Genomic DNA, 142,997 nt, shown 5'->3' with positions numbered 1-142,997 from the left:
ACAACAGAGACAGTACTTACAGACTGAAGGGCTTCTTTGTTGTGCTTATCCTGCAAACAATAAACCAATCAATCAGAAATGGTGCACATTTCTTAAAAGAAATAATTAACCATATTTACTTGTACATTGCTGGAGAGAGAAGCTTGCGAGAGCGAGAGACTCACTTCCATCTGATACACGTAGAAAGCCATCACTGGACTCAACACACAGGTAATGCCTCTGTTTATTCAATAGGAGTGTACATCCTCTGATTGGAGGACATCCAACACCATCAGTGAATAAAGTTGCCTCAGAGTCAGGTTCAAGCCCTACTCTAGAGACGTGGGTTCAGAATCAATGCTGACATTCAATGCTCTCTCACTCCAATGTCATTTTTCACAATTGTACATTTGAAAGACAAACACGGGTGCTCACCCAGATTAAGTTAATAATTATTGCTTAAACAAAATCTATCCGGGGTGGGGGGGGGGGGGGGGGGGGGGGGGGGGAGCTTACTGTGATCAAACTTGCTACCATGCTTCCAACAGTGCTCATACTTCAGAACTTGCTCATTGGCTGCAGCCATCAATTGTAGCACAACTAAGGACACTGTTACCTTGAATCTGTAAGTTCTGGGTTCAAGTTCCATTCCAGTACGCAAGAACAAAATTCAAGGCTGAACACTCCACTGCAGTACTGAGACAGTGCTGCATTGCCAGAGATGCAGCCCCACACAGGGAGACTATAAATTGAGGCCTTCTCTGGAGGATGTTAAACATCACACGGCACTAATTCTCAAAGAAGGTATGGGGAATTATCCGCTGTGTCCCCTGACCAATACTTATCCCTTGTCAGAAAAACAAAGATAAGCTGGTTATTGCTACATTGCTACTTACGGGAGCCCGCGTTGCTCAAATCCGCTTCACTTACAGTAGTACAAGTGACAACATTTCAGAAAAATACTGTTTGTCAAGCACTTTGAGACATTCATTGTGGTTACTTCAAATGTAAAGAGATCTTTTAACTCACCAGGAGGGCCTTAACTGAATCACTGATATTATTTTTCTCATTTTCTAATTTCTTGATTTCCGCCTTTGTTTTCACCAATTGTTTCCATGTAGCGACCTATTTGGAGGGAATAATTGAAAACAAAATTCAGATCAGTATGTCTCATTCACCAGTTTTACTAGCTTTTCTACCTGGGTTGGAAATATATCACTGTTCCTTTACTGGGGTGGGTAAAACTTGGACTCAAGATGGCACCAAAACCGGGCAACTCCTTGCACCCTCCCTACAGCAGAGCTTATTCTGATATTTCTTATAAGCATTCTACACTTTTAAACCAAAATTCTAAGTCTGTAAAAGTCACTAATAATTTTTTTTTAGATTTTTTTTTTTTACAGTGTGGAAACAGGCCCTTCAGCCCAACAAGTCCACACCGACCCACCGAAGCGCAACCCACCCATACCCCTACATTTACCCCCTACCTAATACTACGGGCAATTTAGCATGGGCAATTCACCTGACCCGCACATCTTTGGAATGTGGGAGGAAACCGGAGCACCCGGAGGAAACCCACGCAGACACGGGGAGAACGTGCAAACTCCACACAGTCAGTCGCCTGAGGCGGGAATTGAACTCGGGTCTCTGGCGCTGTGAGGTAGCAGTGCTAACCACTGTGCCGCCCACCTGTTCTTTTAAATTTACCTACAGGTCTAAGGGATGTTGATCTTGCTTCGTGCATCTCCTTTGCAGCGTAACCTGGATGCCTCTGCCTAAGCACCCTATGATCAGTATGTCATTGCTTACTATGATCTGCCAGTACTGCTTGCTAACAAAGGTTTTCACTGTACTTGGGTACATGTGACTATAATAAATCAAATCAAAGTCTTGGGAATTCCCTCCTCAACAGCACTGTGCGTGTACAAAAACAAACTGCAGCAGATTAAGAAAGTAACTCATTGCCACCTTGTCAAGGGACAATTAGGGAGGAGTAACAAATTGAGAAGATTTGTGGCTCAGGTTGAGGTTCTCAATGTAGGTTTGCTTCCTGAGCTGGAAGGTTCGTTTTCAGATGTTTCATCACCATCTAGGCAACATCTTCAGTGAGCCTCAGAATAAAGCACTGGTGGTGTAGAAGCATGGGCATTCCAACTGGAAAATTAATCAACAAATATATTGACTTGAATCTCATTTACCACACCATAGAAAATAGAAACAGGAAGTGACATCACTATAGGAAATTATGTCACCACAGAAAATGACATCACCAACTCAAGAAACTCAAACATATAAATAGAAAGCCGTCTATACCACCAGTGCTTCATCCGGAGGCTCAGTGAAGATGCTACCTGGTATGTGACAAAACGTCTGAAAATGAACCTTCCAGCTCAGCAAACAAACCTACATCCAGGAGTAACAAATGCTGACCTAAGCAGCAAAATTGAATGAAAACAGAAAGAAGTCTGACAATGAGTGGAAGATTTCAGGGAGGTGGAACCATCCAAATACTGGAAGATCAACAAGTTTAACTATTTCAGAGCACAAACTCTTTTCCTTGTCTATTACCCATCTCAACACTGCAGGACCTGCCATGAAATGGGTTACTTTCAGTTCAGCCAACCCATTTTCAATTGTTCATCGCTTCAATTATCACCTATCTAACATCTCTTCTTCCCTTGCTTACTATTAACAATTCTTTTCTGTACCAATCTTTTTCTCTTTCTCTGGGTTCCTCCACCTATCTGCTCACTTCTTCCCCTCCCCCACATCAGCATAAACATCACTTTTTCTTAACTGCTATCAATTTCAGTAATACAGCAAGGGAACAGTTCCTTTGGTCCTACCAGTCCACGACAACCATGTTCCCAAACTAAACTAGTCCCACAAACCTGACTGGCTCATATCCCTCCAAACCTTTCCTATGCATGAACTTAGCTAAATGTCTTTTAAACATTGTACGAAATTTGCATGCACCACTTTCTCTTGCAGTTCATTCCACACACAAACCACCCTGTGTGGAAAAAGTTGCCCATCAGGTCCTTTTTAAGTCTTTCTCCTCTCACCTTAAAAATATGTCCCCTAGTTTTGAACTCCCTCACTCTATAGAAAATACCATGCTCTTCACTTTATCTATACCCCTCATTATTTTATTAGCCTCAATAAGGTCATCCCTCAACCTTTTACATTCCAGTGTTAGTCGTACCAGGCTTTCCACTCTATTTTTATATATCAAACCCTTCTTTCCCAGCAACATCCCAAATCCTCTCCTGTTTATCCTTCCTGTAACAGGGTGACCAGAACTGAACCCAGTACTCCACATAAGGCCTCACCAACGTGCTGTACAATCTCAACATGATGTCCCAACTCCTCTAATCAAAAGTCTACAGAAGAGTCACTGAACTTGAAATGTTAATCCCACTTTCTCTCTTCACAGAAGTCGTCCGGCCTGCTGAGTTTCTCCAGCAAGGTCTGCGTGGCCCTGAGACCTAGTACTGTTTGGATGGTGTTGCAGGGGGTCATAGACATGAATGGTACAGAAACTGATCCTGCAGTCCGACATATACATAATTTATTGATGAAGGGCTTTTGCCTGAAACGTCGGTTTTGCTGCTCCTTGGATGCTGCCTGAACTGCTGTGCTCTTCCAGCACCACTGATCCAGAATATACATACTTGTGCCTACCCTTTGCAGAAGGTCTGCTGTCATGGTATATCATGTTATGGTATAAACTATGTATCAGGGTCTATCTATCCTGTATATACTGTCCTCCTCAGGACAGGTGCAGGCCACTCAGACTGTTAAACCCGCTCTGCCATCTCAATCATAGAGATGTACAGCACGGAAACAGACCCTTCCAGACTTGTTCATGCTGACCAGATGTCCGAAATTACAGTAATTTAGTTCCATTTGCCCAGCAATTGGTCCATAAACCTTTCCTATTCATATACTCATCCAGCTAGTGGGGATGGTTAAGGATACGGGAGAACAAAGGTGGGGTGAACTCACGATGTCAGCCACATCGTCCCCGGTCAGCTCGCCCTTGCGATTCCGCACATTATCCAGCACCGCCTGGGTATTGCTGCAGACCAGCCCCATGTCCAGCTGGGGCCTGTCAGAATAGCCATCCCTCACATGGTCATATAGGCTGCTCTTGCGGCAGTAGGCCCGGGAAAAGGGGCAGCGGCCGGGGCTCCGGCTACTCAAGGCCCGGGGGACGAGACCCGAAAAGAAGACCCATCCCTGGAGCAGCCGCTTGCACCAGGGCGCCGCCATCTTGCTAACCTTTGACCGCACGTAACGAGATGACGCAATCGAATGGGCGGGTCTGTTTGTCATGTGATGGATACCCCCTTCCAGCAAAAATGAATCCTGCAGTGGCTATTTAATGCTAAATATCTTGTTTAAGGTCTCCAAACCTTTTTAACATATTGTTTTCCAAATACTATAGGGAAAAATATTGATATCACTGAACTATAGAATGCTTATAGCTCCAAAAGAGACCATTCAGCCCATCATGTCCATGCTAGCTCTCTAAGAGTACCTGAACTCTGTGCCTGTTCCCCAGCCATGCAATTTTTTGTTTCTCTTCTGATAATTATTTCTCTTTAGAACGTCTTATTGATTACACCTTGTTCAGACAGTGCATTCTAGATCCTAGGAGAAAGTGAGGACTGCAGATGCTGGAGATCAGAGCTGAAAATGTGTTGCTGGAAAAGCGCAGCAGGTCAGGCAGCATCCAAGGAACAGGAGAATCGACGTTTCAGGAATGAGCCCTTCTTCAGGAGCCTTCCTGAAGAAGGGCTCATGCCCAAAACGTCGATTCTCCTGCTCTTTGGATGCTGCCTGACTTGCTGTGCTTTTCCAGCAACACATTTTCATTCTAGATCCTAACTACTTATAGAGTCATAGAGGTATACAGCACGGAAACAGACCCTTCAGTCCAACTTGACCATAAGACCGCAAGAGCAGAAATTAGGCTGTTCAGCCTATTGAGTCTGCTCTGCTATTCAATCATAGCTGTTAAATTTCTCAACCCCATACTCCTGCTTTCTCCTGTAACCTTTGATCCCCTTATCCATTGTGATCAGATATCCTAAATTAATCTAGTCACATTTATCAGCCTTTGGCCCATATCCCTCTAAATCTTTCTGAATCATGTTCCCATCCAGATGCCTTTTAAATGTTGTATCAGTCTCCACACCTTCCTCTGGCTGTTCTTCAATCGCTTTAAGTCGGTGTCTTAGTGTTATTGATTCTTCTGAGGACAGAAACAATTTCTCCCTATCTACTCTTTCGAAGATGCTTACAATTTTTAACATCATAAGGCAAACCTCTTCAAAATTGTGTCCAAAGAGACATTGCTCGTCCAGTCTATCCACATCACTGAAGTTCCTTATTCTTTGTTCGTGTTAAATCTACTTTGCACCTCTAAATCTTCAACATCCATCCAAAGGTGCAACACCTAGAACTATCACACTATTCTACAATAATATTTGAATGTTATTTAGATGAAATGTATATTCTCTATAATTCAGACCTACACTTATTGCATATTCCTATTTGTGCTCAGCTGAGCGGCATGCCCGGATATCTCAGACTGTTAAGAGTCAAATTGTTGTGGTGACATAAACAGGAATTGCTGGAGAAACTCAGCTGGTCTGGCAGCATTTGTAAAGAGAATTGAGAGTCAATGTTTCGGGTCCAGAGACTTTTCATTAGAAGTCTGGAGTCATATGTTGTCAATCATGCCAAGCAAGGTTGGCAGAATTCCAAAGGATATTATAGTCAGAGAGTTGTACTTTAAGGAAACAGACCCTTTGGTCTGACTTGTTCATGCCGACCATATATCCTAAATTAATCTGGTCCCATTTGCCAGCATTTGGCTCATATCCCTCTAAACCTTTACTATTCATGCACCCATGCAGATGCCTTTTAAATTTTGTAATTAAAACATAGAACATTACAGTGCAGTACAGGCCCTTCGGCCCTTGATGTTGTGCCGACCTGTGGAACCAATCTGAAGCCCATCTAACCTACACTATTCCATTTTCATCCATATGTTTATCCAATGACCAATTAAATGCCCTTAAAGTTGGCGAGTCTACCACTATTGCAGGCTGTGCATTCAACACCCTCCTACTCAGCCTCCACCATTTCTTCTGACAGCTCATTCCATTCATCCACCACCCTTTGAGTAAAAAAAGTTATCCCTCAGGTCTTTTTAAAATCTTTCCCTCCCAACTTAAACCTCTGCTGTCTAGATTTGGATTCCCTTACCCTGGACAAAGACTTTGGATGTACATGCCCTTGATGATTTTTCAACCTCTATAAGGTTCTAAGGAAGGATCACTCGACCCAATATGTTAACTCTGATTTCTCTCCACAGATTGTGCTGTGCTTTTCCAGCAATTTCTGTTTTGTTGTTTAAAAAAAACACACAACACCAGTGTGAGAAACAGAACTCACTCACAAATCAATCAGCCTGAGACAAAGCCTTGGAAACAAGAACAATTTATTACAGCCTTGCAAGAACCGGATGCTTCTGCAATCAAGCAGAAATGCGCGCGAAAATAGAGCATATTCTTATTCAGTTTACAAGTTGCGGAATCACGCCTCCCTTTTCCCATCCTATCATAAGCTGCTTACCTCACTTGTTAGTTATTTTCTTATCTGGCCATCCTGCTCTCCTTGTCTGCATTCTTTGTTCCTTGTTTGTTACAGCTTGTTCTTTTATCCAGTTTCTCTTATCATACTATAAGCTTTATTGTGAAATACCCCTGCTGCTTCTTTTTGTGGTCAACTACAACACTATTTTCTTTAAAAGATCCTCTATATTCATTAAAGTCTGAACCTTAAGTATGCTATATGCTTTGAGAATTCCGTAACCGTTTGTATAATGTTCCCCTTCCCCTACCCCCACACTACACCCCCTCACCCATCTGCAAAAACAACATCTCTAATCTCCCACACCAGGTTACAGTCCAACAGGATTATTTGGAAGAACAAGCTATCAGACGAAGAAGTAGCACTCCAAAAGCTTGTACTTCCAAATAAATTGTTGGATGATAACCTGGTGTTGTGTGATTTTTAACTTTGTCCACCCCACCGGCACCTCCACATCATGTTTTATTGTTGTTCTATAAGGTCACCTGGCAGCCTCCAATGCTCCAGGGAAAAGAGCAGAACCCCAGCCAATTCGGCCTCTCCCTGCAGGTGAGTTTTTATGACCATCAGTAGTTTCTTGGTCAGCAATACTGACAGTTGCCTTTAATTCCAGTTTAATAAACAGAATAAATTCACAGATCAGTGGACATAGCCTCTGGGTTGACAGTGCAATAACACACCCATTGTTGCAATGTGGAGGTGCCTGTGTTGGACTGGGGTGAACAAAGCTAACAATCACATAACACCAGTTTATAGTCCAACAGGTTTATTTGGAAGCACTAGCTTTTGGAGTGCTGCTCCTGATAAAGCTATCTGATGAAGCAGCAGTGTTTTGAAAGCTACTGTGCTTCCAATTAAACCTGTTGGACTATAACCTGGTGTTGTGTGATTTTTAACTCTGACAACCATTGTCAATATTGCAAATGAAGGGAAGATTTCAAATCAAATAGGTTTCTCCTTCACTTTTCCCTGCATAGCAGGGTAACCCAAAGTGGCTGTAAGTTGTTGTTGTTGTTGAGCAAGTGCTCCCCAGGCAGGCCTGAAATCACGTGACGGGGGCGGGGTTTAAGGCTGGCGGAAGTGACGTGACGTAACGTGACGGACAGGTCAGGGCCCTCGTCGGAAGCAGCTCGAGCGGCGATGGACAACTCGGCCAAGGAGCGGGAGGCGATGGGCCTAATGGCCGAGGCCGAGAAGAAGGTCCGCTCGGCCCGCTCCTTCATAGTCTCCTTGTTCGGGTGAGAGGCTCTGCGCGGGAGCTGGTGTATAAACGCCCCCGGGGGGGGTGGGGGTCTGTGCAGGGGCTGGTTAATAAACCCCTGGGGGGGGGTTAGGGGTCTGTGCAGGGGCTGGTTAATAAACCCCTGGGGGGGGGTTAGGGGTCTGTGCAGGGGCTGGTTAATAAACCCCTGGGGGGGGGGTTAGGGGTCTGTGCAGGGGCTGGCTAATAAACCCTGGGGGGGGGGTTAGGGGTCTGTGCAGGGGCTGGCTAATAAACCTCTGGGGGGGGTCTGTGCAGGGGCTGGTTAATAAACCCTGGGGGGGGGGTTAGGGGTCTGTGCAGGGGCTGGCTAATAAACCCCTGGGGGGGGGGGTTAGGGGTCTGTGCAGGGGCTGGCTAATAAACCCCTGGGGGGAGGGTTAGGGGTCTGTGCAGGGGCTGGCTAATAAACCCCTGGGGGGGGTTAGGGGTCTGTGCAGGGGCTGGCTAATAAACCCTGGGGGGGGGGGGTTATGGGTCTGTGCAGGGGCTGGCTAATAAACCTCTGGGGGGGGGTTAGGGGTCTGTGCAGGGGCTGGCTAATAAACCCCTGGGGGGGGGGGTTAGGGGTCTGTGCAGGGGCTGGCTAATAAACCCCTGGGGGGGGTTTAGGGGTCTGTGCAGGGGCTGGCTAATAAACCCCTGGGGGGGGTTAGGGGTCTGTGCAGGGGCTGGCTAATAAACCCCTGGGGGGGGGGGTCTGTGAAGGGGCTGGTTAATAAATGCCCCTGGGTGGGGGCCTGTGCAGGGAACGGTTATTAAATGTGCAGCCTGCTGTAGGTCCCTGTTTAATAAAACCCTAAGGGGAGGTGTCGTTGTACAGTCTGTTAGCCCTTCCCCAGGTTCCTGTCTGGTGCTGGTTTGAGTGTACCTGGTAGACCTGGGTAATACCCTATGGGGATAATATGTTGGAAGAGGGATATTTGCAAAGCTTGGTTAGTAAGCGATGGAGTTTGTGGGGTTGATGTTGTTGCAGGGCCAAGAGAATAAAACCTGGGGAAGGTAGTCCCTGCGGTGCTGGTTATTAAAAGCTTTCAGTGGAGGTTATATTTGAGCCTGATTAATAAACATTGTCAGGGGGTGGTTGTTATGCCTGGCCTCCAGTGGGTTATCTTATGGTGTGTTTGCCTTTAGCTCTTGAGCCAGTAATCTAATTTGGCACGTCAGTATTGTATATCGAGCGGTTTCTTGTCTATGATGTACACCCTAGATTTTGTCTACGCAATCAGATCTTCATGTTCTAGTGGTATGAATCAATTATGGATATTCAATTCATCCCTTAACCTTAATTGATTGTGTATCTTGTTTGCTGTCTTGAGTGAATTCTTAAAAAGTAACTGGACAGAAATGTCCTTTGAAGATATGACACACTGAATTCATTTGTTATAGTACAAACTATGATCTTCAGGGTTCAGAAGTTCTAGGGTGCATTATTTCTGAAAGATCCTGTGCCCCTTGGCAGTGATAGATTGAGGTCTGCATGATCTTAATAGTATTGATTAGGCTCATCTGTGAAAAACTCTGCTCATTTTGCAGCTGACCTGTTCTAGGAAATGAAGGGTTTTATTTTAAATTGCCCAATTTAGTTTAATAAACATCTTATCCCTTCAGGGATCTAAAATCAATGTGTGCCTTTTTAAATAAGGTTGCATTTTATTCCTAAAACAATGCATTAGACAGTTTAACTAGGGTGAAGTTAAAAGCTGATTAGGGATTAATTTGACATGGTTTTCTTTCCTGACTACCTTGTAACCAACAAACTGTTCAGCTCAGTTGGCAGCCTGCACCAGTTCTAGAGTTCTATTTGGAAAGGAAATGTTGCATTTATAGAGTTTCTTCTAGGATTTCTGGATTTCTCATAGCATGTGACAGCTATCAGAGTTCCAGGTCTTTGGAATATTGTGTTAAAGGAGAGAGGTGTGTGAATTTGACTGTTGAAACACTCAAAATTAGGATAATGTGGAAAAGCCATGGATATATGTTTATATCTTGTTATTTGACTAACTTGCAATTTCAAGACTGGATTCATCTCCTGAAATGTTAGCTATAATTAACCTTTTTTGGATGTGTTTTGATAGTTCTCTGGGGCAGGTGAAATTTGAATCTGGGCCTCCTTGCCCAGAGGTAGGGGTGCTACTTGTGTACCTCAATGACCCTGAAATATGAATTATACCCTTGTGCTCTTCATCTGTTTTGTCACAGGTCCCAATTGCCCCATCAATGAGTATTGCAACCACAGTTTTGTACAGTTTTTTTTGTTCAGTAGTAGATATTCTATTATAATCCAGCTTCAGGTTTTTCAATTGAGCAATGATTTCATAATGATCTTAAACACAACTTTTCAATGACCGTCATTCCATTGAACTGAAGGTCAGTGGAAGACACTGGGGTCAAGTACGTAGCCACCTTCAGTAATGAAGGACTGGCAGCAAGTTACATTTCATGTTCATGGTCTACAGTTCACCATCCAAAGCTACCTGAATTGAGCATGTGACAGCACATAGTACAGGACTTAGCTGCTTTTGAATGCTGTTTACCTTTTGTAATAAAGGGCCCAAAGGGAGACTGTAGTTTAGCTTTGAAAAGTTTTTGTCTCAGTTGGATTTACTGAGAATCTTGACTTCAGAGCAATCTGTATTTGCAGTGGGTATCAGCCTGAAGAAAATGCCATCATATGTTTGCTTTTTGAGTAGTTTTAGCACCAGAGTCTTGAACAAAGTATGCACAGGACCACAGCAATGGAGCTGACTTTTTTGCCCTTTAATCCTATTGTCATTGGTGGCTGATCTAAACCTAATTCTATAAATCCAACACTACTTCACTATTCCTTTATCTCCCTTAACAATTGTTAATCAGTTATCTTTGTGAAAGAATTGAAAGCCTGCCACTTAGTGTAAAGCGTTCTCTAAACTCTGCTGAAAAGTTTGGTCTAACTTCAAAACTGTGCTACCTGAACTATGAGGAGAAAGTGAGGTCTGCAGATGCTGGAGATCAGAGCTGAAAATGCATTGCTGGAAAAGCGCAGTAGGTCAGGCAGCATCCAAGGAACAGGAAATTCGACGTTTCGGGCATAAGCCTGACCTGCTGCACTTTACCTGAACTATGACCCAACCAGCAGAAATTAATCTCTTCCCAGTCTATCTGATCTGTTACTAATATCTGGAAGTAATAACTGTTGAGACACCTTTCTTAAAATTGGACAATTCTGTGGCTAACTCCAACAAATCCAGCAAGTTACATCCATCCAGGGCTTTGCAGCCCTTCTTCCTTCATGCAAACTCACTCTGTTTAATAGTGTTCTAATACAGCATGTTTATAGTTTCCAGATGAGTGCTCTGTAGAGGTTGTGCTGATTAATTAAGACTGGCGCCATCATCTTAGATGCTTGACTAGCATTTTGTTTGTGCCCGCATTGCAGTATCAGCTATTGAGCTTATTAGTCCGCCTGAGTTGGCAGTCACTTGGCTGAGGAAATCTAGTCTGCTGGCATTTTCCTGGCTAGAAGAATGCTTTAAAATTGTTTTTATGCATTCTTTAGGATGCAGTCAGCAAATGGTCAACTCTTGGTGTTCTCCCTACTCTGCTCTATAATAAACTGATGTTGCTTGGGATGGTGTATCCTTTCAGTCACACACCCAAAGTTGTGGAACTTCTGCTTCTCTAGCAGCCTATTTAAAACTTTTCTTAAAACCCACTCCTTTGAGTTTCTGAGCAACTGACCTGGTTCAAAATTTGTCCTTAGGGAGTTTCCTTATGTTAAAGGAGCCCTGCAAATGCTTAAACAAAATCAAAAATTGTTGTAAAACTCCATAGGTCTGACATCTGGAGAGAAAGCAGAGTTAATGTTTCTGGTCCAGTGACCCTCCAAACACTTTTTTTTTTCAAAAGGTTCTGAAGCGAATCTGCACTTTAGACACTCGTGCATAATCCACGTTGGTGCTTCAGTGCAGAAATACCATACATTTCTGAAGCTGCTATAATGAGGCAGCATTGGCATTCAAGTGAATATTTCAAGTGCAGGGAAATGTTTCCATTGATGTTTCTCAGCCGAACAATTTAATTGTTTCTTTTTATCGAACTTCTGTGGGATTCTACAGTACAAAGCAGACCGTTCAGCCCATCAAACCCACACCCACTCTCTGCAGAGCATCCGATCCAGACCCCCCACCCTATAACTCTGCATTTCCTATAGCTTATCCACCCAGCCTGCACAACCCTGGCCGTTGGGAAATTTAGCATGGCCAATTCACTAATCTGCACACCTTTTGACTGAAAAGTCATTGCTGAACCAGTTGGGTTTTTATGTCAATCCAGCAGTTTTCATGGTTGTTATTTTCACATCCCACAGTTGATCATATTCATTCAGTTCAATTCTGCAAATTGCTTTTGTCTCTTTGCCTCCCTTCTATTTTTGTGTTTTTCAAACACCTTAGTTAGTGGTGTTAGAAAGGGAGGATTTTGTCAGAAAACTGATGTGTGAAATCTACATTCCACTGGGACCTGAGTATCTTTAGATTTTGAAATTGCTATATTTCCTGGCATTAGAGGATGGGTGGGCAAAAACTTGTCACATGTTCCATGAAAATTTTCCAACCATTTAATTTGACTGCTAACTGCTTCAGACTGTCTCTTGATTGTAAAGATAATCTGCGAGGAACATTTTTCTACTATTTGGTTAACGTGATAAAGTCTGACTAGGGTCAGGAATGAAAGAAAACATTCCCAGTTTCAGTAATGCTTCAAGTAGATGTGGGTCAATATTTTTTAATACTTTGCCATGTCATTGTAAGTCCAGTTAATTGCTGGAATCTTGGATTTGCTTTCTTTGTGTCTCCCAAAAGAATTTGTTAAACTTCAACAAGGAGAAAGTTTGCCAGTTCCTCCCCTGCCCATAGCTCCAGCTTTCAGAATTGTGAAGATCTGTAGCTTGGGTTGTGATTAACAACTTCAATCAATTCGCCAAGCTGCCTAATTTTCTTGCAAACGTTTTGTCCGCCTTCTGGGTAACATCTTCAGTGCTGTCTAGCCTCCAGATGAAGTGCTGTCATTGAAACCTGTCACCAGAATACACTGGCATCACTTGCAACAAAACATGATCAGTGATATCAGTCAATACACCTTGACAATGAAGGACACTAATTCAACTGGGACAATATTACGATACTGGAATAGGCTAAACAAAGACCAACTTAGGAATTCCTGGAGGCCTGGTATTCATCTATTGGTACCATAAACACGTTGAACTAGACCCCATCTGCAGACCACAACACGACACAAACAGAAGTAGACCCAGTTAAAAATCACACACCAGGTTATAGTCCAACAGGTTTAATTGGAAGCACATTAGCTTTCGGAGTGCCACTCCCAATCACCTGATGAAGGAGTGTCGCTCCGAAAGTTAGTGTGCTTCCAATTAAACCTGTTGGACTATAACCTGGTGTTGTGATTTTTAACTTTTGTACAGTCCAATCCAACACCGGCATCTCTAAATCAGAAGTAGACCCACCTGCCACAACAGACAGAACTGTATAATTTGGGTCAAATCGCCACAGTGCTTCATCCTGAGGCTACACCGTACTGAAGATCTCACCAGGAGGGTGACGAAACGTTTGCAAGACAAATCAGCTCTGTGAACCGGCCAATAACTTGCAGAATACAATGGGAGAATTGGTAGCTGTTCCAAAAGTCTGTGTTCATAAAGCAGAAAAAAATTGAGAAACAAACCAATGTTGGTTTTCATAATGCAGTATGCACTCAAGGTCTAGCTACCTTTAATCTTTGGCAGTGTGCAGATTCATTCTGTTTTGACCTGCAGTTATTGATGCTAGAAGCTGAATGTAAATTGCTGTTTATCCTAATGGGATGGCCCTGGTATTGTCTCAGGCATTTCTCATGGTCTGTCAACCTTTCAGCAGTAAAATGTGTGCCATTGTCTTGGATAGCTTTGGAGGACCATCTGAAATGTATGTGAGAAGCAGGGATGTTTAATCTTAATCTAGAAGCAGTAGCTTTCATGTAATCCTTATTATACTCACGGTATGTAAATTGCAAAACCAGTGTCTGTCTTGCATCAAGGTTTAATTTGGCAACATGTTGAAATACTTGTGCTTTCAAATTTGATTCTTTCGAAAAACTGCTTTCCTCTGGAGGAAAGCTGCTGTCTGCCAGCGAAGGAGAGCATATATTTATATAACATCTTTTACAATCTCTCTGGAAACCTTTTAAAGTGCTTTGCAGCTGATCAAGCATTTTACAATACTGAGGAGTTTTTTAATATCAGAAACGTGGCAATCAATTTGTGCCCAGCAAGATCCCACATGACTTGTAACCATTACAAAAAATGCCCTGATTTGATGGTTTTGTTTTTGCCAAGATGGAAATATAGAGGAGAACCCTAGAGAGAATATCCCTGCTCCTCTTCAGAAGAGTGTTATGTGATCACTGAAATATTGCTTTGGAAATGGCCACAAGTCCTGAGAATGAGGACTCGAGTCCCTCATCCTTTTGTATTCTAGTTTAGTCCTTCAAATGATCTGTGAAAGTAGCAAATACACTTTGTTCAGACCAATTATTTCCAAAATGTAATCATTCAATCTAACTCCACTTCACCGTTTTTAGTTCTTTTTCTAGAGTCGTGAGATTAAATAGCTTTTAGTATTAGAATTCAGGTTTGCCTCTCTGTCTATGATATGCTTGATTAAAATCTAAAATATTCATTCATTCCAAATTATGTATAATAGAATCCCTACAGTGTGGAAGCAGGCTATTTGGCCCGTCGAGTCCACACTGACTGTCCAAAGAGCATCCCACCCAACTCCATAACCAACCACCCTGCATTTTGTCATGTGCAGGCTAGGTGATCAGCCATCTCTGGACACTATGGGGCAATTTAGCAAGGCCAATCCACATAACCTGCAAGCTTTGGATTGTGGAAGCAAACTGGAGGAAACCCACACAGCTATTAGGAGTGTGTACAGACTCTACACACAGTCACCCACGGCTGGAATCCATGGTGCTGTGAGGCAGCAGTGCTAGCCACTGAGCCACCATGCTGCTTGTGTATTTCAGAAATATGATGTCGAGTTTACATTCTTCCTCTAGTTGCAGAATAATTGTCTTTTGTTGAGAGTCTGTGCCTTTTATAGGGAAAGGGAAACTAATTTGAGGCTATGTTTACTGTTCTCCATGCTAGACTGTTTTTAAGGTTGTACGGCTAAGAAAAGGGTCTTTGTTTTGAGGAAGCTGATTATGTAGAGCACTTTAGAAATGCAAACAGTGTTTTTGAGGGTGGTCATGCACTGAGATGACATCACTCCCAATAACACTGCTTATTTGAACAAAATACTTCAATTTATAGTGGACAAAGGGCTTATTGTTGTCCAGTTGCAAACGCCGTATTGGACTATGCCCGCTCAAAGATCATTGTCCTAGGCAGCCTGCTGTGCCAGAAATATTCACCTTGTTCACTGCTCAATTCAAGTTCTTCCTCCAAAGCTATTTCGGCACCCTTGGATTGGTCAATTTCCTGAGTGGATTACGTAACCGGGGTGTATTTTCCATGAGGAATAGTGATGAAATGTCAGAACACCCTATTTGTCATTGGGCAACCACAATTCCTCATCTTAATTGGATCTCCAGCCAGGTGGTGAATTATGAAACTAGATGCAAATCCTTTTCTTTATGGTTGCTTGATTTACAGAATCTCTCAGTTCTCTCTCCTTCCTGATGTCCATTGTCCCAGGTGTCTTTCCACTACTGTTAGCTATTCTTAATCAACATATTCAGATATGTTCTAGCACATTCTGGAGCAGGTGGGACTTGAACCTTCTAGCCTGGAAGTAGGAGCACTACACTGAACTACAGTCGCCTTATCAAATTGAATCAATTAATCAAGTCAACCTCAAGACATTCTACACTTTTTGGATCAGCCAATTGGTTTTAGTTTTATTGCTATAATGGTCAACCCCTTAAAGGGGTGTTATAACCAAAATGCAACTTTAACACAAAATTAAGTGCACATAATTTTGTAGCTGGTTATGTCCTTCAACCCCTGCCACGTTGATTGGTTGAGGCCTCCACAAAACTGGGCTACAGTCGGGCATTATAACAAAACTTCAAAATAAAATCTGCAGTCTAAAGCTAAAATTGTTTTGGAGTGATTTTCATTCCCGTTCCTGCAGTAACCAATGGTCATTGAAGGAGTCTTCCTTTGTGTGCATGAGAATCTATGCTCTTCACCTGCATATCCTTAAATGTAATTTAAAAATAATAATGAAACTTCTCTTTCACACTGTTTCACAATCAAGGTACAGTGAATTCCTGAAAACATTTCCTGGAATATAACCAGCTGTCTTTTGGTTGTTTAGAAATGGTCAGTTTTGAAGAGTAGTGTGGGTAAGAGGTTTGACATTGACATTGGAGAGTCATAGTTGTCATTTTAAGGCAGCTTTGCAGAAGAGATGTGACCAATTGTTATGGACCAAACAACCCCCGCCCCCCGCCACCGCCCCAAAAAAACACACTGGAGATTAGACTAGATCCTAACTTTTATATCCTAAAGGAAGTGCCTTCCAGGTGTGACTTGATTTGTCAAACTGCTAGGCTTTAAGTGGAACAGTCTTCCTCCACCACAGTTAAAATACAGACAAACAAAATTGGCATAACTTGAACTCTATCAAAATTAAATATATTTTAACTGCTACAACTGTTCCAATGTAGCAGTATCCCTTGGTAAAGGCAAATTCGGGAAAACTGATTTCCTTCATTACAATCTTCTCCAGTCCAGGAGAAAAGGAAAATCTGAAATCTAGTAGCAAAGAGCAAACGGTCTCTTTGCAGCAGCAGAGAGCAAGCTGAATCTCGCAGCTTCAATTCCAAAACCCAACTTAAACAACTGCAAACAAAACTAAAACCCTGGGTCTGTGAGAACCTGACTCTGCCCACTCATGCTGCTTGTGTCTAATTTTTGTTTTAAAAACCCAAAGCTATTTACTCTGCTTTCCATGGAGCAGACATCTTTGGCACCAGGTTTACAACATGCCTCTTTAAAAGACAGAACTAATCTCCTCTCTTAAAGGCTTATTTTGTCACCAAATAAACACATGGTGTTATCACAAGGGAGAGTGGGACTTCAGTTGTAATCAAGTCTGTGCCAAGTTTTTAGGAAATTCGAGTTAGGAGGCCTTTCTAAATATCTTCCAAGATTCTGGATAAAATGACTTGGTGTTGAATATCAGATGTTTTCTATTTTGGTATCTTTTTATTCCATTCCAGGTTCCCCCAGATTATATATGTTGTGATTTGATGCAGAGTTATCTGAATGTGTTCCCTCAGACCAAAATTTCAAGAATGAAAAGACTTCCGTTTGTCTCGTAATCTTAAAGTTTCAAGGCACTTCACAGCCAACAAAATACTCTGACTGTTGCAATGTAGGATGTAAATTGCACACGAGATGCCACAAACAGCAGTGAATAATACCTCCGATATTAAAGGATATTGTGATATTGAAGGATAAATATTGGCCAAGACACTGGAGAGGACTCCAAGGGTCCTCCAGTTCTGACAATCTTTCGCCTCCATCCTGAGGAGGAAAAGCTGGGTTACCATCTGAGGCAGCATTTAGTGTCAGTGCTGAGGACGTGTCAGCTGGGTTACTGTATACAGTAGTCTCCAGGTTAGGATTTGAGCTTGAAGCTTTTGGTGTAGCTGCTGCCATGGATTTGAAGCTACTACAGCATTTGTGCAACACTTTCTAGTGCTTCATCCTAAATGTCTTGAAGTTTCCAATCCAGTGATAATTGCAGGTGGTTCTTTGCTGTGGACTGGAGATTGGGAAAGAAACTTAGGCATTGTCACATTGGCCTTGTCCTGATTTTAACATCCTTCTTACTTTCTGTTCAGGGGGTCTTCTAGGTTAGAAGAAGCATGTGAAATGTACGCCAGGGCTGCTAACATGTTTAAGATGGCCAAGAATTGGAGTGGTAAGTATAGTTACCAAATGTCTCACTTGGGCTGCATTGTGACTGGTCTAGCCAGTGTGTAATGTTGCTTGGTTTTCCTTAAATTATACTTGGCGACCCACTTTGTCACAAAATTAATTATCTGCTGTACCGGAGCAGGGAGCCCACTGAAACAAGTGCAGGTCAAGTTTACTTATCCTCAGAAAACATTAAATCCATTACTGAATTTTAAGTGGAGAGAAATGTCAAATGATATGCTCTATATCCTTGGCCCAGGAAGGAAGGTGTTGAGCTGGCAAACCCTAAACATTAGTTGGTATTTTGCCATTTTGTTGTGTGTGGGATGGAGGTACAAGTGTGCTAATGGCACGGGTTTGGTAACATGATAATTCAGAGGCCTAGGCTGGGGACAAGGGTTCGCATCTCACCGTGACAACTATTTAAATTCAACACCTAAAATCTAGTTTCAGTGGTGTTGACCACGTAGCAATTGTCTTATTGTAAAAACCTGTCTCTGCAATGCTGAACTCTTTTTTTTATTTCTCTCTTTTTAAGCTCTTGTAACTAAAGAAGCTGTACCTAGCTATCTTTATACTGAAAGTGGTGCTTTATAAACTTTTCACTGTACTCATTTGAGTACATATGACAATAAAACTAATTCTAATCTCCTTTTTGGAGAAAGAAATCTGCCATCCTAACCTGATCTGGTCTACGTATGGCACCAGACCCATAGCAGTGTGGTTGACTCTTAACCACCATCTGAAATAGCTGAGCAAACCACTCACTTCAAAGGCAAGCAGGGATGGGTAACTGAAACAATAGAAGGGCTGCAGCCTTAAGCATGTGTGAAGTTCATGGGAAGAGCTGTCTCTTGTGATCTTTCACCTCAGAGAGGGTGTGATTTTTGCTAAATTCTGACTGAGTCAACTGCAAGGACTTGCCAGCATAGCTGGGTATTTCTGTTTAATAAGCAGTCAGTATTGGGGCCTCTTGGCCCAGGGTTCACTTGATGTGTAGAAAGAGCACAACTAGCAAATAGGCGTTATTCGTTAACTCTGGTAACCTAGCCCTCAAGGCGCAAGAAATGATGTTTTAGACACTGAGCAGAACAACTGTCTGTTCAACTCTGAATAAAGAGCAACCCCTCACAATCTCTGACCATGTAGTCTTTTAAAAGATAACGTAAGCTTGGATGTTCCCATTTTGGTTTTAGCACAGATTAAAATTGCTTGATCAATTCAGTTTGTATCGCACTTTTTTTTTATTTCCTGCACTTTTCTGGTCCGTATATAATTGAGAACCAAATTTTTTAAATGTGGACAGCAATGGCAGCATGTGGGTATCTTACCCTGTCTACGTATAAATTGGCTGCTACACTCCTGCAGCTGGATTTTTATTTGCCTGTTGCATGGATTCCACTTAAAACCTGAGTATCGGGGCTTATCGCCATAGTGATTAGATTAGATTAGACTTAGTGTGGAAACAGGCCCTTCGGCCCAACAAGTCCACACCGACCTGCTGAAGCGCAACCCACCCATACCCCTACATTTACCCCTTACCTAACACTACGGGCAATTTTAGCTTGGCCAATTCACCTGACCCGCACATCTTTGGACTGTGGGAGGAAACCGGAGCACCCGGAGGAAACCCACGCAGACACGGGGAGAACGTGCAAACTCCACACAGTCAGTAGCCTGAGTCGGGAATTGAACCCGGGTCTACAGGCGCTGTGAGGCAGCAATGCTAACCACTGTGCCACCGTGCCGCCCTAAATAAATCAGGAGGGACTAAAAAATGAAGGAGGCTTATACAAGTCTGTTTGATACATATACAAGCCTTTTCTGTTACTTTAGGATTATTTGCAGTCCCCTCTTTGAAAACTGAAGAGTGTGCGTGGTCACTGCACTTTGCTATTTCTCTGTAGCCAGGGTAGACTGGTATTGACCCAACCTAATGCATGTATGTTTCTCTCTTTAGCTGCAGGCAATGCTTTCTGTGAAGCTGCTAAACTTCATCTCCACTTGCAGAGCAAACATGATGCGGCTACAAACTTTGTGGATGCAGGAAATGCCTTTAAGAAAGCTGACCCCCAAGGTAAACGCGCTCAGTCTCGTGTTAAAGTGACCATGCTTGCAAAGCAAGAGCTTGCAAATTAAAGCCTAATCATTCATCACTTAAAATTGCATTTTAAGTCACATTTTGATTGTCGGCTGGATCTCAATGCTATTATGTTCCTTACTACCTGACGTGCAGTCCAGCCACCCTGCTTCTCTGTACTTTATTTAAGAAAAGTAATTATTCTGTAATTTTAGCTGTTTGTTCAGAGCATTAACAGTAGCAGGGTGGTTAAAATGTGCATCCCACCTAACTAGCTGTGGATGACTAAATGAGGACTTTACTAGCTTACTCGCATTCACACAGTAAGTGCTGGCTTTAAGAGAAAAATTCTTCCATTTCTGTAGCAGTGCAGCAGTCTTCTTCCCTCATTTAAATGTCAGATTGTAGAGGTACACAATCCTGGACACTATATAAACCAAACAGCAGTAGAGACTGTCATCTGTCGTCATACAAACATAGTGCTGAAGTCCTCATGCTGTCTACTGGGAAGTTGGCAATCATTGTTAGGAAATAGGAAAAGGAGTAGTCCATTGCTTACACCCTTAACTGGATTGTGGCTGATAGTCAACCTCAGCATTCTTTCCCTACACTCGGTGCCTCACAGGGCCAGGAACCTGGATTTAACTCCACCCTCTGACAGTCTGTGGAGTTTGCATATTCTCCCCATGTCTGTGTGGTTTTCCTCCGAATGGTCTGGTTTCCTGCCACAATCCAAAAATGTGCAGGTTAGGTGAATTGACCCTGATAAAATTGCTGTATAATGTTTAGGGATGTGTAGGTTAGGTGCATTAGTCAGGGGAAATGTAAAGTAATAGGGTAGAGGAATGGGTCTGGGTGGGATACTGTTCAGAGGATTGGTGTGGACTTGTTGGGCCAAATGGCGCGTTTCCATACTGCACAGATTTATATAATTCCCTTAATGCTTGATAGATTTCTAGATACTTAAAAACTAGAATTTTTTTTCTTGAAACTACTGACTAAGCTTCCACAGCTACCTGAGGTAGAGAACTCCAAAGATTCACCATCTTCTGAAGAATTTCCTCAGCTCGGTCCTAAATGGTCTCTTATACTGACAGAAATCATGGATGATCAAGTTGCTGGGGTTTCGGATAGGGATAGTACGGCTGAGAGGGTTGGTCGAAAAGGTTATTAGTTTGGGATGGGTAAGCTTCTCATGGTCTTGTAGTGTAGAGGGTCTGGGGGAATTGTAATTAGTGTGAGGAATAAGTATGGGGTCAGCTGAGTAATTACTCAGACATTAGGCCATGTTTTTACTGATGTAACATTTTTTTCTGTGTAGCTATTTTACTTGATTTGGAAGGTTATAATACAAATCCTAGTTTTAAATGAGATTTGCGTGGTTTCCAGGTATAGAGAAACTGAAGTGGAATTTTTAATTTCTGAGGGAATTTCTTTGGAGTCTGCTGCAGTGGGGTCTCCACAAGGTCCCTGTGTACAGTCCCTACCCACAGTGCAGTAATGACTGGCCTTTGGAAAATCCAGACCCCTCTGACCAAACCAAACTTTGCTATTTGTTTCAGTGTACACAGTGAAAATTACCCAGAGTAAGTTAGCTAGGTTGACTACTAGATTTTAAAACAGACAAACATTTATTCATAAAATTACAGAATGAAACACACAACAGTAAAGAACCCCTACAGAACTCCGTCCAGATTGATCAGGCTGTTCCGAATATGTGCAACAGTCCCAATAAACAAACCCCCTTAAGTAAAAATGAAAGAGAGGCTTACAGGTCGAAGTTAGGACAGAATGGGAGAGTCTAGCTTCCACACAGCCCACTGCTGAATTGCCTTAAACAAGACTTGGGCTTTCAGGACTGACCACTCCCCTTTGATCATACAGATTACTTCTAAAACATAAACGCTTTGGCCTAAATTCTCACTGCTTACATATAAACAAAATGCCTCTCAGTCAACCCTTTCATCTCTATACCAAACTAGTTGATTCGGAGCCAGGCGTGTTTGAAAAAGACCCTCTTGGGGAAAATAACAAGAACATCTTTCCTTAAGAAAAGGAGCAGCTTACCGACACTATCCAGTTAATGTTGGAGAGGTTGAGAAGAAACTGACGTTATCATTTGGCATTACTAGAACTTTGAGGAGAAAGTGAGGTCTGCAGATGCTGGAGATCAGAGCGGAAAATGTGTTGCTGGAAAAGCGCAGCAGGTCAGGCAGCATCCAAGGAGCAGGAGATTTAATGTTTCGGGCATGCCCGAAACGTCGAATCTCCTGTTCCTTGGATGCTGCCTGACCTGCTGCGCTTTTCCAGCAACACATTTTCAGCACATTACTAAAACTGTCAAGCAAACAATTTCTATCAGCCCAATGTAAATGTTTTATCAGTTGTCTCTGGCCGAATGAGTAACAAAATCATGAAGGAGAAGCTGCAACTGTTGTTTAAAATTGCTTTGAACCTAATTTTTATTTTGTGGTTTGTGTTTTTCCTTCCAGAGGCCATTAATTGTTTGAACAGAGCTATAGAAATTTATACAGATATGGTAAGATGTTGATTCCACTGTTTGTCCTGTTGTAGACCAGGGGTGGGGAACCTGTGGCCCTCTAGGCCATTGTGTCTGGCCTTTTGAATGAATCCAAATTTTGCAGAACAAATCTTTTTTTAATTAATGTGTTTTTATCCTTTTATTACACTCATTTTAAGATTAAAATAAAAGTATTTAAAATACCAGGAATAAAAGAAAATTCAACAAAATAATCCTTATAGACTGACCGTCACAATGTTTTTAAAAATGTGAATTTTGAAGAAAATATAATTGAAGTTTCTTGGATGCGGCCTTATTAGATTACAACTAACGTAATGCGGCCTTCCAACATGAAAAGGTTCCTCACCTCTGTTGTAGACTGACCGTTGAATAAGCTTCTGATTTCATTTAGATGACCCGTTAGAACGGAGACCTGGTCTGAACATTATCAAGCCATTAGTTTAAGGATTAGTTATTTTTGGTTGTAGTGAGACACCTGTCCAACAAGCAGGTATTCTTGTAATCGACCAGCAAACTCCTTTGAGGTTCACTGACAATTTTTTTTCTTAAACTTTCATTGTTTAAAATTACAATTTATTACAGAGCCAGGACCACAAGCAAATTCTGCAATGGCGATTCTAGCAGCTTCTAGTTATTCTAATACGTGAATGAATTGGGAGTGTGATCATGGCTGATCTGGAGAGGTCCCTATCAACCCTGGTGACCTTTCACCCCATTGCTGAGCAAGAATCTATCCACCTCTACCACCCTGTACATGCAGGAGGTGGAGGTTTGGAACTCTTCCAGAAAGGGCAGTAGATGCTGGATCAGTTGATTTTTAAATCTGAAATTGATCAGATTTTGTTAAGTAAAGGTATTAAGGCTTTACACCAGACTAACATATGGAGGCCACAGATAAGCCATGATCCCATTGAATGCTGGAACAGGCACAAGCTGGATGGTCTACTCCTGTTCCTGCGTTAGATATTCAAAGACAACAGTCCTGTCACCATTGTTTTGAAGAAAAACATTTCAAAGACACATGACCCTCAGACCCTCTCTTCTTAGAGAGGTGATCCCTTATTTTTAAAGAGCCCCTAGTTCTGGATTTTCCCAATGAGGAATGATGCTCTCCGTATCCACCTCGTTAAGACCCCTCCGATCTTATTTTAACCAAGTCGGGTCTTACTCTTCTAAACCCAAGTGAATAAAAGCCCAGCCTGCCTTCCTCATAATGTGACTTGACCATTCCAGGTATTACAGCGTAAACCTGCTTCCAACACAGTTCACCCTTCGTTAAATGACTTGAACACGATGCAGAGTGTTGGTCTAGTTATGGACTTATCAATGTCAGAGTCCTAGAGGTGTACAGCACGGAAACAGACCCTTCAGTCCAGATATTCCAACCCAATATAGTCCCAACTGCCAGCACCTGGCCCATATCCTTCCAAATCCTTCCTGTTCATATACTATCTAGATGCCTTTTAAATATTGCAATTGTATCAGCCTCCACCACTTCCTCTGGCAGCTCATTCTATATATGCACCGCCCTCTGTGAAAAAGTTGCCCCTTAGGTCTCTTTTATATCTTTCCCCTCTCACCCTAAACCTATGCCCTCTAGTTCTGGACTCCTCCTTTCCCCCCCCCCCACCCCCACCCCAGGGAAGAGACTTTGTCTATTTATGCCATCCATGCCCCTCATGATTTTTTAAACCTCTCCCTACAGCCCAAATTCTCCAACCCTGGCAATATTCCTTAAATCTTTTCTGAACCCTTTCAAGTTTCACAACATCCTTCCAATAGGAAGGAGACCAGAATTGCACACAACATTCCAACAGTGGCATAACCAATGTCCTGTACAGCTGCAACATGACCTCCCAACTTCTGCACTCAATACTCTGCCCAATAAAGGATAGTGAAGGTGGTGTTTGGTATGCTTTCCTATCTACCTGCGACTCCATTTTCAGGGGACTATGAAACTGCACTCCGTCTTTTTGTTACCATTAAATGTATAAGTCCTGCTAAGATTTGCCTTCCCAAAATGCAGCACCTCGTATTTGTCTAAATTAGACTCCGTCTGCCACTTCTCAGCCCATTGGCCCATCTGATCAAGATCCTGTTGTAATCTGAGGTAACATTCCTCGCTGTCCACTACACCTCCAATTTTGGTGTCATCTGCAAACTTACTAACTGTATCTCTCATGTTCACATCCAAATCATTTATATAACCTCCCATGTTTGCTATCCCTTACTGCGAAGGGCTACATTCCGTTAGTCTTCTAATCACATGCTATACCTGAATGCTAATGTATCTACTCTGGCATAGAAACATAGATGAGGGGTAGGCCATTCAGCCCCTTGAGCCTGCACCACTATTCATCGGTCATGGCTGATTATTGAGCTCGATACCCTAATTTTCACCTCCTCTTTCTCTCTCTCTCTCTCTCTCTCTCTCTCTCTCTCTCTCTCTCTCTCTCTCTCTCTCTCTCTCTCTCTCTCTCTCTCTCCCCCCCCCCCCCCCCCCCCCCCCACAAAAATCTCATAATCCCTTTAGCTCCTTCCAGAAAACAATGTTTTGGCCTCAACCACTTTCTGTGGTAGTGAATTCTACAGGCTCCTCACTGGGTGGAAAAAAAATTCTTCTCCTCTGCCCCAAAATGTTTACTCCAATACTTGAGCTATGATCTGGACTCTGACCACCATCAGTCACTCTACTCCCTCCAGAGCAAGAACATCCTTCCCCAGATAAGGAGACCAACACTGCACACACTGTTCCGGGTGTGTCTCATCAACATCCTGTATAATGGCAGCAAGACATCGTTGTACGTGGGCTCAAATGTTTTGGTTAACATAGTTTGCCTTTTTTATTGCCTGCTACACCTGCACAGTTACTTAGTGACTGGTGTACCAGAACACCCAGGTCACTCTGAACATTTCCCCCTCTCAACTTAGCCATTCAGATGATCTGTCTTTATATTTTTGCTACCAAAGTGGGTAACCTCCTATTTATCCAGATTGTACAGCATCTGCCTCTCTCCAAATCCCTTAAGAGCTCTGCAGTCTCTTACTCTTTAATGTGCTATTCTTTCTGCCAAAATGAATACTTTCACATTCTCTTGTACTCCATTTGCCAATCTCTGCCAACTCCTTTAACCTTTTTTAAAAGATATTTTTATTGAAAGAATGTTTATAAAATTACAACACCATCAAACCAACGGAAAATATTACTGTATATAACAAAAAAGAAAATACAAAACACAACTATACTTGTGCAAAATAAGAAAATCAATAAAGTAATAAATAAAACAGCTCAGCACAACAAAACATTAGCTCCCAACCTCCCAGCGCATTGAGTATTACGCACTAATTTATTCAAACTTCATTCCTTCAAGGACGTCAAGTGCGCTAGATCAAACTGTCATGGCTACACAAAAGCCCTAGTTAAGATGGCCATTTAACCTTTTCTATAACAGAAGTTGCTGGAAAATCTTGGCAGGTCTGGCAGCATCTGTGACGAGAAGTCAATTAACATTTTGGGTCAGGTTACCCTTCCTCAATACTTTTCTTTTCTAAAATGATTTATCAAGAATATGTCCAGATCTGACGTTGACCAAACAATTCATCTTAGAAGATATTGCTGTTGCATCTCATCCTCCTTGTTATGACGAGTAGTTTTCCAAAATGCTAGTTTATTTGACACTAATGTTTTATGTTTAGGGTCGGTTTACAATTGCAGCGAAGCATCACATATCAATAGCAGAGATTTACGAGAGTGAGTTGGTGGATATCGAGAAGGTAGGTATCTGACCAGCCCTGAGGAGTCCTGTTGAATTTGTGCTGAATATTCTGTTGATATTTGTAATAGTCTTAAGTTTTGCCACGTCCCTTTTCTATTTGAATGGCTTGAGGACAGACGGTTGCTGGGTGATTGGTGCTAGTTACTGAAATGTAGGTCAGGAAGGTCCCTTAGTGTGTTAAGTACAGAGTCACATGGAGGCCAGACTTGGTAGGGATGGCAGTGTATAGAAAAACTGAGGCATGCTTCGTGGGAGCAGGCAATTAATCTCCCTGATACTGATGGACTTGCCTCTGTTCTTGCACAGCAGCTGATTAGAACAGCTTGAATTTATACAGAGCCTTTAATAAAACATGCCCCATTGCCAAACCAACTTTAACACTGAACTACAAAGATTATGACAGATAACCAACCAATCAATTAATAATCCTTAAAGATGATGTATGGGAGTGTGTTCTGGAGGAAATTCCTGATTTTAGGAAGCTAAAGACAAATGCCCCTGGTGCAGTTAATGATCTGAGATGATCAAGAGACCAGAATTGAAAGAATACAAATCTCGGTAGATTGTAGGGCTGGAAATGGGAGGAAATGAAAGGAATTATTAACAAATCACTGACTGCATTGTCGTTGCATAATAAATTGTCATGTGAAATTGACTGAGTCAGCAGGATAATTGAAATGGCCTGCACAGGAAAATCCAAATCTTATGACTTTTTAAAAAGTATGTTTCATATTCAAAAAAAAATAGGAGAAGCATTTATTGTTTCAAAAGTGTGCAACATTTTAACTGCAAAGTTTCACTCCTCTGTGATCTGTGAACGGAGACTTCTATTTGGTTGTTTGTGAAAACAGTTGAATGTTTACCTTTGCAGGCAATTGCACATTATGAACAGGCAGCTGATTATTACAAAGGTGAAGAGTCTAACAGGTGAGCAACATTGGGTGAGTTTGCAATGAAGTTGGGGGTTGACCGTGTCAAGCTGGTAACATGACTGGACTAGTCATCCAGAGAACTCGGCTGATGGCCTAGAGAGCTGGTGGAAATGAAATTCAACCAAAAAAGAACTCTGCAAATAAAAGCTGGTCTCCGTATGAGTGACCAAGCAACAATCCATTGATTTGTGAAAAAACTAGGGTTTTCTTCTCTGGAGCAGCAGAGGCTGAAGGAGACTGGATAGAAGTCTGTAAAATTGAGATTCCTAGATAAGCTTGACAGTAGAATCTTTTTTTTTCCCCAAAAGTTGAAATGTCTGATACTGATGTGTGCATTTATGGTGAGGGAAAGTTCAAAGATGATGTGATGGGCAAGTTTAAGTGTGCTAGGTGTCTGGAAGATGATGCCAGGAGCGGTGGTAGAGGCAGCTTTGATAGAGGCATTTAAAGTGCTTTAGGTAAGCACGCGAATGTGGAGGGCAGGCAGAATGGATTGGTTTGTTTTGGTGTCCTTTTTGGTATAACATGGAGCAGAGGGCCTGTTCCTGTTCTGTGGAAAACCCTAATTCGCCAAGTTCCTTCAGGGTTGAAAACTGTCATCTTTACCCAGGCCTGTGTGACAGGATCCATAACAAATGTGGTTGACTCATAACTGCCCTATTATGTTCTGAGGAAGCCATTCAGTGCCATTTGGGTGTGGGTAATAAACGTTGACCTTGTAACACCCATGTCCCATTAAAGAATAATGACTTGTACCTCATGTAGTTGGCTTTCATGTTGCTGTGGTCTCCCACCCAATTTTATCCTAGTTGTGTTCATTTTAATTATCACTTACTATGCTAAAGCAGTGAGCTGATGGAATGGACCTGCACAAAGTTATTTTGCTTTTGGCTATCTTGTCCCCATATTGCGATGGGAGCTTATACATTCAGGGTTCAGTGTTAAATGTTGACAGAATGACCAAAAATTGAGTGCAGTACGTGTGAATACACTGAGTTTGGGCTTGGCTTTCATTTTATATTTGTCATCTGGAGATATTTAGCCTGTTCTCTTTTGCTCTGCAGTTCTGCAAACAAGTGCTTACTGAAAGTTGCTACGTACGCTGCGCAGCTTGAACAGTATCCCAAAGCTGTCGAGATATACGAGCAGGTGAGTGGGTGGGTTCATCCGGATGATATGTCTCCAGTTGCTTAAACTGGGAGAATAAATTATTCTCGCGCTCGTGTTTAGTTGGCAGGTAATTGCTTTTGCTCTGCATTGTAGGAAGGTAGCAAGGAGATTAGGTCATTCACCCCCTGGAGTCCAATCCATCATTTCTAGGTTGTGGCTGATCACTCCATATTCACACACTACCCCCATATCCTTTGAACATATCTAGAAGTGTGTCTGTGTCTCTTTTCTTTTTAAATCCCTGCCATCACCACACACCTAACAAATCTATATGTATAAAGTGTGCTGTCTGCAATAGGCAATGCAGCCTTTCACTATGGCTGCTCTCTCAGCATCTTGCAAACCTGTGACCTTGCTCACGTAAAGTGACTAGGATAGAAAATACACGGTACACCACTCCCTGCAAGTTCACCTCCAAGCCATTCCTTCAGTGTTGCTGGGTCATAACCCAGGAACTTCCTCCTGAATAGAATTGTGACACCACATGGACTGCAGCAACTCCAAGAATGCAGTTCGTCCCGGTTTCTCAAGGAGCAATTAAGGATGGGCAATAAAGACTTGCCCAGCCAGTGACTCCTGCATCCCATGAGCCATCTTTTTAAAAATACTGTCCGTTGTGAGAGAAGTTCCTGACAACCACCGCAGCCTCCCAATTGCAATCCATTGACTTTTTCACAAACTCTTCCGTGGGGTATAGATTATGCTGGCAAGGTCAGCGTTGGTTGCCCATTCTTGAACTGGATGACTTGCTCAGCAATCTCCAAGGGCTCTGAGTCAACTACACTGCTTTGTGTCTGGAGTCACATGGAGGCCAGACTTGGTAGGGATGGCAGACTTGTGTTCCTCAAGGACATTAGTGAACCACAGGAGGTTTTACAACACTACATGGAAGTCTCCCAGCTGCCATTAGGCCAGATGTTTTGATTCCAGGTTTTGACTGCACTAAATTTCACCATCTGCCATAGTGGGTTTCAAATCCACATCTCCACAATGTTAACCTGTGGTTCTGGTTTATTAGTCCATGACAATCTCGGTCACTATCTCTCCAAGAAAATATTTGTAATTTGGAGAAGTGTTTGCACTCTGCTCTTTTGATTTTGTTAGTCTGTTATGTTGATACTTGATTCTTACGGTGAATTTGTGCATTTTACACCACAGGTAGGCACCACAGCCATGGACAGCCCACTCTTGAAGTACAGTGCAAAAGAATACTTCTTCAAAGCTGCGCTCTGCCACTTTTGTGTCGATATGTTAAATGCTAAGGTAAGTTGGCACCAGAGGAGTAATTAGATTAGATTCCCTACAGTGTGGAAACAGGCCCTTTGGCCCAACGAGTCCACACCGACCCTCCGAAGAGCAACCCACCCAGACCCATTTCCCTCTGACTAATGCACCTAACACTACGGGCAATTTAGCATGGCCAATTCATCTGATCTGCACATCTTTGGACTGTGGGAGGAAACCGGAGCACCCAGGGGAAACCCACGCAGACATGGGGAGAACGTGCAAACTCCACCCAGACAGTCACCTGAGGCTGGAATTGAACCTGGGACCCTGGTGCTATGAGGCAGCAATGCTAATCACTGAGCCACCATGTCTTTTGTCTTGTCTTTTTGCTGTTTCGTATATAGATTAGCAACTTTTATTGATCTAGTTGGAGGTGGTTTAATACCAATGGGTATGGGAAGTGTCACCTTGTATAATGGAATAAGATTGAAGACACTCAGCATCTGAAAATTTTGTTTTTATATCAGTTCCTATGCTGCTTTTTGAAGATGAAGAACATTAGCAGTGTGATTTGTTTTATTTTGAATAAACCAGGAAATAAATTTCAGCCTGGTGAAGTGATGGTTCCTGTGGACTCCTGTGCATTTGACACACTTGCAGAAGCTGCAATTTATTTTCTTCAAAGTTAACAGTTTGAGAACAACGCCTGTAGAAATTTCAGGCAAATGTCTCCTCGCAACATCTACAAGTAGTCCTTTTGAGACCGTTTTTAATTTGGTAATTTTTAAAACTTAAAATCCTGCTGTGAGGAAGATGATGGGTCTGTGGAAGATCAGAGCATACCACTTCTGTCCTTTACTTTACTTTGCATTGTAGGTGTTTCTCCGCTTTTTGCATCTATTGAGAACAGCCTTGTCCAGTAGTGTGACTCCGTGCTTTTCACCCATTCTAATTCCACAGTTGGCAGTCTCAAAATATGAGGAAATGTTCCCAGCCTTCTCTGATTCCAGAGAATGTAAACTGGTCAAGAAATTGCTCGATGCCTTTGAGGAGCAGAATGTCGATGGCTACACCGATGCAGTAAGTGTTTGGATTTCAACCAAAATGGTGGGTGAGGGAGGCTGAGGGGTTTACCTGAGAGGTCTACAAAATTGAAGCGTAGATAGGGTGGATAGACTTCCCCAAGGGTGGAAAGGTCAACTACAAGAGGGCTCAGGTTAAAGGTGAGAGGAGGAATGTTTTCCCATGGAGGGTGGTGGGTGCCTGGAATGCACCTGGTGTTTGCGGGCATATTAGTAACATTAAGGTGTATCTTAATAGACAAGAGCATGAGGCAAGCAGAAGGGTAGTTACCACACGAGCGATAAGTAGTGGGTCTAAATAAGGGTTTCGAATCTGTGCAGGCTCAATGGGTAGAAAGGCCTGTTCCTGTGCTGTATTGCATAATGTATGATGCTTGCTGAATTCAGTTCAAAATGTCTGAAATAGGTATGTGAAGAAACACGTTGGATCAATGATGGAACACTCTAGAGTCCAGCACAACCTGTGGACTGGGTTATTGGCAGGGAAGTTGAACCAGCAATGCAGCCACTGATTGTTTCCGGCATCCAGGGTTATGGCAGGTGTTGTGTTTTGGCTCACTGGTTCACCAGTAAGAATACTGTTCACTTTGAAAACAATATGCAGTGCATTTGACAGGTCCAAAGGAAAAGATGCTAATAAGTATTTGCAATATCTTCCTAATGTTGAGGTTGCAAACTCTTCTAACTGTGTGCCTTCTCACTGTCAGAGGTCCAACACGCTTTCTGATTGGGTCTTTCAGAGTTAAATATTGCATTCAACAACTTCACACGATGAGCACAGTTTATGATTGGGAACAGGGGTGGGGGCTGTTCAGTGTCTTTGTTGTCTGCAGTGTGTGTGCACGTTCTGTTCAGACACTCTGTATGAACTCCCACAGCCGTGGACACTACCTTTTTTTGTCTTTTTGCACTGGGCATCCTCACCATCTGTTCCACTTACTCCCACCCCCCCCCATGCCATTGTATAAAATGCATAATTTTTCAGCCCCCCATCACTTGCTCTTGCACTCACTGTCTTGCTGTGTATGGCATCCAGGAGATAATGATGTGGCACTGTCTCACACCATGGCTAGGGTTTAAATGAGCAGCCTAAGAGCCAGTGCCTCCAACAGTGAAGTGCTCCTTCAGTAACTGAGATGGGAGTGTCCATCTGGGGTGGGGACGAAGACTTTCTAGCTCCAGGATTAGTGTTCTGTTTGAACTCAAAGAAAAGCATCGAAGCTGACTTTGTCCTCTCTTGTAGGTGAAGGAGTATGATTCCATCTCCAGGCTGGATCAGTGGTTGACTACAATGCTTCTTCGTATCAAGAAGACCATTCAGGGAGAAGAGAGTGATTTGCGTTAAGGAGTAACCATTTATATAATAGCAACTGAAGGGGAAAAATGCCAATCCAACCAGTGAGGGGGAGGGGGGATGGATAAAGAGTTTTTTCTTTAAAAACAGATTCAAAAACTATACACTGCAAATCAAAGCTGCAGGGACATTCCAGAATTGGAAATTTTGGACAATTGTTTGGCATTTATTAGTCATGCCCAGCTGTAAGCAAATGAGCTCTGCTTCTTGAAATAGTCCTGTTGTAAGTTATAACTTTTGCTCCCCCTCTTTTTACACTATCCTTCTCACATGTATAAATGGTGTTTGCCTGTTTTAAATTTATAGCATTAACTTGATAATAACAAAATTAGAGGAAGAGAAAATGCCTGGTGATTGCCCAATTCACTCCGCACAGTCTGTCAACGTGCATTTTTCGTTAGTCGATTAGTAGATCACGGTCTTAAATTCCCATCTTGTACTGGAGTGCAGGCCTCTGGCAGGGTTGTCTTTGGCCGGGATTCCTGCTGCCAGTTAAGTAGCCAGCTATCGAGGGCTTGTGTGTGTGTTCCTGCTGGGACAGGTGAGCCGAGAAATTGAGAAATGGTTTTTGAGATTTGGCCGAAGTGCATGGTGGTTGGGGGGTGAGTAACACTGTGCTGGTGGTAGATTAAATTGTAACCTTTGTTTTAACCTGAAGTTTCCTGTATGCCACTCAGTGAATGCTGTTGAATATTCTTCCAGTGTTTAATTGCTTTTTTGGGGGGTTGTGTTTAAGGGCAGCAATTTTTCCCATTCGGTGCAGACATATCATCCCGTTACTTGGAACTCTCGGGGCGATGTAGGTTTACTGTGCAGAGAAATCTGATGGGATGAAGCCCCAATCTTAGATTGGGAAGTGTGTGCGTGTGTGGATTAGACATTCAGCCAATTGTAACCGTTGTATAAATGCACAATATGATATAATTTTAAAATCTGAATAAATGAAGTTTCACCTAACTCTTTGTTGTAACATCGTTAATCCCAACCAACACGACGTTAGGGTTTTGCATGCTTGATCTGTGATTTGTTTTTACCGTAAAGTATTTGGACTGGGAGCCATGAGGGTTCTGGTTGGAGATAGAATGTGCTGGGATCCTCTGCTCCAACTTGGCTCCTTGTTGGTTGCAGTAAAGTGGCAGCCTTGGCAGACATTGCTGCCTTGATGTCCATGGAGCCCATTTCCTCAATCAAAATTAGTACAGAATTCTGCCACTGTTTTTCTCTACCTTGAGTTGTTTGCATTTTTATCTTTTTAGCACCAGAGGGCAGCTTGGGGTCTGAATTTCAGCTGTTCATCCAAACAACAGGACAGCACTCCTTCAGCAAGGCCCTGAGGTCAAAGTAGCTCACTGTGCACACGTCATGTGATTGACTTTGGAGCCATTTTTGAAAAAAATCTAATCTTCATCCAAAAGGGCAAACTTACACCAGCACATAAATGTGCACAAACACCGCTTTGCAGGAACAGCTGGGGTGAGCAGAGCTGTGTGCACTGAAGTTTATCCAAATGCTGAGAGAATGTGTTCCATCATGGGGAAAGTCTAGGACCAGAGGGCACAGTCTCAGACTGAAGGGGTTCCAGTTTACACTGAAACGAGGAACTACTTTTTAGGTTGTCTTTGGAGCTCCTTGCCACACAGTTCTGAGAGATTCTAGATCCTAAAATAAACACAGGAAAGCAGCCATGAGAGGTGTCAGATCAACCATGGTCCTGCGAACAGGAGTAGGCCATTCAGCCCCTCCATTCTAATTTCCTATGGTCTTAACTACAAGAGACTGTGTAATTTTGTTGGCCATTTCTTGCACGCATATAGCAATCCACACTCCCTCTTGATACCTGCATATTACTGTGGAACCTCTAATTTTCCCCATGCAACCTGTTAGAGTTGCTGTCAGTTAGCAGATACTGATGTGCGATGGTCGATGGTATGAACAAGTTGGACCAAAGGGTCTGTTTCCATTCTACCACTACTACGACTGTACAAGACTCTACCTCTAAGTACAACATCCTTACAAATTAGGATCTCTGCAATTTCTTAATGTGATACTTGTTCCACTGAGGTCCTGTTAGTCCACTGCTCATGGCTATTACCACCAGAAAATCCACACTTGTGGTATATCATGTTTATCTATCTTGTACTGACCTGTCCTCCTAGAGACAGGAGCAGGACAGTCAGCCTGCTGAGAATTTGCTCTGCCGCCTCAGTCATAGAGATGTACAGCACAGACAGACCCTTCAGTCCAAATGGTTGTTTAAAAGGTGTCTTTAGCAATGGTTCCAACAAGGTTGTGACCTCTGAGGGAGAGTCACTCAACCTGAAATGTTAACTCCGATTTCTCTCCACTGCTGCCAGACCCACAGAGGTTTTTCCAGCAATTTCTGGTTTTGTTTTTGATTCCCAGCATCCACAGTCCTTTTGGATTTTTATTGTAAGAATGTCCTTGCATTGAGAGGACAGTGGAGGGAGGATACATTGTATGCAGCAGAATGTGATGTGTTCCATATCCTGTTGACATACATTTGCAAAGATTTTTTTTTCTCTTGACCCAGTTTTATATTTGACAGCCAAAATGGAAACCAAGATATTTGGACTATTTTTGGGATGTGGGCAGGACACGAAGGCATTTGATGAAATATCAAGACTGTCCCATAGCAAAACCAGAGGTCCAGTCACACTGGATCATAAAGCGAGGGAAGAGAACTAGGCCATTCAGTCAAGATTAGATTCCCTACAGTGTGGGAACAGGCCCTTGGCCCAACGAGTCCGCACCGACTCTCCAAAGAGTAACCCACCCAGACCTATTCCCCTACATTTACCCCTGTCTAATGCACTTAGACTACGTGCTACATTGTCCGTGGCATTCAGGGACATGACCAATTCACCTAACCTGCACATCTTTGGATTGTGGAGGAAACAAGAGGAAGCCCACGCAGACACGGGGAGTTTGCGCAAACTCCACACAGTCAGCCAAGGCTGGACTCAAACCCGCGTCCCTGGTGTTCTGAGGCAGTAGTGCTAACCACTAAGCCACCATATAGCCCCAGTCTGTTCTACCATTCCAGGATTTCATATTTAAAGCGGTAGAAGTTTGTTTGCTTAGAGATGAAACCAATTATTCACACTAACAAACATACAAAATGACTTGCAAAAATAGGCTTGCTTATATGATTGCTGAAATTTTGAAGGAAGTCAAACTTCACATTGTAAAACATGACTGGAAAAATAAAAACACATTGAAACAGCCCAATAGCAGCTTGCTATACAAGATTTTATTTTAAAATACCTGCACTATTAGCTTTCTTTTAGAATTTAATTGTTCAGTTTCTTTTAATTGTTCATTGCTGTTGCAAATCCTTACAATAAATGCACAATATTTAATGAAATAAGCGAGCAGAGGGCAAAATTGCTCCCACTTTTAAATGGATTACAAATCAGAGGGCACAATTTTAAGATGCCTTGTAAAGGAAGCAAATGTGAGGTAAGGAACTTTTTCACAGTTAATAGTTTGAGGCTGGAATATAATGTCTGGAAGTATGGAGATAGGTTCAATTGAGGCATTCAAGAGGGAAATGGATTATTGTTTAAAGTGCTGGGTTACTGAGCAACAACCAAAGAACTGCAGATTCAGAAACACTGAAACAAAACTCTCTCTCAGGCCAGCTGCAGTGTTCTAGTAACGTTCAACACAAGCTGGAAGAACAGTACCTCGTTATCTACATGGGGATCCTGCTGCTCAATATCAAGTTTAATTTTCAGGCCTGAGTGTCTTCCATGTCCTTTACCCACCCCAATGCCTTGCCATCAGACAGTCTGCTTTCTTCAGAACCAACCCATTTCTGTCCACTGATGGTCCCATTATCAGCATTTCTGTCTCCCTAGCTCACTACCATCTATTCCTTTGTCTGCTCAACTGCTTCCTTCCCCCACCCCGAGCTCCATCTCCACCTTTTATCCACTCCCTTCTCACGCCAGTCTTCAGCATAAATACCACCTTTTCCTAGCTACAACGAGTTCTTAAGTGTCACTGGACACGAAACATTAACTCTACTTCTCTACAGATACTGCCAGACCTGAAATTCTCCAAAAATTTTGTTTTATTACAAGGTAACTGAGCTAGTGCTCAGAGAGCAGTACTGATTTGGAGATGCTGGTGTTGGAGTGGGGTGTACAAAGTTAAAAATCACACAACAGGTTACAGTCAGAGACCAGTACAGTCACGATTACCTTAACAGCCTCCTGCATTGTAACGATTGTGTGATAGTGAATTCCAAATATTTAATCTGCAGCCTACTAGTAAGTTATAACGCAGCATTTTTTGTTAGGGATGTGTCACTGACAATAATACGACGCCATTTTTGTTAGGGGCATTTAAACAGAGTTGGTAAGACGCCATCTTTAAATAGAGGCGCACCGCATAGACGGACGGAACGCCATCTTTGATAGGGGCATTCTTCCAGACGGAGCAGTCGGCATCATTGATAGGGGCATACATCAGGGCGACTGTCCTGCCTATGCTAAGTTGCTTAACTTGCCCCACGTTTCATCGGCTGACTTTCCAGCATCTGCCGTCCACACCATCTGCAACTAAGGGTGGTTATCAGCAGTGGACCATGGTTGATTTGGGCATAGTGTTGGCGTGATGCCACATTTGATGTGGGCGTGTTGCGTCAGCCGGCATGAGGCCATCTTTGATCGGGGCGTGTTGCGTCAGCCGACGTGACGCCATGTTTGTTAGGGACCTGTCAAAGAAACCGATGTGCCGCCATCTTTGATAGGGCGCGTCATTGGTGTCAGCCAGGCGCCATTTTTATTAGGGGCATTTCTTCGGGACACCATCGTTGATAGGGGCGTGTCGTGGAAGGCGACAAAACGCCATCCTTGTTATGGGGTTAAAAATCTCACAACCCTAAGTTGTAGTCCAACAGGTTTATTCGCACGCACTAGCTTTCGGAGTGCTGCACCTTCATCAGGTGGTTGTAGGGGCGGAGGGGGAGGGGTCGTACCTTCGGGACGCCATCATTGATAGAGTCGCGTCATGAAAGTCGCCGGGCCGCCATCTTTGTTGGGGGCGCGTCGCGGAAGCCGGTGGGACGCCATCTTTGTTAGGGGCACGAAGGCCATCTCCACACGACAGTGAATTGAGGTCGAGTCGAGTGAGGATGGGCCGAGGTTGATGTAGCTCCTTCCCCTCCCCTTCGTTATGGAAGGGCCTCCGAGCAGTTTGTACGGTTCGTGCCCCTTGGTGGAGGACAGTTTCAGCCGCCTGTCCTCCCAGAGCAACATCTACGGCCTGAGCGCCTTCCCCAGGCCTGAGGGAGGCTGTGACCTCCTGACCGCCACCCTCAAGGGAAAGGTCATCAACTTCAGGTACCAGACCCCCCGGCAGAAGATCCGGCCCCTGGCCAAGGAGGTACAGTTCACCTACATCCCAGGTAATGGAGTGTGACCCTGTCCCTCTGCCCCACCCCCACCCCACTCCCTCAACTGACCACTCATTGTCCAGGCAGAATGGCCGGAGGGGCACCTGGACATACAACTGGTGTGGACAGGGTAGGTGCAGTTCTCCCACATCCCAGGTAATGGAGAGTGACCCTGTACCTCCCATCCCCACTCCCTCAACTGACCACTCATTGTCCAGGCAGAATGGCCGGAGGGGCACCTGGACATACAACTGGTGTGGACAGGGTAGGTGCAGTTCTCCCACATCCCAGGTAATAGAGAGTAACCCTGTACCTCCCATCCCACCCCACCCCACTCCCTCAACTGACCACTCATTGTCCTGGCTGGAGGTGCACCTGGACATATAACTGATGTGCTGCAAATGTGTTGCTGGTCAAAGCACAGCAGGCCAGGCAGCATCTCAGGAATAGAGAATTCGACGTTTCGAGCATAAGCCCTTCATCAGGAATAAGAGAGAGAGAGCCAAGCAGGCTAAGATAAAAGGTAGGGAGGAGGGACTAGGGGGAGGGGCGATGGAGGTGGGATAGGTGGAAGGAGGTCAAGGTGAGGGTGATAGGCCGGAGTGGGGTGGGGGCGGAGAGGTCAGGAAGAGGATTGCAGGTTAGGAGGGCGGTGCTGAGTTGAGGGAACCGACTGAGACAAGGTGGGGGGAGGGGAAATGAGGAAACTGGAGAAATCTGAATTCATACCTTGTGGTTGGAGGGTTCCCAGGCGGAAGATGAGGCGCTCCTCCTCCAGCCGTCGTGTAGTTGTGTTCTGCCGGTGGAGGGGTAGGTCCAGTTCACCCACATCCCAGGTAATGGAGTGTGACCATCTCCTCCGACCCTGCACCTTGGTCTGTTCAGAACTCCTTCTGAACTGACCACTGATTGTCGAGGGAGGCTGGCAAGTGGACAATGTAGGTGCAGCGAAGTGGTTCACCCACATGGGGAACGAGGCTAGGATCAGAGGACGTCATCTCGGAGTAAGTGGCCACACATTTGAAACAGAGATAAAGAGGAACTTTCTTGTGCCAGCGGGTAATGAATCTGTGGAATTCTTCACAGCAGAGGGCTATTGAGGCTGAGTCATTAAAGTATACTTGAGGCTGAGATGGACTCAGTGGCTCAGTGGTTAGCACTGCTGCCTCACAGTGCCAGGGACCCAGGTTTCAATTCCACCCTCTAGGTGACTGTCTGTGTGGAGTTTGCACATTCTCCCCGTGTCTGCGTGGGTTTCCCCCGGGTGCTCCGGTTTCCACCCACAGTCCAAAGATGTGCAGGTGAGGTGGATTGGCTGTGGTAAACGTGGGGTTTAAATCAGAGGGTCCGCACGTGCTTGATGGGCTGATTGGCCTCTTATCTGCACTGCGGGGTCTCTGGATAGACTTTTAATCAGTAAGGAAATCAAGTTGGAGGGGAAGGGGCAAGGTGTTGACTGTTGCTGCTTCAAAGCTCACAGTTTCAAAATCTCAGTTTGCAACTCCACCTGGGGTGCCAGTGTTCACCTTGGGAGGAGCAAGTGAGGACTGCAGATGCTGGAGATCAGAGCTGAAAATGTGTTGCTGGAAAAGCGCAGCAGGTCGGGCAGCATCCAAGGAGCAGGAGAATCGACGTTTCGGGCATGAGCCCTTCTTCAGGAATCTTGGGAGGCTTGCTTCTGATGCTCCCAGCTCCTGCCTGTGGATTCCCAGGATCCTCCAGTGTCTAGCTGCCCATGCTGGAATGATTTAAAATGGGGAATGCATAGGAGGCCAGAGTTCGAGGAGTTCAGGAAGGTTGTAGGGGTGGAGGAGATTAGGGAAGGTTGAGGACATGGAATGACTTAAAAATGAGCATCTTGAAGTTAAAATGTTGCCTTGACAGGGAGTCAGCAAACACAGCAATGATAACAGGGCAGGACTTGGTGTGAGTTAGAGCACCAACAATATGTGGGAGACCAGTCAGGATACTTGCATTTATCTAGCGCCTGTCTTGATATGCCAAAGTGCCAGTGGAACCACCGATTTGTCTTTAAGTGGGATTGTTGTTGTAACGTAGGAAACGCAACAATGGGATAAGTGAGCAGATAATCTATTTAAATGCTGTTTCAGAGATGGATAGTGACTGGGAGATCTGTCCTGCTCTTATCATATGGTCTTCTGCATTCAATTGAGAGGCAGACCAGAGGCCCTGGTTTAACATCTCCTCCCGAAGAATTGCGTTGGTGGTGGAATGAGAAAGGTTGTCGTGGTGCTTGAGGCTGGGTTTAAGACTGGAAACATAGGAGACTGTAAAATGAGGGAGTGCTAGTTATGTGAGAATAACACAGGGGACCTGTAGGAGGTAAAAGATGGTCAAGGCACTTGCAGTGTCTGAAAACCGTGAGGGAAGAGGTGTAAGAGTCTTGGGGCTTGAACACAGGATGGATGCAATCTGCTCAAAACCTGCACCATGGATCCAGAGAGGAGTGTAAGAGATTGCGAGCTGGATGTGTGACGTTGTGGAAATTCTTAAAATTGACCTTTTCCGTTCCCTCCTCAGTGGACGCAGAAATCGTATCTATTGATGCTTTCAACAAATCTGCGCCGAAACGAGGTCTGGTTGTGGGAATAACCTTTATCAAGGTGAGGTCGCTGATACTTTGCAAACTGCACGCTGGGTTCCAGTGGAAAGAGCTAGATAGTTAGAAATCTTTCCTTTTAAAACAAAATGCTTCTCAGTTTAAAAAAGAATTGACTTTTGTTTATTATTATGTGGTACGTGGACATCACTAGCAAGATCAATATTTGTAGCCCTTGCTAAACTAGTTCTTAATTACTTTGTGCAGAAAGGTATTTTTATGAATATACATGATCACTAAACAAAAATGCTGGAAATTACAGCGGGTCAGGCAGCATCCATAGAGAGAAGCAAACTAGCATTTTCAATCTCAAATCTCCATGGATGCTGTGTAACCTGCTGTGATCGCCAGCATTTTTTGTTTTCAGTACAGATTCCAGCGTCAGCAATAATTTTCTCCAACTTAGTCACTAAATCATTTTGGTTCTGTACAGTAGCATGTGAAACAAACATTGGAGTTTGACTTTATCCAACGAACAAACCCGAGGCATTTCTTACTTGCATGAGATTATATTCGAGGCTCAAAGGAATCTAATGACTGTACGTTGCCCATCCTTAACTGCCCTTGAACTGAGTGGTGTGTTAGGGCTATCTCGGAGGGCAGTTGAGAGCCAACACATTGCTGTGGGTTTGGAGTCACATGTTGTCCAGACTGGGGAAGGATGGCAGTGACAAATCATTGACGGTTACCACTTCTGAGGCTGGCTTTATATTTTCTCTATTAATTTTAATGTAAATTCCATCTGTTGCCCTAATTGGATTTCACTCCCATGTCCCCAGGGATTAGTCTGGGTCACTGGACTCCTGACAGAATGCTGCTTCGTCATGGCTTCCTCTTCTCAGTGGAATCTGGCAGAATCTCAGCTGGTCACAAAGTGTGTGATGCCCATTGAATACAGTCACGTGCTCGATGATGCCTGGGATCCTGAGCTCCACTTCACTCTGAGGCTGATGTTGTTGCTGCTTTTATTTCCCACAGGACTCTGGCGATAAGGCAAGCCCGTTCCTCAACATCTATTGCGACTACGAGCCAGGATCGGAGTACAATTTGGACTCCATCGCCCGTGAGTCAATGTTTGGTTTGTTTTTTGGCTGTAGGTCGAATTTAAGCAAGTCCCCCCTGCCCCCAGCCTCTGGGCCTGAGGGTTTCATGTCTAGGCCAGGAAGATGACTCCTCTGACACTGCAGCACTCCTTTGATACTGACTGGAGGAGTAACCTGAACTTCACTGTTCCTCAGGGACCCATGACCTCCGACTACAGTGGCTCAGTGATTAGCACTGCTGGCTGACAGCGCCAGGGTCCTGGGTTCGATTCCAGCCTGAGGCAACTGTGCAAACTCCACACGGACATTCTCCCCATGTCTGCATGGGTTTCCTCGGGGGTTCCTCGGTTTCTTCCGGAAAGATGTACAAGTTCGAATGGATTGGCCTTGGGAAATTGTTCCGTAGTGTCTGAGGATGTACAGGTTAGGGTGGACCTTGGGAAATTGTCCCGTAGTGTCCAGGGATGTACAGGTTAGAATGGATTGGCCTTGGGAAATTGTCCCGTAGTGTCCAGGGATGTACAGGTTAGGGTGGATTGGCCATGGGAAATTGTCCCGCAGTGTCCGAGGATGTACAGGTTAAAGTGGATTGGCTATGGGAAATTGTCCCGTAGTGTCCGAGGATGTACAGGTTAGGGGAATTAGCCATGGGAAATTGTTCTGTAGTGACTGGGGATGTGCAGGTTAGGGGAATTGCAAGGTTAGGGAAATGCAAGGTTATAGGGATGGGATGGGGTGGGTCTGGGTGGGATGTTCTTCGGAGGTCCGGTGTAGACTCGATGGGCTGAATGGCCTACTTCCACACTGTAGGGGTTCTATGATTCTGGCCTTGGGGCTGAGAGTGCGGACCACTGTTGATGCTTTCCATGTAATGGGTTAGGCAGGGTAAGGGGTGGGTGGCTGAGAGTGCGTGAGGGTCACGGTGATGGTACCTGCTTAACCTGGTACGGGCGGGCGGGCGGGTGAGGGATTTTAACTGTATTCTGCGATGATTCTCTTTTGCGGAGACTGGGCACTAACCTGTGCTTTTGTTTTTACAGAAAGTTGCCTTAACCTGGAACTCCAGTTCACCCCCTTCCAGTTGTGCCATGTGGAGTAAGTGCCTGGGATCTGCCTCTTTGCTTCACTTCCTTGGGCTAGAAACTAAACCCAAACAAATACAAAATAATTCTGATTCGCTGCCTTCCCATAAGCCTGAATGATATACGAGCAGAATTAGGCAATTCTGGGGTGTCATGTTGCGGCTTTATAGGTGAGGCCACTTTTGGAATACTGCATTCATATCTGGTCTCCCCACAAGAAGAGATGTTGTGAGACTTGACAGGGTTCAGAAAGGATGTTGCTGGTATTGGAGGGTTTGAGCTACAGGGAGAGGCTGAATGGGTTGGGCCTGTTTTTCCTGGAGTGTCAGACGCTGAGGGGTGACCCTTATAAAGGTTTATAAAATCATGAGGGGTGTGGATAGGGTGAATAGACAAGGTCTTTTCCGTGGGCAGGGGACCAGAACTACAGGGCATAGGTTTAGGGTGAGAGGGGAAAGTTATGAAAGGGACCTGAAGGGCAACTGTTTCCCACAGAAAATGGTAGAGGGTGGTTTAGGCTGGAGTAATTACAACTTTGAAAAGCCATCGAGATAGGTATATGAATAGGAAGGGCTCAGAGGGATATGGGTCAAATGGTATTAGATTAGTTTTGGGCAGCGCGGTGGCACAGTGGTTAGCACTGCTGTCTCACAGCGCCTGAGACCCGGGTTCAATTCCCGACTCAGGCGACTGACTGTGTGGAGTTTGCACGTTCTCCCCGTGTCTGCGTGGGTTTCCTCCGGGTGCTCCGGTTTCCTCCCACAGTCCAAAGATGTGCGGGTCAGGTGAATTGGCCATGCTAAATTACCTAGTGTTAGGTAAGGGGTAAATGTAGGGGTATGGGTGGGTTGCGCTTCGGCGGGTCAGTGTGGACTTGTTGGGCCGAAGGGCCTGTTTCCACACTGTAAGTAATCTAATCTAATCTAGTTGAGGACATCTGGTCAGCATGAGCAAGTTGAAATGAAGGGTCTGTTTCTGTGCTGTACCACTCTCTGACTATCACGCCCTTATATTCTCTGTGGTTTACAAAGATGCCCAAATAATGCATCACCGGTCCCTCTCAGGAATCCAAATTCACCAGAAGTCCAAGCCTCCCAACACCAATAAAAGTGGCTCTACACCATTGGTTGAGTAACTGTAGTTAAGTTTGAATTTCTCACCAGTGGTGACCAGTGCCTCTATTAATAATTGTGGCTTCCCACTGTGTTCATGACATCTCTATGACTTGGCCTCCTATGACCCAATGAGTTCGCAGATGTGGTGGAGGCGATGACCTACTGGTATTGTCACCAAACTGTTAATCCAAAGACCCAGACTATGTTTTGGTTACGAGGGTTCGAACCCCAGAACAATAGATGGTGGGAACTGAACCCATTAAGAAATAAAGGTGATGACCGTGAATAAATTGTCAGGAAAAACCCTTCTGTTTCACCTAATGTCCTTTAGGGAAGGAAACTGCCATCCTTACCTGGTCTGGCCTACACGTGACTCCAGACCCACAGCAAATGTGGTTGATTGTGAACTGCCCTCTAATTAATTAGGGATGGCGCAGCAACACACTCATCCCGTCAATGAATTAAAGATTCCCCACCCTCTGGCTGAAGAAATCCCCCATCATCTCCGTTCTAAAGGGTTGTCTCTTCACCCTGAGACCGTGCCCTAGTCTTTTCTGTTAGCGGGCAGCGAGGGATGAGCACTAAATGCGTACTGACCGATTCCTCCAGACGAGGAGAAAATTTAGTATGCAGTTGAGTAGTGAACTGCAAATCATTCACTGGCAGGGAGTGTGGATGAGAGTGATTCCTGCTCAGGCATGGGAAGGAGAAAACATTGGTTCAAAGTTTGTGAGAAGATTTGTAGCTCGGGTGCTCGTTGTTGTGGTTCTGTTCGCCGAGCTGGGAATTTGTGTTGCAAACGTTTCGCCCCCTGTCTAGGTGACATCCTCAGTGCTTGGGAGCTTCCTGTGAAGCGCTTCTGTGATCTTTCCTCCGGCATTTGTAGTGGTTTGAATCTGCCGCTTCCGGTTGTCAGTTCCAGCTGTCCACCGCAGTGGCCGGTATATTGGGTCCAGGTCGATGTGCTTATTGATTGAATCTGTGGATGAGTGCCATGCCTCTAGGAATTCCCTGGCTGTTCTCTGTTTGGCTTGTCCTATAATAGTAGTGTTATCCCAGTCGAATTCATGTTGCTTGTCATCTGAGTGTGTGGCTACTAAGGATAGCTGGTCGTGTAATTTTGTGGCTAGTTGGTGTTCATGGATGTGGATTGTTAGCTGTCTTCCTGTTTGTCCTATGTAGTGTTTTGTGCAGTCCTTGCATGGGATTTTGTACACTACGTTGGTTTTGCTCATGCTGGGTATCGGGTCCTTCGTCCTGGTGAGTTGTTGTCTGAGGGTGGCTGTTGGTTTGTGTGCTGTTATGAGTCCTAGTGGTCGCAGTAGTCTGGCTGTCAGTTCGGAAGTGCTTAGACTTAGACTTAGACTTACAGTGTGGAAACAGGCCCTTCGGCCCAACAAGTCCACACCGACCCGCCGAAGCGCAACCCACCCATACCCTTACATTTACCCCTTACCTAACACTACGGGCAATTTAGCATGGCCAATTCACCTGACCCGCACATCTTTGTGACTGTGGGAGGAAACCGGAGCACCCGGAGGAAACCCACGCAGACACGGGGAGAAAGTGCAAACTCCACACAGTCAGTCGCCTGAGTTGGGAATTGAACCCGGGTCTCTGGTGCTGTGAGGCAGCAGTGCTAACCACTGTGCCACCGTGCCGCTCTTGATGTATGGTATACAACGTCTGCAACACAAATTCCCAGCTCGGCGAACTGAACCACAACAAAACATTGGTGTTTGGATCATCACCGTCCAAACCTCCAGGGATGTGCTCATGTGGTGCAGTGATGGGGTCCCTTCTCTGAGCTGGGTTCAAATCCCACCCGTTGCAGAGGGTGAGTCGTAACATCCTTAAACAGGTCGATTTTACAAACTGTCTCCAACGGTTCAGTTTGTAATGTAGCAACCCCAATCCTTTGGCAGATCAGTTGGCACTGACAGCGGGCGTGGTATCAGATTGGTGCCAACGTACAGGAATTTGACCCCCATTTTGGCTGGAGTAAATTCGGAACCTCTGTGCCCCTTGTCGGCTGCCTGATGTCGGCAGCAGTACTGAGAGTCTGAGCTGCTGTCCGACCAAGAACTCCTGAAGTTTATCCTACAGTGTAACTTACAAAGAGAGAGAGAAAAGGACACCATTGAAACACTCAGGCTGTGTGGTGCACAACGTTCACTCGATGACCCGTGCGGCTGCTGTAGTGACTGCCCAACCTTGATCAACCCCTGAGGTTTCCCCAAGTGGTGGTCAGGGACCCAAGTGGGATCATGAGCTGACGTTTCGGGGACCCGCAAGCTCCCGGCAGCAATGGGCACCCGACACCAGTAAAACTGGGAACTGGCGTCGCATTTCATTGTTCCAGTATGGGTCATTTCCATTTGTGTGCCTTCTCCTGCTGCCCGCTGGGGAGGGGCTGTGCCAACGTTCAGTGTTTGGAAAGCACTGCCCTAACCTACCACTGTCTGAGTCTTCAATCAACTGAGCGATGCCTTGAGCCCTCAGGATTTGGAGGAGCCGGTGTTGGACTGGGGTGGACAAAGTTTAAAAATCACACACCAGGTTATAGTCCAACAGGTTTATTTTGGAATGCTGCTGCTTCATCAAGTGGTCCTTCATCACCACCTGATGAAGGAGCAGCGCTCCGAAAGCTAGTGCTTCCAATAAACCTGTTGGACTATAACCTGGTGTTGTGTGATTTTTAAGTTTGAGCCCTCGGGTGTTTGAAGGAGAGAATCGCTGATTTCTGTGATCCGCTGCATGAGGAAGACCTCCCCGATTTCACTCCTGAGTGACCTGGCGTTAACAGCAGGGCAGGGGCAGGGTGGCTGTTGTTGTCTTCCCCCTGCCCGACTTCACATTTTCCCTTTTCCACATTCCAGGATCCAGGAACGGCAGCAGCGAGAGACCGTGTTCCTGCTCAGTGGCCACGACCACCAGATCCACCTGTACAAAGAGGTGAGCCCTTCCCCCATCCAACTGCAGCCCAGTTTCGCGTCTCATCAATTTCCCCGAGTGACCGCTGCCTTCTCTCTCTCTCTCTCTCTCTCTCTCTCCTTGTCTCACAGAACGAAACGCTGCATCAATTTGAAGAAAGGCCGACAGGATTAATATTCCCCGAGTTAACAGGCCTACCCAGCCAGTAAGACCTCAGCATTGCTCGCACTGGTACATTGCGCGTGGACCTTGGGATGTTTTAGGTTAGGCCCCAGCTCCATGGCTCTCTGTGTGTTGCTCACAGATTCTCTCTTTTTCTCACATGCTCTCATTAGAACTAGGAGCAGGAGGAGGCCATTCCACCCCTCAGGCCTGCTCTGTCTTTCAGAACGATCCTGGCTGATCTCATCTCCGCCTCAACTGTGCTCTTTCAACCCTTTACTAATTAAAAATCTGTCTGTCTCCTCTGACCCTCCTTAGTGGCTCAGTGGTTAACTCTGCTGCCTCACAGCGCCAGGAACCCGGTTTTGATTCCACCCTCGGGCGACTGTCTGTGTGGAGCTCGTGTCTTTTCCCTGTGTCTGCATGGGTGCAGGTTAGGGTGGATTGGCCGTGATACATTGTCCATTATGTCCAGGAATGTGCAGGATAGGTGGGTTAGCCATGGGGAATGCAGGGTTACGGGGGGGGGGGTCTGGATGGGATTCTCGTCAGACGGATTGTTGGTGTGGATTTGATGGGCCAAATGGCCTGCTTCCACACTGTAACGATTCTATGATTAAATTAACTGTGTCCTAGCATCTACCATACATCTGGGAGAATGAGTGCCTTGGAGAGAAGTAATTTCTCCACACCTCTGTTTCAAATCTGCCACCCTTTATCTTAAAACTGTGTCCTCTCGATCCAGACTCCCCAACTTGAGGAAACATCCTCTCCATGCCTACGTTGTCAATCACCTTGTAACATCTTACAGATCTCACTTAAACCTCTCATTGCTCTAAACTCCAGAGGGTATAGGCCTGAACTGCTCAATCTCTCATCACATGACAATCCCTGGAGTCAATCTCGTGACCTACCCCTGACTTGCCTCTGGCTCCCTTTGAGTCTCGTGCTGTCGCTTTTGGTTTGTGGTTTTTTTTTGTCGTCTCACTAGATGCTGTGGGAAGCGAGTGCTAATGCCTGTTTATCTCATGACAGTGTCCTCTGGCTAGATGTGGTCAATATTCCGGATTCGACCAGACGGTTGACAGCGTTTGGTTGTCAGAATGGCTTTGTGGGGATTTCTCACGTGGATCAGGAATCGAAAGGTCAGAACTGGACTGTTGCCGCTTGTGACTAGCCCCCATCCCAACCTCTTCCCTGGCACTGTCAGCCCTACCTTCAGCTCCTTACCTTTTTTGAGGTCTGGTATCTCCTCCTGCCCCCGTTTGTCTTGCTTCCCCTTGCCCCATGTCTCAGGCTGCCCCCTTCCCCACCCCGCTCCTGGTGTTTGTGCATGTTTCTCACCCACTGTCTCCATTTGAAGTCCAGTTGTTCTGCAGAGTTGGAATGTACAACAGGATGGGCCGATTTCCACTGTCCTGCTCTTCGGGTTACCCACTGAGAACAGCGAGGGCAAGTCAACCGGGCAAGGAGCACCGAGTGTCGGTGAGTGAATGAGAATGGGCCTCAATACCTAGACCAGCAAAGGCACAATGTTCACTCTACAATGATTTGTTTTAACACAAGTGCCTCGCTCTTTCTCTCTCCTTCTATAAGGTGCTCTTTAAAACCTGCCATATATAGAGTCATAGAGATTTATAGCACGGAAACAGACCCTTCGGTCCAACTCGTCCATGCTGACCAGATATCCCAACCCAATCTAGTCTCACCTGCCAGCATATCCCTCCAAACCCTTCCTATTCATATACCCATCCAAATGCCTCTTAAATGTTGTAATTGTACCAGCCTCCACCACTTCCTCTGGCAGCTCATTCCATACACGGACCACCCTCTGTGTGAAAAAGTTGCACCTTAGGTTTCTTTTATATCTTTCCCCTCTCACCCTAAACCTATGCCCTCTGGTTCTAGACTCCCTGACCCCAGGGAAAAGCCTTTGTCTATTCCCCCTATCCATGCCCCTCATGATTTTATAAACCTTGATAAGATCACCCCTCAGTCTCCAACGCTGCAGGGAAAACAGCCCCATATACTTGAGTAATAGTCGATCTCACGTAAAAGTCAATCCCTTATTTTTGGCTAAATAACCTGGAATTTTCCACACGTCTCGTGTAAAAGTCGACCCTGGTTCTTCACAGGTAACAGGTCAGTGTTTATGTGAGTCAGTGCGCCTGCCGTCACACCCCACTCCAGCTTTCTAGTCAGCTGGTTGTTCTGATCCGCTCCAGTCCGCTGGCTGTTGGGTTCCACTCCGGGTTTTCGTAATTACCATAATTCATTATCTTTCTCCCTTTAATTCATTTAGAGATCGGCTGGGCTTCTGCTAATGGTACGGTATGAATATCAGCCCCTCGAAAGTAGTATCCGTGTAGTAGTCAATAAATAGCTATAAATTCTGTGTATTACAATCGTGTAGTCCACAACCACCCGATGAAGGAGCGTCGCTCCGAAAGCAAGTGCTTCCAATTAAACCTGTTGGACTATAACCTGGTGTTGTGTGATTTTTAACTTCATAAATTTAAAGTAAAAAAAAATTGACTATTACTCGAGTATGCAGAGGAGCCTCAACTATCCAAAGGACACGTGGACTGTATTCCATTCGGTCAGTCAAATTCTGGATAGCGTAGTGTCGCCGAGCATTGGGACCTTGCGATCTTAGAGGAGAAAGTGAGGACTGCAGATGCTGGAGATCAGAGCTGAAAATGTGTTGCTGGAAAAGCGCAGCAGGTCAGGCAGCATCCAAGGAACAGGAGATTCGAGGTTTCGGGCGTAAGACTGAAGAAGGGCTTATGCCCGAAACGTCGAATCTCCTGTTCCTTGGATGCTGCCTGACCTGCTGCGCTTTTCTAGCAACACGTTTTCAACCTTGTGATCTTTCCAGATATTCGGATAATCAACTGCAGGATAATCGCGGTTCCTCTGTATACTGTATCTGGATTTAAAGTGGCTCAGTGGTTAGCACTGCTGCCTCACAGCACCAGGGACCCAGGTTCGATTCCAGTCTCGGGCCACTGTCTGTATGGAGTTTGCACCTTCTCCCCATGTCTGCATGGGCTTCCTCCCACAGTCCAAAGATGTGCAGGTTAGGGTGGATTGGCCGTGGGAAATTATCCATAGTATCCAGGGATGCGCAGGCTCATTGGATTACCCATTGGCAATGCAGGGTTACAGGTAGGTCTGGCTGGGGTGCACTTTGGCGGGTCGGTGTTGACTCGATGGGCCGAATGGCCTGACTCCACACTGTCAGGACTCGATGTCTTTGGCCAAATGTTTGGTTATCCATAGCTAATATTTCCTTCTACAGCTCAGATATTCGTTCCACACATTCTCTCTGTGTAAAAAAAGAAAATTGCCCCTCGTGTCTTTTTAACTCTCTCTCTCTCTCTCCTCTCACCTTAAAAATGTGCCCTAGTCTTGCAATCCCCTACCCTGGGGAAAGGACAGCTACCATTATTTTATAAATGTCTATAAGGTCACCTCTCAATCTCCTACGCGCCAGTGAAAAACGTCCCCCAGCCTTTCTCTACAACTCAGACCTCCCATACCCAGCAACACCTTGGTCAATCTCCTGAACCCTCTCCAGCTTAATAATATCCTTCTGATAACTGGGTGACTTCTTTGGAGATGTGCCATGTTCTCAGAGGTTGGCACATGGTTAGATGCCAGTCTCTGTGGATGTGGGTTGTATGCTCATAGTGCATGCCCTGAAATGTTGAGACCAACCCAGAGGTTCTTTGGAGCAGACTGAAGTCACCAGGTACCCCCTTTCTGAGATCAAAGTCAGGAATTCTCATCTAGTCTGTTCAGCAGGTTTGCTAAGACAGGATGCTGTATATGAGTGAGGTGCGATATCTAGTTAATAAGGCCATTAACAAAGATTAATCCCCCCAATACACAGCTCACTGCTGCCTAGCAAGAATCCCACCTCCGCACCCAAGGCACACATGTCGTTGAGCCCTGGGGAGTTTTATCGAACTGAGAGACCTAGGGGTCCAGGTACATAATTCCTTGAAGCTTGCATCACATATAGACAGGGTGATTAGGATGGCATTTCGGACACATGCCTTCATTGCCTTTGAGTATAGGAGTTGGGACATCATGTTGAGATTGTAAAGGACATTGGTGAGGCCTCTTCTGGAGTACAGTGTCCAGTTCTGGTCTCCCTGTTATAGGAAGGATATTAAATTGGAGAGGACTCAGAAAAAAACTTACCAGAATGTTGCTGGGAACAGAGGTTTGACTTGTAAAGAGGGGCTGGGACGTTTTTCACTGGAGGGCAGGAGGTTGGGGGGTGACCTTACAGAGGTGTCTAAATCATGAGGGGTATGGATAGGGTGAATGGCCAAGGTCTTTTCCCTGGAGTGGGGGAGTCCAGAGCTAGAGGGCATAGGTTGAAGGTGAGAGGGTAAAGATTTAGAAGGGACCTGAGGGGCAACCTTTTTCATACAGAGGGTGGTGTATGTATGGAATGAGCTGCCAGAGGAAGTGGTGGAGGCTGGTACAGGTACAACATTTTAAAAGACTTTTGGATAAGTTCATGAGTAGGAAAGGTTTAGAGGGATGATTAGAGTGGTGCTGGAAAAGCGCAGCAGATCAGGCAGCATCCGAGGAGCAGGAAAATCTTGACAGCAGTCCTCATTTTCGCTTAAGGTTTCGAGGGATATGGGCCAAAGGCAGGGAAATGGGACTAGTCCAGTTTGAGAAACCTGGTCGGCAGGGACAGGTTGGGCCGAAGGGTCTGTTTCTGTGCTGCATGATTCTAAATTGTTTCTCTGTCTGCACCTCAGAAACAGGGCAACATCCAACCTTTCCAATGACATTAATCCTACTCTGTTTTCCTCTCCCCCCACCTTCTCTGGCACCCCTCTCTATTTACTGCAGATTCTGATGCAGCCAAAGGTGATTCCTCTTTGGAGAACTATAATCTGCTCGTGACCTCCGCCATCGAGCTCTCTGTAGTTTACAGGTGAGACGTCTTGGCATTCGACAGGGACGGGCACTGGGCTTGTTGGCACCACTTTGATGCGTCACTGCAGGGCCATCGTCACTGTCAATCGCAGTCCCTTCAGTACCAGGGTGTGGGGGGGAAGCCCAGTACATCATGGCCAATCCCACGATGAAATTCCAGGGAAATTCATCCCTCAACTCCCCAAAACAGAAGTTCCCAAAGTGCTGCTCGTGACAGCACGGTGGCTCAGTGATTAGCACCGCTGCCTCACAGCGCCAGGGACCCAGGTTCAATTCCAGCCTCGGGCCGCTGTCTGTGTGGAGTTTGCACATTCTCCCCGTGTCTGTGTGGGTTTCCTCCCTGCAGTCCAAAGATGTGCAGGTTAGGGTGGATTGGCCATGGGAAATTGCCCACAGTGTCCAGGGACGTGCAGGTTAGGTGGGCTAGCCGTGGGGAATGCAGGTTTACAGGGATAGGGTAGGACAGTGGGCTGGGATGCTGTTCGGAGGGTTGGTGCAAACTCGATGGGCTGAGTGGCCTCTTACCGCCCAGTCAGGATTCTGTGATGAGGGCAATACCCCGTGGGAACAAACCAGTGGGAGTGATGGCTGCTGCTCTGGAGGAGCCAGTGCGTTGACCTCTCTTTCTCTTCCCTTGCAGGGATGTGCTGAAGAATGGCCTCAGTGACCAGGCCATCCTGCCTGAGAGTGACCAATTCGACAGCGTCCTGTGTGCGCTGGTAACCGATGTCGACTTTGACGGGGTGAAGGAGATCCTCCTTGGCACCTACGGCCAGGTAACGAATGGAATGTCTCCCCCCTCTACTTCTGATTTCCTGTACCCCCCTACACCCCCGCTCCCATCATACCCACCCCTGGAGGTGACATCCTGTGGGTTACCACTGACCAGAACCTCAACTGGACCTCGCCAGAGTGGCTACAAGAGCAGCTCAGAGGCTGGGAATCCTGCTCCGAGTAGCTCCCCTCCTGTCACCCCAAGGCCTGTCCACCGTCTCCAAGGCACAAGTCAGGAGTGTGATGGAATACTCCCCACTTGCCCTGGATGAGGGCAGCTCCAATACACTCAGCACCATCCAGGACAAAGCAGCCCCCATTTCATTGGCACTCGATCTACGACCCACGCTCAGTAGTAGCAAGGTGTACGTCTACACGGTGCACTGCAGTAATTTACTAAGGCTCCTTTAGACAGCACCTTCCATACCCACAATAACTTCTGTCTCGAAGATACATGGGAACACTACCCCCTGCCGGTTCCCCCCCCGAACCCCTCACCACCCTGACTGTGGAAATATATCACCGCTCCTTCACTGGGTCAGAATCCTGGAATTCCCTCCCTAAAGGCATTGTGAGTCAACCCACAATAGATGGACTGCAGCGATTCAAGAAGGCATCTCATCCCCACCTTCTCAAGGGGGCAATTAAGGATGGGCAATAAATGCTGGGCCCAGCCAGCAACGCCCACGTTCCACGGTAATAAAACGAAATACTGTCCGCTGTCTGGATCCTGAACTCTGGAATACCCTCCCTAAACTGGTCACCCTCTCCGTCAACCCTCTCCGTCTCCCGCCTCTCTCTCTCTCACCTCCTTTCAGCTTCTGCCTGAAGTGTTTGGTCACCTGCCCTAATTACCTCTTTGGGCAGCTCAGGGCCTTGGAGCTAAAACACAAAGTTAAAGGGCGCTGTTTCAGTGTCCATTGTTTGGTGTTGGCTTCCCATGTGGCCTTGCTTCATCGTTGGAAAATAATGTCACTTCTCATTATATCAGCCTTTCTCGATGAGGAAGGAACTGTAACGACATCTGACCCTTGTAACACCCCCTGGGCAGTGCCCGGATCACTCACGGTCACGTCTCCAGGTTTGGATTTAATTAATTACCGGTATCATGGTTCCTGCTGGGTCTCTCTTGCCATTCCCTCTTTTATAAAATTGGCTTTCTTGCGATTCTGTCCTGATGAGTTTAATAAACAAATACCCTCCCACTTCACAGATTGGCTAGCTGTCAATTTCCACCCGGAAACAATGGGGGAGGTCAGCTGACCAGTCCAGAAGATGCCAGTCCTTGCCCTCCTGCTAGTAGGCACCGTCGCCAGGCTAACCTGAGTGGGAATTCGGCCCCTCTCTCTCCGACTAGCTAGCAGCCCTCCTGCCAATAGGTACTGTTACCAGGCTAACCTTAGTGGGAATTCGGCCCCTCTCTCTCCGACTAGCTAGCAGCCCTCCTGCCAGTAGGCACTGTTACCAGGCTAACCTGAGTGGGAATTTGGCCCCTCTCTCTCTGACTAGCCCTGGCAGCAAGGAGACCTCCATTTCTGGAAGGGGCCGTGTGTCGTTTTGCCTTTGCTCTGGGGTCTGAGCTTGCTTTCTCTTGGCAGGAGTTACTCTGCTACAAATCCTGCACCATGGGGGCCCCCGATCCTGAGGCTGTGGAGTCGGGACTCGCCCCCCGGCTCCGAGGTGAATTCCGGCTCCTGTGGAAGAGAAGTTTCCAGAGCCCCCTGCTCTCCATGGCCTACGTTGACCTAACGTGTGACGGACTCTCTGAACTCGCCGTCGGCTCTCTGAAGGGGCTGCACATTTTGCAGGTAACGGGCCCCGGTCTCCCACCCCCTTCCCACCAACACATCATCGTGGAAATCGGCTCCCACTGTGCTACCCTCCCTTCCCAAACATCTGAGTTCAAACTGGTATCTTTCCAGCACAGAGAAGATGGGCCGAAAGGCCTCCATCACCCACGGTTCTATACTTTCTAAATGCATTTGTCACCAGGAGTGAGAGAAACATGGCTGGGTTTATTTGGTCTTGGATAAGGAGGACACTCGCATGCGAGAGGGGACAATGGGCTGAGAACATTGGGAAAGATTGCAGCAGCCATTCACGTGGGGTTAAAGGTTGTTACTGGGGGTTACTAAAGAGGATAACTTTACCCAAGTCTGTCGGAACACTGACATCATTGTCCCCGAGCGGTGGGTGTGGAGAGCAGGGGGCATTGCACCTTTTGGTGGGGAGTTGAATAAATGTTGGAAGGAAATGGACAGAGCTGCTGGAGCTGGAGTTCAGCACTGGGACTCATTTCGGATTGCTTGAGCAAAGTGCTAGGCTTGGCTCGATGGGCTGAGTGGCTTCCTTCTGTGTTCCAAAACTCCCTGATACCAAGCGTTGGTTAGTAAAGCAGGGAGCACTGAGATATGAGAGAGATGGATGTCAAGGACATGGGGGGGACAGCACAGTGGCTCAGTGGTTAGCACTGCTGCCTCACAGCGCCAGGGACCCGGGTTCGATTCCAGCCTTGGGCGACTGTCTGTGTGGATTTTGCACATTCTCTGTGTGTCTGCATGGGTTTCTTCCCACAGCCCAAAGATGTGCAGATTAAGGTAGATTGGGCGTGCTAAATTGCCCCAAAGCGTCCAGGGATGTGTAGGTTAGGGTGGAGTGGCCATGGGAAATACAGAGATCGGGTAGGTGGGTGGGATCCTTCAGGAATTCCTGAAGAAGGGAATCGTTTACTTCTCCACCTCCTGATGCTGCCAAGCTTCATGTTCCCCCAGCTTCTCTACTGTCATTTCACACGACAGTTAAGAGTCAGCCATATTGCTGTGGGTCTGGACTCACATGTAGGCCAGACCAGGTAAGGATGGCAGATTTCCTTCCCTAAACGACATTCGTGAACCAGATGGGGTTTTTGCTACAACAGAAGTGTTACTCACTCACTTTCAGTTTCAGTTTCAGTTTAATCAGCTCCTGAGCTGGGATTTGAGCCCATGTCCCAGAGCTTCAGCCTGGGGCCTGTGGCTTACACATCCTGTGGTGTAGAATCCGTACAATGCAGAAGCAATCCATTTGCCCCATCGAGTCCACACTGCCCCTCTGCAGAGCGTCCTACCCACACCCACCCCATCCCTGTAACCTTGCATTTGCCACGGCCAATCCACCCTAACCTGCACGTCGTTTGGACTGTGGGAGGAAACCCACGCAGACACTGGGAGAATGTGCAAACCCCACACTGACAGTCGCTCGAGGGTGGTATCGAACTGGGCTCCCTGGCGCTGTGAGGCAGCAGTGCTAACTACACATATCTTCCACTATCCGAAGGTAGAGCTTTTGTAACTGAAATGGTGTAAAACAAAGAAGCATTAATTTATATGGAAAAAATTTAGCCTTTCTTCGCAAAAGCGAAAACCCTCTTTGGATTTCTTTCAGTTAGCGAAAACGAGTATGAATGTGGGTCTTTGGTAAAAGTGAAGTGACGTAAAGCCAACCTTTGAAAAGCGGGGCATACCAGCACTGAGTCACCGTGCTGCCCCATTACCACATGTCATAGAGATGTACAGCATGGAAACAGACCCTTCGGTCCAACCCGTCCATGCCGACCAGATATCCCAACCCAATCTAGTCCCACCTGTCAGCACCCAGCCCATATCCCTCCAAACCCTTCCTATTCATAAACCCATCCAGATGCCTTTTAAATGTTGTAATTGTACCAGCCTCCACCACATCCTCTGGCAGCTCATTCCATACACGTACCACCCTCTGTGTGAAAAAGTTGCCCCTTAGGTCCCTTTTATATCTTTCCCCTCTAGTTCTGGACTCCCTGACCCCAGGGAAAAGACTTTGGGAGATGGTGATAGGATAAATAGACAGTGTTGTAGGTCAGCCCTGAGCTAATGGTGTGGCTGGGACAGGCTTGACGCCCTAAATGACCTTTCCCTTTTCCTGGGGGCCTGTCCACCTATTTTAACCCCAGTTTGGTCAATCACTAGCCCTCACTTTAGTAGCTGCGAAATGATGTTTTAAAACAGCGAGATTAAGTGCAGTCTGCTTGTGTGTTGCAGCACAATCTCACCCAGACAGCCAGCCTGGTCTTAGAGAGGCTTCGCTCCCGGGCGTCGGCTTTGGGGAAGAATTTGTCTCCAGGCCCAGGCAGTGCGGAGCTCGCCAATGCCGAGACGGACACGCAGGCAGTGTCCGAGCTGGAGGAAACCGCGGAAAGGAGCAGCTGACGAGGTGAGCTTTTGCTCGCAAACCCCCTCTCCCCCCAACCCCGCTTTCAAATGGTGACCCATGTTTCACCCCCACTCCACACAAAAGCAGGGGCTGGGGGGGGGGAGATTCATTTCTCACATCAGCGGTTTGCACAGCCTCTGGGTCTGGAGGAGCTGAGCAGGAGAACGCCACCTCGCCAAGCCCCTGGCCTGAAGGTGCCCGTGGAATAGTGCAGTCTGGAAGTCGCTGAGGTTTCGAATCCTTCCACCTTGTACTTGTTTGAGCTCGAAAGCTTGTGGACCAGAGGCCCGTGTTTCAGTGGATAGTCTCTCAACATTCAAACATGTCCCTGTTCATTCATCGCCTTTCCAATTGAAGTCGCTGCATGGACTGTTCCCCCACCACCCCCAGCTTTGGCTGGCAGATTGCACCTTCCTCAGTGCTCTCTAGAGACTAGCACCAAAAAATACAAGAGACCCCTTTCCGAGTGTTGTAACAGCAGGAGGGAGTGCTACACGGCCAGAGGAGCCAACGTTCGCATGATACGACAACTCAATTCGCCTTCCAGTCAGATGGAAACCTGCGACTACTGACCTTTGAAAGAGGCGGACTAGAGAGTCCATTCCCCCCCAACACAGTGTGCCAGGTCAATATTTAATCTCAGTCAGCATCACCTTGATGCTAGAGACAGCTAGTTCTTTGCCAAACAGCTGCTCCATTTCCAGCGTTACAGCAATGGCCAATTATTCTTAAGGGAAGTGTTTAATTGACTGCAAAGCGTTTTAGGATGCTACTGAAATGCAAGTCATTCCTTCGCCCATGTAACATTTCGGAAATAATATTCACTGTGCGTTAGTTTAATTTAAAAATAATTAGAACTGTGGCACGGCTGGGTGTATTGCAATAAAATAAAAATGGTTTGGAATGTTCCACAAATGTTTTGTGTTTGCAGGAGGGTCGAAGTGCTTTTGTCCTGAAATCTGTGTTTGTGTTTGGCACTAGGATGTTCTGGACTGATAGCTACTGGGTCTGCAGTCAACAGAAAACTGGAGACAGCAACTCGAATTAATCAGAATATGTTGGATCCTGAACTGTGTCACCTGAACCTAGCAGCAGATGGAGCAGTTGTTTCACTTTTCACAGTATCAGGAGACAGGCTCTGTGATATAATGAGTTTAAGGGCTTTACCAGAGCAGGGACAGATAGAGTACAACGTGGGAAAGTGTGAGGTCATGCACCGCGGTAGGAAGGATAGAGGTATGCGCTGTTTTCTAAACAGGGAGAAAATTCAGAAGTCTGAAGTGCAAAGAGATGTGGGAGTTCTCTTTTAGATTAGATTCGATTAGATTACTTACAGTGTGGAAACAGGCCCTTCGGCCCAACAAGTCCACACCGACCCACCGAAGCGCAACCCACCCATACCCCTACATTTACCCCTTACCTAACACTACGGGCAATTTAGCATGGCCAATTCACCTGACCCGCACATCTTTGGACTGTGGGAGGAAACCGGAGCACCCGGAGGAAACCCACACAGACCCGGGGAGAGCGTGCAAACTCCACACAGTCTGTCGCCTGAGTCGGGAACTGAACCCGGGTCTCAGGCGCTGTGAGGCAGCAGTGCTAACCACCGTGCTGCCCTCGTTCAGGATTCTCTCAAAGTAAACTTGTAGGTTGAGTCAGTAGGAAGGCGATTACAATGGTGACATCTATTTTGAGAGGACTTGAAAATAACAGCAGAGATGTATCTCTGAGGTTCTACAAGGCTCTGGTCAGACCGCATCTGGAGTATTGTGCGCAGTTTGGGCCCCATATCTCAGGGAGTATGTACAGCCACGGAGTGGGTTCGGAGGAGATTCATGAGAATGGTCCCAACTTTGAGAAGCTTAACATATGAGGAACGTTTGAGGACTCTGGGTCTATGCTTGATGGAGTTTAGAAGGATAAGGGGGGATCTGATTGAAACATACAGAATACTGAATGGCCTGGACAGAGTGGATGTTGGGAAGATGTTTCCTTGGGTAGGAGAGATGAGGACCTGAGGGCACAGCCTTAGACTAAAGGGAAGACCTTTATAGAATGGAGATAAGGAGAAACTCCTTCAGCCAGAGAGTGGGTAATCAATGGAATTCACTATCACAGAAGGCTGTGGAGGCCAGGTCATTGAGTATATTTAAGACTGAGATAGGTAGGTTCTTGATTGTAAAGGGAATCAAATGTTATGGGGAGAGAGCGGGAGAATGGGGTTGAGAAATGTATCAGCCATGGTTGAATGGAGGGGCAGACTGAATGGGCTGAATGGCCTGATTTCTGTTCCTATGTCTTATGGTCGTAATTCATGACATCAAATCCCTGCGGTGCCTATGTATGTTTTGTCAATGCAGTCAAAGCTAGGACCACTGGGAGGCCATTTAGCCCATTGAACCTGTGCTGCTATCCATTTAGATCAGTGACTGGGTTGCTTCTTCATCTAGTGCCTCAGTGGTTAGCACTGCTGCCTCACAGCATCAAGAATCCGGGTTCGCTTCCACTCTCAGGTGACTGTGTGTGGAGTTTACACACTCTCCCCGTGTCTGCGTGGGTTTCCTCCGGGTGGTCCGGTTTCCTCCCACAGTCCAAAGATGTGCGGGTCAGGGTGAATTGGCCATGCTATAGTGTCCAGGGATGTGCAGGCTAGGTGGGTTAACCATGGGGAAATGCAGGGTTACAGGGATAGGAAAAGGGGGTGTTCTGGGTGGAACACTCATTGGAGGGTCAGTGTGGACTCGGGCTGAATGGCCTGCTTCCACTGTAGGGATTGTCTGCCTCTGAGTAGGAGGAATATGGGCCAAATGCTGGCAAATGAGACTGGTTCAGTTTAGGAAACCTGGTCAGCATGGACGAGTTGGGCCGAAGGGCCTCTTTCTCGTGTTGGGGAGAATGCCTCAGTTAGGTGATTTACATTTAAACCAGGCAGGTTAACTCTGACCCAGATACTGCTATGAGGTGTTACTGATGTAATGCAGGACGTGTGTAGGGACCAGCGTGTGCAGAGAGTGTGGGAATGAGCAGTTGATAGTTTGTGCTGTTGGCCGAGGGGAAGGATGTGATGGGGGAGGGGTGTGAATTCAGCTGAAATTGCACCAGCCGGGGTCTCCAGGCCCCAGCAGAGGCTTCGATTTCCCGTTATCTCTGGAGGATGGCATAGCCGATGGTGCAGCACTCCCTCGGCACTGCAACTGGGCTTTGTGCCGTGGTTTGAAGTGTCAGTGAATTGGAGCGAGAGAGAGGAGGACTTTGCGGCCTTGCTCTGTAATGGGTAGGCTCCCTGGTCCCAGAGAGTAGCTACCAGCTGTTTTAGTTTGAACAGGAAGTGGTGACTGGCTGTGGTTCGGGTGAGGGAAGAGGGAGAGAACAAGGAAGCTGAGAACATTGCAACTTGAAAAAACTGGGGCAGACACACTTAATGTTTCAAAAGTACAGTGTCAAATAAAAGTGCAAATATGGTTTAAATATTGAGTAATGCTGTTAGAGTAACTCAATTATTAGTTGAAAATGTGTTGCTGGTTAAAGCACAGCAGGTCAGGCAGCATCCAAGGAATAGGAAATTCGACGTTTCGGGCATAAGCCCTTCATCAGGATGGCTTATGCCCGAAACGTCGAATTTCCTATTCCTTGGATGCTGCCTGACCTGCTGTGCTTTAACCAGCAACCCATTTTCAACTGTGATCTCCAGCATCTGCAGACCTCATTTTTTAACTCAATTATTACTCCCACAGTAATTACTGTAGCATTCTATGTAGAAATGCCATTCTTAAAATGTATTTTCTCTCTCTGTTCCTCATGAGCTGATCCATTTGTACAGCCAGCAAGGGTCAGCAGTTGCTGCTCAACTACATGAGGCATCACAGCCACTTCTGATTCTGTCCCTGTCTGTTCAGGAAGTGAGGACGACCGACGCTGGAGGTCAGAGTCGAGAGTGTGGTGCTGGAAAAGCACAGCAGGTCAGGCAGCATCCGAGGAGCAGGAGAGTCGACGTTTCGGGCATAAGCCCTTCATCAGGAACGAGCCTTGTGGGTCGGGGCTGAGAGATAAATGGGAAGGGGGTGGGGGTTGGGGGTGGGGGGAAGGTAGCTGGGAAAGCGATAGGTGGATGAAGGTGAGGGCAAAGGTGATAGGTCAGAGGGCGCAGTGATGCACGGGTCCAGAGGGCGTTGCTGAGTTGGAGGCTTGGCACTGGGATAATCTGGGAGTTGGGAGGGCAAATGAGGAAGCTGTCAAAATCCACATTGATCCCGTGTGGTTGCAGGATCCCAAGGTGGAATATGAGGCATTCCTCCTCCAGGCATCGGTTTGGCAGTACACTCTGTGGTTAGCCGCTCTCTCCTGTTGCCGGTGGCTGCACTTGCCCTGGGACCGCATTAACCAACAGCGTTCCCACTCCACCAGGGACAAGTCAAATGGGGGTACAGCGCAGAATCTGCCTTGGTTGTATAGGGGCCATGAGGAATGGAGAGTTACCGTTGTTTGGGATCTAGATAAGAGTTCCTGAATGAGTAAACCATGTGAGGGTGTTCCTATAAGAGGGAGAGTGTGGGGAAGTGGCGTTGAAATGCCCATCAGCCATGATTGAATGGTGGAGTGAACTCGATGGGCCGAATGGCCTTCCTTCTGCTCCTATTTCATATGGTCTTATAAAGCAATGACTTCTTCCAGATTTACCTTCCAAAACATCAAGGTGGGGACAGTCTGAACGTGTGCTTTAATTAATTAAACTAACAATAAAATTGTGTGGGGGGTTTGGGTAGGATGCTCTTCTGAGGATTGGCGTAGACCTGATGGGCCAAATGGCCTGTTTCCAAACTCTGGGAATTCTATGGTTCTGTGAACTGAACCAGTTTCATGTGTACGAGTGACTGGAACTGGTTTTGAGATCGTGGGAGGGATTTGCATGGGATAAAGAACGATAGATGATGGGAAATCTGAAACTCAACAGGTCTAGCAGCATCTGTGGAGAGGAAAACACAGTTAACATTTCAGGTCCAGTATGACGTCTTCAGAACAAGCGAGTGTGGGCACATTTACGTTTAAAAGGCACTCCGATAAGTACATGAAGGTTTGGAGAAATATGGGCCAGGAGCAGGCAGGTGGGACTAGTTTAGTTAGAGATTATTTTGGCAAGGACTGGTTGGACCGAACAGTCTGTTTCTGAGCTGTGTGACTGCATGATTCTATGTCCAGTGGCCCAGTTGGGATCAGTTCCTATGGAGAGTGGGACATCACAGCTCCTCGCTTCACTGAGGAGATAGGGATATAGTGGTAAACCTATTCAATTACTGAGCCAGAAATACAGGGCATAAGCTAAAGGAGCAGAAGACGGCTGTTCAGCCCATCGTGTTTACGCCACCATTCAGTCATGGCTGATATGTTTCTCAACCCTGTTCTCCCTTATTCATCAAGAGCCCATCTATCTCTATCTTAAAGACACTCAGTGACTTGGTCTCCACAGCCCTCTGCGGCAATGAATCTCAGATTCGCCACTCTCTGGCTGAAGAGATTCCTCCGAAAGGGTTGTCCCTTCACTCTGAGGCTGTGCCCTCAGCCCCTCGCCTCTCCTACTTCTCCACGGCCACTCTATCCAGGCCTCTTGGTATTCTAAGTTTCAGTGTGATCCTTCTAAACTCCATTGAGTACAGACACGGAGTTCTCAACTGCTCCTCATAAGACAAGCCGATCATCCCCAAGGGATCGTTCTTGTGAAACATCTTTGGACTCCTTCTAACGCCAGCTCATCCTTCCTTAGATAGTGGGCCCCACTCATCACCCTCTTGGATAATGGGCCCAGCTTGTTTCTCCCCCCCCCCCCCCCCCCCCCTCTTAGATACGGGGCCCAGCTCATTTCCCCCCCATTTAGATATGGAGCCTAGCTCATGTTCCCCCCCTTATTAGATCCAGGGCCCAGCTCATCCTTCCTTAGATACGGGATCCAGCTCATCTCCCCCCGCCTCTTAGATACAGGGTCAGCTCATTCCCCCCCATTGATACAGAGCCAAGTTCATTTTTCCCCACCCCAACCCCTTAGATACGGGGCCCAGCCCACCTTCCTTAGATACGGGGCCCAGCCCATCCTTCCTTAAATATGGGGCCCAGCCCACCCTTCCTTAGACATGGGGCCCAGCTCATCCTTCCTTAGATACGGGGCCCAGCCCACATTTCCTTAGATACGGGGCCCAGCCCATCCTTCCTTAGATACTGGGCCCAGCCCATCCTTCCTTAGATACTGGGCCCAGCCCATCCCTCCTTAGATACGGGGCCCAGCCCACCCTTCTTTAGATACGGGGCCCAGCCCACCCTTCCTTAGATACGGGGCCCAGCCCACCCTTCCTTAGATACGAGGCCCAGCTCATCCTTCCTTAGATACAGGGCCCAGCCCATCCTTCCTTAGATACAGGGCCCAGCCCATCCTTCCTTAGATACGGGGCCCAGCCCACCTTTCCTTAGATATGGGGCCCAGCTCATCCTTCCTTAGATATGGGGCCCAGCCCATCCTTCCTTAGATATGGGGCCCAGCCCATCCTTCCTTAGATACGGGGCCCAGCCCACCCTTCCTTAGACATGGGGCCCAGCCCATCCTTCCTTCGATACGGGGCCCCACTCAGCCTTCCTTAGATACAGGGCCCAGAAAATCTCTCAATGTTCCAACTCTGCTCTGACGAGAGCATTTTACAGCCCCAGCACTTCATCTCTGCTGTTATATTCTAGCCCTTTTGAAATGAATGCTAACATTGAATTTACCTTCCTAATTGCCAACTGTATCTAAATGTTAACCTTAAGACAATCCTGAACGAGCACCTTTAAATCCCTTTGGGCTTCAGATTTCCAAAGGCGTTCCCCATTTAAAAAGTAGTCTTCCCTTCTATGCTTCCTACCAAAGTGCATCACCTCACACTTTCCCACATTGCATTCCATTTTGTACTTGTTTCCTGTTCCAGCAGGTTCCACCTTTCTCAGGTAAGTTGTATTGTTGATGCAAGCAATGAGGTCAGGATGTGGTACATTACAAATCAAAAGTTTTATTTCAATTTACAATTTTGATCACGTAGCTACGATTTCCAAAAGCAGTGTCTTGAGATAAATAACGTACAAAGTTTGTTCTGGTTGGTGCTTTCTGAGCGGCAGCAAGGTTGGTACAAAAGGAATCTCCAACAGCAGCCAAATAAATTAAGAGAAAATGGTTAGGGGATACAAAGGCAGGTACAGCTCCCTCGACATCTCTATGCCCCGCACCTGCCATCGCCTCTGATTCAGCAACACCGTGATTTTAAAATTCAGACCCTTCTTTTGATTGGATTTGTTCAAGTTATATGTTTTCCCCCAGGGATATAATATCGTCTGCCGATCAGCGTCTTTCATTACAGGAGGGATATTACACCCACTCATGTTTAGACAAGGAAGATTTCCAGTAAAGTGGTACAGACCACACAAGGATGTTATTTTACAAAGACCTGAAAGGTTTCACCTCTTTTCACCAGGACAGCACCTTCTAAACCTCCATCCCTGAGAAGGACAAGGGCAGCAGATGCACGGAACACCACCGCCTGCAAGTTCCCCTCCAAAGCACATGACTTGGAAATATATCGCCATTCCTTGAGTGTCGCTGGGTCAGGATCCTGAAATTCCCTCCCTAAGGGCCTTGTGTGGGTGTCCCTACAGGACATGGACTGCAGTGGTTCAAGAAGGTGACTCACCCCTACCTTCTCAAGGGGCAATTAGGGACGGGCAATAAGTCTTGGCCCAGCCAGTCATGCCCATGCCCTACTGACTCGTCATATTTTGGGTGTGAGATCTTGTAGAGATGCTTCGATCGCTGCATATTGAACAGTTGTTGATGAACTAAAAAAGGGAGCACAGCCTGTGGACTATGACAGAATGAATGAGAAGGTTAAAAAAAAATCCATTTCCCCATCCCCCCCGCTTCCCCAACATAGAGGGTTTGTAGAGAAAGGAATGTCTCCTGGAGACCAGGACATCTCAGCCATATGAATGGTGTGGAGGGGCCGAATGGCCTCCTACAGTTCCCGTGATCCATCGGCTCCGCTCAGAAACAGGAGACGGCAGCGTTACCATCCTTGAGCAAGTGACCCCCGGCTCTCAAATGCGCCCAGGGCAGCCCCAACGATCCAGCTCCCTCCATCCCCCATCACCGAGGGAGACCCGTCATGGAGTGGGCTGCCTGTCCTCTGAGGGAGTCTGGGGGCACTGGCTTCTGTCCTTGAGTCCGTACACAAAGTGGAACGCGGTCTCCCCTTTCTGTTTCAGCTCCTCCCTGACCTTCTGGGGACAGGAGTCCCCCTCCAACGGCCAGTACGAGTCTCCCTGGACCACGAAGAGTCTGTAGCTCTCGGGGTCCGGCATGTCGAATTTCTCGGCACACGCCTTCTCCACCTCGGCCACACTCATGTGCCCTGGGGCTAATATAGGCACCTGGTTTCCACTAGGTTCGTGTAGAGAGATGTGCAGCAAATCCTACAGGGCAAGAGGAGAGATCACAATGTGTGTGTGTGAGAGAGAGAGCTGATACCATCATCCTACCACGTTCAGCTTTGTTTATGTTGACTGAGAGAGAGAGAAACTCCGTTCCAGACACTACCTCACAATGAATCTTTTCCAGAACATTAGGGAAGATTTCAAGTGGTGGTAACAGAACACACATGGTGCTATGCTGGTGCTTAAGGCTTGAGTGATAAAGGGTGGGATGTTTTTCACTGGAGCACAGGAGGCTGAGAGGAAACCTGATAGAGGTATATAAAACAATGAGGGGTATAGATAGGGTTCATGGTGGTTGTCTTTTCCCTAGGGTGGGGGATTTCAAGACCAGGGGGCACATTTTTAAGGTGAGGGGAGAGAGATTTTAAAAAGACACGTGGGGCAAATTTTGTTACACAGAGGTTGGTTCACGTGTGGAATGAACTTTCAGAGGAATTGGCGGATGTGGACTTCCAGAAGATGTTTGGATAAGTACATGAGCAGGAAAGGTTTGGAGGCCTATGGGCCAGGAGCAGGCAGGTGGGATTAGTTTAGGTTGGGGTAATGGTCAGCATGGACTGGGTGGGCCGAAGGGTCCATTTGCACACTGGTTGACTCTATGACTATGACTGTATTTAACACTGAGCCTGGGCATCCAATTCCATTTGGCTGTGGATGTCTTTGGGAACGGAAACCTAAAGCTGTACATGTTTATCAGTCAGTTCCCATGAATCTCTGTGGATTTCAAGTGGCAATAATGTTCTGGTGTGGTTCCAATTTGGGATTCAATTCACCAAAAAAGGACAAGAGCTAAGAACAACACTTTGCAAAATGTCGGTTGTTGGGGAAGGTCATCCTCGGGCTAGGGCACAATGAGCCAAATGCCCTACTCCTGCCCCTCCATCCTATGTTTCTACACAAATGTTGGTGTTGTCATTGCACTCCCAACCCCATCCCTGCCCACTTCTCCCAGCGATATCTCCCAGCTTTGCCAACCTGTGCTGAGCGTCTCTTTGACTGGGTATAGTGAATGGTTCTTCTCGTTCGCCATTGACGGATTGATGACTTGGCCTCATCACTCATCTGCCGGGTGAATTGCCTGGGCTGGAAGTTGCTGATGTGATAGAGTGCACCAAACATCGTCGTCAGGTAGTATCCACCTGGACAACAGGAGGACACAAAATGTTTCAAGGAAAGAGAACAGTTACGTTCATCAGGCTGAGCCCAGCCCTGTCTCCACTTTAAACCCCTATCAATTCCCGGTGTGTTTTGGGCCTTAACTAAAGTCCTTTTTTTAGCTGTTTCTGGGTTTGAATTGGGTCCTCAGTTAATGTTGTAAGCACATAGCACTGAGTACCGGAGTTGGGAGTCATGTTGTGGCTGTACAGAACATTGGTTAGGCCACTTTTGGAATACTGCGTTCAGTTCTGGTCTCCTTCCTATCGGAAAGGTGTTGTGAAACTTGATAGGGTTCAGAAAAGATGTTGCCAGGGTTGGAGGGTTTAAGCTATAGGGAGAGGCTGAATAGGCTGGGGCTGTTTTCCCTGGAGTGTTGGAGGTTGAAGTTTATAAAGTCATGAGGGGCATGGATAGGATAAATAGACAAGGTCTTTTCCCTGGGGTGGGCACGGGTTTAAAGTGATAGGGGAAAGATTTAAAAGGTGGGGGGGGCAGCTTTTTCACTCAGAGGGTGGTGTGTGTATGGAATGAGCTGCCAGAGGAAGTGGTGGAGGCTGGTACAATGACAACATTTAAAAGGGATCTGGATGGGTATATGATTAGGAAGGCTTCAGAGGGATATACTGGCAAATGGGATAATATTAATTTAGGATATCTGATTGGAATGGACAAGTTAGACCGAAGGGTCTGTTTCTGTGCTGTACAGCTTTATGCGAAGAGGCCATTTAGCCAACCAGATCAGTGCTGGTCTTAATACCCCACACACATCCAATTCAAGGCCTAATGATCCTGTAATTCTGGGCCACAGCCTAAAGTTTAATGGAGAACCGTTCTCTAAGTCTACGTATCAGCCCATACAAAGGTTGATTAAACTTCAACCTTTGAGCTCCGTGAATCTGTTCCCACAGCGTCACTTCACTCAAAGTCTATGATCTATCCCAGTGAGAGGTGAGAGGGGCAAGATTTAGAAGGAGCCTGAGGGGCTACGTTTTCACACCGAGGGTGGTCTATGTGTGGAATGAGCTGCAGCCAGAGGAAGTGGTGGATGCTGGTATAGTTACGATATTTAGACAGGTACGTGATTGGGAAAGGTTTAGAAGGATATGGGCCAAACACAGGCAGGTGGGACTAGTTCAGTTGGGAAACCTGGTTGGCATGGACTGGTTGGGCCGAAGGGTCTGTTTCCGTGCTGTGACTCTATGGAAGGAGAGAACGAGAAAGGACTGGGGAGGCGATGGCCCAGTGGACTGTTAATCCAGAGACCCAGGTAACGTTCTGGGGGCCTAGGTTCATATCCTGCCATGGCAGATGGTGGAATATGAATTTAATAATACAAAAAAATCTAGAATTAAGAGTCTAATGATATCCATGAATATATTGCTGATTGTTGGAAAAACCCATTTGGTTCACTAATGTCCTTGCCTGGTCTGGCCTACACGTGACTCCAGACCCACAGTGATGGGGTTGACTCTTAACTGCCCTCTGGGCAATTAGGGATGGGCAATAAATGTTGCCCAGCCAGTGACTGAATAAAAGTGAAGGAGACCAGAGTTGGTGGCAGACCCACATGAGAAAGGAAGAGTGATAGACTGTTGCTAGGGGCCTTGCCATCCCGCTGCATTCTGGGATTTTGGAAGGGGAGATGTTTGGGCTTTGGAGATCCATGATGGACGTGGCTTTAAGGGGGAGCGCGTTCTGACACGGGGGCCACGGAGACGGCTGGCGAGGCCTCACCTTCACCCTGGAGTTGGCTCTGGTCCAGGAGCTCCATCATGTACTCCACGTCGAGAGAGAGGTTGGTCAAGTTGCTGCTGGCCAGGACGTAGGTGAGCACTGGCAGGAAGTCATCGGCTCCGTGGGGTTGCCCTGGAACGGGAAGGGAGGAGGTGACGTTACACAACAGACAAGGAGAGATCATGCGAACGCAAGCAATGCCTCAAACTACAGAGTCAGGCCTTTCAATCCTATTCCAACATTCAATATGATCATGGCATGAACCTCTATCTCAATTCCGTTCTTGTTTTCTCCCTATACCCTTTGACACCTTTAAAGTTTAAGCTTTTTCATAGAATCCCTCCAATGTGAGAACAAGCCCACACTGACCCCCAAAGAGTAACCCACTCAGACCTATTCCCTCACCCTATTACTCTACATTTGGCCCTGACTAATGCACCTAGCCTACACATCCCTGGACACCATGGAGCAATTTAGCACGGCCAATCCACCCTAACTTGCACATCCTTGGACTGTGGGAGGAAACCAGAGCACCCGGAGGGAACCCACGTAGACACAGGGACAATGTGTAAACTCCACACAGACACAAAGTTGTGCAAACTCCACAAAGTTCTGTATCGTCACTGCCCCTTTCGAAGAAATCCTGTAAACCCAGTCCCCAAAGTCGTCCCGCATTCCCAAGTACGTCCCGAGTAGGGGGCTAACTGCCGCAGTCCACCGCCTGGGGGTTGACCCACTCTGCCCTGAGGCTGGAATCGAACCTGGGTCCCTGGCGCTGTGAGGCAGCAGTACTAACCACTGAGTGACCGTACCACCCTTTTATTTGTAATCATTTTTGGGATGTGGGTGCCGCTGGCTGGGCCCAGCATTTATTGCCCCCTCCCTATTTGCTCTTTGTGAAGGTGGGGGTGAGCTGCCATCTTGAACCGCTGCAGTCCATCTGCTGTGGGTTGACCCAAAATGCCCCGAGGGAGGGAATTCCAGGATTCTGACCCAGCGACACTGAAGGAATGGAGATATATTTCCAAGTCAGGATGGTGAGTGGAGGGGAATTTGCAGGGGGTGGTGTTCCTGAGTATCTGCTGCCCTTGTCCTTTAAGAGGGAAGTGGCCTGGGTTTGGAAGGTGCTGTCTGAAGAGCTTTGGTGAGTTGCTGCAGCACATCTTGTAGACGGTAGACACTGCAATACTGGAGGGAGTGGATGCTAATGGGATGCTTTTCTTTAATCACCTTCAATGGTGGAAAGGTCTGCATCGTCACTGCCCCTTTCGAAGAAATCTTGTAAATCCAGTCCCCAAAGTCATCCCGCATTCCCAAGTACGTCCCAAGTGAGGGCCTAACCACTGCAGTCCACCTCCTGAGGGTTGACCCACACTGCCCTGAGGGAGGGAATTCTGGGATTTGGACCCAGCAACGCTGAAGGAACAACAACATGTTTTCAAGTGGGATGGGGGGGTGGCTTGGAGGGGAGGCTGAAGATCTGAATGCATCACGTACACTGCTTCCCCTTCATCAACTCTGTCGGTTCGGTCCTCAGGTTTGTAAGGCATTCTTTCTCCTTCATAAACACCTGCTGGGACTGTCCTAGTTTCTAGCTCAGAAAGGCCACAAACCAGCTGCAACATCAAGGTCAGAAGTCACTCAACGCCAGGGTTCAGGTCCAACAGGTTCATTGGAAATCACAAGTGGGCAGCACTCCAAAAGCTTGTGATTTCAAAAAACAGATCGTCCCCTCTTTTTGAACAGTCGCTTTAGGCTATTTCGCTTTGAAGAAAGAGTTACATTCACACCTAGCCGAAAGAAATCTGAAGAGGATCTTCCCCCTTTACGAAAGTCTTCCCGTATAAATTAATGCACCTTTGCCTTGCGCCACTTCAGCTTATAGAAAGTTTCACTCTACGTTTGGGTAGCGGGGGATACCCATAATCCTGTTGGACTATAACCCAGCGTCACGTGACCTCTGACCATGTCCACCCCCTGTCTGACACCGGCACCTCCACATCGAGGCGAGCCCTTTGAGCAGAGGGGCAGGCTGGATGGGCTGATTGGCCTCCTCCTACTCCTCACTCACCCGATGTCCCGGACATGGCTTCGTAGATCAGTTTGCAGGCTTTCAGCAGCTGTGTCACCTTCTTCCAGGGGGAGTACAGGGTGTGCATGGTGTTGAACTTGCCCTGGATTTTGTCCAGAGCCGCGGAGTCGGGCACGCGGGCGGTGATGCCCAGGTCTGCAAGGCTCTGCTTCTGCAGCACCAGCTGCTTGTCCCTGAGCTTGCCCAGAGAGCCATCCTTGGTGTGGAACTCCAAGAGGCAGGAGTAAATGTGGTCCCGCAAGGGTTTCAGGATACACTTCTGCAAAGCCTTTTCGATGGACGAGTCTGGAAGAGAGAGACATAAGCACAGAGGAACAGTCAGTCTCTGAGGAATAACTCCTTCCCAGGAGAGGGTCACCCATCTCAGGAAACCCCCCTCACCCCCTCCCCCCATGACCCGAGTGGGAGCGTCAACCCCCTTGGTCAACCAGGTCGTACCCACCGCCTGTGTCTATCATACGTTGAAAGATTGAAGCGACTGAGCTTGTGTACCCTTGAGTTTAGAAGGATGAGAGGGGATCTGATTGAGACGTATAAGATTATTAAAGGATTGGACACTCTGGAGGCAGGAAACCTGTTTCCGCTGATGGGTGAGCCCAGAACCAGAGGACACAGTTTAAAAATAAGGGGTAGGCCATTTAGAACAGAGTTGAGGAGAAACTTCTTCACCCAGTGAGTGGTGGGTGTATGGAATGCTCTGCCCCAGGAGGCTGTGGAGCTAAGTCTCTGGATACTTTCAAGAAAGAGATGGATAGAGCTCTTAAAGATAGTGGAATCAAGGGTTATGGGGATAAGGCAGGAACAGGATACTGATTGAGGATGATCAGCCATGATCATAATGAATGGTGGTGATAGGCCGAATGGCCTACTCCTGCACCTATTGTGTCCACCCATCACCATTCCACCATTCTCTCCAACCCAACACCCTTCTCCCACCCACCTCACTCTTTATCTGTAACTGCCCTCCACCCCCCACCTCCCACCTCCCTTCCTGACTCCACCACTTGCCTGGCTCACTGCGTTCCTCCAGTCTCCTGTCTTTCGAGTGACCCTCACTGCAGGCCATTCGGCCCCTCGGCTCTAAATATGGTTTCATTAGCCAAATCAATGCCACTTTCCCATGCTATCCCTATGTCCACTGAGTATCCAGAGATCTATCACAGAAAACAGGGGCAGGAGGTAGGCCATTTGGCCCTTCGAGCCTGCTCCATCATTCGGTATCATCATGGCTGATCATCCAACCTTGTTTCTGCTTTCCACAGCCTTTGATCCCTTTAGCCCTAAGAACCGGGTCTAACTCCTTCTCAAAAACATTCAATGCTTTGGCTTTGACCGCTTTCCGTGGCAGAGAATTCCACAGGCTCCCCCACTCTCTGGGTGAAGACGTTTCTCCCCATCTCTGTCCCAAATGGCCTACCCCATATTCTCATGGTGTCAGCACCTGGTTCCATTGATCTCTGACCTGTAAGTACCCAATGACTAAGCCTCCAGAGGAAGTGGTGGATGTAGGTGTAGTTACAACATTTGAAAGACATTTGGAGAAATGAACAGAAAAGTTTTGGAAGGATATGCGCCAGGAGCAGGCAGGTGGTGCTAGCTTCCTTTGGGATTATGGTTGGCATGGACTGGTTGGACCAAAGGGTCCGTTTCCATGCTGCATGACTGTATCTCAGTTTTAAATTGATGCCCATTTTATCCTGAGACTGAGTCCGATTCCTCTGTCATTTTTCCCATTCCTCTCTTCCAGGGTTCTCTGCTGAAGGAGGAGTCTGGGGGATTAATTCCTGGAATCATACAGCATGGAAACAGACCCTTCAATCCAACTCATCCATGCTGACCAGATATCCTAACCTAATCCTGTCCCATTTGCCAGCACTTGGCCCATATCCCCCCAAACCCTTCCTATTCATATACCCATCCAGATGCCTTTTAAATGGTGCAATTGTACCAGCCTCCACCACTTCCTCTGGCAGGTCATTCCATATACACACCACCCTCTGTGTGAAAAAGTTGCTCCTTGGGTCCCTTTTAAATCTTGCCCCTCTCACCTTAAAGCTATGCCCCTCTAGTTCTGGAATCCCCCACTCCAGGGGGAAAAGACCTTGACCCTATTAAGCCTATCTATGCCCCTCATGATTTTATAAACCTCTATAAGGTGACCCTTATAAACCAGGTCCTTGTGGAACAGCTTGTGTTCAGAGTTCAAAGTTGGCTGCCTGACAGTCCTCACCGGCAGGAAGTGAAGGAGTGAACTAGACAACTCTCTCCATTCATTGACTTCACTTTGATGAAAACCACACGCCCTTGTGACTGGGCCAGATCACTGCGAATGATTCCGGCCGATTGCACAGACCCGAGACGAGCTGGGGGGAGGTGAGCAAATATAGAACCGCACGCCCTGAGTAATCACGTGATTTCCCAAAAAACACAGCCAGTCAAAAAATAAACATGCGAAACTAAAATCGCTTACTCTCGTTCATTGCCATCCCTAACCGACCCCTAGTTTAATTCAGATAAATGCGAGGTGCTATATTTTGGGAAAGCAAATCTTAGCAGGACTTATACACTTAATGGTAAGGTCCGAAGGAGTGTTGCTGAACAAAGAGACCTTGGAGTGCAGGTTCATAGCTCCTTGAAAGTGGAGTCGCAGGTAGATAGGATAGTGAGGAAGGTGTTTGGTATGCTTTCCTTTATTGGTCAGAGTATTGAGTACAGGAGTTGGGGGGTCATGTTGCAGCTGTACAGGACATTGGTTAGGCCACTGTTGGAATATTGCGTGCAATTCTGGTCTCCTTCCTATCGGAAAGATGTTGTGAAACTTGAAAGGGTTCAGAAAAGATTTACAAGGATGTTGCCAGGATTGGAGGATTTGAGCTATAGGGAGAGGTTGAATAAGCTAGGGCTGTTTTCCCTGGAGCGTTGGAGGCTGAGAAGTGACTGTATAGAGGTTTATAAAATTATGAGGGGTGATCTTATAGATGTTTACAAAATCATGAAGGGCATGGATAGGGTAAATAGGCAAAGTTTTTTCCCTGGGGTTGGGGGAGTCCAGAACTAGAGGGCATAGGTTTAGGGTGAGAGGGGAAAGATATAAAAGAGACCTAAGGGGCAACTTTTTCACGCAGAGGGTGGTACGTGTATGGAATGAGCTGCCAGAGGAAGTGGTGGAGGCTGGTACAATTACAACATTTAAGAGGTATTTGGATGGGTATATGAATAGGAAGGGTTTGGAGGGATAAGGGCCGAGTGCTGGCAGGTGGAACTAGATTGGGTTGGGATATCTGGTCGGCATGGACAGGTTGGACTGAAGGGTCTGTTTCCGTGCTGTACATCTCTATGACTCTATGATTTCGTCACGAGACACAGACTTTTTAAAAAAATTAATTGAAATTCTACCATCTGCCGTGGCAGGATTTGAACTGGGGACCCCAGAACATTACCTGGGTCTCTGGACTAATTGCCTGCCAAAAATGGCAGTGGTGTTTTCACTGGACTGTTGACCCAGGTAATGTTCTGGGGACCCCGGTTCAAACCCTGTCACGACAGATAGTGGAATTTAAATTCAATAAATGACTGGAATTAAGAGTCTAATTATGACCTTGTACACATTGTCGGAAAAGCCCGTCTGGTAACTAATGTTCTTTAGGGAAGGAAACTATCATCCTTACTTAGTCTGGCCTACATGTGACTCCAGACCCACAGTGATGGGGTTGACTCTTAACTGCCCTCTGGGGCAATTAGTGATGGGCAATAAATGCTGGCCCAGACAGTGGCGACCTCATCCCGTGAATGAATTTTAAAAACCCACTACACCATCACCCCTTGCTTTAGATTTTGTGTAAAATCTACTCCAGATGCAGAATAAAATCTATTCCGGATTCAGGGTAAAACCTGTTCTGGATTCAGGATTGAGTGTGAAGATGCTGTCACCATGGTTACCTATATCACACTCTTCGTGCTCGGTCTGGTCCAGGATGGGTGTGAGCTCCGAGCTCTGGCTCAGGTAGTTGCGGAGGCTGGCGATCATGTGGTAGATGGCCTGCAGCATCTCGGTGCTGCTGGCGTACTTATACCGGTTCTGGCGCGTGTACGAGACGAAGCCTTGGACGAGGCCTCCAAAGTAGGAGCCCTTGTCCTGGCCCAGCTCCTCGATCTTGTTACGGACCCGGCGGTCAGCAGACACCAGGCCGGTTAAGGCATGGCCCACGGCCGACAGGCGATAACGCACCCTGTCGGACAGGCCGCTCGAGGGGCGTTTCTGCTGCACCTGGGCCGCACTGGTCACATCGCCCTCATCCTCCACGCTGCTGATGGACAGCGAGTCCAGCTCCGAGATGGAGGGGAGAGGCGGGCTGTCGCAGGCGAACAGAGAGACCTCTGAGTGGGACTTGGTCAGTGACGGCAAGGTCCCCCGCTCGCCCGCTCCCAGCCACGAGGCCCGGTAGTGGGCCGGGAGGGTGCGGCTGCTCCCAGGCCCCGTCTCTGAGCTGGTACTCTTAGGCCTGGGCCTTTCCCGCTCTGTGTCCTCGCTTTCCGGGGCCTCGCTCTCGGCATCTTCCCCCCAGCTCCAGGCCGCCCGCCGCGTGAAGTTCTTTCTCCTCAGAGCCGCCACGTTATTGTCCGAAAGCGTGTCCCTCCCCAGGCTGGGGCCTACACAGGAAACAGAACATCGGAAACAGTGAGGAGACTTTCGGAAATTACGGGACAGGGTTTCAACAGGAGAGGAAATCGCATACAATTCTGTGGCACTGCTGTAGGAAGGATGTTGTTAAATGGGAGACGGTGCTTGAAATGGAGCTAGATTCAAAATGGCGCCAACACAGGGACACTCTTTACGAGATCTCTAATGCCCAGTTGTATTCTCACATTTCCAGCAATCGTTGCCCCCCACTTTCAACCTCAATTCTAACTCATAGAATCAAAGAATCCCAACAGTGTGGAAACAGGCCCTTTGGCCCAACAAGTCCACACCAACCCACCGAAGAGTAACCCACCCAGACCCATTCCCCTACCTTATTACTCTACATATACACCTGACTAATGCACCTACACTGCACATCCCTGAACACTATGGGGCAATTCAGCATGGCCAATCCACCCAAACCTGCACCTCTTTGGACCATGGGAGGAAACTGAAAACCCACGCAGACACGGGGAGAATTGAGCTGTAACATTGTATTCCACACCCTGATGCACTTTGTATAGTATGATCTACCTGTACTGGATGCCAAACAAAACTTTTCACTCTTCTTGGCTACATGTGACAATGATAAATCAAATCAAAGCTAAAAATATTTATTGGGATGTTACTGGGTTTGGAAGGAAAGACTGGGGCTTTATCTCCTGGAGTGGAAGAGGCTGAGGGGTGACCAGTTTATAAAATGATGGAGAGGGTGAATAGCAAAGGTCTTTTCCCCATGGTGGGGTAGTTCAAAGGGCCTACTTATAAAGGTGAAAGGAAAAAGATTTAAAAAGAGTGGTGCATGTATGGAACGAACTGCCAGAGGAAGTGGGAGAGACTTGTACAATTACAGCATTTAAAAGACACTTGGGCGGGTAGATGGATAGGAAAGGTTTTGAGGGATATGGGGCAAACGCAGGCAAACGCGACTAGTTCAGCTTAGGAAATCTGGTCAGCATGGATGAGTTGGGCCGAAGGGTCTGTTTCCGTGCTGTCTGACTGTTTTTTTAAAAATTCACTCATGAGCCAAGGGCATCGCTAGCTAGGCCCAGCATTTATTGGCCGTCCCTAATTACCCAGAGGGCAGTTTTAGAGTCAACCACATTGTTGTGGGTCTGGGGACACATGGAGGCCAGATCGGGTAAGGATGGCAGCTTCCACAGAAGCATAGAATGTCTACGGTGAGATTTGAACTGTATTTCTCCTGTTTACAAGGAAGGCACTTTCAGCTTCGCAGGAGGCTCCAGAGCAATGATGATGTCGCCTAGCCAGGGGACGAAACGTTTACAACAAAAACTTCCAGCTCGGCGAAGAGAACCACAACAACGAGCACCCAAGCTACAAATCTTCGCACAAACCTTGAAGGCACTTTCACGCCGTTCTAACCCCACCTGGTCCAGAGACGTGTAATAACATCTCTGAACTGATTGATTAGAAACAGATTAAATAAAAAGAAACCTATAATCCCTACAGTGCAGGGAAAAGTCATTAGGGCCCACTGAGTCTGCACTGATTGTCCAAAGAGCATCCCTCCCAATCCCTATAACCCTGCATTTCCCATGGCTAACCTACCTCGCCTACACATCTCGGGACACAATGGGGGCAGTTTAGTGTGGCCAATCCACTCTAACCTGCGCATCTTTGGATTGTGGGAGGAATCCAGAGCACCCAGAGGAACATAGAGCAATACAGTACAGAGCAGACCCAGTGGCCCTCAATGTTGCGCTGACCTGTGAACCAGTCTAAGCCCATCCCCCTATACGATCCCATCATCATCCATGTGCTTATCCAAGGATTGTTTAAATCTCCCTAATGTGGCTGAGTGAACTACATTAGCAGGTAGGGCATTCCACGCCCTTACCACTCTCTGAGTAAAGAACCTGCCTCTGACATCTGTCTTAAATCCATTACCCCTCAATTTGTAGTAATGTCTCCTTGTACAAGCTGACGTCATCATCCTAGGAAAAAGACTCTCACTGTCTACCCTATCTAATCCTCTGGTCATCTTGTATGTCTCTATCAAATCCCCTCTTAGCCTTCTTCTCTCCAATGAGAACAGACCCAAATCTCTCAGCCTTTCCTCATAAGACCTTTCCTCTAGACCAGGCAACAGCCTGGTAAATCTCCTCTGCACCTTTTCCAATCCTTCCACGTTTTTCCTGTAATGGGGTGACCAGAATTGTATACAATATTCCAAGTGAGACTGTACTAGTGTTCTGTATAGTTACAGCATGACATCATGACTTCAGAACTCAATCCCTCTAACAATAAAACCTAACACACTGTATGCCTTCTTAACAGGACTATCAATCTGGGTGGCAAATTTCAGATCTCCAAGATCCCTCTGCACATCCACACTACCAAGAATCTTTCCATTGACCCAATACTCTGCCTTCCTGCTAAAGTCATCACCTCACATTTAGCTGCATTGAACTCCATTTGCCATCTCTCAGCCCAATTCTGCAGTATATCCAAGTACCCCTGTAACCTGTAACATTCTTCCACACTGTCCACCATTTCACTGACTTTAGTGTCATCTGCAAACTCACTAACCTTTCCACCTATGCCTGCATCCAAGTTGTTTATAAAAATGACAAACAGCTCTATCGATAAAACCCTAGCCAGAGAAACAATAGCCAACCTGCTGGATATACAGAACAGACAACAGGACGGCATACTTAAACTACTGGACCTGTGCCTCACAACACACTTCACATTCAACAACCAGATATACGAACAAATCAACGGCACCCCCATGGGCTCACCCATCTCTGGACTCATAGCAGAAGCAGTAATGCAAAGGTTAGAACAAACAGTCTTACTGCAAATTCAACCCAAACTCTGGGTCAGATATGTGGATGACACCTTTGTAATCATTAAAAACACAGAAATAGAGAACACACACCGGATCATCAACGCCACACTCACAGGAATCGGATTCACGAGAGAGGAAGAAAAGGACAACCAGCTCCCATTCCTAGACGTGATGGTACAGAGAACACCGAACGGAGAACTCAGCACAAAGGTATACAGGAAAGCCACACATACAGACCAAGTCCTGAACTATGAAAGCAACCACCCCAGCACATACAAAAGAATTTGCATCAAGACACTATTTAAAAGGGCCACAACACACTGCAGTACACCAGAACTGCAAAAAGAGGAAGAAGAACACCTATACAATGTATTCGCCAAAAACGGATACCCGTGCAATTTCATCAACAGATGCCTAAGAGATAGACAACGGAACGAGGACATGCCGCAACCCAAAGGACTAGCTACACTCCCATACATCAGGAGCATTTCCGAACTGACAGCCAGACTGCTGTGACCACTAGGACTCATAACGGCAAACAAACCAACAGCCACTCTCAGACAACAACTCACCAGGACGAAGGACCCGATACCCAGCATGAGCAAAACCAATGTAGTGTACAAAATCCCATGCAAGGACTGCACAAAACACTATATAGGACAAACAGGAAGACAGCTAATGGTCCGCATCCATGAACACCAACTAGCCACGAAACGACACGACCAGCTATCCTTAGTAGCCACACGCAGATGACAAGCAACATGAATTCGACTGGGACAACACTACTATTATAGGACAAGCCAAACAGAATAGCCAGGGAGTTCCTCGAAGCATGGCAATCATCCACAAATTCTATCAACAGACACATCAACCTGGACCCAATATACCGGCCATTGTAGCGGACAGCAACTGACAACCGGAAGCGGTAGAAACAAGCCACTATAAATGCCGGAGGAAACATCACAGAAGCACTTCACAGGAGGCTCCCAAGCACTGAGGATGTCACCTCGACAGGGGACGAAACGTTTGCAACACAAATTCCCAGCTCGGCGAACAGAACCACAACAACGAGCACCCGAGCTACAAATCTTCTCCCAAACTTTGACAAACAGCAGTGGTCCCAAAACAGATTCTCGTGGCACACCACTAGTAACCGGACTCCAAGCTGAATATTTTCCATCAACCACCACTCGCTGCCTTCTTACAGAAAGCCAGTTTCTAATTCAAACTGCTAAATCACCCTCAATCCCATGCCTCTGCATTTTCTCCAAAAGCCTACCATGTGGAACCTTATCAAAGGCTTTACTGAAGTCCACATACATCACATCAACTGCCTTACTCTCATCTACATACTTGGTCACCTTCTCAAAAAACTCAATGTGGTTTCTGAGACACACCTGCCCTTGACAAAACCATGTTGACGATCTCCGCTTGCCAGATGATTATAAATCCTATCTCTTATAATCCTTTCCAAACCTTTTCCTACAACAGACGTAGGGCTCACGGGTCTATAATTAGTTGGGTCATCTCTACTGCCCTTCTTGATTAAAGCACAACATGTGAATCCTCCAGTCCTCTGGTACTAAACCTGTGGACAATGATGAATCAAATATCAAAGCCAAAAGCTCCTCCGTAGCTTCCCAGAGAATCCTTGGATAAATACCATCCAGCCCAGGGGACTTATCTACTTTCACACTTTCTAGAATTGATAACACCTCCTCCTTACTAACCTCAGTCCTTTCCAGTCTAATAGCCCATATCTCAGTCTTCTCCTCTACAATATTCTCCTTTACCTGTGTGAAAACAGATGAGAAATGTTCGTTTAGCACCTCTCTGATCTCCACAGGGTCCACACACAACTTCCCACTTCTCTCCTTGACTGGCCTTAATCTTACCCTAGTCATCCTTTTATTCCTCACAAACCTATAGAAAGCTTTAGGGTTCTCCTTTATTCTATTTGCTAAAGACTGCTCATGTCCTCTCCTTGCTCTTCGTAACTCTCTTTTTAAATCCTTCTGAGCTGATCTGTAACTCTCCATCGCCTCAATTGAACCATCTCGTCTCAATGTCACATCAGCCTCTTTCTTCCACTTAACAAGGGATGCAATTTCTGTAGTAAACCACAGTTCCCTTACCTTATCACTTCCTCCCTGCCTGACAGGGACATACCTATCAAGGACACGCAATATGTGTTCCTTAAACCAGTTCTGCATTTCAATTGTCCCCATCCCCTGCATTTTGCTGCCTCATTCTATGCCTCCTAAGTCTTGTCTAATTGCATTATAATTGCCCTTCCCCCATTTACAACTCTTGCCCTGTGGCATGTACCTATCCCTTTCCATTGCTAAACTAAACGTAACTGAATTATGGTCACTCTCTCCAAAGTGCTCACCTACAACTAAATCAAACACCTGGCCGGGGTCAGATCCAGTGTGGCCTCTCCTCTTGTCTGTCCTTCGACACACTGTGTCAGGAAACCCTCCTGTACACAATGGACAAAAACTGATCCGTCGGACGGACTAGAGTTATAGCATTTCCAGTCAATGTTGGGGAAGTTAAAGTCCCCCATAACGACCACCCTGCTCCTTTCACTCCTACCCAGAATCATTTTGCAGATCCTCTCTTCCACCTCCCTGGAACTCTGCGGAGGCCTATAAAAAACTCCAAACAGTGTGACCTCTCCTCTCCTATTTCTAACCTCAGCCCATACCACCTCAGGAGACGAGTCCTCGTCAAAAGGTCTTTCAGCCACTGTTATAATGTCCTTGACTAACAAAGTCACACTTCCCACTCTTACCACCTTCCCTGTCCTTAATGAAAGATCTAAACCCTGGAACCTGCAACATCCATTCCTGACCCAGCTCTATCCATGTCTCCAAAATGGCCACCAAGACATGCAGACACAGGGAGAATGTGCAAACTCCACACAGACAGGCACCTGAGGCTGGAATTGTACCCGGGTCCCTGGCGCTGTGAGGCAGCAGTGCTAACCCAAAAGGATTTCCTTCCTTAAAGGACATTCATGTACCGGATGTTTTGTTCCTGACAATAGCTATCATTAGACTCTTAATTCCAGGTTTTTTTTTATTGAATTCAAGTTCCACCATCTGCTATGGCAGGATTTGAACCGGAATCCCCAGGGTCTCTAGATTAACAGTCTAGCAATAATACTACTAGGCCATCATCTACAGCAGAGAGAAGTGAGTTCACACTGGTCAAATCAACCACTTCACTATTCTAATCCCACTTTGCAGCTCTTGGCCTATAGTCTTGGCATCACAAGTGTTTTTTCTAAATCCTTCTTCAATATAATGAGGGTTTCTGTCTCTCCCACACTCACAGGCTCCCATCACCCTCTCGATGTAAATATGTTTTTTTCACATCTTCTCTAAACCTCCTGCCCCTTCCCTTTAAATCGACGCCCACTGGGCATTGATCCCTCTATCAAAGGGAGATATTTCTTCCTTTTTACACTATCTACGCCCCTCGTAATTTTACACATCTCAGTAGCAGCAGTGCGTACCATCTACAAGACGCACTGCCGAAATTCACCAAAGTTCCTCAGGCAGCACCTTCCAAACCACGTCCACTTCCATCTGGAAGGACATGGGCAGCAGGTACATGGGAACACCACCCCCTGCAAGTTCCACTCCACCTCCCCATCCTGACTTGGGAATATATCACTGCTCCTTCAGTGTCACTGGGTCAGAATCCTGGAATTCCCTCCCTCAGGGCATTGTGGGTCTACCCACAGCACATGGACTGCAGTGGTTCAAGAAGGCAGCTCACCCCCCCACCTTCTCAAGGGGCAACTGGAGACGGGTGAGAAATGCTGGGCCCAGCCAGATATCCCACCAATGAATTTTAAAAAATCATGTCTCTCCTTTTGCTCCCAGGAAAATCACCCCAATTTGTCCAATCTCTCTTCATAAGTAAAACTCTCCAGCCCAGGCAACATCTTGGTAAATCTCCCTCTGCACATTCTCCCAGTGTTGTCACATCCCTCCTGTAACACGGACTCCGGAACTGTCCACAGAACGGTTTCGGAACTGCCAATAGGGAAGGAAGGGTCTTCTGTTTTGCTTTGGTGGAAGCACAAGGGGCTGTGGTCATGGGTACACCAAATGAGGAACTGAAAAGGCGGTTCCTATGCCCCGGGAGCAGTGAGAATGTGGAACTCCCTCCCCCCAGATAGTGGCTGTGGCGAACAGAGCACCGCAGGGGAACTCCAATCCATGCACAAGAGAGAAAAGGGAATTTGTTCGAATTGTGAAGGAGACATGCCCTCCAGTCATTCAGGAGATGTGTCAGGGCAGGGTTTGTTTTGGCTGTTCGTGGGAATTTGGCACAAATGGCTATCCTTATAACCCCACATTCCCCATGACCCGAACCTACACATCCCTGTGCACTATGGGTAATTCCCCATGGCTAATCCACCCTAACCTGCACATCCCTGAACACTATGGGGCAATTTAGCACGGCCAATCCACCCTAACCTGTACATCCCTGAACACTATGGGGCAATTTAGCACGGCCAATCCACCCTAACCTGCACATCCCTGAACACTATGGGGCAATTTAGCACGGCCAATCCACCCTAACCTGTACATCCCTGAACACTATGGGGCAATTTAGCACGGCCAATCCACCCTAACCTTGACATTCCTGAACACAATGGGTAATTTAGTATGGCCAATCCACCCAAACCGTGAACACTAGGGCAATTCACCATGGCTAAGCCACCCTAACTGAGACATCCCTGAGCACTGCTGGGCAACTTAGCATGGCCAATCCACCCTGACCTGCACATCTTTGGACTGTGGGAGGAAACCCATGCAGACACGGAGAGAATGTGCAAACTCCACACACAGTTGCCCAAGGGTGGAGCTGAACCCGGGTCCTGATGCCGTGAGGCAGCAGTGCTAACCACTGAGCCACCAGAGCCCAAAGAGAATCTGGTTACCTTTGAATGCGTCCTCTTCTTCCAGGCTGTTCCCAGAATCCGATGTCTCTGCAGCGTTTGCCGACGCCGCCTCCTGCTGGTTTCGGGGGGAAGTGGGAGTTGCTTTGCAGCCAGTCCATGCTGGTGTCTTGTTCCTGGTCGCCAGGCACGAGGGCCTGAAGGCCTGTGTCTGCAGTGGGACCTTGGTGACCCAACTGTCCCCATGCTCCCTCAGGAAAAGGGGGTTGATGAAGAAGAGGGCACCGTTCTCGGCCGTCACTTGGATGGAGCACATCGGGAGGGGCTGCTGCTTCAGGACTCCGAAGCCGGATGTGGGATTGACAGCCAAGGCGTCCCCCTCGACTTCCCGGAATGTCGTATCCTGGCTCTGGTTGAATAGGGATTCCCAGAACACTGGACGGAGACAAGGGGAGAGATTGGTTTAGAGGAACAGTCAAAGAATGGCTCCCTTCACTTTCATGATCTTTCATATTCTTGTCGAAGCTGGAGGGGGTTCAGAAGAGATTTACCAGGACGTTGCAGGGAATGGAAGGTTTGTGGTCTAAGGAGATGCTGGGACTTGCTTCACTGGAGCGTAGGAGGTTGAGAGGTGACCTTACAGAGGTTTATAAAATAATGAGGTATAGATAGAGTTAATGGGAGCTGTCTTTTCCCTAGAGTGGGGGATTTCAAGACTAGAGGAACATTGTTAAAGGTGAGAGACTTAAAAAAAGGAAACGATTGGTAATTTTTTTACCAAGTGGGTGGTTCCTGTGTGGAATGAACTTCCTGAGTGATGGATGCGGGTACAGTTACAAGGTTTAAAATTGGATAAGTTCAGGAAGAGGAAAGGTTTGGAGGGCTATGGGCCAAGTGCAAGCAAGTGGGTCCAGTTTAGTTTGAGATTATGGTCGGCATGGACTGGTTGGACTAAAAGGTCTGTTTCGGTGCTGGATGACTCTATGAGTGTCGCTGGACTAGACCAACACTTGGATCCAGACCCTAATCACCTTAAACTGAGTGTTTTGCTTGGGCCATTTCAAAGGGTGGGTAAGAGTCAGTCTGCGCACCTGGAGTTACATGTAGGCCAGACCATGTAATAACGGCAGATTTCCTTATTAAAGGACAAAGAATGGCTGAGCTCTAGTTTCTGTGCATCTATTGGTGTGGGTCCGGAGTCACATGTAAGTCACCTGATGCTTGTGGTTTCAGATAAACCTGTTGGACTATAACCTGGTGTCCTGTGACTTCTGACCTCGTCTACTCCAGCCCGACTCCGGCACCTCCACATCATAGAGATAGAGACTCACACAAAGAAATAAACAGGGAGGGAAGATGCCTGGTAGACAGAGATGCACGCAGAGAGACTCAGAAAACAGGATACATGCAGAGACAGAATTAGAGATAGGCACTGTTAGAAAGGTGTACAAACTGACAGATAAATAAAGTCACAGAGAGAGATTTCAGAGAGAGGTGCACAGAAGGTTAGGGAGAGAGAGAAAGAGAGATGTACACAGAGACAGATTAACAGAGAAAGAGAGATGTACACAGAGACAGATTAACAGAGAAAGAGAGATATACACAGAGCTAGAGATATTCACACAGAGGGAGACAAGTGGATGGAGACACACAGACAGTGATGCTTATAGAGAGAGGCAGGAGAGAGAGATGCACAAAGAGAGACCAATACAGTGGGGAAGTCTAGTAAAATGGGAATGATTGTGCTGACCTGGACTCATTGTATACATTCAAATGAGAACTCTACCAGCACCAGTTTCTGCCAATGTTCAATAAGAGAGAGAGAGAGGGGGGAGGGAAGCGAGAAAAGTAGAGAGAAGAGGGGGAAGAAGTGAAAGGGGAGTAAAGGAGAGGGGGGAAGGAGAGAGGGGAGAAAAGGAAGAGGGAGGAAAGGAATGGGAGGAAAAGTGGGCTGGAGGGGAAAGAGAGAGGCAGGAGGAGAGAGGAGAGAAAAAAGGGAGGTACGAGAGAGAAGGGGGGAAGGAGAGAGAGAGAGGGAAGGGAGAAAAAGAGAGAGAAGGGGGAAGGAGAGAGAGAGAGGGAAGGGAGAAAAGGAGAGAGAAGGAGGGGGAGGAGAGAGAGAGAGGGAAGGGAGAAAAGGAGAGAGAAGGAGGGGGAGGAGAGAAAGAGAGAGAAGGGAGAAAAGGAGAGAGGAGTGGAAGGAGAAACAGCAGGAAAGGAGAGGGAGGAGGGGAGGACCATATGAAATAGGAGCAGGAGGAGGCCATTCGGCCCCTCGAGTCTGCTCCAGCATTCAATAGGATTGTGGCTGATCCAACATTCCTCAAGTCCATTTCCCCATGATTACCCGACTGATCAAGAATCGATCTCAGCCTTAACTATACACAAGGGCTCTGCCTCCTGTGGCAAGGAGTTCCAAAGACTCACAACCGTCTGTGGGAAGAAATTCCTCCCCATCTCGGTCTGAAATCGGTGCCCCTTTATTCTGAGACTGTGCCCTCTGGTCCGAGACCTTCCCATGAGAGGGAACATCCTCCCAGCATTGACCCTGCCAAACCCCAAAAGGTCTCAATGAGATCACCGCCCATCCTCCTAAACTCCAGAGTCCCAACCTCAAGAGGAGAGAGGGAGTGAGGGCAGTGGGGGAAGGAGGGGATGAGAGCTGGAGAGAGAACTGGGTGGAAAAGAGAGAGAGAGAGGAAGGAGAGAGAGAGGGGAGGGATGGAGAGACAGGAGGAAAGGGGAACGGGAAGAGGGAGAGAGAGAAGGAGGGAGAATGAAGGAATGGAGAGAGGGGAAGAGGGTGGGAGAAAGAGAGGGAGGTTAGGACAGAGGGAAGGAGAGAGAATGGAGGGATGGATGCGGGGGGGGAAGACAGAGGGAGAGGGGAGAAAGAGAGTGAAGGAGAGAGAATGGAGGGTGGAGAGAGGGGACAGTAGGAAAAGAGTGAAAGGGAGATGGAGGAAGGAAGGAGGCTGATGGAGAAAGAAGGAAGATGTGAAGAAAAAAACCTGATAAAGGGAACGGGGCTGAAGAGGAGGGAAAAGAGAGGAGCGAAGGAAGGTGAAAGAGAGGTGGAACTCTTTCCAATAACGAGACTGCAGAGGCGAGAGTAATGAGGAGGAAACACAAAGCAGGAAATGAGCTTGTATGAAAGGAAATTAACCGAGTGAAGATGAAAGGAGTCGCATCAGACAAACTCACTCATGCCCAGTGCTGAGATCTGCTCCAAATGCTCCTTGCTGGTTGCATGTAAGATAGCTGCAGGTGGTTGGAGCCGAAAAGGCAGGATATCCCTGTTGAGAGGGACAGTGTTAGCGTGGGAACAGGACCAAGCAGTGACAATTCTCAGAGTTCCTTATTTCACCCTGACCTTCCTGTTTAACATGTTGCAATTACAAATGTGTAAAACACAGGGTCCTGTTTCTTTCTCACATTGTCCGAAGCCTCTATCGCGCGAGGGAGATCGAAGTGGTTCGAAGATATCGCACATTTTGAGGTTCCTCGCCATCTCCACATCACACCTTCTGCTGGGGTTGGGAGCATGAGAGAGACACCCACTTTGAGAAAATCGGCCGCAGTCATTTCCTGGAGGATAGGTGACTGTTTTTAACTAAGCCTGAGCAGCATTTATAACAGAGTATCTGAGATCATTGTGTAAGAAGTAGAGGAGAGAGAGAGAGAGAGAGGGAGGGAGATGAAATTATTTTTGTCTAAATGCAGTAAATCTTTAGGATTGGGAACACCAAGTCTTGTTGCAACATTCAATGGGGAGGTCCTATGGGGTAAGAGCAGGTGATGCTATGGTCGCCTCGGTTACAGGAAGGATGTGGAGGCTTTGGAGAGGGTGCAGGATGCTGCCTGGAATTACAGGGCATGAGCTACTAATAAAGGCTTGAAAAACCTGGAATGTTTTCTCTGGAAGCTGAGCGAAGACATAATAGACGTCTATAAAATTATGCAATGCAGAGATAGGGTTGATGGTCAGAACCTTTTCTTTTCCCAGAGTTGAAATGTCTAATACTCGGGGGCATTCATTGAAGGTGAGAGGAGGAAAGGTGAAAGGAGATGTGAGGGGCTAACGCTTTTCCCCAGAGAGTGGTAGAAGTGTCGAACACGCTGTGAGGGGGTGCTGGTGGGGGCTGAGATGATAGGGGCGTTTAAGGGAGTTTTAGATGAGCATGGAATGGATAGAAGGGATTAGTTTAATTTGGCATCATATTCAGCACAGCATGATGGGCCAAAGGGCCTCTTCCTGTGCTAGCCTATGGTCTATGGAAGGGAGTGGCTCCTTTCGACATGGTCAGGCTTTGGCAGTTTGCCAGGGGTCACGTGACTTTCTAGACAACTACTCAGGACCTTTAAAGGTCAACAGCTCTGTGGGTCAGGAGTCACGTATATTTGTTTCATTTCGAAAATATTTATAAAGAATCACTTCGGTACAGTCTTTGTTTATGGAGGACAAGCAAACATTGAAGTTTGACTTTTCCCCACTAACTCAAGGCAATTCTTACTTATGTAAGATACCATTTCCATGGATTTGAGACATCGGGAGGGTCTGATAACTGAATGGGTCCCCATTATACTTTGAGCGGCACAGTGGCTCAGTGGTTAGCACAGTGCCTCACAGCGCCAGGGACCCGGGTTCAATTCCCGCCTCAGGCGACTGACTGTGTGGAGTTTGCACATTCTCCCCGTGTCTGCGTGGGTTTGCTCCGGTTTCCTCCCACAGTCACAAAGGTGTGCAGGTTAAGGTAAATTGGCCATGCTAAATTGCCTGTAGTGTTAGATGTAGGGGAATGGGTCTGGGTGGGTGGTGGGTCGGTGTGGACTTGTTGCACTGAAGGGCCTGTTTCCACACTGTAAGTAATCAAATGTAATCTTAGATGGTGGTCATTCCCCACCGCGCCTTGGCAGCAGCTTTATGCGTCCCTCAGCACCTGGTCCTGGATGCTCCAGTCTGTGTCACTCAGTCACGGTCAACTCCTTGCCCTGGAAGACCAATAAGTTTCAGGCAGAGCAAAGAGTTGATGGGTGTTGAAATGCCCATCAGCCATGATTGAATGGTGGAGTGCACTCAATGGGCCAACTGGCCTTACTTCCACCCCTATGGTCCTCCAGGCGCAGTCGATGTTTGTCTTGGTGTGCATCCTGGGGAGCAGACTGCAGAGCACGTCCTCGTGCGTTACAGAGCTGCTCAGGACGGACCTCAACAAAAAAAACACACTACATCTCTCTGCAAACTTCCTTTGCAAAGGCACATTCCAGAAGGACTTCTGCTTTACAGTTTTTATTGCGAGGCATAGTTTTAAATCCAGGTATGAAATTTTACAAGGAGCTGCTGTTTACCAGTAACCCTATCAGCAGCAAATGCAGGCGAAAACCAGGCTGCTTGAGGATCCGAGGCCTACAGCCAGGAGCAACCTGAGGCCTACAGCCAGGTGCAGCATGAAGCCTGGAGTCGTTTCCCTGCTTTCTCCCTTTATCCCATGCACATTGAGTTCCATCCAATTTCCTTTGGAAATCATTCACTGTCTCTGCTTTGAGTAACTTGAGAAGCAACAAGTTCCAGGCCATGACCCCTCTCTGTGCAAAGAATAGTGTTCCTCATTTTGATAGGTGCAGATGGGATGGGATGAAAGGCCTTATTCTGTGCTGTGCTGAGGGTCTATACAACTATGATTTAGAAGATTCATCCAATTCATCTTCCTCCTGAATCTCCCAAAAATTTAAATCTGTGTCCCCCAAGTCTTTGTAATATCAGTGAATGGGGACAAACATTCCTTATCTACCTGCTCCATACCTGCTTATATACCTGGATCAAATTTTCTCTCCACGTCCCTTGCTCCAAGGAGAAATCTTATTATTTCAGTGATACCACTGTGGACACTATGAACGGTCTCTTACCTGCTCACACAGTAATATGCGATCATTTGAAATACACTGCTGAATCCCAGGCAGGAGTGTTCCAGAGATAAAACTGCAAGAAATACAATTAAATGAAAATATAATTTTCAGTTGCAGAAATCAAGTGGTTACTCTGATAAGATCAAAGCTCCCCCAACTCAACCGTAAATCACAAGAACGCAAGAGGTTGGAAATTCTCCAAATACACGTCCCTGTTCCCGTCCCCTCCCTGTAACCCTACACATTCCTTCTTTTCAGATAATGAGCCAATTCCCTCTTTAAAGCCTTCTTCACAGAGTCCATAGAATCTATAGATTCCTTACAGTGCGGAAACAGGCCATTCGGTCCATCAAGCCCACACTGACCCTCCAAAGAGTAATCCACCCAGACCCATTCTCCTACAATTACCTAACTAATACACCTAACCTACAAATCCCTGAACACTGTGGACAGTTTAGCATGGAATTTTGTACAGACCCTTCAGTCCAACTCGTCCATGCCAGCCAGATATCCTAACCTAATCTAGTTCCATTTGCCAGCTATTGGCCCATATCCCTCTAAACCCTTCCTATTCATGTACCCATCCTTTTAATATCGTAATTGTACCAGCCTCCACCACTTCCTCTGGCAGCTCATTCCATATACACACCAAATCTTTCCCCTCTCACCCCTAAACCTATGCCCTCTAGTTCTGGACTCCCCCACCCCTGGGAAAATACCTTGTCTACTTACCCTATCCATGCCTCTGATGATTTTATAAACCTCGATAAGGTGATCATCTCCAGCAGCGCATTCTAGACCCTGACCACGTTGAGGATGTCTTTTCCTCCTGATGTGTTTGGTCCCTTTGCCATAGGCTTTAGAGTGATCCTTCCAGCAGTGGGATTAGTTTCTCCTGATTGACCCTGTTCAGTCCAGGTGAGCCATCTAAACACCTTAATTAAATTCTATCCTGATGTAATACGTTTCTGCTTGTTAGGACTGTGCTATTATTCTCAACGAATCACCTCTATTATTGCAGAAACCATACAATCCCTGCAGCACTGCTGGAAGCCATTTGGCCCATCAAGTCTGCATTGGCCCTCCGAAGACCAGACCCTACCCTACTCTGTAGCCCCCGCATTTCCCATGGCTAGCCCACCTAGCCTGTACATTCCTGGACACTACGGGCAAATTCCCATGGCCATTCCACCCTAACCTGCACATCTTTGGACTGTGGGAGGAAACTGGAGCACCCAGAGGAAACCCACGCAGACACGGGGAGAATGTGTAAACTCCACACAGACAGTCGCCCGAGGTTGGCATCGAACCAGGGTCCCTGGCGCTGTGAGGCAGCAATGCTAACCACTGAGCCCCCAGGTCTCTCCAGACTTCGAGCACCTCGATCAGATCTCCCACCCCAGTTATACCCTCTTCCACCTGTTGGGCAGAAAATATAAATGTTTGAGTACACATATGAACAGATTCAAGGACAGCTTCTTCCCCTCTGTCATTACCCTGATGCACTGGTATGGTATGATCTACTTATAAAGCACCTATGACAACACTTTTCACTGTATCTCGGCACACGTGACACCAATAAATCAAATCAAATCAAATCCCGTCTCTGAGAAAAAACAGCCCCTAATTTCCCAATCCATCTGCAACCACAAAGTTTCTGATCCATGGGATTGTAATGAAGTAGCTACATTAAATGCTTCAAGCGAACTGCCTTAGTTACCCTGCTGCCCTCCTTGTGAGTGAGTTACACACAAACTGTACGTCAGAAAGCAGAGGGCAAGAATTCATCACCTTTACATGTTAAACACAATACACACACAGAGGTGCTAACTTGTGAGTCAGAGAGTCATACAGCACGGAAACAGACCCTTCGGCCCAACCAGTCCATAATCCCAAATTCAACTAGTCCCACCTGCCTGCTCCCGGCCCATATCCCTCCAAACCTTTCCTATACATGAACTTATCTAAATGTCTTTTAAATGTTGTAACCGTACCCACATCCACCACTTCCTCAGGAAGTTCATTACACACACAAACCTTTGCCTTTTACGTCATTTTTAAATCTCTCTCCTCTCACCTTAAAGATGTGCCCCCTACTCTTAAAATCCTCCATCCTAGGGGAAAGATACCTACCATCAACTCTATCAATACCCCTCATTATTTTATAAACCTCTACAAGGTCACCTCTCAACCTCCTAAGATCCAGTGAAAACACTCCTAGCCTTTCTTTATAACTCAAATCTTCCATACCCAGCAACGTCCTGGTAAATCTCTTCTGAACCTTCTCCAGCTTGATAATATCCTTTCTATAACTGGGTGACCAGAATGGAGACCTGCGTTTATGTAGCGCCTTCCACATCCCCAGGACACACCAAAGCCTTTTGCAGCCAATGAAGTGTAAGTGGTAAAAAGCTAAGTCATTCGAGAGAGAGGGAGGATGGGTGATGGGTTAACCTGGGAGTCACCATGCCCCAGGTGAGGACAAAGGTGGGACCTACAGGGTAACTTCAGACGGTGTGCGAATCCAACCCGTATACCGCATACCAGCCGTCCAGCCAACTGACCCCAGAGCAGAGGTCATTTCATGAAAGATGGCTGGCCAGGCCAAAGGTGGCAATATCACTGGCGTAATAATTCTGGAGCAGGAGTTCAAATCCCAACATGCTAACTATTGGAAATTGGATCCAGTTGTTCATATATCTGAAATAGAAAGGAGGTCTCGATAATAGGGAGCAGGACAATTTGCAAACTCCCTTCAGTTGATAATGTGAAGCTAAAATCATTGGAGAGCCAATGAGATGCGCTGTATTAGAGAAAGACAGCTAGTGGTGAGTTGAAACTTTTTTCATTCACTGGTAGGATGTGGTCAGTTTTTACTAATTGTCCCCTTGAGAAGGTGGGGGTGAGCTGCCTTCTTGAACCACTGCAGTCCAGCTGCTGTGGGTTGACTCACAATACCCTGAGGGAGGAAATTCAGCCACACTGAAGGAACAGTGATATATTTCCAAGTCGGGAGGGTGAGTGGAAGGGAATTAGCAGGGGGTGGTGTTCCCATGTGCATGCTGCCCTTGTCCTTCTCGATGGAAGTGACTGTGGGTTTGGAAGGTGCTGCCTGAGGGTCTTTGGTGAATCTGAAGGTCAGGCAAGGTTGAGAAAGGGTGACCTTCACGGTGACCTCAGTCAGCGCTGGAACTGTTACCCACACTGCATTGTAAACTAGTCAGAGAGCCACACAACACGGAAACAGACCCTTCGGTCCAACTCATCCATGCTGACCAGATGTTCTAAATTCATCTCGTCTCATTTGCCAGCATTTAGCCCATATCCCATTTAAATCCATCCAGATGCCTTTTAAATGTTATAATTGTACCAGTCTCCACCACGTCCTCTGGCAGCTCATTCCATACACGTACCACCCTCTGTGTGAAAAAGTTGCCCCTCAGGCTTTTTCTGTCTTTCCCCTCTCACCGTAAACCTATATCCTCTAGTTTTGGATTCCCCAACTCTGGGAAAAAGACCTCGGCTACTCATCCTATCCATGCCCCTCATATCTTGTAAACCTCCATAAGGTTGCCCCTCAGCCTCTGACACTCCAGAGAAAATAGCCCCAGTCTATTCAGCCTCTCCCTATAGCTCTATTCCTCTAACGCAGCAACGTCCTGAAAATCTTTTCTGCATTCTTGCAAGTTTAGCAACATCTTTCCCATAACAGGGAGACCAGAATTGAATGTAGTATTCAAAGAGTGGCCTAACCAATGTCCTGTACAGCCGCAACATGACCTCTAAACCCCTATACTCAATGCACTGACCACAGTTATTGAGCCCGCAATTTGATAAAGACAGTCTAATGTCAGTTGGGGATAATTATTAGGCTCTGGGATGAACTCTCCCCTGGTTGCCTTGCAATCATGGCTGATTGTGATTTTTTTGTTGGATAGTTATATGTGCCTGAAAGGTGACTTGGGGTCTCAGTGTAATATCTTGGCTGAAAGACGGTTTCTGTGACACTGTAGCACCCCCTCAGTACAGGCTCAAAGTCTCTGGGACTACCCACTGAGGCCCTGGTTTGAGATTGAGACGAACCCATGGTTTGAGTAAATTATTGCAGAAACAGAAATTGCTGGAGAGACTCAGCAGGTCGCGAAGCAGCTGTGGAGAGGAAGCAGAGTTAACAAATTGTGGTCCAGTCGAGAGTGTGTGACCCTGGAAAAGCGCAGCAGGTCAGGCAGCACCCAAGAAGCAAGAGAATCGACGTTTTGGGCCAGAGCCCACTTTCTCCATTTCTGGTCCAGTGACCCTTCTTGTGAACTGAGTTTTGAATCTAAGAATCTTAGCCGTTCTGAAGCAGGGTCACTCGACCCGAGATATTAACTCTGCTTTCTCTCTCCACAGCTGCTGAGTTTCTCCAGCAATCTCTGCTTTCATTTTTTTTAAGTGTAATCTGTCTACGATAGTGAGTAGAGTGAGTTCTTTTTTGATTAAATCTTTTATTGAGATCTGTCTCTTGATTACATTTTTAAAATATAAAACCGAGGTAGGAAGTGGTGGAGGCTGGTACAATTACAGCATTTAAAAGGCATCTGGATGGGTATATGAATAGGAAGGGTTTAGAGAAATATGGGCCAAGTGCTGGAAAATGGGACTAGATTAGTTGAGGAGGATATTAAACTAGAGAGAGCAGAAGAAATTTACAAGGACTTTGCTGGATTCAAGGGTCTGAGTTATAGGGAGAGGTTGGACAAGTTAGGACTTTTTTGTACGAGATTGATGGGAGTCCTGGGAGGTCCTGGGAGGTATATAAGATCATGAGAGGCTTGAATATGGTGAATGCACTCAGTCGTTTTCCCAGGTTTGAGGAATCAAGGACAAGAGGTCATCAGTTTAAGGTTAGAGGGGAAAGAATAAAAGGGATCCTGAGGGGCAACTTTTTAACACAGAGGGTGGTACGCATAAGGAATAAGCTGCTGGTGGAAGTGGTTGAGGTGGGTACATTAACAATGTTTAAAAGGCATTTGGACCAATACATGGATAGGAAAGGTTTAGAGGGATATAGGCCAAGTGCAGGGAAATGGGGTTAGTGTGGACAGACATTTTGTTCAGCGTGGACCAGTTAGGGCCAAAGGGCTTGTCTCTATGCTGTAGAACTCTATGACTATGTGATGTCTGGTCAGCATGGACGAATTGGACCTAAGGGTCTGTCTTTGTGCTCTACATCTCTATGACTCTAAGTGCCGTCCTTTGAGTTTTATTTAATGAGTAAACTGTTTCCCCCTTTGTCAGTAGGATTCGAGAACAGCGATGACTGAATGGAAAAGACAGACCAGAAATGGTGCACTGACGGAGTAAACAAAACTGAGCTCATATCCACCCTCCCTTCATCCACAAGTCACCGAAACACTTGTGGAAAGGGTGGAGAGAATCTTTCCACCAGGCTGACGTTTGAGGCAATCTTTCCCCTTCCAGTGGGGGATGAAATTCAATCAGTTTCCGAGACATTAACAAAACTGAAAGCAACCGAAAAATATCAAATTTCTGACGCAGCATAATTCCGCTGAAACAGCAGCACGGTAAAATGCCATATTTTGTTTATTCAATGGATGTGGATGTCTCTGGCTAGGCCCAGCATTTATTGCCCAGGCCCTAATTGGTCCAGAGGACAGATAAGAGTCAACCCCATTGCTGTGGGTCTGGAGTCACGTGTAGACCCAGACCAGGTAAGGATGGCAGGTTCCTTCCCTAAAGGAGATTAGTGACCCAGATGGGATTTTCCAGTAATGGATACATGGTCATCATTTTTGAGATTTGTAGCTCAGGTTGAGGTTCTCGATGTAGGTTTGCTCGCAGAGCTGGAAGGTTTATTTCCAGATATTTCACCACCATCTAGGTAGGAATTTCTTCAGCCAGAGGGTGGCAAATCTACCGGCCTATCTTCCTTTCCACCTACCCGCTCCACCCTCCTCTGACCTAACACCTTCATCCCCACCCCCATTCACCCATTGTACTCTTTGCTACCTTCCCCCACCCTCCTCTTTGACCCATCACCTCCATCCCCACCCCCATCCACCCATTGTACTCTATGCTACCCATTGCCACAAAGGGCTGTAGAGGTCAAGTCATTGAGTGTATTTAAGACAAAGATAGGTTGTTGATTGTAGAATAAATTAGAAGGCTCATTTCCAGGCGTTTCATCACCCTACTAGGTAACATCTTCCTTCCAACTCAGCGAGCAAACCTACACCCATGGTTATCATTAGACTCTTCATTCAAGATCTTTATTGAATTTATATTTTGCTGTTGTGGGACTCGAATCCAGTTTCCCCAGAACATTAGCTTGGTCTCCGGATTAACAGCCCAGTGATAATACCACTAGGCCAGCACTTCCCCTACCCCGCATGGTCTTTATGGCTGGAGTGATTGGAGCTTAAAAATAGAAACATCTCTTACTGTACAGGATGTTGGTGAGGCCATACGTGGAGAACTAGGGTTCAGAGGGATCTGGTAAAAACAAGGACTGCAGATGCTGGAAACCAGAGTCTAGATTAGAGTGGTGCTGGAAAGGCACAGCAGGTCAGGCAGCAACTGAAAATCGATGTTTCAGGCAAAAGCCCTTCATCAGAAATAGAGACAGGGTGCCTGCAGAGTGGAGAGATAAATGAGAGAGGGGTGGGGGTGGAGAGAAAGTAACATAGAGTACAATGGGTGAATGGGGGTGGGGATGAAGGTGTTAGGTCAGAGAGGAGGGTGGAGTGGGTAGGTGGGAAGGAACTTAGGCCGGTAGAACAGGTCATGAGGACGGTGCTGAGCTGGAAGGTTGGAGCTGGGGTGAGGTGGGGGAAGGGGAAATAAGGAAACTGGAGAAATCCACATTGATGCCATGGGATTCGAAGTGTTCCGAGACGGAAGATGAGGCGTTCTTCCTTCACCGCCGCTCCCTCACCACCAGACGCCTGGAGGAAGAACACCTCATCTTCCGCCTCGGAACACTTCAACCCCAGGGCATCAATGTGGACTTCACCAGTTTCCTCATTTCCCCTTCCCCCACCTCACCCCAGCTCCAACCTTCCAGCTCAGCACCGCCCTCATGACCTGTCTTACCTGCCAATCTTCCTTTCCACCTATCCACTCCACCCTCCTCTCTGACCTATCACCTCCATCTCCACCCCCATTCACCTATTGTACTCTATGCTACTTTCTCCCCACCCCCACCCCCTTCTCATTTATCTCCCCACTCTGCAGGCACTCTGCCTCTATTAAAGGCTTTTGCCCGAAACGTCAATTTTCCTGCTCCTTGGATGCTGCCTGACCTGCTGTGCTTTTCCAGCACCATTCTGATCTAGACATCAGAGGGATATGGGCCAAGTGCTGCCAAATGGGACTAGATCAGTTTAGGATATCTGGTGGGCATTGATGAGTTGGACTAAAGGGTCTGTTTCCATGCTGTACCTCTCAATGACTCGGTAACTGTGTACAATTTTGATACTTAAAGAAATGGATGGAATGGCCTGGATGAACCTTTAAAAAGGAAATGAGAAGGAATTCCTTCAGCCAGAGGGTGGCGAATCTGTGGAAACCCATTGCCACTGAGGGCTGTAGAGGCCAAGTCATTGAGAGTATTTAAGATAAAGATAGGTAGATTCTTGATTGTAGAATACATTAGAATCCCTACAGCTGTGGAAACAGGCCATTCAAGTACACACTAACCTTCTGAAGAGCATCTCACCCAGACCCCACCCTGCGACTCTATCCCTGTAACCCTGCATTTCCTGTGACTCTCCCACCTCAGCCTGCATGTCTCTGAACACTACGGGCAATTTTCCGTGGCCAATCCACTCTAACCCGCACATCTTTGGACTGTGGGAGGAAACCGGAGCACCCGGAGGAAACCCACGCAGACACGGGGAGAACATGCAAACTCCACACAGACAGTTGCCCGAGGCTGGAATTGAACCCAGGTCCCTGGAACTATGAAATAAGGGGATCAAGAGTTACTGGGAGAAGGCAGGAGAATGGTGTTGAGAAACACATCAGCCAGACCCGAATGGGCCGAATGGCCTAATTCTGCTCCTCTATTTTAGGCTTTGGAGGCAGCTCAAAAACGCTGATTCCTAGTGTCGATCTATTGAGATTAGGTTCGTTATTCATTATAGTTTCCACAAATGAGGGGTGATCTTATTCAAACACATGAGATTCTGAAGAAGGGTGACTGGACCCGATATGTTAGCTCTGTTTTCTCTCCACAAATGCTGCCAGCTCTGCTGAGTTTCTCCAGCAATATCTGTTTTGGGTTAAGATTCTGAAGTGGGGGGCGGGGAACAGGGGAGTTGCGAAGAAGACGTTTTCACTCGTGGGGAGTGGGCAGAGATGTACCAAGGTCACCGGCTGGGTCTCATCGAACGTGGATTCCCTGATGGAGGCCGTCCAAACTGAGGGAGATCTGGCCGGGTTTGAGAGAGGAATGTCAGAGATATTGAGTAGCTTGTCTCAGTGAGAGACCAAAGAAAACTGCAGATGTTGGAACCCAAGGTAGACAGGCAGGAGGCTGGAAGAACACTTATAACTAAAGGGTGAATGGTAATGCCAAACTGAGGAGATATTTCGGGGAGATTGGTGATACCAATCTAAGGAGTTATTTCGGGGGATTGGTGATGCCAAACTGAGGAGTTATTTCGGGGGGATTGGTGATGCCAATCTGAGGAGTTATTTCGGGGGGATTGGTGATGCCAATCTGAGGAGTTATTTCGGGGGATTGGTGATACCAATCTGAGGAGTTATTTCGGGGGATTGGTGATGCCAATCTGAGGAGTTATTTCAGGGGGATTGGTGATACCAATCTGAGGAGTTATTTCGGGGGGATTGGTGATGCCAATCTGAGGAGTTATTTCGGGGGATTGGTGATACCAATCTGAGGAGTTATTTCAGGGGGATTGGTGATACCAATCTGAGGAGTTATTTGAGGGGATTGGTGATGCCAATCTGAGGAGTTATTTCGGGGGATTGGTGATGCCAATCTGAGGAGTTATTTCGGGGGATTGGTGATACCAATCTGAGGAGTTATTTTGGGGGATTGGTGATGCCAATCTGAAGTGTTATTTCGGGGGATTGGTGATACCAATCTGAGGAGTTATTTCGGGGGATTGGTGATGCCAATCTGAAGTGTTATTTCGGGGGATTGGTGATACCAATCTGAGGAGTTATTTCAGGGGGATTGGTGATACCAATCTGAGGAGTTATTTGAGGGGATTGGTGATGCCAATCTGAGGAGTTATTTCGGGGGATTGGTGATACCAATCTGAGGAGTTATTTCGGGGGCTGGTGATGCCAATCTGAGGAGTTATTTCGGGGGATTGGTGATGCCAATCTGAGGAGTTATTTCGGGGGATTGGTGATACCAATCTGAGGAGTTATTTCGGGGGATTGGTGATACCAATCTGAGGAGTTATTTCAGGGGAATTGGTGATACCAATCTGAGGAGTTATTTCGGGGGCTGGTGATGCCAATCTGAGGAGTTATTTCGGGGGATTGGTGATGCCAATCTGAGGAGTTATTTCGGGGGATTGGTGATACCAATCTGAGGAGTTATTTCGGGGGATTGGTGATGCCAAACTGAGGAGTTATTTCGGGGGATTGGTGATGCCAATCTGAAGTGTTATTTCGGGGGATTGGTGATACCAATCTGAGGAGTTATTTCGGGGGATTGGTGATACCAATCTGAGGAGTTATTTCGGGGGATTGGTGATGCCAATCTGAAGTGTTATTTCGGGGGATTGGTGATGCCAATCTGAAGTGTTATTTCGGGGGATTGGTGATACCAATCTGAAGTGTTATTTCAGGGGAAATCTCAAGCTAGAGGAAGGAGCTGCAGACAAAAGGGGACGCTTGGTTAAACTGAAGGAATTTCTTCTTCTGGGGGTTAGTGAGTGTCAGGGTGGATCATGTGGAAGGATTTCTGAAATACTGGGGAGTCTATGCCGAGCTGTGGCAAAAGGGGAGATGAGGCCGTGGGGGAGAGCAGTCATGTTCTTGTTAGATATCAGGGCAGGTTTGAAGTCTCTGCTTCTGATTGTAACCTAATAAAATGCCCCCAAATGCACTACAAGAGGGTAAATTAGGTCAAATCTGACACCCCCTGAGAATCATAGGGAGATTCACAGCATCTGATCAAAGTCTTGGAGAGCATGAAACAGGAGCAACAATAAACCCCACTGAGGGGACAATACCTTTCCTTTCTGATTCATTCACAGGATGTGGGTGTCACTGGCTCGGCCTGCATTTATTGCCCATGCCTAATTGCCCGTGAGAGGGCAATCCAGCGTGACCATGGCTGTTCTTTCGGTTTCAAACTCACTCACCCGCCCACATGATCCCCTATTCTTGGTTTCTTCAAGACCAAACTTCTGTGGCTCTGACCTTTCGATACACACAGCCCCGGAGCACTTTCTCCCAGTGGTCTTTAAGGAGGCCATGATGTGGAGGGGCTGCTGTTGGACTCCCCAGTAAAAATCACACAACACCAGGTTATAGTCCAACAGGTTTATTTGGACACACTAGCTTTCAGAGCGTTGCTCCTTCATCAGGTAGCTACCTCGCGCTCTGAATGCTTGTACTGCCAAATTGACCTGTTGGACTATAACCTGGTGGCATGTGATTTTTATCTTTAAGGAGGGGGAGGGGAGGAAGCGATGCACAACATGAGGGCGGAGTTGGGTTACTTATGTGTGAGGTATAAGTACTATTGACAAAGTACGCCATAAGATGGAACAGAACTAGGTCATTCAGCCCATCGACTCTGCTCTCCCATTCAATGTGATCACGGCTGATCTGATAATCCTCAACTCCACTTTCCTGCCTTTCCCCTAGAACCCTCCATTCCCTTCCCGATGAAAAACCTCTCTGCCTCAGACTGGAATGTAGTTAATGCCCCAGCCTCGACAACCCACTGTGGGCAAGAATTGCACAGATTCACTTGCCTGAGAGAAGGAATTCCTCCCCATCTCCCTCAGGAAGGGAGCTGTTAAGTATTACTGAGAAAAAATATAATTTTTGCAAAGTCATAGAGCACGGAGACAAACCCTTCGGCCCAACCAGTCCATGCCGACCATAATTCCAACTAAACTCATTCCACCTAGCTCCAAATATTTCTCTGCTACCCATTTTAGCGATGCACCCTACAGTGCAAAACACTGCTCTTATGAATTGTCTTGACAACAGATGAAAACCTTCAACTTTTAGGTACATAATTCTTTGAAATTTGCACCTAATGTAGACAGGGTAGGTAAGAAGGTATTTAGTCAGCCTGCCTTCATTGCTCAGACCTTTGAGTGTAGGAGGTGGGTCGTCATGCTGAGGTTCTACAGGACGTTGGTGATTAGATAAGATTCCTAACAGTATGGAAACAGGCCATTTGGCCCAACAAGTCAACACCGACCCTCCGAAGAGCAACCCACCCAGACCCATTCCCCTACCCTATATTTCTGACTAATTCACCTAACACTATGGGCAATTTCACCACGACCAATTCACCTGGTCAGCGCATCTTTTGGATTGTGGGAGGAAACCAGAGCACCTGGAGGAAACCCACAGACACGGAGAATGTGCAAACTCCACACAGACAGTCGCCCAAGGTGATTGTTGTGTTCGGAGGGGAAGTAGGTGCTGAGGCCAGGGAGGCTCCCGAACTGGTCCCCAGTCGGGGCTAGGCGTCCAAGACAGGTTGGGGTGTGGATTCGGAATTTTCTTTCTGACCGCACGTGCCAGGGGTTTAGAAAGTGGGGCACAGAGTTGGGTTGGAAGTGATGGCAACACAAGATGTTTTTAACACAGCTTGTCATTTCTTAGATTACATAATTCAGTCAGAATCAAGTCGATCTTTCCATTGTTATGCTCATCAACTTCCTCTCGAGTCTTTGAACTCATCATGTTTTTGTCCCTCTGCACCCACAAAGTTTGCTCGTTCGGTTTAAACTATGAGTCTCGAACAGATAATGCCATTGCGTGTAACCTTTGTTGTACATCTTTTTTCCTATTTGTCTTCCTTTTTTGTTTGTGTTTTTTTGTCATACTCGGAATGACACGACATTATTCCAATCTCTGAGCGATGGCGCAAGTGTCAGGGAGGGCCTGGGGGCTGAGGTTTTGGGGCGCCGCGAATCAGGGATTAAACACACACCCCCTCCCAACTGTACCCCCACCACACACGCACACACATCACGCCCCCGACCCCCACCACCCATGACAGGGAACCCCAGGTTTGCGAATTCGCCAGAGTCCTCACTGACCAGGGTTGGAATGGAGGGGTTACAATTGAACTCACTGCCTCTGGTTAATGGGGAGATTAGGGAGAGTCCTGGTATAAAATAGGGATGAGGGAGCAGGGAAACAGAGGCAGAGAGCAACAGGGAATAGAGAGACAGGGAGGGAGAGAGAGAGACGGAGAATGGGGGGACAGTGAAGGGTAAGGCAATTCAACGGGCAACAGGGATGGTGGTCAGGCCCACAAACCCTGAATCAATTAGATTTAGAAACTTTACAGTGTGAAAACAGGCCATTTAGCCAACAATTCCACACAAACCCTCCGAAAAGTATCCCACCCATATCCATTATTACTATAAGACTTATTACTCTATATTTCCCCTGACTAACCTACCCTAACCTACACATCCTTGAACACTATGGGACAATTTCCTCCGGGTGCTCCAGTTTCCTCCCAGTGTCCAAAAATGTGCAGGTTAGGGTGGATTGGCTGTGGGAAATTGCCCCGTGGTGTTCAGGGATGTGTAGGTTAGGGGTAAATGTCAAGTAGTAGGGTAGGGGAATGCGTCTGGGAGGGCTATCCTTTGGAGGGTCTGTGTCAACCTGTGGGACAAATGGTTTGTTTCCATGCTGTAGGGATTCTAAGTATTCAGTTAAAGCAGGGATGGTGTCTGTGAGTGTGTGTGTGTGTATGTGTGTGTATATGTGTGTGTGTATGGGTGTGTTTGTGTGGGCGTGGGTGTGTGGGTGTGTGAGTGTGTGAGTGTGTATGTGTGTGGGTGTGTGTGTATATGTGTGTGGGTGTGTGTGTGTGTATATGTGTGTCTGTATGGGTGTGTGTGTATGTGTGTGGGTGTGTGTATGTGTGTGGGTGTGTGTGTGGGTGTGTGTATATGGGTGAGTGTGTGTGTATGTGTGTGGGTGTGTGTGTGGCTGTGCGTGTGAATGTATGTGTATTTGTGTGGGTGTGGGTGGATGTGTGTGTGTGTATGTGTGTGTGTGTATGTGTGTGTATGTGTGTGGGTGTGGGTGTGTGTGTGGGTATGTGTGGGCGTGTGTGTGTGTGTGGTGTGTGTGTGGGGGGGTGTGTGTGGGTGTGTGTGGGTGTGTGTGTATATGTGTATTTGTGTGGGTGAGGGTGTGGGTGTGTGTGGGTGGGTGTGTGTGTGGGTGTGTGTGTGTGTGGGTGGTGTGTGTGGGTGTGGGGGTGTGTGTGCGTGCGTGTGTGTGGTGGGTGTGTGTGTGGTGTGTGTGTGTGTGTGGGTGGGTGTGTATGTGGGCGTGTGTGGGGGGGGGAATGTGTGGGTGTGTGTGGGTGTGTCTGGGTGTGTGTGTGTGTGACTCCACCCTGATTACAACTGCATGCAATGTGTGATGACCTTAGAGTCGGAGATGTACAACACAGAAACAGACCCTCTGGTTCAACCCGTCCATGCCAACCAGATATACTCAACTAATCTAGTCCCACTTGCCAGCATTTGGCTCATATCCCACTAAACCCTTCCTATTCATGTAGCAATCCAGATGCCTTTTAAATGTTGTAATTGTACCAGCCTCCACCACTTCCTCTGGCAGCTCATTCCATACACACACCACCCTCTGAGTGAAAATGTTGCCCCTGAGGTCTCTTTTATATCTTTCTCCTCGCACCCTAAACCTATGCCCTCTAGTTCTGGACTCCCTAACCCCAGGGAAAGACCTTGCCTATTTACTCTACTGTGCCTCTCATGATTTTATAAACCTCTATAAGGTCACTCCTCAGCCTCCAGTGCTCCAGAGAAAATAGCCCCAGCCTAATCAACCTCTCTCTATAGCTCAAACCCTGGCAATATCCTTGTAAATCTTTTCTGAACCCTTTCAAGTTTCACAACATCCTTCCGATAGGGAGGAGACCAGAATTGCACACAATATTCCAACAGTGCCCTAACCAATGTCCTGTACAGCCGCAACATGACCTCCCAACTCCTGTACTCAATACTCTGACCAATAAAGGAAAGCATACCAAATGCCTTCTTCACTATCCTATCTACCTGCGACTCCACTTTCAAGGAGCTACAAACCTGCACTCCAAGGTCTCTTTGTTCAGCAACACTCCCTAGGACTTACCATTCAGGGTATAAGTCCTGCTAAGATTTGCTTTCTCAAAATGCAGCACCTCACATTTATCTGAATTAAACTCCATCTGCCACTTCTCAGCCCATTGGCCCATCTGGTCCAGATCCTGTTGTAATCTGAGGTAACCCTCTTCGCTGTCCACTACACCTCCAATTTTGGTGTCATCTGCAAATTTACTAACTGTACCTCTTACATTCACATCCAAATCGTTTATATAAATGACGAAAAGCAGTGGACCCAGCACCAATCCAACCATCCAGGTTCAATAGCTGGTCAAGGGCCTAGACCCAAGGGAAGTGGTTACAGAGAGAAACTTACCAAAAGCATCCTCCTTAACAACGAAATCCTGACACCCAGAAGCTCCGTTTCCGAGTCGAACTGTCAGCATCTTATTTTTCCCACAATTATTACTCCACATCAGAAATGTCTGAAATTAGGAAGGAGACAGTTCTGTATGAGTGTATCAGTGCTGTAATAGAGTCCTTACCTCTGAGCTGGGAGACCCTGGTTGGGCTCCAGAAGATACGTCACACCCCCACGGAACGGACTGTATCGGAAAATATCTAGAATGTAAAACATCTCCAGGCTCTTTCCCGCTTTCCATTCCCTCAGTGTCATCCAGAACGCTGTAGGCTGGGTCTAACCTTGCACCAATTCCCATTCCCCATCACTGGCCCCCAGACAAGCACTGCTTCCATTTTAAAAACATTCTCTTCCTTGTTTCTGCCTCCCTCCATGGGCTTCACCTCCTCTGCCCTGGCCCTGTGATCTCCCCTGGCTTCCCAAGTCCCTGGAAACCTCCGCACTCCCCTACCTCCAGCCTCTAGAGTATCCCTTCCATATTCCCATCGTTCCACCATTGGCGGCTATGCCTTCAGTTGGCACGGACCTGGAATACCCTCCCTAGCTCTCTCTCTCTCTTCCTTTAAGACGATCTGTAAAACCACCCTCTCCAACCCCAGCTCAGGGTCACCTGTCGCTCAGTTCAAGTGTCTCAGGCTCAAATTCCGTTGCATAATGCTTGCTACAAAGCACCTCAGGATGCTCAAGGTGCTACATAAATTAAGTTGTTGTTAACGCCAACGTCCATTCTGATTTCAGGTCAACGTGGATAGCTTCTTCTGAGAGACTCTTGATGCACAGAATTCAAATAAAGACAAGCTGGCAAATGTGGAGAAAGTGAGGACTACAGATGCTGGAGATCAGAGTCGAGAGTGTGATGCTGGAAAAGCACAGCAGGTCAGGCAGTATCCGAGGAGCAGGAGAGTTGATGTTTCGGGCAAAAGCCCTTCATCTTTCCTGATGAAGGGCTTATGCCTGAAACGTCAACTCTCCTGCTCCTTGGATGCTGCCTGACCTGATGTGCTTTTCCAGCAACACACTCTCAAAGCTGACAAATGGAAACGAAATTGAGCAGTTTGGGTCTATACTCTCTGAAGTATAGAAGATTGAGAGGAGATCTGATTGAGGTCCAGGAGATGCTAAAGGGGACTCTGACAAAATAAACAGACAGAGAATGTCTTCTCTCGGGACGTGGATAGGGTAAGTAGACAAAGTCTTTTCCCTGGGGTGGGGGAGCCCAGAACTAAAAGGACATAGGTTTAGGATGAGAGGGGAAAGATATAAAAGAGATCTATGGGACAACGTTTTCACACAGAGGACAGTACGTGTATGGAATGAGCTGCCAGAGGAAGTGGTGGAGGCTGGTACGATTACGACATTTAAAAGGCATCTAGATGGGTACATGAATAGGAAGGGTTTGGAGGGATATGGGACAAATACCGACAAATGGGACTAAATTAGGTTAGGATATCTGGAAACAGCATAGAAACAGACCCTTCGGTCCAACTTGTTCATGCTGAACAGATATCCCAATCTAATCTCATCCCATTTGCCAGCACCCGGCCCATATCCCTCTAAACCCTTCCTATTCATATACCCATCCCGATGCCCTGTAAATGTACCAGCCTCCACCACTTCCTCTGGCAGCTCATTCCACACACGCACCACCCTTTAGTGAAAAAGTTGCCCCTTAGGTCCATTTTAAATCTTTCCCTCTCACCCTAAACCCAGAACCCTCTAACTCTGGACTCCCCCACCCCAGGGAAAAGACATTGTCTATTCACTCTATCCACGCCCCTCATGATTTTTATAAACCTCTATAAGGTCACCCCTCAGCCTCTGATGCTCCAGGGAAAACAGCCCCAGCCTATTCAGCCTCTCTCTATCGCTCCTAACATGGCCCTCCAACTCCTCTATAGGTATCCCTCCCTTTTCTGAAGTTCACTTCACATCACTTCGCTTCTACAAAAGACCAACATTAGTGCTTGTTTTCACTGACCGAAAGGAATCTGGAGAGGAGTTTAGCTTTTTCGAAAAGATGTGGAATTTTTCCCACATAAATTAGTGCTTCTTTGCTGACCTCCATTTTGGTTTACTAAAGGTTGCACAGGAATGCTCTACTTTCAGATAGTGGGGGGATACCTGCAGTCAATGCACCACCCAGTAGGGGCAATCATACCAAATACCACCTTCACTACCCCTCAGCCTCCAGGGTGGCACGGTGGCTCAGTGGTTAGCACTGCTGCCTCACAGCACCAGGGTCCCAGGTTCAATTCCAGCCTCAGATGACTGCCTGTGTGGAGTTGGCATGTTCTCCCCGTGTCTGTGTGGGTTTCCTCCGGGTACTCCGGTTTCCTCCCACAGTCCAAAGATGTAGGTGAATTGGCCATGCTAAATTGCCCGTAGTGTTAGGTGCATTAGTCAGAGGGAAATGGGTCTCGGGGGGGTTACTCTTTGGAGGGTCGGTGTGGACTGGTTGGGTCAAAGGGCTTGTTTCCACACTGTAGGGAATCTAGTCTGTCTACCTGTGACTCCACTTTCAAAGAACTATGAACCTGCATTCCCAAAACTCCCCAGGAAAAGAGCTGTGTAGAGTTTGAAAGGTTTGATGGTCGAGGGGGAGGTGCCTATCTGTCTATAACGGCAAAAAATATCAGGATAACACACAGGGTGAGTCGGGAAATGGTACGTTAAGAATGATTGGCTCCTGGGCTGAAATCTGTCTTGGTTATCGGGAAAATTCAAGCTGTGGGATTGTTTCTGGAGGTTTGGGGTGGGAGATTTGTCAACTGCTCACCCTCCCCCATTATTGTGCCCTGACCCTTCACCATGGATACCGTTGTCAACTCACAGCACGGACATTACCCTCTGCGCAGGCTGGAACACTGAGCAGAGTCTGACAGTCCAGTAGCATCCTGTCGGGCTGCTGCACTGCCAGAGGGGCTATTTTTCAGGATAAGATGCCTCTCCTCTCCTATGATCACTGATCCGAACGGGAACAGCAGGGGAGTTCTGTCCCGGGGCAATATTTAACCCTTAACCATCATCAGTAAAAATGAAGTCACCTGACGAAGGAGCAGCGCTCCGAAAGCTCATGATTAAACCTGTTGGACTATAACCTGGTGTCGTGTGATGTCTGACCTCCTCCACTGAGTGTAGGAGACTGGCACATTGCAACATCCAGGACTCCGAGGGGAGGGAAGGCATTGAAGGCGTGGACGCAAGTCACTGTCAAAGGCCCTCCGAATACAGAACACAGAGAATTTGGAAACTGTACAAAACCTTGGAATGGGTGTTTAACATGTAATAAGTGAGGTCAATAGTAACTGTGATTGCAAATGCACTGAGTAAATACAGTGATTAGATTTGCACTTTAAATAATGTCAACTTAGATCAGATAAATAATGCACTCTTATAAACTAAGTGAGTAATGTATGTTTTGTGTGAAAATACTTAGCACTAATTACATTATATCAACATCCTGAGAACAGGTAAAATCCAGATGGGGATGATTATAATGTTATGATCACTGTTTCCTGGAAACCAGACGGATAAAGAATGGATGAAGTGGAGAGGGACTTTGGATATGGGAAGAGGCAGGGGAAGCCTGGGTTTGGTCCCCTTTAGGAGATTAAGGGGTGATTTAAGGTTCAAAATGATGAGGTGTTCTGAGAGAGTAAATAGAGGGAGTCTGTTTAGACTGATAGAAGAGTTGGTGACACATTGGTGGAAGGAGCAGGGGTGGGGGGAGGTGGAGGGGATTTACTTTTTAAACTCACTGAGGAGAACAAGTTATATAGTTTGTTGAAAGTGTCGTCACAGACGGACAGGGCGGTGAAGAAGGCATTTAGCGTGCTGGCATTCATCAGTTGAGGCATTGAGTATCAGAGTTGGACGTTATGTTACAGCTGTATATGTTGTTGGTGAGGTCGCACATGGAGTATTGTGTACGTCACCTTGTTATAGAAAGGACATTGTTAAATTGGAAAGCGTGCAATGAAGATTTACGAGGATATTGCCAGGACTAGTCGGCCTGGATTATAGGGAGAGGTTAGCCAGGAGAGGACATTATTCCTAGAAACGTAGGAGAAAGCAGGGTGACCTTATTGAGGTATGTACAATCACGAGGGGCATTGATAGGATGAATGCAGAAAATCTTTTTCCTAGGAATGGGGAATTGAAAACTAGTGGCCATAGGTTTAAGGAGAGAGGGGAAAGAGTTAAGAAGGGACCTGAGGGGCAACTTCTTCACCCAGAAAGTGGGGCGGGTGTGGAATGGGTGCTAGAGGAAGTGGTTGAGGCTGGTACAATAAAAACATTTAAAAACATTTGGATGGGAAGGGTTTAGAGGGATATGGACCAAATGGAGGCAATTGGAACCAGCTGAGTGGGCACCATGGTCAGCACGGACCAGGTTGGGCCGAAGGGCCTGTTTCCACACAGTCTGGCTCTCTCACTCTACGTTATGGTCTTCAATGTGTTGCCTGAGAGGAATGCGAAAGCATTGGGGAGTTAGGTAAATACTGGCCAACAAAATATGTTCAGGGGAGTGGAAAGGGGAGAGTGACTCTTCACTCGATGAGCCAGTATTGGGAGACTGGACCGAATGGCCTCCTCCTATGTTGACTGAAAACCCAAGCGCGTTACAATTGAGCACAGGAGGAGCCAACGTGGCAGTGTCTGCAGGCTTACCCCTGGCGGCTGATTCCTCAGGATGTTCCTGACTTGTGCTGACTCGATCCCCAGCTGCAGCCAGATGTTGTGGGACAGCATCAGTTTGTCGAAGAGAGTGAGCTTTGTAGGCACCGGGACATTTCCTGGAACCTCCTCCTTCTCGCAAAGCCTCGGGTATTCTCCATTGCACAGCTGTTTGTGAGGGCTGCAGGGACTGAGGGACAAGACCATCGACATTAACACCAGCACGAACCACAGCTCCCCGAGAGCAGTCACGTTCCACTTACATCTCTTATGGACTTGGGCATTGTACAGCCATCCCTAATCGCCCTGGGGACGAGGGTGATAAAAACAGCCATTCAGCCCCTCAAGGAGAAACTGAGGACTGCAGATTAGAGTCAAGGTTAGAGTGGTGCTGGAAAAGCACAGCAGGTCAGGCAGCATCTGAGGAGCAGGAGAATTAACATTTCGGTTCCTGATGAAGGGCTTTTGCTCGAAACATCGATTTTCCTGCTCCTCGGATGCTGCCTGACCTGCTGTGCTTTTCCAGCGCCACTCTAATCTTGATTCAGCCCCTTGAGCCTGTTCCACCATTCAGTGAGATCAGGGTCAAAAATAACACGAGGTTATAGCCTGACAGGTTTATTTGAAGACACAAGCTTTCGGAGGATTGCTCCTACACCTGATGAAGGGGCAGTGTTTGTGATTTTAAAAAAAAGACCTGTCAGACTATAACCCGATGTGGTGTGACTTCTGACCTTGTCCACCCCAGGCTAACACCGGCACCTCAACACCAAAGAGACGATGGTTGATCTGCACCCTCACCCCCCACTTTCTGGCCCACCTACCTTTGCTGAACAAAACATTATCTCTGATCCAGAATTAACAACTGAAGTTAAAAACCACATGACACTAGGTTAAAGTCTGACAAGTTTATTTAGAAGCACTAACTTTCAAAGCTGGAGCAGAGGACGCCATGGAGCGTTATGGGGTTGGAAGAGATTACAGAGATCGTGAAGGGTATGTAGGGATTCGAAAACGAGGGTGAGAGTTTTGAAGCCAGTTCATTCCATGAATGGGAGCCAATATTGTTTGTGACAACCATCTGATGAAGGAGCAGCGCTCTGAAAGCTAGTGCTTCCAAATAAACCTGATTTTTAACTTTGTCCACCCCAGTCCAACACCAGCTCTTCCAAATCATAGAGTCACAGAGATGTACAGCATGGAAACAGACCCTTCAGTCCAACCCGTCCATGCCGACCAGATATCCCAACCCAATCTAGTCCCACCTGCCAGCACCCAGCCCATAGTCCTCACCAGGCCTAGCTTTACATGGTGTCAGAATCACTTCCTAATTTCTTACCCCCTCATGAACTTAGAATCGTTGTTAATTGTCTCTAGGTTGGCTGGTGAGATAGAAATAGAGCTTTTTTTTGTGTGGAGAGAGTGCACTGACTCTCATTCTACACCCAGTGTTAAAGCTGCTCTCTATTTACACAGAGTCACAGGGAAACAGACCCTTCGGTCCAACTCGTCCATGCCGACCAAGTTTCCCAAACTAAACTCAATCCTTTTGCCTGCGTTTGGTACATACACCTATCCAAAATGTGCTCAGAGTCAATATCCATCACTGGCATCTCCACATGCACATTAACACACCTCAACGATATGACTGACAGGCCATTGGCATAATCTATTTAAGACGGAGAGTGATAGGTTCCTGAGTATCAAGGGTTACGAGAGAAAGCGGGGGACTGGGGTTGAGAAATTCATCAGCCATGATTGAATGGAGGGAGACAATGATACTGGAGGCAGGAGGCTGGGAGAACACAGCAAGCCAGGCAGCATTGGGAGGTGGAGACATCAGCGTTTCAGGTGTAACCCTTCTTCAGGACTCTATTGAATGGTGGAGCAGACTCGATGGGCTGAATGGCCTAATTTCTGCTCCTACGTCTTATGGTTACCACATGGAAGGAGGCTATTCAGCCCACCCCTTTACATACTAACCCTCCACACGAATGACTCACTTAACAACGGTCGCCCATCTTTTCCGGGTACCCTGCAACATCTTCCTCCAGAAAATGCTTCAACTCTCTTTCAAAGGGCGTGGCTGACCCAGCCTCGACCACCATCCTAGCCACTCACCGTGGGGGGTTTTCCCTGAATGTCACCTTTCGTTCTTGTATTGGATCGATACCTTCTCCATCTTTATCTTTCAGCCAATAGGGTCATAGGTGTCAACAACATGGAAACAGGCCCTTCGGCCCATCTTACCCATGCCGCCCAGTTTCCACAATTAGTCTGGTCCCATTTGCCTGTTTACGGTCCATACCTCTCCATATCTATCCCATCCACATACTTGTCTAGATGTTTCTTCAATGACAAAGTTGAACTTGCTTCCCCCACTACCTCTGGCAGTCCATTCCAGACCCTCACCCCCCTCCGTGTGAAACAATTGCCCCTCTGGACCCTTTTGTACCTCTTCCCCCCTCACCTTAAACCTATGCCTTCTAGTTTTAGATTCCCCTACCGTGAGGAAAAGATGTTGGCTACCTATTTTATCTCTCCCCTTCATGATTTAATAGACCTCTTTCAGGTCAGTCTCCTATGCTCCAGGGAAAAATTCCCAGCCCATCCAACCTCTCCTTATAACTCAAACCTTCCAGTCCGAATAGCATCCTAGTAAACCTTTTGTGCACTCTTTGTAGTTTAATAATATCCTTTCTACAGTAGGGTGACCAGAACTGTACGCAGTATTCCAAATGTGGCCTCATCAACATCTTGTACAGCTGTAGCAAGACATCCCAACACCTATACTCAGTGCTCTGACCTCGCAAGCTGAAAGCCTCCTTCACTGCCCTGTCTCCCTGTGACTCCACCCCCAATGAGGTATGAACCCCTGGACCTCTTTGTTCAATAACACTCCTGAGGGCTCTACCATTGACTGTGTAAGTCCTGCCCTGGTTTGACCCACCAAACTGCAACACCTCGTATTAATCCAAATTAAACTCCATCTGCTATGCCTCAGCCCACTTGCCCAGCTGATCAAGATATACTCTTTAACTGGAGCTTTCAAGGTTAGGGGTGGCATATGTAGAAGGTGGTCCCAGGGCAGAGCGGCCTCTCCTTTCTCCTCTGTTCCCAGAAGCAACCAAATCATGTTGAGAAAGAACATTGGAACCTCTCTCCCTCTGTCTTCACCCACATAATGATGTCAAGCTTTATGACTTTGGTCTAAACAAAGCGTTCTTATCTGTGTGGGATCAGAGAAGCAGGACGGCAGTGAGGGTGGCAACGTGACAATGACAAAGCCAGACCTCCACTCCAAAGAGGATGGGACGCTACCACCTGGGGCTGATGTCATATCCTGGGTTCTATCACCAAGAGTTGATGTCATATCCTGGGTTCTATCACCCATGGTTGATGTCATATCCTGGGTTCTGTCAACCAGGGTTGATGTCATATCCTGGGTTCTGTCAACCAGGGCTGATGCCATATCCTGGGTTCTGTCAACCAAGGTTGATGTCATATCCTGGGTTCTGTCAACCAGGGCTGATGTCATATCCTGGGTTTTGTCACCCAGGGCTGATGTCACTTCCTGTCCATCAAAGGGACCATGAACATTTTTACTTCCATCACCAACGATGAGACACAACCAGGGGAACAGAAAAGTCAAATTTGCTCTTTCCGCAAACTCATTCCCAAAGCAATTGAGGTGCATTTTGTCACCCCTGCACTTGTGACACAGTGGTAGTGCTCCTACCTTTGAGCCAGGTGACCTGGATCAAGTCACATCTGCTCCAGAGGAATTATTATAATTGTTGGGGAGCTCCCTTTACAGATTGGTCTATTCCTTTCCGTTATTCCAGAAGGTAATGTGGCTTCCACATTCCCAACTCCCCCACACCAATGACCTCTGACCCCCTCATGAGTAAAGAGGACCTCTGCCTTAAAAAACCTGCAATGACTCCGCCTGCGCCACGCTCTGAGAAAGAGTATCCTTATCGTATTGAATCACAGAATAGGCTATTCCTGCTCCAAATAGTAGGTTCAAACTCTCTACTGGAAATAGCTGCCAATTGGTCCACAGCATCTTCCCACAGAGCAGCAATGAGATCGGCTGATTGGCTGAGGTCCGGGCCAGTGGCTCTCTATCACTGTTGATGTCGTAGTGGAGCCTTTAGGAACAGCTCAGAAAGTCGCGAGACACTGGGCTCAGCAGATTACTGTAAGGAAGGGACACTGACAGAGCAGCACTCCCTCAGTGGACTCACCGTCAGCCCGCACTTCCTCAGTCTGTACTCCCTCAGTCTGTACTCCGTCATTCTGTACTCCCTCAGTCTGCACTCCCTTGGTCCGTACTCCCTCAGTCTGCACTCCCTCAGTCTGTACTCCGTCAGTCTGTACTCCCTCAGTCTGCACTCCCTTGGTCCGTACTCCCTCAGTCTGTACTCCCTCAGTCTGCACTCCCTTGGTCCGTACTCCCTCAGTCTGCACTCCCTCAGTCCGCACTCCCTCAGTCCGCACTCCCTCAGTCCGTACTCCCTCAGTCTGCACTCCCTCAGTCCGCACTCCCTCAGTCCGTACTCCCTCAGTCTGCACTCCCTCAGTCTGCACTCCCTCAGCTCACACTCCCTCAGTCTGCGCTCCCTCAGTCTGTACTCCCTCGGTCTGTACTCCCTCAGTCTGTACTCCCTCAGTCTGTACTCCCTCAGCTCATACTCCCTCAGTCTGTACTCCTCGGTCTGTACTCCCTCAGTCTGTATGCCCTCGGTCTGTACTCCCTCGGTCTGTACTCCCTCAGTCTGTACTCCCTCGGTCTGCACTCCCTCAGTCTGCGCTCCCTCAGTCTGCACTCCGTCAGTCTGCACTCCCTCAGTCTGTACACCCTCGGTCTGTACTCCCTCAGTCTGTATGCCCTCGGTCTGTACTCCCTCGGTCTGTACTCCCTCAGTCTGTACTCCCTCGGTCTGCACTCCCTCAGTCTGCGCTCCCTCAGTCTGCACTCCGTCAGTCTGCACTCCCTCAGTCTGTACTCCCTCGGTCTGTACTCCCTCAGTCTGCACTCCCTCGGTCTGTACTCCCTCAGTCTGTACTCCCTCAGTCTGCACTCCCTCAGTCTGTACTCCCTCAGTTTGCGCTCCCTCAGTCTGCACTCCGTCAGTCTGTACTCCCTCAGTCTGTACTCCCTCGGTCTGTACTCCCTCGGTCTGTACTCCCTCGATCTGTACTCCGTCAGTCTGCACTCCCTCAGCTCATACTCCCTCAGTCTGTACTCCCTCAGTCTGTACTCCCTCGGTCTGTACTCCCTCAGTCTGTACTCCCTCAGTCTGCACTCCGTCAGTCTGCACTCCCTCAGTCTGTACTCCCTCAGTCTGTACTCCCTCAGTCCGTACTCCCTCAGCTCGTACTCCCTCAGCTCATACTCCCTCAGTCTGTACTCCCTCAGTCTGCACTCCCTCGGTCTGTACTCCCTCAGTCTGTATGCCCTCGGTCTGTACTCCCTCGGTCTGTACTCCCTCAGTCTGTACTCCCTCGGTCTGCACTCCCTCAGTCTGCACTCCCTCAGTCTGTATTCCCTCAGTCTGTACTCCCTCAGTCTGCACTCACTCAGTCTGCACTCCCTCAGTCTGTACTCCCTCAGTCTGCACTCCGTCAGTCTGTACTCCCACAGTCTGCACTCCCTCAGTCTGCACTCCCTCGGTCTGCACTCCCTCGGTCTGTACTCCCTCAGTCTGCACTCCCTCAGTCTGCACTCCCTCAGTCTGCGCTCCCTCAGCCCATACTCCCTCAGTCTGTACTCCCTCAGTCTGCACTCCCTCAGACAATACTCCCTCAGTCTGCGCTCCCTCAGTCTGCACTCCCTCAGTCTGTACTCCCTCAGTCTGCGCTCCCTCAGTCTGTACTCCCTCAGCCCATACTCCCTCAGTCTGTACTCCCTCAGTCTGTTCTCCCTCAGTCTGCAATCCCTCAGTCTGTACTCCCTCAGTCTGCACTCCCTCAGCCCATACTCCCTCAGTCTGTACTCCCTCAGTCTGCACTCCCTCAGACAATACTCCCTCAGTCTGCGCTCCCTCAGTCTGCGCTCCCTCAGTCTGTACTCCCTCAGTCTGCGCTCCCTCAGTCTGTACTCCCTCAGCCCATACTCCCTCAGTCTGCACTCCCTCAGTCTGTACTCCCTCAGTCTGCGCTCCCTCAGTCTGTACTCCCTCAGCCCATACTCCCTCAGTCTGCACTCCCTCAGTCTGTATTCCCTCAGTCTGCACTCCCTCAGTCTGCACTCCCTCAGCCCATACTCCCTCAGTCTGTACTCCCTCAGTCTGTACTCCCTCAGCCCATACTCCCTCAGTCTGTACTCCCTCAGTCTGCACTCCCTCAGCCCATACTCCCTCAGTCTGTACTCCCTGAGTCTGTACTCCCTCAGCCCATACTCCCTCAGTCTGTACTCCCTCAGTCTGTACTCCCTCAGCCCATACTCCCTCGGTCTGCACTCCCTCAGTCTGCACTCCCTCAGTCTGCACTCCCTCAGTCTGTACTCCCTCAGTCTGCACTCCCTCAGCCCATACTCCCTCAGTCTGTACTCCCTCAGTCTGCACTCCCTCAGTCTGCACTCCCTCAGTCCGCACTCCCTCAGTCCGTACTCCCTCAGTCCGTACTCCCTCAGTCCGTACTCCCTCAGTCCGTACTCCCTCAGTCTGCACTCCATCAGTCTGCACTCCCTCAGTCTGTACTCCCTCAGTCCGTACTCCCTCAGTCCGTACTCCCTCAGTCTGTGCTCCCTCAGTCTGCGCTCCCTCAGTCTGTACTCCCTCAGTCTGCACTCCCTCAGTCTGTACTCCCTCAGTCTGCAATCCCTCAGTCTGTACTCCCTCAGTCTGTACTCCCTCAGTCCGTACTCCCTCGGTCTGTACTCCCTCAGTCTGTACTCCCTCAGTCTGTACTCCCTCAGTCTGCGCTCTCTCAGTCTGCGCTCCCTCAGTCTGCACTCCGTTAGTCTGTACTCTGTCAGTCCGTTCTCTTAAGAACTGTACACCTGAACATTTTTTGGATATTTGATTAAAGTCTTACATTTTTTACCCCCTAGGCCATCTGTCCTCCTCAATCATTTAGCCTCTATCTAGCCCCACTCCTATCCTAGCAGCCAGCCTGTAGATCAGTCTGCCCTGGGCTGATCTAAATATTCCATTGAATGTCCTCCTGTCTATCTCTCTCTCTCTCCCTTTCAGGAGGTGAGTTCCAGATACCTACCACCCTTAGGGTCAGGTTGTTTTCCCTGAAATCCTCTCTGCTCCTTATTTTAACTGTTATAGCTGCTTAGTCATGGAGCCCTCTAACTAAGGAGAAAGATTTCTTCTCACCTACTCTGCTAATTATAACCTCAAAAACTCTCATGGATGTTTTCAGAATGATCTCCATTTTATGAATCCACATTGACCACTTATCACCCCCCCAGCCAATCATCTCGAGTAGTTTCACGTATTCCCAACATCAGTTACAATTAACGTTCACCAAACTGCCCTCGCTGCAGGTGGTCTAATGGATAAATCTGAAATTCCCAAAGGACTTCACAGGGAAGATGGTGTTGGAATTGTTCATGGATCCTGGGAATCTAGAACCTGGGGTTGCCGTCTCAAGCAGATTGGCAGGTCAGGATTGAGATGGGGGGGGGATCTATCCCCGCTTTCGGTACAGTGAACCTTTGGAATTGGTCTACATGAAAGATCTCCAGATGCTCAGTTGTTACCAGAAGGAGGTGTGGATGCTTTGAAGAGGGTGCAGAAAAGGTTTACCAGGATGTCGCTTGGTACGGGGAATTTTAGCTATGAGGACAGTTTGGATAGACAGGGTTCATCTTCATTGGAATATAGGAGGTTGGGAGTGTGGTGGGGGCGTGGTGGGGGGGTGCGGGTTTGTGACCTGATACAAGTTTATAGGATTGTGAATGACATGGATAGAGGCTCTTTCCCCAGGGTGGAGGGATCAGTCACTAGAGGACACAGGTTCAAGGTGTGCATGTGTGTTCATGTGTGTGTGTTAGTGTGCATGTGCATGTCTGTGAATATGTGTATGTGTGTGTGTTCATGTGTGTGCACACATGTATGTTTGTGTGTGCACGTGTGTGTGTGTGCATGCATGCGTGTGTGTTTGTGTGTGCAAGTGTGTGTGTGTGTGTGTGTGTGTGTGGATGCATGCCTGTGTGTCTGGGCGTGCACGTGTGTGTGTGTGTCTGTGTCTGTGTGTGTCTGTATGTGTGTTTTTTTATGTGTGTGTCTGTGTGTGTTTTTATGTCTCTGTGTGACTGTCTTTGTGTCTGTGTGTGTGTCTGCGTGTCTGTGTGTGTTTGGTGGGTTTGGGGTGTTGGGTGTATTGGGGGGTTGGGTGTGTGTGTTGCATGGGTTGGGTGTGTTGGGGGGTTGGGGGTGTATTGGGTGGTTGGGGGTGTTGGGGGCTTGGGAGTTGTGGGTGTGCATTGGGTGTGTTGGGGATGTTGGGGGATTGGGGGGTGTTGGGGGTTTGGGTGGGTGTGTGTGTGTGAGTTGGGGGGGTTGGGTGTGTTGGGTGGTTTGGGTGGGCTGAGTGTGTGTGTGTTGCATGGGTTGGGTGTGTTGGGGGTTGGGGAAGTTGGGGGGGTGTTGAGGGGGTTAGGGAGTTGGGTTTGTTGGGAGGGTTGGGTGAGTTGGGGGTGTTGGGGTGTTGGGGAGTTGGGGAGTTGGGGGGTTGGGTGTGTTGGGTGCGTTCGGTTTGTTGGGGGGGTTGGGGAGTTGGGGAATTAGGGAGGTTGGGTGTGTTGGGTGTGTTGGGAGGGTTGGGTGGGTAGGGGGTGTTGGGGGGTGGGTGTGTTGGGGGGTTGGGGAGTTGGGGAAGTTAGGGGGTTTGGGTGTTTTGGGAGGTTGGAAGATTTGGGTGTGTTGGGAGTGTTGGCGGTGTTGGGGGTGGGTGTGTGGGGGGTTGGGTGGGTGTGTGTGTGTGTTGGGGGGTTGGGTGGGTTGGATGTGTGTTGGTGTGTGTTGCGGGGGTTAGGGGGTTGGGTATGTGGGTGTGCATTGGGTGTGTTGGGGATGTTGGGGGATTGGGGTGTTGGGGGTTTGGGGGGTTGTTGGGGGGTTGGGGGTGTTGGAGGGTGTTGGGGGTTGGCTGTGTTGGGAGTGTTAAGGGGGTTGGGGGACTGTGGGTTGGGTGTGTTTGGCGTGTTGGGGATTTGTGTGGGTTGGGTGCGTTGAATGGGTTGGGTGTGTTGGGGGATTGGGGGTCGTGTGTATTGGGGGGTTGGGTGTGTTGTGTGGTTGGGGGGTTGGTGGGTTGGGTGTGTTGGGTGGGTTGGGGTGGTTTGGTGTGTTGGGGGATTGGGTGTGTTGGGAGGGTTGGGTGGGTTAGGGGTGTTGAGGGGTTGGGTGTGTTGGGGGTGGGTTGGAGGTTGGGGGAGTTGGGGGGCTGGGTGTGTTGGGGGGCTGGGGGTTGGGTGTGTTGGGGGATTGGGTGTGTTGGGGTTTGGGTGGGTGGGTTGGGTGTGTTGGGGGTTTGGGTGGGTTGGGTGTGTTGGAGGGGTTGGGGGTTTGGGGGGTTGGGTGTGTTGGGTGTTTTGGGGGATGGGTGGGTTGGGTGTGTTAGGGGTTTGGGTGGGTTGGGTGAATTGGGTGGGTTGGGTAGGTATGCGTGTTGGGTGTGATGGAGGTTGGGCTGGGGTGTTGGGTGTGTTGGGGGTTGGGTGGGTTGGGTATGTGTGTTGCGTAGGTTGGCTGTGTTGGGGGGTTGGGGGTGTTGGAGAGTGTTGGGGTGGTTGGCTGTGTTGGGGGTGTTAAGGGGGTTGGGGGGCTGTGGGTTGGGTGTGTTGGGGAGTTGGTGGGCTGGGGGGGTTGGGTGTATTGGGATTTGGGTGGGTTGGGTGTGTTGGGGAGATTGGGTGGGTTGGGTGGGTGTGTGTGTTGCATGGGTTGGGTGGGTTGGGTGTGTGTGTATGTGTGTTGCGTGGGTTGGGTGTGTTGGGGGGTTGGGGGTGTTGGAGAGTGTTGGAGGGGTTGGCTGTGTAGAGGGTGTTAAGGGGGTTGGGGGGCTGTGGGTTGGGTGTGTTGGGTGTGTTGGGGATTTGGGTGGGTTGGGTGTGTTCGGTGGGTTGGGTGTGTTGAGTGGGTTGGGGTTTTGGGTGGGTTGGGTGTGTGTGTTGGGGGATTGGGTGGGTTGAGTGTGTGTGTTGCGTGGGTTGGATGTGTTGGGGGTTTGGGGAGGTTGGGGGTGTGCTGGGGGTTTAGATTAGACTTACAGTGTGGAAACAGGCCCTTCGGCCCAACAAGTCCACACCGACCCGCCGAAGCGAAACCCACCCATACCCCTACATTTATCCCTTACCTAACACTACGGGCAATTTAGCATGGTCAATTCACCTGACCCGCACATCTTTGGACTGTGGGAGGAAACCGGAGCACCCGGAGGAAACCCACGCAGACACGGGGAGAACGTGCAAACTCCACACAGTCAGTCACCTGAGTCGGGAATTGAACCCGGGTCTCAGGTGCTGTGAGGCAGCAGTGCTAACCACTGTGCCACCGTGCCGGGGTGTTGGAGGGTGTTGGGGGGTTGGGTGTGTTGGGGGTCTTGTGGGATTGGGTGTGTTGGGGCTTGGTTGGGGGTTGGGGATGTGTTGAGTGTTTTGGGGGTGTTGGGGGTTGGGGGTGTGTTGGGGGTTAGGTGGGTTGGGGGCATTGGGTGTGTTGGGGGTTTGGGTGGGTTGGGTGTGGTGGGAGTTTGGGTGGGTTGAGGGGTTGGGGGTTGGGTGTGTTGGGTGGTTTGGGTGTGTGTGTTGCATGGGTTGGGTGTGTTGGGTGGGTTGGGGATGTTGGGGTGGTTGGGGGTTAGGTGTGTTGGGGGTTGGGGAGTTGGGGGGTTGGGTGTGTTGGGGGCTGGGGGACTTGGGTGTGTTGGGTGTGTTGGGGGTTTGTGGGGCTATTGGGGGGCTTGGGGGCTAGTGTGTTGGGGAAGTTGGGGGCTTGGGTTTGTTGGGGTTTGGGTGTGTTGGGGGTTGGGTTTGTTGGGGAGGTTGGGGGTCGGGTGTGTTGGCAGGTTTGGGTGTGTTGGGGTGTTGGTGGGTTGAGTGTGTTGGGGTTGAGCGGGTTGGGTGAGTTGGGAGTTGGGTGTGTTGGGTGGGTTTGGGGGGTTAGGTGTGTTGGGTGGTTTGGGTGGGTTGAGTGTGTGTGTTGCATGGGTTGGGTGTGTTGGGGTGTTGGGGGTGTTGGGTGTGTTGGGTTGGGTGTGTTGGGGGGTTGGGGGTTGTGGGGGTGTTGGGGGATTGTGAGTTGGGGGGTTGGGTGTATTGGGTGTGTTGGGGGTTGGGTATGTTGGGGAGTTGGGGGGATTGGAAGGGTTTGGGGTTGGGGGAGTTGGGTGTTTTGGGGTGTTGGGTGTGTTGGGGGGTTGGGTGTATTGGGTGTGTTGGGGGTTGGGTATGTTGGGGAGTTGGGGGGATTGGAAGGGTTTGGGGTTGGGAGAGTTGGGTGTTTTGGGGTGTTGGGTGTGTTGGGAGGTTGGGTGTATTGGGTGTGTTGGGTGTTTTGGGGGATTGGGTGTGTTGGGAGGGTTGGGGGGGGATGAACTAGGAGTGTTTCAAGGCATGAGTGAGGCACATTTTTCACACAGAGCAGTGAGTGCTTGGAACATGCTGCCAGAGAAGATGGTGGAAGTAAACACAATAGCAGCATTTAATAAACATCTGAACATGAATAGGAAGGGAATAGAGGGTATGGATCCTGTAAGTGAAGACAGTTTTGTTATGGAAGGGCAAATGTGTTGCACAGTCTTGGTGGGCTGAAGGGCCTGGCCCTGTGCTGTAATGTTCTTTGTTCTTTACTGTGTTCATTCAATCAAAGAGATCGACTGGGTCTGTACTGACTAGTCAGATTCTAACAGGGCTGGAGGACTAAATACAGGTGGATGTAACCCCTGGGTGGGGAGTCTATAACCGGGGGGATGGTCTCAGGACATAGATACATTGAGGAGTGAGATGAAGAAACATTTATTTGCTCAGAGAATAGTGACCCTGTGGAATTCTCTACCAGCACTTAGCCCATATCCCTCTAAACCCTTCCTATTCATGTACCCATCCAGGTACCTTTTAAGTGCTGTAATTGTACCAGCCTCCACTACTTCCTCCTTTAAGTAATTCATATTTCATCACATCTCATTCTTGTAATCACAACTGATTAGTATGTGGTTGTGTGGCTGATCCTCAATGTCACGTTTCTGTTAAAGACAGATGTCTTTAAAATGCATTTTATAAATCGATCTCTTTCTTCGAATAGATTTAGTGACTCAACCTTCACAGCTTTCTGTGGTAGAGAATTCCTTACAATAAATGTTCCCTCATCTCAGTCTTAAATGTGTCTGTATTCTGAGACTGTGCTCCCTGGTTCCGTACTCCCCACCCCAACACAACATCCTCCCTGTACAGAGTCTATCTAGCCCTGTTAGAATTTGACACATTACGGTCAGATTGCCTTCCATCCTTCTAGACTCTAGTCAATACACACTCAGTGAATCTCTATCTCTGAATGGACATAATAATTGAGCATCCGGAGATTTTAGTAGAGACCAATCCCAAAGATTCACAGCACTCAAATGTTTCCCCAACTCAATCCTGAATTACCAAACTCCTTGAGACGATGGCCCCACGTTCTACATTCACAAAATCTGGGAAGAGTCCTAACAGATCCCTTAAAAATCTAAAAACCAAAAGAACAGCGGATGCTGTAAATCAGAAAGAAAAACACAGAAATTGCTGGAAAAGCTCAGTAGGTCTGGCCGCAGACAGAAATCAGAGATAACATTTCAGATCGAGTGTCCAGCGGAGATTCACACGGATGATCCCTGGAATGGTTGGTTGAACATATGAGGAATGGCTGAGGACCCTAGGATTATATTCATTGGAGTTTAGAAGATTAAGGGGAGACTTAATAGAAACTTACAAGATAATACATGGCTTGGAAAGGGTGGACGCTAGGAAATTTTTTCCGTTAGGCGAGGAGACTAGGACCTGTGGACATAGCCTTAGCATTAGTGGGGGTCAATTCAGAACAGAAATGCGGAGACATTTCTTCAGCCAGAGTGGTGGGCCTGTGGAATTCATTGCCGCACAGTGCAGTGGAGGCCGGGACGCTAAATGTCTTCAAGGCAGAGATTGATAGATTCTTGATGTCTCGAGGAATTAAGGGCTACGAGGAGAATGCGGGTAAGTGGAATTGAAATGCCCATCAGCCATGATTGAATGGCGGAGTGGACTCGATGGGCCGAATGGCCTTACTTCCACTCCTATGTCTTATGGTCTTATGGACCCTTCCTCAGAACTGACAGCAGCTAGCGAAATGTCGGTTTTTGTGCAGAAGATAGGGTGGGGGAAGGGGATAAGGAGTAGATGATAGGTGAGGATAGAGCCCAAAGGAGAGAACAGTTGGACAGACAAAGGAGTAGATAACGATCTGGTTAGGAGGATGACTAGCTGTCAGTGGGGCCTGTTAGTGGCTAACAATGGGTTGTGTGTAATAGGAGACTGAGTTCTGAGGAAGGGTCACCGGACCTGAAACATCAACTCGGATTTCTCTTCCTGATGCTGCCAGACTTGCTGAGCTTTTCCAGCAACCTCTGTTCTTGTTTCTGATTTACAGCATCCACAGTTCTTTTGGGTTTTTTTGTGATAGCAAGGCCATGTGTGTGCGTGTGTGTGAGCATACATGTGTGGCCATGTCTGTCTGTGTGTGTGTGTGTGTGTGTGTGTGTGTGTGTCTGTCTGTCTATCTGTCTTTGTGGGTGTATGTGAGAGAGAAAGAATGTGTGTGCATGCATGTGTGTATGTGGCTATGTCTGTGTATGTCTGTCTTTGTGTGTGTGTGTGTCTGTGTGTGTTTTTGTGTGTGTGTGTCTGTGTGTGTTTTTATGTCTCTGTGTGTGTCTGTCTTTGTGTCTGTGTACTTGTGTGTGTGTCTGTGTGTTTTTGTATCTGTGTGTGTGTCTGTGTGTGTGTGCGTGGGAGGGGATTGGGCGTTTGCAGGCGAGGTGGGGGGGTTTGGGAATGTCATATTTTTTTCCATTGGATGACCTCTCATTCTTTAAATCTCCAGCAAGCGGTTTGTCTCATAACGTTAATGATGACAAGGCCAGGTTCTAGTGGTAGGCTGGGAAGTTAGTCCAGGGATGATGATGGTGGAGGGGTGAAATCTAATCCACAGTGGCCCCAAAATGTCTTTCTTGGTGGAGGGGGTGGGGTAGCACCAGTCCCACCATGGGCACTCCGCGTGGAGTTTTAAATTCCCTCAGTACGTCTAGGTTAATCTCTGTGTTAGCGACCATGAGACTGTCCCCAGTTGTCACTGGCAAAACCATTAATGACCTTTCAAGGAGAGAAGGCTTCTACGCAGGCCTACACGTGACTCCAGACCCACAGCAATGTGGCTGATTCTGCCCCTGGCTCAGATGGGCGATGGTGGACCCCCATGAGAGAATATTTCAGAAAGGAAGTGGTGTTGACAGCAGCCGTGTCACAGCAGGAGGCATCAAGAGAGGACTCGGCATGGAATAAGGCCATTCGGCCTACCTGTCCTGTGCTGGTGTTTGTGGGCCTTCTCCCATCCTTACTTCGTCCCCTTCCCCCTCACCCCAGCATGGATGTATCCTCCCACCTTGTTGGAATCCAGCTTTACATGCACGCTTTTCCCAAAGATCTTAGCTGAAGACTTGACTGGGAGTTAAAGAAAAATGACAAAAGTCTTGAAAAATCTAACAGTCAATCAACCATCAGAAAAGAACCAAAACACCAAGAGTCTATCGTTTAGAGAAATAAAAGAAAAGGGGGAGGGTACGGGGGAGAGCCAAGCAGATGTCTTGGAGTTTAGGAGGGGGTCGGTGCGGAGCGGGGTGGTGGGAAAATCTGAAACTGGGCACCAAAACAAAAGAAGATAGATCCAATAGGGAGAATTGGAAAGACTTCTCCATCCTGAGAGTGGTGGGAACGGAGAGCTATCACAGTGGTCAAGACAAAAACCATACACATCGGCATATACTTCCATACAGTTCGTAGGGTAAAAGGGATCAAAAGGGTTTGGGGGGAGCAAGCAGGAAAAATTAGATGATCAGTCATGATGGTATTGAATGGTGGAGCAGGTCTGAAGGGCTGAATAGCCCACTTCTGTCCCCATATTCTATGTTTCAGTTCAATAGATAGGAAAATTAGGGCAGCACGGTGGCTCAGTGACTCACACTGCAGCCTCATGGTGTCAGGGACCTCGGTTCGATTCCACCCTGGGGCGACTGTCTGTGTGGAGTTTACACGTTCTCCCTGTGTCTGTGTGGGTTTCCCCTCATGGTCCAAAGATGTGCAGGTTAGGATGGATTGGCCGTGCTAAATTGCCCCATAGTGTCCAGGGATGTGCAGGTTAGGGTGGATTGGCCGTGCTAAATTGTTCCATAGTGTCCAGGGATGTGCAGGTTAGGGTGGATTGGCCGTGCTAAATTGTCCCATAGTGTTCAGGGATGTGCAGGTTAGGGTGGATTGGCCGTGCTAAATTGCCCCATAGTGTCCAGGGATGTGCAGGTTAGGGTGGATTGGCCGTGCTAAATTGCCCCATAGTGTCCAGGGATGTGCAGGTTTGGGTGGATTGGCCGTGCTAAATTGCCCCATAGTGTCCAGGGATGCGCAGGTTTGGGTGGATTGTCCGTGCTAAATTATCCCATAGTGCCCAGGGATGTGCAGGTTAGGGTGGATTGTCCGTGCTAAATTGCCCCATAGTGTCCAGGGATGCGCAGACTAAGTGGGTTAGCCATGGGAAATGTGGGGTTACAGGAACAAGGTTGACGGGATGCTCTTCGGGGAGGGATCAGTGTGGATTCAATGGGCCAAATGGCTTGCTTCCAAACTGTAGGGATTCTATATAATAATAGAGGAAACTGGAAGGACATAGAGTCAGGCGTACACGTAAAGCCCTTTGGCCCATTGAGTCTGTGTCAACCCATCTACACCAATCTCTTGACAAGCCAACTCTAACAGTAAAGTTGAAGAGGGACAGTATGGAGGATGGACACCAGCACACAAACAGTTGGGGCCGAATGGCCTGTTCTGTCTAGCGGTGGCAGCTCTATGAAGTAAGGACGCTTGATGTAAAGTACCTCATCTGTAGCTCCGGGTCACTGGTATCACACGATGATGTCCTCAGCATTGTCTGCTCCCAGGCCTTTCCCTATTGACAGGGATACACTCCCAGTTCCAGCTGAACCATTCTGATATCGGAGAGTCTACCCCGGAGAGACAGCGAGAGGGACACGGTCTTCGCAAGCCGTTAATAACCAATCCACTCGGTTTCCAAGGAGACAGATATGGATCCACCAAGACGATCAGAAAGTGGTGTCTGAGTGAAACACTGGAAACTGATACAACTCGCTGTCAAAGCTCAAAGGTTCTTTCACATCCGGAGTTGCTGAGCTCTTGTTTTGAGAGCGAGAGGGAGACGGGGTTACAACAGTTTAAGAGAAGCCACAGCCCCTTTTGTGGTCACCTTACTCGATATCTTACTGACAGACGCCTTGGAGACTTTTTTCTCTTGAGCTGCAATTTCACTCAAACAAACAGCGTGACCCAGTTTTGAGATTGGTTTCTTCTTTTGTTGTTCAGTGAGGATCGAGCTCCTTGCTTCTTCTTATGGAATGTTTCAAACCCCAGGGTGTGTGTGTGTGTGTGTGTGTGAGTGTGTTTGCGTGTGAGTGAGTGTGAGTGCGTGAGAGTGTGTGTGTGTGTGTTTGAGAGAATGTGTGTGTGAGAGAGAATGTGTGTTTGTGAGTGTAAGTGTGTGAGAGAGTGTGTATGTGAGAGTGAGTGTGTGTGTGTGTTCGAGAGAGAATGTGTGTATGAGTGTGTAAGTGTGTGAGAGAGTGTATATGTGAGAGTGTGTTTGTGTTTGTGTGTTTGTGTTTGTGTGTGTGTGTTTGTGTGTGTGTTTGTGTGTGTGTGTGTGTGAGTGAGTGTGTTTGAGTGTGTGTGTGTGTTTGTGAGTGTGTGTGTGTTTGTGTGTGTGTGAGTGAGTGTGTTTGAGTGTGTGTGTGTTTGTGTGTGTGTGAGTGAGTGTGAGTGTGTTTGTGTGTGTGTGTTTGTGTGTGTGTGAGAGTGAGAGTGTGTGTGTGTGTGAGTGTGAGTGTGAGTGTGTGAGAGAGTGTGTATGTGTGTGCGTGCATGGGACTGGGCCCAGCTCGTTCAGTAGGGAAGAGAAAGTGGGCGGCACGGTGGCACAGTGGTTAGCACTGCTGTCTCACAGCGCCTGAGACCAGGGTTCAATTCCCGACTCAGGCGACTGACTGTGTGGAGTTTGCACGTTCTCCCTGTGTCTGTGTGGGTTTCCTCCGGGTGCTCCGGTTTCCTCCCACAGTCCAAAGATGTGCGGGTCAGGTGAATTGGCCTTGCTAAATTGCCCGTAGTGTTAGGCAAGGGGTAAATGTAGGGGTATGGGTGGGTTTCGCTTCGGCGGGTCGGTGTGGACTTGTTGGGCCGAAGGGCCTGTTTCCACACTGTAAGTAATCTAATCTAAAGTTCTAGAATCATTGAGGAGAGGGCTGAGATCTGGGCACTGTTGGGAGGGGGAGGTTCCTAGTAGATGGCTCAAGAACGGTGATTTTTCCTCTTCTGAAATGTTCATCTTTCGAAGCTGTTAGAGGTTTAAAGGGACAAATCAAATGTTGGATCCGTCTAATGCAGAAATAGGAATTAGAAGCAGGCCATTCGGCCCCTTACGCCTCTCACATTCAATTAATTCATTCATGAGATCGCCACCATTTATTGCCCGTACCTAATTACCCAGAGGGCAGTTGAGAGTCAACCCCATCAAAGAGGGTCTGGAGTCACATGTAGGCCCAGACCAGGTAAGGAGGGCAGTTTCCTTCCCAAAAGAACATTAGTGAACTGGATTGGATTTTGTTCCCAACCATTGATTCATCCGTTCCAGGTTTTTCTTTATTTTTCAACATCTGTCATGGTGGGATTCGAACCTGGGTCCTCAAAGCATTACGCAGGTCCCTGGATTAACAGTCCAGTGTTAATGGGCAATCCAAGATGGAGGATGGGAAAACAATTGTGGCTGTTAAGATCTGCTCCTTTTTTGAGGTGTTTTCAGTGTTGGAGCTGATTTCCTCGCTACCCAGGAGCAGTAGGGACTGTTTTATGAGCTGTTGCATCGTTTTGGAACTTTGGAAAACAAAAGAGATCAAAACACTCTTTTTAAAAAGGAGGGAGACAAAGATGATTCCGACAGTTAGAAGGCAGCCTGGATGGCTACATGAATAGAGTAGAAAGTGAGGTCTGCAGATGCTGGAGATCAGAGCTGAAAATGTGTTGCTGGTTAAAGCGCAGCAGGTCAGGCAGCATCCAAGGAGCAGGAAATTCGACGTTTCGGGCCAGAGCCCTTCATACATGAATAGGAAGGGTTTAGAGGGACAATTGCTGGCAAATGGGACTAGATTAGGTTAGGATATCTGGTCGGTATGGACAAGTTGGACTGAAGGGTCTGTTTCCGTGCTGGCTCTAATACCAATGGGTCACCAGGAGATTCATAATCCTGGACACGCAGACCACCAGGTTCAGGAAGAGTTTCTTCCCTGGTGCCCCTAGACTGATGAACGGACTTCCATGCTGTACATCTCTATGACTCAATGACTCTCCAACTTCATATAATGCTGAAACCAAAAGAGAAAATGCTGGAAAATCTCAGCAGGTCTGGCAGCATCCATAAGGAGAGAAAAGAGCTGACGTTGCTAGTCTAACTGACCCTTTGTCAAAGCTTTGAAGAAGGGCTTATGCCTGAAACGTCGATTCTCCTGCTCCCTGGATGCTGCCTGAACCTGCTGCGCTTTTCCAGCAACACATTTTCCTGACTGAAGAAGGTTCTAGTTGAGTTCTAGCAAACCGTGTCCCTGTACTCACTGTCAATAGACAATAGACAATAGGTGCAGGAGTAGGCCTTTCTGCCGTTCGAGCCAGCACCACCATTCATTATGATCATGGCTGATCATCCTCAATCAGTATCCTGTTCCTGCCTTATCCCCATAACCCTTTATCCCACTATCATTAAGAGCTCTATCCAACTCTTTCTTAAAAGTATCCAGAGACTTGGCCTCCATAGCCTTCTGGGGCAGAGCATTCCACACACTCACCACTCTCTGGGTGAAGAAGTTTCTCCTCAACTCTGTTCTAAGTGGCCTACCCCTTATTTTTAAACTGTATCCTCTGGTTCAGGACTCACCCATCAGCAGAAACATGTTTCCTGCCTCCAGAGTGTCCAATCCTTTAATAATCTTATACGTCGCAATCAGATCCCCTCTCAGCCTTCTAAACTCAAGGGTATACAAGCCCAGTCGCCCCAATCTTTCAGCATAAGATAGTCCCGCCATTCCGGGAATTGACCGCATGAACCTACGCTGCACTCCCTCAATAGCCAGAATGTCTTTCCTCAAATTTGGAGACCAAAACTGCGCACAATGTTCCAGGTACAGTCTCACCAGGGCCCCGTACAGCTGCAGAAAGACCTCTTTGGTTTTATACTCAATAGTTAATAAATGCTCATTAGTTTGCACTGGCCTGCCTAGTTCCCATCTATCTATACATACAGGGGACCAGCAGGGCGGTTAGTTACTGGGAACTGTTAGATTTGGGAAAGTCAAAAGCCTTTTGGCCAAGGGGAGCACACTTGAGAACAATACCTGGAGCAATTATTACCAGGAGAATTTACTTTATTCCCATGTGCGCTCACGTGAGCACAGTGAAAAAGTTACAAGGCACTACTTCCAAATGCCATTTTAGGCACTAACGTACCCAGCTCCAGATTCTTATGTACACATTTTTACGGAAAAAAATGTATAGGGTCATAGAGTCATAGAGATGTCCAGCACGGAAACAGACCCTTCGGTCCAAACCCATCCATGCCGACCAGATATCCCAACCCAATCTAGTCCCACCTGCCAGCACCCGGCCCATATCCCTCCAAACCCTTCCTATTCATATATCCATCCAAATGCCTCTTAAATGTTGTAATTGTACCAGCCTCCACCACTTCCCCTGGCAGCTCATTCCATACACGTACCACCCTCTGTGTGAAAAAGTTGCCCCTTAGGTCTCTTTTATATCTTTCCCCTCTCACCCTAAACCTATGCCCTCTAGTTCTGGACTTCCCGACCCCAGGGAACAGACTTTGTCTATTTATCCTATCCATGCCCCTCATAATTTTGTAAACCTCTATAAGGTCACCCCTCAGCCTCCGACGCTCCAGGGAAAACAGCCCCAGCCTGTTCAGCCTCTCCCTGTAGCTCAAACCCTCCAATTCTGACAACATCCTTGTAAATCTTTTCTAAACCCTTTCAAGTTTCACAACACCTTTCCGATAGGAAGGAAACCAGAACTGCATGCAGTATTCCAACAGTGGCCTAACCAATGTCCTGTACAGCTGCAACATGACCTCCCAACTCCTGCACTCGATACTCTGACCAATAAAGGAAAGCATATCAAACGCCTTCTTCACTATCCTATCTACCTGTGACTCCACTTTCAAGGAACTATGAACTTGCACTCCAAGGTCTCTTTGTTCAGCAACACTCCCTAGGACCTTACCATTAAGTGTATAAGTACTGCTAAGATTTGCATTCCCAAAATGCAGTACCTCGCATTTATCTGAATGAAACTCCATCTTCCACTTCTCAGCCCATTGGCCCATCTGGTCCAGATCCTGTTGTAATCTGAGGTAACCATCTTCGCTATCTACTACACCTCCAATTTTGGTGTCATCTGCAAACTTACTAATTGTACCTCTTATGCTCACATCCAAATCATTTATGTAAATGAGAAAACGTAGAGGGCCAAGCACTGATCCTTGTGGCACTCCACTGGTCACAGGCCTCCAGTCTGAAAAACAACCCTCCACCACCACCCTCTGTCTTCTACCTTTGAGCCAGTTCTGTATCCAAAGGGCTAGTTCTCCCTGTATTCCATGAGATCTAACCTTGCCAGTCAATCTCCCATGGGGAATCTTGTCGAACGCCTTGTCGAGTCCATATAGATCACATCTACTGCTCTGCCCTATCAATCTTCTTTGTTACTTCTTCAAAAAATTCAATCAAGTTTGTGAGACATGATTTCACACGCACAAAGCCATGTTGACTATCCCTAATCAGTCCTTGCCTTTCCAAATACATGTACATCAGGTCCCTCAGGATTCCCTCCAACAACTTGCCCACCACCGAGGTCAGGCTCATCGGTCTATAGTTCCCTGGCTTGTCTTTACTGCCATTCTTAAACAGTGGCACCACGTTAGCCAACCTCCAGTCTTCCGGCACCTCACCTGTGACTATCGATGATACAAATATCTCAGCAAGAGGCCCAGCAATCACTTCTCTAGCTTCCCACAGAGTTCTCGGGTACACCTGATCAGGTCCTGGGGATTTATCCACCTTTAACCATTTCAAAACATCCTGCACTTCCTCCTCTGTAATCTGGACATTTTGCAAGATGTCACCATCTATTTCCCTACAGTCTATATCTTCCATATCCTTTTCCACAGTAAATACTGATGCAAAATATTCATTATCTCCCCCATTTTCTGTGGCTCTACACAAAGGCCATCTTGCTGATCTTTGAGAGCCCTATTCTCTCCCTAGTTACCCTTTTATCCTTAATATATTTGTAAAAACCCTTTAGATTCTCCTTAATTCTATTTGCCAAAGCTATCTCATGTCCCTGTTTTGCCCTCCTGATTTCCCTCTTAAGTATACTCCAACTTCCTTTATACTCTTCTAAGGATTCACTCGATCTATCCTGTCTATACCTGACATATGCTTCCTTCTTTTTCTTAACCAAATCCTCAATTTCTTTAGTCATCCAGCATTCCCTATACCTACCAGCCTTCCCTTTCACCCTGACAGGAATATACTTTCTCTGGATTCTTGTTATCTCATTTCTGAAGGCTTCCCATTTTCCAGCCGTCCCTTTACCTGTGAACATCTGCCTCCAATCAGCTTTCCAAAGTTCTTGCCTAATACCGTCAAAATTTGCCTTTTCCAAATTTAGGACTTCAACTTTTAGATCTGGTCTATCCATTTCCATCACTATTTTAAAACAAATAGAATTATGGTCACGGGCCCCAAAGCGCTCCCCCATTGACACCTCAGTCACCTGCCCTGCCTTATTTCCCAAGAGTAGGTCAAGTTTTGCACCTTCTCTAATAGGTACATCCACATACTGAATCAGAAAATTTTCTTGTACACACTTAAGAAATTCCTCTCCATCTAAACCCTTAACACTATGGCAGTCCCAGTTGATGTTTGGAATGTTAAAGTTCCCTACCATAACTACTCTATTATTCTTACAGATAGCTGGGATCTCCTTACAAGTTTGTTTCTCAGTTTCCCTCTGACTACTGGGGGTCTATAATACAATCCCAATAATGTGATCATCCCTTTCTTATTTCTCAGTTCCACCCAAATAACTTCCCTGGATGTATTTCCAGGAATATCCTCCCTCAGCACAGCTGTAACGCTATCCCTTATCAAATATGCCACTCCCCCTCCTCTCTTGCCTCCCTTTCTATCCTTCCTGTAGTATTTGTATCCTGGAACATTAAGCTGCCAGTCCTGTCCATCCCTGAGCCATGTTTCCTAATTGCTATGATATCCCAGTCCCATGTTCCTAACCATGCCCTGAGTTCATCTGCCTTCCCTGTTCGGCCCCTTGCATTGAAATAAATGCAGTTTAATTTATTAGTCCTACCTTGTCCCTACCTGCCCTGACGGTTTGACTTACTTCTGTTCTCAGCTGTACCCGTCTCAGATTGATCTCTTTCCTCACTATCTCCCTGGGTGCCACCCCCCCACCTTACTAGTTTAAATCCTCCCGAGCAGTTCTAGCAAATCTCTCTGCCAGTATATTAGTCCCCTTCCAATTTAGGTGCAATCCGTCCGTCTTGTACAGGTCACTTCTACCCCAAAAGAGATTCTAATGATCCAAAAATGTGAATCCTTCTCCCGTACACCAGCTCCTCAGCCATGCATTCATCTGCTCTATCCTTCTATTCCTGCCCTCACTAGCCCGTAACACTGGGAGTAATCCAGATATTACTACCCTTGAGGACCTCCTTTTTAAATTTCTGCTTAACTCTCTATAATCTCCCTTCAGAGACTCAACCTTTTCCCTTCCAATGCCATTGGTTCCAATGTGGACAATGACCTCCTGCTGGCCCCTCTCCCCTGTGAGAACATTCTGCACCCTCTCTGAGACATCCTTGATCCTGGCACCAGGGAAACAACACACTTTTTCTCTGCTGGCCACAGAAACGTCTGTCTGTACCTCGGACTACAGAATCCCCCAACACAATTGATCTCTTGGAAGCCGACGTACCCCTCGTTGCATTAGAGCCAGTCTCAATACCAGAAACTTGGCTGTTCTTGCTACATTTCCCTGAGAATCCATCACCCCCTACATTTTCCAAAACAGCATACCTGTTTGAAATGGGTATATCCACAAAAGACTCCTGCACTAGGTGCCGATATCTCTCACCCTTCCTGGAGTTAACCCAACTACATGACTGTATCTGAGACTTTCCCTCCTTCCTATAACTGCTATCCATCACATACTGTTGCTGTTGCAAATTCCTCATCACTTCTGTCTGTCTCCCCAACCGATCCACTCGATCTGATAATATTCACATCCAACAGCATTTATGGCAGATATAATCCGCAGGAACCCTTAAACTCTCTTTAAACTCTCACATCTGACAAGAAGTACATATCACTGCAAAGGCCATTTTTGCTCCTTCACGATCTACAGACCCAGAAAATAACACCGTCTTATTCCTCTACAAACACTACCCCAGGTTAAATTAATAGCTATGGCTTATATTTTAAGTTTAATCAAGAGACTTATCTCCAAAAACATATAATCAAGTAAGAATCCACTGTATTCACTAATACAGCATTTCTCTTGGACAGACGTAAAACAGTAATTAACTTCTCTGATTCTGTGTTGTGAACTTTGCCCAAGAGTTCCTCCAAGATTAGTTGTGTATTCAGAAAAATAAAAAATAAAAAGTCCAGCAATAAATCAGAAAAATAGAGAAATAAGAGTTTAGAATAACAGTCATAGAGTCATAGAGATGTACAGCACAGAAACAGACCCTTCGGTCCAACCTGTCTATGCCAACCAGATATCCCAACCCAATCTAGTCCCACCTGCCAGCACCGGCCCATATCCCTCCAAACCCTTCCTATTCATATACCCATCCAAATGCCTCTTAAATGTTGCAATTGTACCAGCCTTCACCGTAAACCTAAACCTATGCCCTCTAGTTCTGGACTCTCCCACTGCAGGGAAAATACTTTGTCTATTTATCCTATCCATGGCCCTCATAATTTTGTAAACCTCTATAAGATCACCTCTCAGCCTCTGACGCTCCAGGGAAAACAGCCCCAGCCTATTCAGCATCTCCCTGTAGCTCAAACCCTCCAACCCTGGCAACATCCTTGTAAATCTTTTCTAAACCCTTTCACGTTTCACAACATCTTTCCGATAGGAAGGAGACCAGAATTGCATGCAATATTCCAACAGTGGCCTAACCAATGTCCTGTACAGCCGTAACATGACCTCCCAACTCCTGTACTCAATACTCTGACCAATAAAGGAAAGCATATCAAACGCCTTCTTCACTATCCTATCTACCTGCGACTCCACTTTCAAGGAGCTATGAACCTGCACTCCAAAGTCTCTGTGTTCAGCAACACTCCCTAGGACCTTACCATTAAGTGTATAAGTCCTGCTAAGATTTGCTTTCCTAAAATGCAGCACCTCGCATTTATCTGAATTAAACTCCATCTGCCACTTCTTGGCCCATTGGCCAATCTGGTCAAGATCCTGTTGTAATCTGAGGTAACCCTCTTCGCTGTCAACTACACCTCCAATTTTGGTGTCATCTGCAGAGAGCACACCGGTCTTCATCTTGAGGGAGTCCCAGTCCACACTGAGGCCAGGGGTCTGAGTCCACACTGAGGCCGGGAGTCTGAGTCCACACTGAGGCCGGGAGTCTGAGTCCACACTGAGGCCGGGAGTCTGAGTCCCACACTGAGGCCGGGAGTCTGAGTCCACACTGAGGCCGGGAGTCTGAGTCCACACTGAGGCCGGGAGTCTGAGTCCACACTGAGGCCGGGAGTCTGGGTCCACACTGAGGCCTGGAGTCTGAGTCCACACTGAGGCCGGGAGTCTGAGTCCACACTGAGGCCGGGAGTCTGAGTCCACACTGAGGCCGGGAGTCTGAGTCCCACGCTGCGGCCGGGAGTCTGAGTCCCACACTGAGGCTGGGAGTCTGAGTCCACACTGAGGCCGGGGGTCTGAGTCCCACACTGAGGCCGGGAGTCTGAGTCCACACTGAGGCCGGGAGTCTGAGTCCACACTGAGGCTGGGAGTCTGAGTCCCACACTGAGGCCGGGAGTCTGAGTCCACACTGAGGCAGGGGGTCTGAGTCCACACTGAGGCCGGGGGTCTGAGTCCCACACTGAGGCCGGGAGTCTGAGTCCAGACTGAGGCCGGGAGTCTGAGTCCCACACTGAGGCCGGGAGTCTGAGTCCCACACTGAGGCCGGGAGTCTGAGTCCACACTGAGGCCGGGAGTCTGAGTCCCACACTGAGGCTGGGAGTCTGAGTCCCACACTGAGGCCGGGGGTCTGAGTCCAGACTGAGGCCGGGAGTCTGAGTCCATACTGAGGCCGGGAGTCTGAGTCCCACACTGAGGCCGGGGGTCTGAGTCCAGACTGAGGCCGGGAGTCTGAGTCCCACACTGAGGCCGGGAGTCTGAGTCCACACTGAGGCCGGGAGTCTGAGTCCCACATTGCGGCTGGGAGTCTGAGTCCACACTGAGGCCGGGAGTCTGAGTCCACACTGAGGCCGGGAGTCTGAGTCCACACTGAGGCCGGGAGTCTGAGTCCCACACTGAGGCCGGGAGTCTGAGTCCACACTGAGGCCGGGAGTCTGAGTCCCACACTGAGGCCGGGAGTCTGAGTCCCACGCTGCGGCCGGGAGTCTGAGTCCCACACTGAGGCTGGGAGTCTGAGTCCACACTGAGGCCGGGGGTCTGAGTCCCACACTGAGGCTGGGAGTCTGAGTCCACACTGAGGCTGGGAGTCTGAGTCCACACTGAGGCCGGGGGTCTGAGTCCCACACTGAGGCTGGGAGTCTGCGTCCACACTGAGGCCGGGGGTCTGAGTCCCACACTGAGGCCGGGAGTCTGAGTCCCACACTGAGGCCGGGAGTCTGAGTCCCACATTGCGGCTGGGAGTCTGAGTCCACACTGAGGCCGGGAGTCTGAGTCCCACACTGAGGCCGGGAGTCTGAGTCCCACATTGCGGCTGGGAGTCTGAGTCCCACACTGAGGCCGGGAGTCTGAGTCCCACACTGAGGCTGGGAGTCTGAGTCCACACTGAGGCCGGGAGTCTGAGTCCCACATTGCGGCTGGGAGTCTGAGTCCACACTGAGGCCGGGAGTCTGAGTCCACACTGAGGCCGGGAGTCTGAGTCCACACTGAGGCCGGGAGTCTGAGTCCACACTGAGGCCGGGAGTCTGAGTCCCACACTGAGGCCGGGAGTCTGAGTCCACGCTGCGGCCGGGAGTCTGAGTCCCACATTGCGGCTGGGTGTCTGAGTCCACACTGAGGCCGGGAGTCTGAGTCCCACATTGCGGCTGGGAGTCTGAGTCCAGACTTAGGTCAGAGTCCGCTCTGGCCTTCATCCTGTTCGTCACTGATGCCGCCCGAAGGTGGAAGGTAAAAAGAAAAAGAAACAAAAAATGTGAAAAGGGAGAGAAAGTAAGAAACGGACAGAGAGGACAAACTCTCGCTTATGAGTCCTACTCGGCCGCCATCTTGGAGACGTAATTGGACAAAAGTCGATCCATTATCGGGATCCAGTGAGACCCAGAGAGAATGTGGAGGAATCATTGACCCTTTGTGAGGGAGGCCCTCACTAGCATCACAGCTTCAGGAATCAAAGCCCCACAGCCGTATCGTCGGCAGCTCCTGGCTGGTCAAAGGCCTCTGCTGTCTGCACTGCCTCAGCCTTGATCAGCAGATGGACGATGGTCAGGACCTTCCTGAGCTCCCTGAGCCCTGGGTAACCCCTAACTCATTGGAAACAATCCCAGTGGATACGGAGACTGGGAGAGAATGGCTGCAGGCTGAGAGATTGGAAGCACAAGGCAAGGCCTAAATGGCTGAGGAAAAGCCAAAGGAAAGCAGAATCCCACGTTATTAATTCATTTATCTGTTCACAGTGTCCAATTGTGCTGCGCTTACCCTCTCCTGAATCACACGAGGCAACAGTTAACACAGCGTTGACTATTTCCACATCACCAAACGCGATATGAAGATGGCATCAGATTGATGTTGGGTTACATGGGTTGGGCCGAATGGTCTTTTTCTACCCGGTCCCATCCAACTACCTCCTTAGATGGGAAGAAGGGTCTTATTTGGCAATCTTGTAAGGAATGGATGCTGACAACATCAGATGGACACACTAACATATACAATAGTGACTGTCCGAGTACAGAATATTTGTTTGGAATATTTGGAAGCTCAAAGGTTCAAAATCTTTATTTTACAAAGAGACCATCCTGGGATTAACACAGTGTTAATGAATTGTGTTTTGTCAGAATTCTCCTCGTCCAATCTCTGTGGCTCGCCTTCCTTGCGTGTTAATTGGTTATGTGTTAATTAAGAAGTTTGCACGCGCGCGCGCACACACACACACACACACACAGACGGAGAGATGCAGAGACATCTCTGAGCTGTGCTCTCTCGGAGCGTGTGTTCCTGCTGCTGCTCTGGTTCATGACCGTCTCGGCCATCTCTCGGAACTTCTCGCTCGAGATGCCCAGAGGATTTCTGATCAAGAGAAAGCCAGGGCCGAGGTCCTGTAGGGTGACGGGAAAGAAGGAGGTTTTCCGAGAGGGACTCACGGGACGGCAAATCCCGGTTGGAGGGGAAGGAACGCCAGAGGAAGCTGGTCAGAGCCGAGAACGAGAGAGAGATGGCATCATGGACGTAGTTATTAATGGTGGGCCGGGAGCCTGGGAGTTGTCACCAGGCGTGAGTTCGGTGCCCATGGACTGTCTAACATCACCCTGGCCACAGCCATGGGCAGAGCTGTTCACTGCACCAACTCCACCCACAACCCAGGGTCACAGAGGTCGTGACTCACCAGCGGATTGGCCAATGAGTCCGCCCGGGCGCGACAGGACGGGCACCGAGGGGCACGGCGGTGGTGATGCCAAAGGAAGGCCGACAGGCCCCGATCTCCTGGGGGATTTTGTCTGCCGTCTCTGCCGGGGGGAGTACCCCGACTCCCTGGGTCTGGCTGGGCACCGCTGCCCTGGCATTGCCAGAGAGGAGCATCGGTGTCCCGAATGCGGCAAGGTCTTTGGGTGCCCAGCCAACCTGGCCTCCCACCGCAGGTGGCACCGTCCCCCCGTCCCGTCACTGCCCAGCCAAGGCGGGGGGAGTCCGAGGACTGGGGGGAGGCTCGGGCGAAGGGCAGGGACGGTCACCGGGTCTCCGAATGGCATGGAGCGGGTAGAGGGAGTCCGTACCCACCAGCGTCACCAGCAGCAGCGCCACCTCAAACCCCAGGAGCTCTCCATATTGCCCCCCCTCTCCAAGAGAATGAGGGGGCGTGAATACACCCCTGGGGAGAGCGTGGGGGTGAGGGGGGAGAGCTGGTCAGCTTCATTCTCACGGTCTTCACAGTCCAATGACCAGTGTCTGATCGCTGAGTCCATACTACAGAGTCCAGGGACCCACCCCCCACTCCACCACCCCCCACTCCACCACCCCCCACCCAACCCCGTCTCTTTCACCCCGACAACGTTGGGAGGGGCAGCGACGAAGCTGAGCCCAGGTTGGAGTCTGTACCCATGCTCCCTGCCCGGACCCTCCTGTGATAAACCAGTGGATATACCCCCCTCTCCATGAGGAAGAGCGACTCAGCGTTCTGACAGCAGGAGAGACAATGCTTTTCAAACACTCTGTACTTGCACTGCTCTGTGGTCCTTACAGTCAACGATGGGTCAATGGACAGGAAATGTTAACTTTTTATCTCTCTCCAGAGATGCTGCCAGACCTGCTGAGTTTCTCCAGCAATTTCTGTTCTTAATTTAGAATTCCAGCATTTGCAGTTCTTTGTTTTATCATCTATTTTAATTTGTGACAGATTTTGGATCTGAGCGTGTGTCTGTGTGCACATATCTGTGTGCCTATGCATGTGGATGTATCTGTTTTGTGTGTCTGCATGTCTACATACATGTGGGTGTTTGTGAATTTGTGTGTGTAAGTGGGTGTGTGTTTGTGGGGGTGGTATGTGTCTGTGCATGTGTATGTATCTGTTGTGTGTGTGTGCTTGTGTGTGCGTGTGTGTATGTGTCTGTGTGTGAGTGGGGGGGAGAAGTGTGTGTGTGTTTGTGGGGGGTATGTTTGTGGAGGAGTGTGTTTGTGGGTGTGTGTGTGTGTCTGTGGAGGGATGTATTTGTTGGGGGGGTGGGGTGTGTTTGTGGGGGGATGTGTTTGTGGGTGGGTGTGTGTGTTTGTGGAGGGATGTATTTGTTGGGGGGGTTGGGGTGTGTTTGTGGGGGGATGTGTTTGTGGGTGGGTGTGTTTGGATGTCTGTGTTTGGGGAGGTATTTGTGGGGGGTGTTTGTGGAGGGGTGTGTGTGGATCTGTGTGTTTGGGGGGTATTTGTGGGGGGTGTTTATGGAGGTGTGTGTGTGTAGATGTGTGTGTTTGGGGAGGTATTTGTGGGGAGTGGGGTGTGTTTGTGGAGGGGTGTGTTTGTGGGGAGTGGGGTGTGTTTGTGGAGGGGTGTGTTTGTGGGTGGGTGTGTCTGGATGTGTGTGTTTGGGGGGTATTTGTGGGGGATGGGGGGTGTTTATGGAGGGGTGTGTTTGTAGGGAGTGGGGTGTGTGTGTGTCTCTGTCTCTGTCTCTCTCTGTGTCTGGCTGGTGCTCTCTATAAGCCTGCAGGGCTAGGGTTGGCCTGGATGGGGTTGGTTTGTGATACAGGGTGATGCCAACAGCGTGGGTTCAATCCTCACACCAATGGAGATTACCGCGAAGGACTCTCCTTCTGAATCTCTCCCTTCACCTGAGGCACGGTGACCCTGAGGTTAAACCACCACCATCTCACTCTAATGACAGCACAGCATTTTCTGTCACATTCTCATCTCGATTGTTTCTTCCAAACCACGTTCTCGATCTCGGAGATCCCTGTGAGGGAGTGAATACCAAACGCTGACTTCGGCATGGCGTGTGGGAATGTGAAGACTCAGAGCAGCTCGGACTGAGCCTCGTGCTCAGCTGTGTCCACTCCTCGGTGCGAACGTGAGGGTCTGTGGGGAGAAGCCCAGGGAGCGGGACTGACTCCCTCAGAGAGCTAGCAGAGACCCGACAGACTGAATGTCCTCCACCTGGAGGAGGAGGTGGAAGTGGCATTTCCTGAGTTGTCTCGGTGAATCGAAAGCTTCTGCACCTCGCGGGACGGGATGTGGATAAGAGAGACCTGTGGGGCCTTGCTGAGACCACCCCTGGAGTACTGTGTGCAGTTGAGGTCTCCTTACCTGAGGAAGGATGATCTGACGACGGAGGGAGTGCAGTGAAGGTTTACCAGACTGGGATGGCCCAGGAATGACCTGGAAATGAAGGGGTCCGGGGAAAAGTACAGGAGGGTAGATGTGAGGAACGTCAGACCAGCCATGATCCTACTGAATGGGGGAGCAGGCTCGAGGGGCTGAATGGCCTACTCCTGTTCTTACTCGTTACATTCTTATTGGCAGAACCATCCTACGGGGAGAGACGAGATTAGGTAGGAGTTCAGAAGAATGGGGTGTGGTGGGAGAATTTCACAGAAACCTAAAACATTCTAAGGGGACTGGACTGGGTAAACACAGGAAGGGTGTTCCCATTGGTCAGGGAGTCTGCAACCAGGGTGTCACAACCTGAGAGTATGGGGGAGGCCATTTGGGACTGAGACAGGGAGAAAGATCTTCACCCAGAGAGTGTGGGAGCCTCTGGGATTCTCTGAGACAGGAAATGGGTCAAGGCCAAGACATTGACTGTTTTCAAGAAGGAGTTCCACACAGTTCCTGGGCTAAAGGGAGAAAGTAGGGTCCAGGACTGAGTTAGATGATGCTCGGGATCATCAGGTTATAGTGTCAGGAGTCGTCAGCCTGTGCTTAGAATAGAATCCCTACAGGGTGGCAACAGACCATTCAGCCCATTGAGTCCACACCGATCCTCCAAAGAGCATCCTGCCCAGACACACACCTCTCCCCAGAGCCCTGCATTTCCCATTGGCCAACCCAGCTGTTGGGGCAAGTGGGTGGGGGGAGTGGTTGGGGGGATGCGTGGGGGGAGTCTGTGGGAGGAGAGTGGTTGGGGGGAGTCTGTGGGAGGGGGAGTGGTTGGGGGGATGGGTGGGAGGAGTCTGTGGGAGGAGAGTGGTTGGGGGGAGTCTGTGGGAGGGGGAGTGGTTGGGGGGATGGGTGGGGGGAGTCTGTGGGAGGGGAGTGGTTGGGGGGATGGGTGGGGGGAGTCTGTGGGAGGGGAGTGGTTGGGGGGATGGGTGGGGGGGAGTCTTTGGGAGGGGAAGTGGTTGAGGGGATGGTTGGGGAGAGTCTGTGGGAGGGGAGTGATTGGGGGGAGTCTGTGGGAGGGGAGTGGTTGGGGATGGGTGGGGGAGTCTGTGGGAGGGGAGTGGTTGGGGGATGGGAGGGAGGAGTCTGTGGGAGGGGAGTGGTTGGGGGATGGGTGGGGGGCAGTCTGTGGGAGGGGAATGGGTGGGGAGTCTGTGGGAGGGGAGTAGAATTCTCTCCACCCACTGTTCAGATGTGATGTTGAGGCCTGCTGCTGATCCTCAACCTACGCCCAACAACTTCCATTTATATAGCACCTTTCGCAGGGCCATGGTGTCTCCCAGGAGTGTATTGAGAATCCTGGAGACTGGAGACCAAAGGTTTAATCGAGTAGGTGAGTTGGAAGAGTCTCTAACAGGAACTGAGAGGCTTAGATACAGCAGGCTATCTTTGAGACAGGCTGGTGAAAGAACAGAGACCAGTTTTGGGGTGAAATGAATTAGAAACACTCCAGTCTACAGAACCACATCAGACCGTCGACTGCCATTTGGCCCATCCTGCTAATACTGGCTATTCAAAAGGGCTGATCCATTTTCCTGCTCCAGCCCCACAGTCTCCGCTAACTCAGCGAATCCAGTAGAGGGACTATCAGTGAATGGGTATCAATATGATGGGCTGAATGGACTCCTCTGCACTGTAACCACTTCACAATTCTGCAGTTTGACAGCTGTTTATAGGAGTTTTTTGGCAGAAATTAAAATGTGTAAAACAACACCTTTATCTCTGTGTTTTTGAAAGCAGATAATCAAAAGCTCTTGCCAACAAGTGTAAAGTGTTGCTGTTAAAGTTCACATACTGGGGCAATCCCCCGCCCCACTGTGATTTTCCACCACAGTTTCCACTTGAGTTTGTGCTTTCCATTGAGAAGCTGGCTTCAGCTCCTCAGTCAGGAGGAGGGAGGACCGAGGGGGAAGGGGGTGGGGAGGTTTGTTCAGAGGTGAAAGTGCCAATGGCTCACGATCTCGCCCACTCTCGTTGCGGGGCGGGTGCTAAACCGCGCCACCCTGAAACTATTCTGGCAGAGAATGAGCGAGCTGGCTAAGCCCTTGGTGAGGGAGGGGGGGAGGGGGGATCTCATTGTTGTCCCAGAGGGTGGCTCTGAACTCGGTTGGAGGTGATCAGTCCAAGCCGCGCGCCACCCTCTCCCTGCCTCTGCACGGACAGCATCGTGGGTGCCAAGACCCACTCCAGGATGAAATGTCTGAGTTGATTCGGAGTGGGGGGGGGGGGGGGGTAGTATTTTCCAAGGTGCTGTTTTTCCGGAGAGTCGTGAATGGACCGTGGGAAGCACCAAGGATTCCAGGTGTGCGTTTTTATTTATTTATTCATTTTGCAGGACGTGGGGCATCACTGGCTGGGCCCAGCATTTATTGCCCGTCCCTAGATGCCCCTCGAGAAGGTGGGGGGTGAGCTGCCTTCATGAACCGCTGCAGTCCATGTGCTGTGGGTTGACCCACAATGCCCTGAGGGAGGGAATTCCAGGATTCTGACCCAGTGACACTGAAGGAACGGCGATATATTTCCAAGTCGGGATGGTGAGTGGAGGGGAACCTGCAGGGGGTGGTGTTCCCATGTATCTGCTGTCCCTTGTCCTTCCAGATGGAAGTGGTCATGGGTTTGGAAGGTGCTGTCTGAGGATATTTGGTGAATTTTTACAGTGCACCTTTGTAGACGGTACACGCTGCTGCTACTGAGTGTTGGCGGTGGAACGAGTAACTCTTGTGGATGTGGTGCCAATCAAGTGGGGGCTGCTTTGTCCTGGATGGTGTCGAGCTTCTTGAGTGTTGTTGGGGCTGCCCCCATCCAGGGCAAAGTGGGGAGTATTCCCTCACACTCCTGACTTGTGTACCTACCAATCCATTAATCTAGCAAGGAAGGTAGATAGGATTTAGGTTTCATTGGTTACATGTACCTCAAGCACGGTGAAATGTGGACAATATCACCACACACGGCACCACCTTATGTACAAACTACAGAGGTACAAAATCATCTTAGTTCCAGAAGTAGATAGATTACAAAATAAATTAGCAACTTCAGCGCTACAGTCTTATAAAGTCATACAGCACAGAAACGGACACTTCAGCCCAACCAATCCATGCCGAATATAATCCCAAGCTAAATCAAACATTACAATCCTTTCTTAAACCTTGGGCCTGCAGACCCTCCACGTTGGATGTTCCCCAGGAAAGCTGACTATTCCCTGGCCTCTTGGTCTCATCCTCACCCAATCTGCACACCGCAGGTCATTCCATCCATGACCTTGTTGTTAAGAGTGACCACAGCACAGTTCCTCGGAGACAAAAGCCCACCCTCGCACCGAGAATAACCTCTGTCGTGGTGTCTGACACTATCACCTCACCTCCCCTTTTGGATGGCTAAAGGATTCCCTTTAGATGATTCGTTCCTGTCCACCTCAGGATTTCAATCACCTGCAGTTGTGTTCAGAGATACGGGGGGGAGGAAAATTATGGACATTTTGCTGACTTTTCTAGGATGTGTCTCACGGTGGCTCAGTGGTTAGCACTGCTGTCTCCCAGCGCCAGGGATCTGGGTTTGATTTCAGTCTCGGGCGACTGTGTGTGGAGTTTGTACATTCTCCCCGTGTCTGCGTGGGTTTCCTCCCACAGCCCAAAGATGTGCAGGCCAAGTGAATTGGACGCGCTAAATTTCCCAGAGTGTTATAGGTGCATTAGTCAGAGGGAAATGGGTCCGGGTGGGTTACTCTCCGGAGGGTCAGTGTGGACTTGTTGGGCCGAATGGCCTGTTTCCATACTGTTGGGAATCCAATCTAATCAAAATTGCTCACAGCAGTGAACTGGACATAAATCTTCACTTTTGGGATGCTCCAGGTGAACATTCGAGTTAGGTCAGAAGTCACACGACACCGGGTTATAGTCCAACAAATTTATTTAAAATTACAAACTTTCAGAGTGCTGCAGGATCTTCACCCAATGAAGGGGCAGTGGTCCGAAAGCTTGTGATTTCAAATAAACCTGTTGGACTTTAACCTGGTGTCATGTGACTTCTGACCATGCCCACCCCAGTCCAACACTGGGGGGCACCTCCACATCAAATGAATTAGGAACAGGATTAGGCCAACCAATCCCTCCAGCTTGTTCGACCCCATTCAGGGAGCTCATAGTTGATCCGAGTTCAGGTTTCTCCCGTTATCCGAAAGTACAGCATTCCCACGAAACCTTTCGTAAGCCGAAATACTGAAAAGCGAAGAAACGATTACCATGAATTTATACGGGATAAACTATTATTGTAAAAGCGAAAATCCTCTTCGGACTTCTTTCAGTTTACGAAAATGGATAGCGAACCTTTGAAAATGGGGAATGTATTTCATATTCCCATCCATTCCTGAGAACCACTAACTCCCAGGGTCCAACCACCCCAATGTCTCCCCTTGCCTGTGGCGTAGTGACTCTCAGGTTAAATCTCCGCCAGTCATCTCTCTCTCTCTCTCTCTCTCTCTCTCTAATGACAGAGCATCCCTATAGTCCTCTGGAACTATGACAACTTTACCCGTTAGTCAGGAATCTATGGACCTCCGCTTTAGAGAGATTCAACGACCCTGCACAAACCAGACTACAGCGGCCCTTTCTGAAATGCTTTTCCAGTGCAGGCAAACCCAGTAGTGGTGTCAACACGGGGAGTGTTTGAAAACTCAACTCAATAATCAACTATTTCCGAA

At 47.8% G+C, this 142,997-nt stretch overlaps 4 protein-coding genes across 8 annotated transcripts in view; 2 read left to right on the top strand and 2 right to left on the bottom strand.

Moving 5' to 3' along the window:
* The window catches only part of sars2 (seryl-tRNA synthetase 2, mitochondrial), a 52,783-nt gene extending 48,528 nt beyond the window's left edge, over nt 1-4,255 (bottom strand). For all 3 annotated transcript variants that reach the window (XM_060855980.1, XM_060855981.1, XM_060855982.1), the window contains exons 1-3: nt 3,988-4,255; nt 1,009-1,104; nt 21-50 (exon numbers count right to left, since the gene is read on the bottom strand). In XM_060855980.1, coding sequence (XP_060711963.1) covers nt 21-50; nt 1,009-1,104; nt 3,988-4,254 — 393 coding nt within the window. In that variant the 5' untranslated portion in view covers nt 4,255. The remainder of the gene's footprint in view (nt 1-20; nt 51-1,008; nt 1,105-3,987) is intronic.
* Nucleotides 4,256-7,725: 3,470 nt separating this feature from the next.
* LOC132836803 (alpha-soluble NSF attachment protein) lies at nt 7,726-33,002 on the top strand. Its single transcript, XM_060856272.1, has 10 exons — nt 7,726-7,883; nt 17,807-17,886; nt 19,843-19,959; nt 22,455-22,501; nt 26,201-26,278; nt 27,152-27,207; nt 28,277-28,361; nt 29,541-29,645; nt 30,570-30,689; nt 31,935-33,002. Exons 1-10 carry the CDS (start codon nt 7,786-7,788, stop codon nt 32,034-32,036), a joined length of 888 nt encoding a protein of 295 aa, XP_060712255.1. The 5' UTR covers nt 7,726-7,785; the 3' UTR covers nt 32,037-33,002.
* A 4,156-nt stretch (nt 33,003-37,158) lies between these two features.
* kptn (kaptin (actin binding protein)) lies at nt 37,159-57,835 on the top strand. Of its 3 annotated transcripts, XM_060855966.1 has the most exons (13): nt 37,159-37,479; nt 40,009-40,091; nt 41,066-41,150; nt 42,171-42,225; nt 46,207-46,282; nt 46,393-46,466; nt 47,459-47,568; nt 47,792-47,908; nt 51,302-51,386; nt 52,029-52,164; nt 53,761-53,970; nt 56,218-56,389; nt 57,371-57,835. In XM_060855966.1, exons 1-12 carry the CDS (start codon nt 37,248-37,250, stop codon nt 56,383-56,385), a joined length of 1,431 nt encoding a protein of 476 aa, XP_060711949.1. In that variant the 5' UTR covers nt 37,159-37,247; the 3' UTR covers nt 56,386-56,389; nt 57,371-57,835. The 3 variants fall into 3 exon arrangements, with proteins under 3 accessions (XP_060711949.1, XP_060711948.1, XP_060711950.1); XM_060855965.1 differs by lacking the exon at nt 57,371-57,835 and having other exon boundaries at nt 56,218-57,268; XM_060855967.1 differs by lacking the exons at nt 46,393-46,466; nt 57,371-57,835 and having other exon boundaries at nt 47,787-47,908; nt 56,218-57,268.
* Nucleotides 57,836-63,447: 5,612 nt separating this feature from the next.
* LOC132836687 (ras and Rab interactor 3-like) lies at nt 63,448-123,992 on the bottom strand. The gene is made up of 11 exons (XM_060856085.1): nt 123,726-123,992; nt 107,601-107,796; nt 102,885-102,993; nt 88,203-88,275; nt 85,500-85,591; nt 82,338-82,730; nt 73,818-74,528; nt 69,858-70,163; nt 67,787-67,918; nt 65,870-66,033; nt 63,448-64,873 (listed from the first exon to the last, which is right to left on the bottom strand). Exons 1-11 carry the CDS (start codon nt 123,773-123,775, stop codon nt 64,565-64,567), a joined length of 2,535 nt encoding a protein of 844 aa, XP_060712068.1. The 5' UTR covers nt 123,776-123,992; the 3' UTR covers nt 63,448-64,564.
* Nucleotides 123,993-142,997: the final 19,005 nt, after the last annotated feature.

This window comes from Hemiscyllium ocellatum, chromosome 47, assembly GCF_020745735.1.
Source record: "Hemiscyllium ocellatum isolate sHemOce1 chromosome 47, sHemOce1.pat.X.cur, whole genome shotgun sequence".
In the NCBI taxonomy this organism is placed as follows: domain Eukaryota; kingdom Metazoa; phylum Chordata; class Chondrichthyes; order Orectolobiformes; family Hemiscylliidae; genus Hemiscyllium; species Hemiscyllium ocellatum.
Note: the sequence above shows the minus strand (reverse complement) of the source record. Positions and strands in the feature narration are given on the sequence as shown.

Coding starts and splice junctions, on each gene's coding strand:
- LOC132836803 (XM_060856272.1), top strand. CDS start 7,786: ATGGACAACTCGGCCAAGGAGCGGGAGGCGATGGGCCTAATGGCCGAG. Junction 7,884..17,806: donor TTCATAGTCTCCTTGTTCGG/GTGAGAGGCTCT, acceptor CTTTCTGTTCAG/GGGGTCTTCTAGGTTAGAAG. Junction 29,646..30,569: donor TCGATATGTTAAATGCTAAG/GTAAGTTGGCAC, acceptor CTAATTCCACAG/TTGGCAGTCTCAAAATATGA.
- kptn (XM_060855966.1), top strand. CDS start 37,248: ATGGAAGGGCCTCCGAGCAGTTTGTACGGTTCGTGCCCCTTGGTGGAG. Junction 37,480..40,008: donor ACAGTTCACCTACATCCCAG/GTAATGGAGTGT, acceptor TTCCCTCCTCAG/TGGACGCAGAAATCGTATCT. Junction 47,569..47,791: donor CGTGGATCAGGAATCGAAAG/GTCAGAACTGGA, acceptor TTTGAAGTCCAG/TTGTTCTGCAGAGTTGGAAT.
- LOC132836687 (XM_060856085.1), bottom strand. CDS start 123,775: ATGCTGAGGACATCATCGTGTGATACCAGTGACCCGGAGCTACAGATG. Junction 70,164..73,817: donor GCACGAAGAGTGTGATATAG/GTAACCATGGTG, acceptor TCTCTCTTCCAG/ACTCGTCCATCGAAAAGGCT. Junction 66,034..67,786: donor GAGCCAACTCCAGGGTGAAG/GTGAGGCCTCGC, acceptor CCTGTTGTCCAG/GTGGATACTACCTGACGACG.